Raw genomic sequence first — 144,179 nt, 5'->3', positions numbered from 1 at the left:
TTGGAATCCAGATGGGAGTCCGGAGAAAGAGGGGAGAACCTGTTAGTAAGTAAGATCCCTGCCCCCTGAATGCCATTGTGGTGTGCTTGGGTGGGTTGGGCTACTACGGGATTGGAACTCACCCGCAGTAAGGCCTGTTGAGTTTGATACGAGGGGGCCCTTATCCAGCCGGCTTTATCTGGGTGTGGAATAGGGGGGTGGGAAGATCTTATCTGGGGGTGTATGGGAGGGGGATAAAAGTACCCTAGTGGGAGTGGTCTGATACCGTCACCGACTAGCTCAGAACCATCCCATAAAAGAGTGTCTGCCAGGTTACCTCTGTCAAAATTAACAATAACACAATCCCCAGGAATACATTTGGCCCTCCTTCCCACCCATTCCACCCTCCTCGCAGCTATAATATGTTTGCCCACATCCACACTCCCACTACTGAACTGTGAGCACCATTTTCTAGTTCTATTTAAGAGCTCAGGTTCAGTTTCGATCTGTTGTGGTTTGAGACACGGGATCCCAGTCAAGATAACAACTAAACGGGCAGCGTCCGGTGGAAGATGCACTGCCCTAGACGGTCTTTTACAAGAGTCAGTGAGTTTGTGCCCCTGTGTTGAAGAAGTTGGTGCCGCACTTGTTGCCCCATCCATCACACTGGCCACTGGTTGAGCCCCCCTCAATGAAGCAGTCTTGTCGAAATGTGCTATATCCATGGCAGTGCAGTTAGTGCTAGATGTTTGCATGCGTGGGCCAACTAGCACAGTGGCAGTGTCATTAGTTGTTAGGGGTATCCTCCCTTGTTGGTCAGGTGTAAGATTGTTTTTATCGTGCGTATCACAGTGTACATAGTGCTCATGTAGGAGTTTGTCGATCTTATCGCACTTACTCATGATGTTATTCACGCATGTTTTGAGAGTGTCCACGATATCTTTCGCTATGTTTACTAGCAAAGGTTCCACCCGAGATTCAAATAAGCCCTCAATTACCTCGATCATGTGGGCGTGGACATCCCCTGAGATCGATTTGTCCACACCACCCGAGTCACCTTTACGGGTTGTCCTACCTCTTTTACGTTTGGCTTTAGCTGGTATATTATTAGCCTGTTCATGATATACAATTTCACTACTGGATTGAGGAGGATGGGTAGTGGTCATAGTTGCTGGGAGAATGTTAGGAGCCCTTACAACAATGCTGGGTTCTAGTGGAATCTGTGAGGCTTGCTCGGGAGCAACTGTGTTATTTAGATCCCCCAGCTCTGTGATAGGCTGATCTAGACCCAGTTCTTTTTCGGCATTTGCTATTTCATCGTTCAGAGCACCCACCGCAGATGTGAGATAAGATATTATTGACTCAGCTTTCCTGGGTACCTTGGCATTCTTACCTTCGCCCGTGTTCACAGTCAGCTTGCGTTTCCCCATTGTGAGGGGCAGAGTCACTGGCCCTGCCCTGCCTCCTCCTGCCAACGACTGCCAAAGACTGTCCCGCCCTTGTCCCGGGCTTCTCCCGGGCGCTTCCCGCGTCGCGGGGGGAGGTGCTGCACTAAATGTGCCGCCTGGCGCCAACTCGCGGTGTGCGGCTTCCGGCCGCTCGGGATGCTGGGGATTGAAGTCCTTGCTTCCCCGCTCCCTGTACTCCGGTGCCCGGTCCGCGGCGGCGCTCGATGGCAGAGAGCGCCGCGGCTGTAGTCAGGCTGGCTGGTGGTGGTAGTCACTCCAAGCGGGACCCCTGGTGAGTGGTTTGAGTCCCCCGCTCTGCCGGGGGAGGTGCTGCACTAAATGCGCCACCTGGCGCCAACTCGCGGTGTGCGGCTTCCGGCCGCTCGGGATGCTGGGGATTGAAGTCCTTGCTTCCCCGCTCCCTGTACTCCGGTGCCCGGTCCGCGGCGGCGCTCGATGGCAGAGAGCGCCGCGGCTGTAGTCAGGCTGGCTGGTGGTGGTAGTCACTCCAAGCGGGACCCCTGGTGAGTGGTTTGAGTCCCCCGCTCTGCCGGGGGAGGTGCTGCACTAAATGCGCCGCCTGGCGCCAACTCGCGGTGTGCGGCTTCCGGCCGCTCGGGATGCTGGGGATTGAAGTCCTTGCTTCCCCGCTCCCTGTACTCCGGTGCCCGGTCCGCGGCGGCGCTCGATGGCAGAGAGCGCCGCGGCTGTAGTCAGGCTGGCTGGTGGTGGTAGTCACTCCAAGCGGGACCCCTGGTGAGTGGTTTGAGTCCCCCCAACGTAGTCAGCAAAGGCCGGTAAATGGGATGTTTTAGATTTGGGGGGGCGGAAAACCAGGAGACCAGAAAAGGTGAAATTAGCCGTCATCTTAATACAAAAGGGAAGTGCTTCAATGCGTTCGAAGCATCCCGAGCAGGCGCAGGCTCTCATCCAATACGGTGCTCTCATTCGCAATGAGGCCATGAAATGGGGCGGGCAGGGTTGTTGGAGTTATGACCGGTAGTTTGGGAAGAGAATGTCTTTGTGTCCAGAAATGAGGTGGGACCAGAAGGAAGTACAGTTATGGCTGGATCACATGGGTTCTCGCACGGGGCAAGATGCAGTGGCACAGACCGAGAGTCAGGGGAACAAGGATGTCGGCAGTGGTGCCTTTCGCTATGAGACTAGGGCGGACAAGCAGCCCTTTCGGGGGGTGTTCAGGGGGAGAGGGAGTAACAGAGGGGGATTCAGAAGGTCGCCCTCGGGGACCTGTCATTTGTTCAACTCAGGGGCTTGCTCTTGGGGCAAGACATGCAAATTAGCGCACGCTTGCGACAGATGTGGAGGGCCCCACCCAGCAGCTTCTTGCCACTCTCAGCAAGGGGGCACCCCCAAAAGTAAACACGATGCAGGAAATTAGTAAGGGCGTGTGGGGTCCCACCCCTCCCCCTCCCAGGTTTAGCTAGGCAGCGGTCATTACACAGCACCTGGCTCCCCCCGTTGGTCCCTTCCACAGGTAAGCTTGACGTTATTGAGGGTGCAGTGAAGGGCCCTTCGCCAGTGGTCATGTCAAACCTGTTGCCTCTCTTGAAAAAGTACCCGCTCACGCTTGGCAGTCAGTTGCTACTGGAGGGGTTTAGTGAGGGTTTCAAAATACCTTACGTGGGACCTGAAGGGCCCAGGGAGGCGGACAATCTTAGGTCAGTCAAGGATCAACCGGATGTGGTACTTTGAGTCTTTCAGCAGCTTCCTTCAGTGGGCTGTTCAGTCAAGCTATGGGGTCAGAGGAGTGTCTCACTACCTGGACGATTTCCTTTTCATCGGGAGTGATGGGTCACAGGAGTGTAGCGAGGCCCTGCGGGATTTTGAGTTACTGGCTGTGCACCTAGGGGTCCCTCTGGCGCCTGGCAAGACTGTGGGTCCGGCGCAAGTGTTGACTTTTTTAGGGATTGAAATTGATACGGTGGCAGGTGAATCCAGGTTACCAGCGGACAAGGTGCGGGACCTTGCGCAGCACATCCAGGCAGCCTTAGGTCAGGAGAAGGTGACACTAGGTTTCTTGCAAGGCTTGCTGGGCAAACTTACCTTCGCCGCCAGAATCATACCAGCAAGGAGGGTCTTTGCTCACAGAATTGCCAGGGCTACAGTGAAGGTCACCAGGAGGTACCACCTAGTCAGACTCAGTAGAGAGATAAAGGAGGACTTAAGAATGTGGCCAAGCTTCTTGGAAGACTCCATTTTCGAATGGGGGAGCTGGTAGCGAAATTTAAACAGGACACATCAGGGGTAGCCTTGTCCAGACAGGATTCAGTACTGACAGAGAAGGTCCTGACCTTAAGGCTGCGGAGATCAAAAACGGACCAGGACGGGGCAGGGAAAGTGATAGTGTTGAACAAACTGGAGATCGCCAAGTATTGTCCAGTGCGACTAGTCGCGAGATACCTGGCGCTGCGCCCCTCTAGCGTGGGTTACCTCCTGATACATGCAGATGGTACCCCCTTGGCCAAATATCAAGTACAGCGCATAATGGATGTGTGTTTATAACTCCAGGCAAGAAGGTCCAGGGCAAGCGTTTTTGCAGCCACTCATTTAGAATAAGGGCAGCAACCACGGCCTTCCTGGCGGGCTTGCCAGTGGAACACATCAAACAAGTGGGGCGTTCGTTGGGAGGCAAATTGTTACAGGCAATATATACATTCATAAGAGTTATGTTTAAACAATGGTCCAGGAGCTTAAAGTGCTAATTATTGTGTGACATAAGAGTCGGTGTAATTGTGATGTTGATGTGGTTGAAGAATTGAGTTTTGTTGATATTAATAAACATGTGTCAAACTTCTGCATCTTTATTTACCAGGTAAAACGGTCTGGGTGATGGGACATTCTGGAATCCTGAGGGTATCTCAGTGGGCTGATAGCAGAAAATGGAAACACGGGTTCACGGCAACGAGGATAATTTGGCTGCCTTGGACATGCGTGGAATAACTTGAAGCGGAAAATTCTTCAGAGACTGGGCGGGGGGGGACTCGCCACCCGACATAATGGTAATACACCTAGGAGGTGATGATTCGGTTCCCCGAGGGCGTAGGGACCTGATTCAGGATATGAGGGGCACTTTGTGCGAATTGAGTAACATGCTGGGGTCCTGAGAACTATGGTGGTCCGAAATTACGCCTAGGCTATTTTGGCGGGGCACACGGTCCGGGGATGCCATCGCGCAGACGGGTGAACAGCGCGATGCGCAAATTCACTGAGCAAAGAGGTTTTGGTTTTGTCAGGCATGCGTTGCTGCATGCAAAATGCACGGGGTGCTTTGAAGCCGATGGGATACACCTATCCAAAGTGGGTATGGACCTATTTCTGCTAGATTTAGGCGAAGCATTGGTAGCAGCAGGTTGTAAGTGAAAGGTTAGTATAAGGTGGGGGGGCCCTGGGGCAGCGGGGCCACACCCAGAGCCATGGCGGAGTTACAGGGTGACCGAAAGGCTGTAAGGTACAGAAGGGTACCCTCTACAGGAGCACAGTAAGGGTGCTAAAGCCAATTATCCCCCAGGGATGTCCTCGCGTGGGATCCTGGAGGAGCGACGGCGCCCCGTTAGTTCTACGGGCGGTTGTGGACCTGAGCAACCTGGGGTTGCCTGCAACTCTCCGCGCTCCCCCCCCCCTGTAGCGGGGAGGGGCGTGAGTAAGGGGTGGACTGGAGGTCCGCGGGTGGGAGGGGCTATCCCTTCCCCCAGATTGACAACACCCCGCGGTTAATACCACTGGGGTTTTATGGCTCATCAGGTGGGCAGGTGGCGAGGGGTTGCCTGCCCCTGGATCACCCATAAGATAACCTAACATGTTGGCATATTGTTATGCAAATAAACCTGCAGCAACTTTCTCCACCAAACATTGTGTTGTGTCAGTTATTCAGTTAATTGTTGTGGGAGGGCTGGGGTATGGGCCGATGTTGGCACTATGCCAGGCTGCCCCGGGCCACAGAAGGGGGCCCCCTAAGAGGGCGGCCACCCTTAGTGCCACACGATGGCACAGACACCAGTTAGCGGTCTAGTGTCGGGGACCTGTGTGGGTCCCCTGGTGACGTCACTTCCGGTGGGGGAGGAGGGGAGTGGGGGGGGGGAGGTATTTGTACCGTTGCGCCCACCAAGCGCCCTCCTTGGTCCTGGTCGTCGAGGAGGACAGTCCCCCTCCTCCTGCCTAGCCGAGCTGCCCGATTGCAGTTTTCCCTCCCTACCGCGAACCCTGCGGTCGAGCAGCGGGGGTGCTTCATCTAATATTATTTGCTTTGTGTTGCAGGCGGAGTTACAGGACGATCCAAAGGCTGTAAGGTACAGAAGGGTACCCTCTACAGGAGCACAGTAAGGGTGCTAAAGCCAATTATCCCCCAGGGAGGTCCTCGCGTGGGATCCTGGCGGCGACGCGGTATTCCTACGGGCGGTTGTGGACCTGAGCAACCGGGGCTGCCTGAAGCTCTCCGCCCCCCCCCCCCCCGTAGCGGGGAGGGGTGTGAGTAAGGGATGGACTGGAGGTCCGCCGGTGGGAGGAGCTATCCCTTCCCCCAGATTGACAACACCCCGCGGTTAATACCACTGGGGTTTTATGGCTCATCAGGTGGGCAGGTGGCGAGGGGTTGCCTGCCCCTGGATCGCCCGTAAGATAACCCAACATGTTGGCATATTGTTATGCAAATAAACCTGCAGCAACTTTCTCCACCAAACATTGTGTTGTGTCTGTTATTCAGTTAATTGTTGAGTGAGGGCTGGGGTATGGCCGATGGTGGCACTAATGCTCCTGTAACCATGAATTTGGGTCCCATATGTTTGTTTCCAGGTACAGTGTTCTTCTCTTTCAGAGTGAGGTTTGTTCTTTGCACATGCCCCCCAATGAAGCAAATACAAAATCAATTAAAGTAGCAGCTGCCATACACGGTGGGCTCATGCCTATAGTGCTGCTGGAAAGGAGGACCTCAACATGGTAGTGATATTACCATATCTATGGCTGGATTCATAAAAAAATGTGAATGGATGGAAATGGAATTTAGCTCAAAAAGTTAACTTGCCCAGTCATAAAGTTGCGTGGTTTAGAAAGCTAAACAAGTTCAGCATGCTTGGTGCAATCATCATTACACATATCTTGCTGGGACTGCATAAGAACCAAAGATATTAAGAGGTGCAATAAGGTGGGCATTCACAGGAGAGGGACATTTAAAAGATCCCTCTTGGATTGGAAGGAGCCAAGTTCGAGGGGTGTGGCCTATCAAGACGGCTGATCAGATGAGCAGCAAGAAATCTTCATTCCCCCTGCCAAAGTACCCTGTACGCTAGCATGGAAACGCTGCAAATTTTGGAAGTGCTTCACTGCTGAGTGGGCTGCTGCGCTGAGCGGGTATGATTTGGAGCCTTGCCGCGGGGACTTGGACAGTCGCAGCCAGTATGACTCGCGGGTGTGCCTCCCTCCCCCAAGCCAACCACAATGCTGCAATGGCAGCGTTGTGATTGGCTGGGACGCCGACCACACAGGCGTCTATGGGGATATGGGGAGGCCATTTCCTCCACTAGAGAAAATGCAGAGTGCGTAAGACTGGTTTGGTCGGCCTTGGGGGTGACGAAACAGTCAACGCACTCCGAGTGGGCAAGCCACTTCTCCCCTGGACTCCAGCAGACCCGCCACCCGCCCGCCCCCAACCAGGCATACCCTTTTGCTTTCTCGCAGTGCGAGAAGAAGGAATATAAAATGGTATTTAAAATACCATTTATGCTTCTGCTTCTCACACTGCGAGAAAGCAGTGGGCGACGCTCCTCCCTCCACATGGAGGAGCCGCCCCTAGACTCAGAGGTGAGGCCTACACTCCCTGGCGCCCGCCGAGTACTGCGTTTGATGAGAGTCGAATCCTAGTTGTTTTGGATGGCAGACTGGTGCTGCCACTGTTGCGGAAAGGCTCTACTGCCCAGATAGACTGGTGGACGCTGTGCTGAAGGTAGGGGAGGATCCCCCAGAAACAGAAGGAGCATGCCTCCCAGGCCCATGAACTGTACACTGCAGATGGAGTGTCTGCCTGCACAGTCTGCAGGCCTCTGCTGGCAGAGAGTGCTCTGGACCAGGCCTGCAATTGGAAACACCGCTGAGTGGCCCAATGGGAGGGGTAGAGTGGATTGACTTATTTTCGTTCTGGATGCTTCTGGAACCTACGTTGACTCCACCCAACTTGCTCAGAGTCCTGGAGGCTGGAACAGTTGCAGCTCCAAAAGGCCATAAATAATCGTCTGGATCTGTTAGGATGTTTTTGGAGACGGGTGGACAAAGGTTGTTGGGGCCAGCGTTTAGGATAAAAAAAAAAAAGAGTGCCCTGGGCCCGAACGCGGACCAATTTATGCAATTTACCCACCAACAAGGTGGGTGCCAGTCAAGACAGTGAACTTGTGTGTAAAGAGGGTGCGGGGAGAGTGGTGAGGCCCAGCCCCAGGGAAAAGTTGAGAGACAAGGAATGATAAGGCCACCAGCGACACACAGAGCAATACTATAACTCATCAAATGAAAAGGCGAGTGGCCCAGCGTGCCACTCTGCAGACCAGTGCCAAGTCCCCTGGGGAATCTAGAAACACAGCATGAGAACCCTCGAGAGAGGAGTTAATGGCAACAATAAATGGCTCATGTACAGCATTGGAATGGGGAAATTGATTCTGTCTCCACTGAGGTCAAATTCCTCTGCACCACTTGGCACAATGTGACTGAGAAGGTGTAATCGGCTGGGCACCCAATAGGGAATCTACAAAAGGAAGTAGAAACGCTCAAGGATCTGATGTCTGATGATGGTAGTGGTGACCAGGACTCTAGAGGACAGGGTGGAGTACGCTGAAGGACAATATCCTGCGATTGTTGGGTTTTCATGAGGGAGCAGAGTGCGCTTCACCAGAAGAATTTCTGGAACACACGCTCTTTACTGTCTTCAAACCACAGGGACTGTTAAAGATGTTTGTTGTGGAGAGGGCACCCAATGCTCTGAAATGGAGACCACCGCCAGGTGCCACTTGTAGAGCCTTCATAGCTGGGATTTTCAATTACAAGGATCGTGACACTATACTTAAGGTGGCCAGGGCAGGGAAGCTGGTAGGGACTGGATTGAAAATCACATCGCTATATACTCGGATTATGCCAAAAAGGTCCAACTGAGGAGAAAATCCTTTTTAGATACTAAGTAGCTCAGGGCCATGAACCTTCCCTACGTGTTGCTTTACCCAGCTGGGTTCCAGGTAAAGCACGGGAAAACTAACTTCTTTGAAGCGTCCAAAGGAGGTTTTATTGTGGCTGGAACTCTGTTAAGATCCCCCAATTGGAAAGTGGGACATTCCGCAGCCGCCCATATAGACCGAGAGAGAGAGGGAAGTTGACAGAGAGGGACTCGTAGATCTTCAGATTTGGGGGCCTGCAGGAATAGCACAGTTATGGTGCCGGAGGATGGGACCTTGGCAGCAGAGGATGTGGTCATGCCCCGGAAGACAATTCCCGGGAAACGTCCGCTGAGCACACAGGATCCTTGAAGGCACCTACATTGGTGCCCTTCACTTGCACCATGGATAGTTGGGAGAGCAGGGTCAACCAGGGGGAAGGGGAAATGACTGGGTGCTGGTGAACCTGCCTGGCTGGGCACAGGAGTCCAATTGCCTCCAGTTATAAGATGCAATTGTTGTGGTATTAAAATGATGTTCAACGATATCTGCAAGTGGGGAATTTATCAAGGGATTGTTTGAGGCAGCTGAGGGTGACCCCACTGAGATGCCTTGATTTTTTTGATTTAGAGTCATATGGTGGGGGGTGGGGTTACTTGATCCGCGTATTTTGTATGACAGTTTAGTTATATCAGTTGTTAATCTTGATGTGTGGTAATTGTTTACACCACTGGTTTTGGGTGGGATTGGTGGACAGACACATTCTTTTTGATGTTGACACATGAATTAACCCGGGCAGGGTGGGAGGCAAAGGGGGGAGGGCGCTGTTTTTTGTTCTGGGTGCTCGTGACTTGTTGTGTTCCTATTCTCTGAGAGGGTAGCTGGTTGGCATCTGGAAAGGTTCCCTGGGAATGGGGAGGTGGCTGTGGGAGGCATCTAGGAGCTACAATGCATACTCGGTATAACTTACTTACTTGATATGTCTGTGAGTTGAGTGATTACATAAACTGCTGTAGGGTTATGACTTACCTTAGACATCATAAGGTACACATTACAGGTCTACAGGAGTCTCACCTGACAGACTCTGAAGAGGTGAATTTAAAAAAGAAGCAGCAGGACAGTTGTACTCATTCCACGTATTCGGCATATGACAGAAGTCTCTATGTGGGTGGCCCCGGGAGGCCTTTTCGACTTACATACTCGGCGGTGGATGTGGGGAATTGATATATCCTCCTGCTGGGGGTGCTGGATGGCAGACATCTGTATCCTTAATCTTTATGCCCATAACACGGATAAGGAATTTTTTCATTAAATAAAATGATGTGTTGACAGGGTGCCTGGATGTCCCGATGGTATGGGCAGTGCAATTTAACTGCGCATTGGATGGGGAGCTGGACTGACACAATCCGAAATGACACACTAAGCCTAACATGGTGTCTGTGTTGTGACAGGTGATGCTTAATATGGGGATCGTTGATGTTTGATAGGAACTGTACCCAATGGGGAGAAAACACACCGGGCTGTTTAAATCAAGCCAGGCAGCGGGAATGCCAGGAATTAGAGACATCAAAAACATGCAACTGCTCGCATTTTTGTTTGGAGTCCTTCCTTCAAAGGCGGCGCGGCTGGATGAACCAGCGTCGTGTTAAACGGTGCTTCCTATGCGGCATCGTTAAGAGCACAAGGAATCCGCGATATCTTCATATTTGCAGACAAATAACCTTCACATAACAATGGGGTGTTATTTACATAGCGCTAAACACCGAGCGGTGCTTTTTCTAAGTGCTAAATAACAATTGGTACTATTTGCTCCAATTTAAAGGTACTGGATTTAACAACCTCCTAAGGGTTGAAGGCCGAGTTTACCAGAGGGGGGGGGGTCCGAACTGTTATAACCGACCCCAGCGGCTCAGCTCAGCTCTAGTGATTCATTCTCCACTCGGAAAAAGAATTGTTTTTACGAGGTTCTACGTCTTGCCACACGAAATTTTACATTTTCAAACTCCACAAAATAGAGCAGTCGTATGCTCGTGGCCATCTAATGAGCTCATAGACGTTCGAAAAGGAAAAAAAATAAAAAAGCAGAAGCGTGTGTGATCTAGGTACAATTTTGAAATGCAATTATGTAGCAAATTAACTGTCAGTTATGGAACTTTATAAATGTAATACCTGTGCTTATACGTGAGATGCCGGTCTGCTTCTCATGTAAGATGGCTTTAAGAAAGGTCGGAACCCTATGATTGATAAACTCAGATATTCTTCAATGCTGGCCTGAGCTTACACTTGTCTGCGCCACACAACTGCCACTTCGAGGCTGCCTGGGGCGACTGCAGGAGGCAGGTGTAAGGAGACAGAGACATCTGAAGAGCAGTAACAGAATAAGAAGAGTGCACTTGCAGAACACACCCTGCAACACCGCTCATGAGAAGCACCCAGAAGGTGATGCAACACAGAGACCTACAAGTTCAGGGTTACAGTCTTTTGGAGTAAGGTAACAGCCTCCGGGGGAGGGGCCCAAGCTACACTACTTTAAGGTGCAGGAAAAAGAGTCAGATTTCGGAAAAGGGTGTAGAAGTCTCAGGTTGTGGATAATTTATTTCTAATAGGTGTGCACACTCTGGGTGTGTTATGATAAGTGGGTAGGTAGTCCCTAATTGTGACTATAGGATTTGTTAGGGAGGGGCTGTAAGTTCTCGCAGGTGCAAAGCTCTTTTGGGGTATAGAATCTTACTTTGCATGGCCAGGCACTCGAGGAGCAAGCTTCTGAGAGGGGTCATTGGCTCTGTGTCGAACACAAGCTGCGACGAGCACAGTGCAGCACAGATACCTTGGACTTTAGTTGCCTAAACTGCAGTATAATGGTGGTATTAATCATTGTGCCCCTCCCCACAGCCTTTATCCTAAGACTGCCCGAATGCTGAGTCTCTGTTCTTATGCCGGCGTTCACTCTTCAGGCTCACAGCTCTGCTATCCTAGCCCTGATGATGGCACTAGAGTGCAGGCAGTGATGGGTAAGGGAAACCCTGATGCTAGGATGGCTCCAGCGCTGAAGCTGCAAGTTAACGGTAAAGCACGGCGGAAGTATTAAACAAGACACGGACAGCGGGCGGGACACGGACAGCGGGCGGGACACGGACAGCGGCCGGGAGTAAGCAATGCCTGCCTGTTTATCGGTGCCGCACCACGGCGTCTGCAGCCAGCCTGTTTATCAACGCCGCCTGCCTCTCTGCAGACTCCCCCTGCATTCCAGAGAGGCGCGCGACGCGATCCGGTCTGCATTGGCCTATAGGAAAACGCTGCGCGCGGCCAGGTCTTGTCTCACTTCGGCGTTCTCAGACTGCTGAGACGCCGACTATAGTTCTCTGGCGAGAACGCGCTTTCAGCACGTTACTAGCCGAGACCTAAAAATTACTAGAAGTTTATAAGGAGGCCCAGTGCCTAGGTGAATTGCCACCCACACTGCAAGAGGGTCTCATCTGCATGATGCTAAAACCTTAGGATACCTCCTTCTATAGACCATTGACCATGATGAATTCAGATGCTAATGTGTTATGTAAAATTCTATCTGTGTGTATCAGGTTGGTTATGGGTTTGTTGGATCACGAGGATGAATGCGGTTTCATATCAGTTACAGTATGGCAATCAACCTACGATGCCTATCTCATGTGTTACCCTTGATACAGGAGAGAGATGAAGAGATGGCCTTGGTTACGGTTGATATTGCCAAGGCTTTCAACACTCTAGACTGGTCATATTTGTTGGCCGCATTGGGAAAAATGGGTTTTAGACCAAATTTCTGAGCCTGTACAAATTGCTAAAAAACGAATCCCAGGGCAAGGGTTAGGAGTGAGAGGGTCATATCTGGGAACTGGGGCATACAGAGAGGCACCAAGCAGGGATGCCCGCTCTGAACACTGATCTTCGCCTTGGCGCTACAGCCACAAACAATAAAACTCCAGAGTGCTTGGAGACTGGGAAAATAAAGTGGGAGGCACTAACCATGTATTCTATCTACATGCAGATGATGCAGGGTTTTACCTGTCCAGGCCTAGGGAATCAGTACCAGGTTTATTGAAGCACTTAGATGAATTGGCGATGTAGCGTGGCTCAAAATCAATAAAACCAAAACTGTACTGTTCCCCCTGGGAGTCTTGGATGATTGCTCTGTTCACAGCCTGCCTGATGCACAAGTTACTACTTTTGTAATGATATATCTGTAAGAGACATTAGTTAGTGATAGATTCCTTACCTTAGAATATCCCCAAGCATCAGACTGGATCCGGAAACTTTTGCATAGCAGTACCCTTGCGCGTCTGTAGGCGTCGTCTGCGGCTCCGCGTCCGTCGTCGGCATCGTGGCGCCGGGAAGACGTTGCCAGAGTACTTAGACGCTGCCCTCGCGCGCTGACGTCGGTTCTTATACAGAGCTTTTCTGCTCCAGAAACACAGAGCCATGATAAAAACCAACACTGGTGCCATGAAACTAGGGCCCTGAAAGGGAATGATCTTAACCCTAGATATCGGTTCGCAGAACGGGGAGGATGGGTGGGGCGGTAAGGAATCTATCACTAACTAATGTATCTTACAGATATATCGTTACACAAGTAGTAACTTGTGTATCTGAAAGAGACACGTTAGTGATAGATTCCTTACCTTAGAATAGATACCCCAGCAATACCAACCCCGGTGGTGGGTCTGCGAACCAATAATCACACCAGTAAGTCCTGGAGGACGGAATAGCCAAAGAAGCCATCCCTCCGGACTTGGCTGTCCAGGCAGTAGTGTCTTGCAAACTTGTGCAGCGAGGCTCACGTAGCTGCCTGACATATGTCCTGCAAGGGGACTACCCGGCCCAGGGCAGTAGTAGCCGCTGTGGCCCGAGTGGAATGGGCCCTCAGCCCAACAGGAATTTCCTTCTTAGCCAAAGAGTAGCACGTCTTGATGCACAACACGACCCACCGAGAGATGGTCCGTTTGTGCACCGCCCGTCCCTTTTTAGCACCCACGTAACCAACAAAGAGTTGGTCATCCACCCGGAACTGGCGTATGCGATCCAGATAGTATGAGAGCGCATGTTTTGGGTCCAGACGGTGGAGCCTCTCTTCCTCTTTCGAGGGATGCGGAGGCGGAAAGAAGGTGGGCAAGGTGATGGACTGCCCGATGTGGAAGGCTGTGACTACCTTGGGCAGGAAAGAGGGTCTTGTCCGCAACACAACCTTGTCCGGATGGACAGAAAGGAAAGGAGGTTTAGAGGAAAGAGCCTGGAGCTCACTCACTCCCCTGGCAGAGGTGATGGCAACCAGGAAAGCAGTCTTAAGTGTAAGAAGACGGAGAGGACAGTTATGAAGCGGCTCAAAAGGAGCGCACATCAGGTAAGTTAGAACCAGGTTCAAGTCCCACTGGGGCATCACGAAAGGAACAGGGGGGAACATATGAGTGATGCCCTTCAAGAATCTGTTAACAATCGGGGACTTAAACAAAGAAGGCTGATCAGGTAGCCTCAAGAAGGCGGAAAGGGCAGAAAGGTAGCCCTTGATAGTGCCCAGAGCAGAGCTCTGCTGGGCAAGAGAAAGAAGGAAGAGTAGAACCTCAGAAAGGGGGGCAGAGAGTGGATCCACAGCCTTTGCTGTGCACCATGCCACAAATCTGTTCCACCTGCAGGGGTATACCGACTTTGTGGAGGGACGCCTGGCTGCCAGAATCACATTACAAACTTCAAGAGGCAAGTCAAATGGCCTCAACTGTCGCCGCTCAATCTCCAAGCATGGAGGTGGAGACTGGACAAGTTCGGGTGGAGGACCGTCCCCTGCTGCTGCGACAGAAGGTCCTCCTGAAGAGGCAGACGAATCGGGGGATCGACAGACATGCTGAGTAGCTCGGGATACCAATATCTTAGTGTCCAGTCCGGATCCACAAGGATAACCTGGGCCCGGTCGCGCCTGATCTTCTTCAACACTCTGGGCGGAAGTGGTATAGGCCGAAAGGCGTACAATAGACCGCAACTCCACTCGCGACGAAGAGCGTCTCCGAGCGAGTGCCGCCTTGGAAATTCCAACGTGCAGAACTGATGACATTGCGCGTTCTCTTCTGTGGCGAATAGATCTAACCAAGGCTCTCCCCACTGCTGAAAGAGGCCTTGCGCCACGTCCGAGTTCAGACGCCATTCGTGATCCATCATGCACCGACGGCTGAGTTCGTCCGCCCTGGCGTTCAGGGAACCTGCCAGGTGTTGAACCACTGGGGTCACGCCCTGATGTTCCAGCCACTGCCAGAGGCGCAGAGCCTCCTGGCATAGGGTCCACAACCCCACCCCGCCCTGTTTGTTGCAGTACCACATGGCGGTGGTGTTGTCCGTGAACACCTGCACTACACTTCCTCAGACAGAAGGGAGGAATGCCTTCAGTGCAAGCTGGATCGCCCGCAGCTCCAGAAGGTTGATGTGGAGCCGGGACTCCGCCGGAGACCAGAGGCCTCTGATCTCCGCCTCTCCCATGTGGCCCCCCCCAGCCCTGGAGGGACGCGCCCATCACAACTACGTGCTCCAGTTGGGATAGGGAGAGAGATCTGCCGCTGACCCAATCGCGGTCCGTGAGCCACCACTGCAACTGTCTTGCAGTGCCCTCCGAGATCTAGACATGTTCGGACAAGTTGCCCTGATGCTGGGCCCACTGAAACTTCAGGTCCCACTGCAGAGCCCGCATCCGCCACCGGGCGTGATGCACTAGAAGGATGCAGGAGGCCATCAGCCCCAGAAGCCGCAGCATCAACCTGACCGAGACTCGGGATAAAGGCTGAAAGATCGGAATCAGAGCCTGAATATCCCGAACCCGCTGTTCGGGAGGATAAACCCGAAACTGCGCCGAGTCTAGAATCGCTCCGATGAAGAGGAGCTTCTGAGAGGGACACAGGTGTGACTTCGGCACATTGATGGAGAACCCCAGCAGGTGTAGGAGGTCGGCCGTAGTCTGGAGGTGGCTGATGACTGTCTGGGGCGAGCCGGCCTTCAACAACCAGTTGTCGAGATAGGGGAAGACTGAAACCCCTAACCTGCGCAGATGAGCTGCGATCACCGCCATCACTTTCGTGAACACCCGTGGGGTGCTGGTAAGGCCGAAGGGGAGCACGGTAAACTGAAAGTGCTCATGGCCTACCGTGAACCGCAGGTAACGCCGGTGGGCCAGCAGGGCGGGGATGTGGAAATAGGCGTCCTGCAAGTCCAATGCTACCATCCAGTCTCCTGGGTCTAGGGCAGCTAAGACCTGAGCCCAAGTCAGCATCTTGAACTTCTCTTTCCTTCCGGAGGAAGCCGTTGACGTTCCGTAGCCCCCTTTGCCCTTCTTGGGTACCAGAAAGTAGTGGGAGTAACAACCAAACCCTACTTCTGGCCCTGGAACGCGCTCAATGGCCCTCTTGGCCAAGAGGGCCGTAACTTCCTCTTGCAGAAGTTTCAAGTAATCCCCCGACACGCAGTGGTATTGAGGTGGCATGGCTGGAGGGGACGCCTCGAAGGGGAGGGAGTAGCCCCTTCGGACGATTTGCAGCACCCACCTGTCCGATGTGACAGTACGCCTGGTGGTGGTGGTGATGGCGGACCCTGCCCCCCACTGGCGTCACATGGGCCTGAAAGCACGGACCAAGTAGGTTTTGAGGCGGATGCTGCAGGGGCAGGTGTGGACTGGCCTCGCCGTTGTCCCCGACAGCCGCCACGGTGGTTTCCACGCCTGCCACCACGCTGGATGGAAGTCTGCGGCCCGTGGCTGGCGGGAATTGTGGGGGCGTCCCTTCCTTGGCCACGAAAGGGGCGAAAGGCAGCCGATTGCTGGCGCGGGGCCGAGAGGCCCAGGGACTTGGCCGTAGCCCTGGAGTCCTGAAAGCGCTCAAGCGCATGGTCTGCCTTGTCGCCAAAGAGGCGACGGCCATCAAACGGCATGTCCATCAGGGTGTTTTGGACATCAGCTGAAAAGTTGGCGGACCTCAACCAGGAGTGGCGACGAATCGCCACAGTCGTTGCCATCGCTCTGCCCAGTGAGTCTGTGGTATCCAGCCCACAGCGGATGGAATACCGCCCTGCATCTCGACCCTCCGCAAGGGCTTGGGTGAGTTTAGTCTGGACCTCCTCCGGGCATTGTGGCAGCACATCCGCGACGTGTCCCACAGAGAGTGGGTGTAATGGCCCAAGAGGCATGCGGTTTTAACTGACCGCAATCCCAAACTCAGGGAGGAGAATACCTTCTTTCCGTATTGCTCATACCTCTTGGATTCCAGATCGGGGGGAGCCTCTGGGAATTTGGTCTGGGAGTTAGAGGCCTGGCTGACCAGACTTTCGGGAGTGGGGTGGGTAGACAGGAAGCAAGGGTCGCCCGGAGCCAGGCGATGGCACCTGGCCACGTTCCTGTCTACAGGCAGACCTGTAGCGGGCTTGGACCAAGTGCCCAGAAGAATGTCTGACAAGGCCTCATTAAACGGCAGCAGATGCCAGAGGCTCGGCCGAGCTTGCCTGCGGCTTAAGGACCTCAGTGAGGAGGTTAGTCCTCACTGCCGTGACGGGGACCTCAAGGCCCAAGGCCTTGGCAGCCCGCGTCAGCACCACACTATAGGCAGCCCCCTCCTCCGTAGCCATGGTAGGAGGGGAGACAAAAACCAGTGTCGGGCGAAGTGTCCAAACCACTGGCCTTCCCAAGCTCACCTGTCCAGGCTGAGAAAACTGGCACTCACGTACCAGAGGGTCCTCGGACCCCTCCCAATCCCCCTCGTCCCCCATCGCCTGGTATTCAGGTGCAAAGGATGGGGCTGAGTGGTAGAAATAGAAATCTCCAAGCGGCATTGAATGCGGCGCCGCTCCGATGCCTGACCCGAAACGAGGGTAGGACCAGGGACGGCGGCGTCCTGGGACGGCGCCGGGGGCGACACCCTGGGGGCCGGTGCCGGCGAGGTCGTAAGGTCGACCGGCGACGACCCGGGTCCGGAACCGGACCCGGCGGGACCCTGCGGCGTCGGGACCGAAGCCGCCGACGGCGCCGGGGCTGAAGCACCCGACGGTGCTGCGGCCGAAGCACCCGGCCCGCGTGGGGACCCAGTCGGACCGATGGGCCCGAAGGCGCCGCGGAACCCAACGGAGGAGTGAGCGACCTCATGGCCATGAGGAAGGCCTCGATCTCCTCCGGCGTCGCGTCCTGCCCAGGGACCGGCGGGTGTGGAGCAGGCCGCGACGCCTGCGGCGGAGACGCGAGGGCGGTGTCTCCCGAACCCCCGGCCGCATTGCGCGAGCGTCGGGGGGGGAATCCGAAGAGCGATGACGCCTCTTCGACTTCTTGTGCCTCTTACCTGAGGACTTCGAGCCCGAAGACTGGTGACGACTCCCGGAGCTATGATGACTCCGACCCCACGACCGGTCCCTCGACCTCCTCGCGGACCGGGCCCTCGAGCGGACTGGGGCCGACTGCCGGAGCTCCAGTCGCTTGCGGGACCGCTCCCGTCTAGCTTTGGACGTCAGGGCCCGGCAGTCGGAGCAGGACTTGTCGTCGTGGTCGGGGCCCAGACAGTGAAGGCACCAGCTATGGGGGTCGGTAACCGACATCAGTGGGTTGCAGTCGACGCAGGGTTTGAACCCGGGCATCCCTACCGGCACCGTAAGAGTCGAGAGACTTCGAAAAATTATCAAAAAGGATCGAAAAAGTTAGTCAAAAATTGACTAAGGGTACCGCTTTTTCGGGATCTGCGCTTGCTGGCGCGGAAAAAAGAAGAACCGACGTCAGCGCGCGAGGGCGGCCTCTAAGTCCCCCGGCGACATCATCCCGGCGCCAACGACACGGACGACGGACGCGGAGCCGCAGACGACGCCTACTGACGCGCAAGGGTACTGCTACGCAAAAGTTTCCGGATCCAGTCTGACGCCTGGGGATATTCTAAGGTAAGGAATCTATCATTAACGTGTCTCTTTCAGATCTTGGCCTCCACCAGGAAGTGGATACTTTTAGATATTTAAAAACAATGGTGGCAGCTACGGCTGAGAAGCAATATAGATATAATGTTGGGAGTGTAATAAAAGGGTTGCAATTGTAAGTTCAGTTGAGAGCCAAGTTGCCCCTGTGCATAATGTGGAGCGTTGCCGCTGCAAAGGTGGTGTTTCTCCCCAGGTATCTTTACAGGGTCCACAACTCTTTATGCCCTCTAACACAGGTCACATTCAGAATACTCAACATTCAACCGGTTTCATTCGTGTGGACTGGAAAGAGAAGTCGGATGGTGCTTGCTACCCTCATATTAAATCAGGAAGAGGGTGGGCTGGGGTTACCGGACATGGAGCTCTTTTATTATGCTACACATCTCTAATATGCAGTAAAATGTGCAGCAGGTACAGACAATTGGGAAAAAGTGCTGTTACGAGGGGCATGTATGGACACACTCATTGATGAGGGGTTCGAAAGTGGGAGGGGAATACCCCTTTTTGATGCAACATACTGCCAGTGCATTGAAAATAATAGCTAACTGCGTCCTTAGGCATCCCCCCTTTCTCCAGGGACTTTTGAGACGTGGCTGTTGAAGCCATTTAGAGATCTAGGCGACATGTCAATAGTACAATGGAAAGCAAGAGGGTGTAGACTGATGGGTGACATATCTCCTGAGAAACATTTTATCTCCTTTCAGCAGGTATGGGAGACCTTCTGAGTGGGAGGGGGCCAGTATCTACAGGATGTATGATGGAACCACGCATTCTGTTGTAACACATACCGTTACAACGCAGGCGTCACACTGCAAATGCCATTACCCAGAACCCCCAGGATATTGCAACATAGATTTGCAAATTTTGCGGCACAAAAATTGAAATTTCGCAGCACAAAAATGTAAATTATGCAGCATTATTGCAGCACTTTATTTTACTCACAATCATTCCTTTTCAGCCCTAAATCAAAGGAACCTGTTTTACCAGAGTATTTCACTTTGAAATAAGCATGTTTAAAGTTTCTGCAGCTCTACGGAAGCACAGCTCCAATCTACTAACCTCGTAGGAGGGGGCCGTGTTTCTCCCTGGGATGTTCTGCACCCATGTATGCACCCCTTCCGGGGCACCACATTCACCACTCCCTAGTTTTAGTTACACATCTCCCTTCACTCTCTGGTTTAAGTCACACAGCCCATTCCTCTTACTGGTGTCAGTCACGCAGCTCCGTTCACTCTCTGGTTTCAGTTACGCAGCCCCCTTTGCTCCATGGGTGCAGTCAAACAGCCCCCTTCACTCCCTAGTTGCAGTCACACAGCACCCCCCCCCTCTTCGCTTCCTGGGTGCAGACATACAGTCCCCCTTGTCTTGTGTGCACGGATTCCCTTTTATAGGTAGTGCTGGCAGGACAGACATTTTGCAATAATCATCCTTCAGAACCAGGTTCACCAGTTTCAAATTTGGCAGCTCTGACCATTGTGTCACATCCTCTCCCCCACAAAACACCATACTGCACTGCCTTCAAGTACAACCCAATTGAGCCCCACTATAAACACCTGGATGCAACTCAATTTAAATTATGCACTAGACACCCAGAATTGGTGCACTAGTTCCCCGCCCGAGGAAAAGAATGCTATTCATAGAAAGACCAAGAAAACAAAAGTAGCGCTTCACCAGCAAACTCAGTAGAGTGGCGCAAATGTGTTTGGGTGTGAATAAAATCAATCTGGACACTTTGCTACCACTCTGTCTGGCTTTATATAGTTATTTATTTTTCATATTTTGCACCTTTAATTCCCGCAGCTTCACTTCGGAATAGAAAAATGTCAGAAAAAGAGGACAATTTCTATTTTCTTCTTTTTTGGATCCATTTCACAGGGGAACAAATAAACAAAATAAGGGAAGAGAGATTGAGAGCCGTTAAAAGGCGAGACCTATTGGCTGTGCTTTGGGGGGCCTTACAATTTTTTAGGTAGAGCTATTGACTTTGTCAATGTTTTTTAGCTGTTCTGTAGAGAAGTGTGGCTGCTGTGCAGCATAATGAGAAGTTGCAATTAAAAAGTGTAAGAAGCACTGAGTGATGCTGTGATGTTGTTGAGTGATGCTGTGCTGGCCCTGAGATATGCAGCGGTGGCATTGTGTGATGCTGTGCTGGCCCGGAGTGATGCTGTGGTGACCCGGTGTGATGCTGTGCTGGTGCCGACTGATGCCTTTGGTGATGCTGATTGATGCTGTGGTGCTGCAGAGTGATGCTGTGGTAGCGCATAGTGATGCTTTGGTGGTACTGAGTGATGCTGTCGTGTTCCTGAGTGATGTAGTGGGTAAGTCACAACTCACATTATGTTTTTGTCATTTTCCTGAGTGATGCTGTGGTGGTGCTGACCTAATGCAGTGGTGAAGGTGAGTGATCATGTGGTGGCCCTGAGTGATGCTGTGGAGGTGCTGAGTGATGCTGTGGTGGCCATGAGTGATGCTGTGGTGGTAATGAGTGATGCTATGGTGGTCCTGAGTGACGATGTGGTGGCCCTGAGTGATGCTGTGGAGGTGCTGAGTGATGCTGTGGTGGCCATGAGTGATGTTGTGGTGGTGGTGCTGAGTGATGCTGTGGTGGTGCTGAGTGATGCTGTGGTGGTAATGAGTGATGCTATGGTGGTCCTGAGTGACGATGTGGTGGTGCTGAGTGACGCTGTGGTAGCATTGAGTGATCCTGTGCTGGCCCGAGTGATGCTGTGGTGGCCCTGAGTGATGGTGTGGGGGCCCGAGTGATGCTGTTGTGCTGCTGACTGATGCTGCGGTGATGCTGTGATGCTGCTGTCTGATGCTGTGGTGTTCTGAGTGATGTTGTGGTGCTGTTGAGTGATGTTGTGGTGAAGGTGAGTGATGTTGTGGTGAAGGTGAGTGATGCTGTGGTGGCCCGGAGTGATGCTGTGGTGGTGCTAAGTGATGCTGTGGTTGTGCTAAGTGATGATGTGGTGGTGCTGACTGATGCTATGGCGGTGCTGAGCAATGCTGTGCTGGCCCTGAGCGATGCTGCGGTGGTGCTGAGTGACGCTGAGGTGGTGCTGACTGATGCTGTGGTGGCGCTGAGTGATATTGTTGTGTCCCTGAGTGATGGTGTAGTGGTGCTGAATGATGCTGTGGTGGTGCTGAGTGATCCTGTGGTGTTGTTGTATGATGCATTGGGTAAGTCACAACTCACATTATGTTTTTGTCATGTTCACGTAATGCAACCCCTGCCTACAGGATGACACACTAGCTCTTCACAACAGACACTATGTTATACCTAAAAAAAACTAGATTTGTTGGATTTATAGGATACAGACTTACAGACCCGAGACCAAGATTCCAACCTGCTTTCCCATGTTACATGGTCAGCTTTTGTAGCCACTAAGTCACATGGCGTCTTCTGAAAGCGCGGCTTGTTTTGGGCTCGAGGTTCCAAGAGGACCTTGAGCTGCTCCAGAGTCTAGCATCCGGCTCGAGCTTTCAGACTCGCCCACCCACCTCTGAATACCGTTGTAAAGAAAACAGCAGCAAAACCCTTGTGCATATAGGATAGGGGGACGCCTGTGTATTAAAGAGCCTGACATTCTATCTAAGGATCACAGCACGAGTACATCAGGAAAACCATCTAACGAAAACACATCCCGCCCTCATCCAGTACTCACGTCCCCGCACTCATGTTGCTCCTTCTTCTGTTTGCATGTACTTTGATGGTATCGAATCAATGCTCTTGCTGTACACACAGCCAAGCGGACTCTCCGCCTCTGCCTGAGTGGACTATGGAGCTGTAGTCCGTGCATGTCGCCACCAAAGCTCCTAGTCAGAGGGAAGCCACATAAAAAATTTCATTTTCCATCGTTCAAAGTGGTCTTCCGAACATCGCATCACTGTGCAAAGTCATGAGCCGAGTCATAAGGGAGCCAATCGGAGCGCTGGAGGGCGGGGCTAAACTCTACGCACGCATGCTGCCAAGTTGAAGTTTGTGAAAATAAGAGATGGGAACAGGTGCAAAATGAAAAAATATATTTCATTATACCATAAATTAGAGGTCAGTGTGTTGCAGCGGGAATGGGGCGCAAGGAGGACTAATTAAAGAGGAGGGAGCAAAGGCCGACAGTCCATGTATACGCAATATGTGGTGGGGGAGTGGGAGAAGCGGGAGATGGATGCGCGGCCGCGAGACGCGAGTATACCGTAAATTAGAGGTCGGTGTGTTGCAGCAGGAATGGGGCATGAAGAGGGCTAAGTAAAGAGGAGGGAGCAAAGGCCGATAGTCCATGTATACGCAATATGTGGTGGGGGAGAAGCGGGAGATGGATGCGCGGCCGCGAGACGCTCTCTGTGGCGGGAGGGGTAGCAGGGGGTGAGCCTGCGAGGGGTGCTCGCGGCAAAGGGAAGTCAGGGCGCTGAAAGCTGGCGGCTGGGTGCGTGCATGCTCGTGTGTACGCAAGCGCTAGGCCTTGTGGCAGCACTTTTAAAAGCCCTAACTAAATGTCTCACAGAGCAGCGCATGCGCTGGCTCAGGCGAGAACTAAAAAAGGGGTCCTTTTCAGTGCTTAATTTGTAAAAGATTACGTCCCGGTGCTCACAAACAGTATTTGTGGCAGCCTTGAATTTTGCATTTTATGTGTACTGGGTGCTTTCACAACCGCCTAAAAGCTAAACAGTGCAATATCTAAGCACACACAATTTGTTCCCAGCTCACAAGCAATACCAATACTGTTTCTGCCCATTTGTATTCTATCAACAGAAGCAGGCAAATGGAGAGCACATTTGTTCAATTCTGCAAGAGAAGCCTGTGAGATACGAATGCACACTTGTGAAAATCAGAGTGGATGTCCGTTGCACTATAAGTTCACTATGACGTCATGCGAAACATGACCACTGACAGCAGCGACAAGACAGCAGAAGTGTGTAGTTTGACACCGCTTGAGTATCGGGGAAACTTCTCTTAGCAGGCATGTGGGAGGAACTACGACTTTACACCGCGGAGCAGGGGGGTAATAAGAGGCATCTCACATATCCTTAGACGGGCAGCCGGCAAGAGTGTAGGGTCTAGTACCAGGCTGGAGGGGCTGGTGGGGAAGGGGCACATCTAGGTTGCACAATGGGGCCAGGTGCTGGCACTTACATACAGCCAGGCCTCTCGGTGCTAGCAGGCGGCCAGGCACAGGCACCAGTCCAGCTCTGATGGGAATTCCCCATCTGCTCCTGGTAACGGTCGGTCTGACAGGGGGCCAGTTCTGGGACACATGCAGCATCTGGCACCGGGCCAATGCTGAGCTTGCCAGAGTGAGGAGGAATAATGCATAGTCCTGGCCCTGTGAATTAAGTGCCGGTGCTGAGCACCAGAAACCACCGGCACAAATTAAGCACTGGTCCTTTTCCGTCTCTGTCCTGCCCGCCCAACCCGTCCCTGTGCTGGGATCCTCATTTTCTACATTATTTCTTACAATTATGTGAGCTGAATGCTTGAAGCAGTCGAGCCTGGGAGCTGGAAAGCAAGAGTCGGCCAGCCTCTCCCACAGCGAGCCATTAAAGGATCACTGGGTCCCTGACGACATTCAGCGGCGGCAGATGTGTCCTGTAGGGCATGCTTGTCTAGTTGTCCCTACAAATGATGCACTCACCATGCATCATTTATAGCCTTTACAAAATGTACCAAAGAAGCGATACTTTCTTTTTCTCGCTGTTCTTTCTTCAATATTGTAATAGAGGAAGCAAGCAGCTATTTCAGTTGTACAGCGCCATTCACATGGTGACGCATGCGCGTACAGCCAATAAAATGAAATTTTTTTTACCGCCTGCCGGGACACCTTTTTTTTGCTGGATTGGTAAACATCACAGCCATCGCGCTTCTTTCGCGATTTTTTAGTGAATCACGAAATGCTGGAGGTTCCGATTACCATGCATAACCTTTACCATGCATAACCTTTACCATGCATGCCATTACAACTCATATGCCTTTACCATGCATACCTTTACAACAAATTCTGTTGTAAAAGCATGAATGGTAAGGGCATATGCGTGGTACATGTTTTACAAGGAATTATAAGTATTTTACAGGTAAGAATATCAATCAATGAAACAGGGATTTGTGAAGCGCACTACTCACCCGCAAGGGTCTCAAGGCATGGGGGGGTTTCACACAGCTTCGTCTCATCCGAAGAGATCGGTCTTGAGGCTCTTTCTGAAAACTTGCAGAGTGGGGGTTTGTTTGATGAGGAGTGGGAGTTCGTTCCAGGTTTTGGCTGCGATGTGGGAGAAGGGTTGCCCCCCTCACCACCCAAGGCTCTGGCTCTGTGGATGCATGGGATTTCCGCTAGAGCAAGATCGGCGTATCAGAGGCTTCTCTTGGGTGCATAGAAGGAGATTCTTTTGTTGATGTATTGGGGTTCGATGTTGTCGAGGGATTTGTAGGTGTGAGTGAGGCGCTTGAAGGTCACTCTTTTCGACGGGGAGCCAGTGGAGTTCTTGTAGGTGTTGGGTGAATAAACTCTTAGATTTAAGTGGTGAATTAATATAGGTAGATATTTAATTAATTTGAGCGGTGGACATATGAATTTGTTATTTGGATTGAAAAAGGATAGTGGAGGGGTAGAACAGGGAAAGGTTTGCATGTATATTGCGCTTGGATCCCTGATGATGTGTCGAAGTGTTTGTCGGTGGGTAGCTCGCTACTCCGAAATCCAAACAGGATTAGTGGGGAATTAGTATTGGGAAAAATGGAATCAATTTGAGCCGTGGACACGTTAGTCTGTTGGTTGAATTGAAAATGATAGTGGAGGGATAGAAGAGGGGAGGCCTAGAAAGTGATTTTTGTTTTTTTTGGAGCTCATAGCAGTAGTAGGAGGAGGTTTGGGATTAGTAAAAAGAGAGGTGGAGAGGGGAAGTCAGAGGGAAAGGTTTAGAAAGGCTTGTTTGGAAGAACTTAATATTAAAAGAGGTATGAGGTGATGCAAGGAGGGGTAGAGGAAGGAATAGTCTAGAAAGGGTTATTCTGTGGATCATGGTAGTGGAATGGGGTTTATGAAGAGTCAGAAAGTGGAGGTATTGGATATATTGCAAGAGGTATACGGCGAAATATAGGGTGGTGCATTGAGATGCTGAATTAGAGGTAAAATAATCAATATAAAGAAACATAAGTACTTGGAAGGTATATATGTATAAGGAAGGCAACATATGTAGATTTAAGTTGTATTTGATAAACTCAGATTTTTAAGTGTTGCTTTACTTTAAGTTAATTTGTTTTCATATATTTGTTTGTAATTCAGTAGTGAAGCAATTTTAAATAGGCATGATATAATATGTACTTATTTATGCAGTCACCTAAATTCATGTAAAACATTGAATCCTATAATCATAAGTAAAAAGTACAATTGTTAGGCCGAACTAACAAATATCTATATATTTATAAACATACATATTATACACATTCATACAAAGCTATACACATATGTAGGTACACATCTACAGTCCAAATAAATGCTTATATACAGAGGAATATGCTGTATATATATATGTTTGAGTATGGTAGGTATGTGGGGAAGGGCCAAATCTTGAGTAGTCTTCCAAAAATAAGGTAATTATCCGTGGATCTTATGTTTGGGGTAAAGAGTTACATAGTTTGGCTACTTGCACATAGAATGATGTTCACCTATATTTTTTTTCTTGTATGGTTGGATTTTATGGTGAGGTGCCAATCTAGAGCAAAGGTTTCTTTGTTGAATGTATTAGGTGATTTTATTCCGGATGAATAGTGGTCCTGTTCCATGTATTGCTTTGTGGGTGATACAATGTGGTACAAAAGGGGGTGGTGATGGAAAGAGCATCTGAACCAATCAAACACTCACACCCAGTCAACAGATCTGGGTTAATCCATCACCATTCTTTAGTCCACTCTGCCACCCCAGTTCAGACATGGCATCATGTGCAAATCAGTCTGACCCTGTGCCTCATGGGAACAGTCCAGCCCGAACTGCCAAGCCATGCCTTCCCTGGACCGGAAACAAGCTTCCGATGACCGGTTTCTGGCATTTCAGCCGTCTTCAGCCCGGCTTGGTTGAATCCAGTGGCAGAGCAAGGGACTCACGTCTGAGCATCACCACCCCATTTTGAACCGCTTTGTGGGTGATACAAAGCAGCTTGAATGTGGATCTTCTGGCAATTGGTAGAGTAGGTAATTCCGCCCCATATTCCACAAGCCTTGATCAGACAGGATTTCTGGTTAACAAAATCAGAGTCCAACAAGACAAGGGGCACTTGTCAAATATTATTGGAGAATGAGGGCAGTAGAGGAAGATTCTTTAACACATAATTGCTAGCTGGCGGTTGAAAAGCAATCCAGATCGACTAAATGTAGGGGAAATGTGGGCTTGAGCTTATATGTAAGAGTAGCCTGGCAGTAGGGTTCTGAATCCATTGAAGTCTCTTTATAGTTGTTAAAGATGATCCATGGTAGAGGCTATTGGTGTAATCGAACTTAAACAGTACAAGAGAGATAGTAGCCTGGACCTTGTGTGGAAATCCCAGGTTGGGGAATAAGCGTCTCAGAGTTTTTGTAGTAAGAAAGCTTGATCTTGCTAGTTTGTCCACTCAGGCATTCATTGATAGCTTGGAGTCTGTCGTAATTCTGAGGTTTCTTACTTCCTTAGATACTTTAGGTGCTGTTAACAGATCGTCAGGCCAGGCAGCGAAAGGGTCATAATTTTCCAACCACCACATGTGAGTATTTCCATTTTAGAAGCATTCAATTTAATATGGCTCCATGTCATCCACTGATCCACGGCTCTGAGACAGCTAAAAATTCTGGAGTTTCTAATGTCTTTAGGGCTTTCTAGTTTAAGGAGTATTTGTGTGTCATCTGCATAGTAATAGCATATGAGGTTAAATTGATTGATCAGTGCCAGCAATGACGTCATGTAAATGTTGAAAAGCATGGGTGAGTTGATAGAGCCTTGTGAAGGACAGTTTAGAAGAGAAAGGGGGGTACGGATGACATTAGTTCTGTTTTGAAGGTAGGATGTTATCCAGTTGAAAGCAGTCCCGTCATCCCAGATGGCAATGAGGGCAGATTCTGTGCCTCTTCCTGGATGGAATACTGGCTGAAAGTATGGCATTATCTTCAAAGAATTGTGACATCTGTGCAAAGGCAGCTCTTTCTATCACTCTGCCCAGGAAAGGTCCACTTGTAATTTGTCTGTAGTTGTCGGGGTTAAGTCGGTCCAGGTTTGTTTTCCTTAGTGATGGGCTTATGTATAACTTTTTGAGATCTTTGGGAAATGTTTCCATAGTTAAGGAATTGATGATGATTCTTCCTACTAGCGTGGTAGTTAGAAAGTTTTTCTTGAAGATGTGTGGTAGAAACGGGTCAGAAGGGCTGCCGGCAGGCCTGCTTACTTTGACATGGGCCATACATTTATTGTGCAATGTTTGTTGGAAGGAATGCAGAGGCTGGGTTTGTGTACTCCTGGAGTGTGTTTCTGGAAAATGGTTGGTTTGGTGCTGGTGGTTTTTCTTTGTTTTAAATAAGAGTACAACATTTCTGCTTTATCGTGTAATGAACTGCCAGTTTGTCTGTGAAATCTTGAATAATGGGATGAGCTTCTTCTAGGCAATCTGGTTTACGAAATTCGGTGAATTTGATAGAATTCATTATTTGCACATTTATCATTTTGAATTCTCTGAATACTATTTTTTCTTAGCTTTTCTGATTGCTGACTTGTATAATCTGTTAAGTTTCTGTAGGTAATTCAGCGCCATATTCCAGAAGCCTTGATCAGACTGGAATTCGGGTTAAAAAATCAGAGTCCAACAAGACAAGGGGCACTTGTCAAATATTATTGGAGAATGAGGGAATCAGAGGAAGATTCTTTAACACATAATTGCTGGCTGGCGGTTGAAAAGCAATCCAGATCGACTAACAGAGTTTGCTTTTCCCTAAAACAATCCATCGCAGCTCTAAAACTAGAGGACGCTTGGAATACAATATCGTCTTACCCTGAATTTAAACAAGTAGTCAACAAAACCATCAAGCTACAATCTCAGGGAATAGACAAAGCCTCCTTGACTTCAAAAACCAACGCCTGGATGGTATGCCAACATTATAAAAAGCTGAAACCTCAATCATACCTGAGAGAACACTTCGCAAATCAAAAAAAGCGGAAATTGATTTTACTGAGACTGGGTGCATATTCGTCAAAAGATCTTACTCCAAAAAGGATCAGGCTTAGCCCTCAATGGATTGCCGCCTGTGTGGCCAAGGAGAAGAGTTAGTATTTGTCTGGCATTATTACAAATAAGGAAAGCCCTTCTACAGGGACTATTGAAACAAGCATTTACAATGTAATAGGTCTCGCAATGACATTATTTTGCGCTATTGACATTGTAAATGGCAATGCCTTTAAACAAAATAAAAGGCATTGTTATTTACAATACCAAAAGCAACATCTATTGCATTGCATAGCGCGGTATTTGTGCTTTTTGAGGGCAGAGTGAGCATTTTGCATGTGTGAATGCATGGGTGAACATTGTGCCTGTATGTAAATAGCAGGTGTTGCTTTCATCCCAGTTACTGATCTCGAAAGGATGAAGGGCTGTTCCAACACCGCCCGAGGTGGAGCCCATCAGGGGCCCTCAACCGGTGGGGGGCCAACTCCTAAATTATGTCAGATCAACCCCTAACAGAGAACTTGGATTCGTAGTCTAGTGGTGCGTGATGCGCACGTGTTCCACATCTGGGGCGATAACATTGAATCGAATGTTGTTAATGATAATTATCCTATATTACCGACAGAAAATATTGTCTGTGGATCAATAACGCGGATTCCATAGATCCTAGAAGGATTAAAGACAGAGCCAGTCCTACATAAGACTCAAACCTGCGAAATTCAAGTTACTGACACTCCACTTGGATTTATACCTTGCTTAATATTATTAACATGTTTAAGTGGCTGAGATAGCTCAGTGGGTTCAGCAGAGACTGTTCTCGCTACCTGAAGATAAGTTCACCCAAAGTGTAGTGTTTCATGATAAGTCGGTGTCTTTTTCAACTGTTTAAGTAGCTGCATTGTTGCCCCAGCTCAGAGTTAATACACAAATGCTATATATAAATCAGTGTAAATAGTATAAAGCAGTGCACCATCTTGGCTGATAATTGCATTTGTTGTTTAGTATAAATATAAAGAACATTGCATAGAATAGCAAAACACATCAACAAATAATGTAACATAATGGCACACAACTTGCAACATATACTAGATAACACAAATAACACATGATAGATAACACAATAATATAACGCATGAGATGACATCATCTCTAAAGTGCTTTTCCCGGAAACAGACCGGAACACCTTGAGTCCGGTGCTCACTCTGGCCTGGCTTAGCAGGGCCCCTATGCACGAGTCCACTCACCATTTCACCTGCTTAGCTCCCAAGGTCCACTGTGACCTTTCACCTCACCAGGCCTGCATTCTCGTCTTCCCTGGGGCCCGTACCCCTCCACTCCGGCCATGTTCGCCCAAGTGGGTATGTCCGACGAAGGTGGGGACCCTTAACTAACGGAGGGCCACAAAGTGTAACCCCAAAAACGTGTCCAGACTGGACTGGGTCTTCTTCTGGCGTCAACGAAATGCGGGATGATCATATCAAAGAGCATCTCATTTATGAAAAATACTCAAACGTTTTAATTCCTGGTTTATCTGGTTTGCAGACGTTGCTCACTCAGATATGACATGCAAACAGCACCAGAATGTCGAACATATGTGAAAGATATATATATGGACGTCTTTGCCAGTACAGGAAAATGCACGCTGAAGACATCACACCACAAAGAAAAAAATATATTTTCAAATTTCGTTAATTCTAATAAAGATCGTGATATACAAAAAAACACATTGAAAAATCTCCTTTAAAATCCAAATGAAATCAACCATTAACGTGGACAACTTTCCCTTTTATACTAAAAACATCCGCTGGAGACCTCGCTACCACAGGAAAAAGTCAAGTGACATTATTGCAAGTTAAACTAAGAGCTTCAGCAGTGAGAATGAAAACACTCGGAGGTCTGCTTGTCGGATAGATGGGAGGATCAGTCTAAAGCTGGGAGTTAGGCAAACTTTTCATGAAGATAATAAAAAAGCAACATGCCGGAATTACTGAAAACCATGACTTGAAGAAACTGTTAACAACCTCTCTTTCCTACTTACATTTAGTTGCTTCCCTGCGAAATGGATCCAAAAAAGAACAAGCCCGCGAGCCACAGCGAGACATCTGGTTACAATTATCACGCCTGTGTCTGGGCACGATAATTGAAACCAAATGGCGGTGGTGCGGGTAACCAACACCAATAGGCCATAGGAGCAATGCACCCGCCTTTTGCCAATTACGTGTGGTCTTTGTTAAAAAGAAGCATGCAAAGGCCAATAGCGTAGGGCAAAACAAAAAGCACACGCACGAACGTGTGAGATTCGAAGGTTAGTTATTAAACCCCCAACATAAGGTCTCTCGCTGCACACTGCAACGCTAGGCGCGAGACCTAAAAAGGACAAATAAGGACTTGCAGAACCGCTGTAATTAAATGCCTCGGAGGCTCAACAGTACAACTGGCTTGTAAGGCAATAACATTTCTGACTACATGCTTCACCCGTGCGAAATAATAGGAAATTAACAACGGTAGTAGTCTTCAGCCTAGATAAAGTACAAATGAACAGTTTTTTCTAATGCAGACTATTAGTCTACAGCACCAAGCACTTTATCCTGGAAATCACTGGATTCGATCTACGGTACTAGTCTTATTTTAGATCACCAACCCATTTCTATCCTTTTTAACTTGTTTTATTGTACATTTTAATGAGATTCATGTTAATTAATGAATTATATAATCATCCTTGTAAATTTGAATGAGATTCATGTTAATTAATGCATTGACATAATCGTCCTTGTACATTGTGTATATTGGTGGATGCGCCATCCTTTAATGATTTAAACTAAATCAATTAAAAGTAATTTCAATTCTAAATTCTGTATTTCTCCAAGGTGCCTGTTTTCTTTTGTTCTGTTGTGTTGTTCTTAGGGGTATTCGGATATCAAGAGCTTCCTGTAGCCACTCAGTTTTGTAACGGAATTTATTGTGTGTAGATCTGTACTGGATGTTAGCTGTGTTTGTAAGCCTTCAAAATTGAGTTTGTTCCACGGTCGATAGGTGGATGCATGCAAGTAGGTTTTAGGTGTGTTGCTTTGTATTGTTTTATGTTGGAAAGCAAACAAAATGGGGTCTGAGCATGTGACTGGAGTCATTGTTTGAAAGGTAAATAGTTCTGTATTTGCACAAATGACATCTAAAATGTGCCCAGGAATGTGTGTGGGTTTGTGGACTATCTGATGTAGGTTCTGTGCATCTAGGCCAGTGATGATTGTATTCAGATGTGGCATATTGTGTTTGTCAAACCAAATGTTTAGGTCACCCAAAATGCATAGTTTGGAGTGTAGTGTGACCTGAATTGAAACTGTGTCTAGAAGTGTGTCTGGGAATGCTGCATTGCTAGGCGGAGGTCTGTAAAGGAGCAGAAAGTTACAGGAGGAAGATGGTGTATGGGTGCATCTCTTGAAGAGGGCCTCACAACTTTGTATGGAGACGTCGTAGCTTTAGGGATATTTAACGTTTGCTTGAATGCAACAGCTAGGCCACCTCCTTTTTTGCCTATAAAATTTTATGTGACAGTTGAGCCTAGAGGAACGGCTTCATGCAGCACTGGAGTCATGTCATCTCCCAACCATGATGCAGATATGAAGAGTAAGTCAGGTTGTGTGTCTGCGAGAAGGTCGTAGATGTGATGCTTGTCTTTAGAGAGTGATTGAGCATGTTTTATTAAGCAGTTTGGAGAATGTGCTTTGGTGATGGTGTGACTTTGTTTTGTAGAAGAGTGAGCAGTATTCTGTGGGCTTGTAGCAGGTGTGTCCTTAGTGGTAGTATTAGCAGTATAAGGATAGCAATAGTGTAGCTGTTCTGTATCGTATTCTTCATTCACCAGGCGAAGAAGGCATTTTGAAGGGTCTGCGAGTGTAGGTGGTGGAGATTATGTTTGAGAGTGAGTTGGTGAGATGTGTTGTTTTTGTAGAGTAGTCTTGTTGTTCAGTAGACATGGAGATGTGAAGTAATGAAGAGTGGCATGTTGCTTTTTAGGTCTCGGCTACCGTTGCTGCTCACATGCGCAGCTCGCTCAGCGAGATTGACTGTTTTTGGGTAGTTTCAGTAAAGGACTTTAAGCCCTACCCCTCGTTTCCATTGGCTGGCCTCACTGTTTATGCTAAACAGTGGCAAGCCATTGGAAAAGAGCTCTTTATGACGTATACTTTAGGCTTTTTCCTGCTGTCCCACTTGGACTGGCTCGCCTGCTTTGATTTTGTCGTAAAAGGTTTCTTATCTTTATGGGGCCATGTGTTTAAACATATGGCCCCATAAAAAAAGATCACCACCGGGAGCTTCATCGGCTGTGGGCTCCTACGTCACCGCGAGCCGCGCTGGGATTGGCAAAGAGTCGGAGGTTGACTAGCAGCGGAGGGGGGCTAGTTTCAAATGCGAGCACAACCAGTGCCTGTGCAGTACTTGTTTTTTCGCCCCAGAATCACAGGATGTTGTGCCGACTCAGAGACTCGAACCTGGTTCCCCAGGCCCCGAGTCGGTAGCTCTTTTAACGGACACTCTTGTAAAGTGCTCCAACAATACCTTCCGGGCCGAATTCCCACTATATAAAACTACCACAGCAAAACAATTCAAAACCACATTTTGTTCTTATACAGCACCACCTAGATCGCCTTATGTGTGAAGCAAGCCTTCTGGGTATTTCGGACGCTGAGGGGCAGCCAACCCTCAACACCTGGGAAGGAACGGGCACCGTCCTGTAACTGTATGTGCACGGTGCTGAAGAGGCTGCACATCAAACTGCCTTACATCATGTCAGCATAACATATTCAAGACGAAAAGGCAACATAATACGAGGCGGCTGTGAGCGGGCAGATGCAAGGTTCTTGAAGGAACCAGAGCACATGATGACACACCATTACAGTCCAGGTGCCTCTCGTCATCGGCAAGCTCCACACGCGAGCAGCAGTCCACATGAAACAACTCGCTGGTGACGATTGTACAGGGCAAGTGGCTCTCATTGGCGGCTTTGCGACAGCGGTCTCCCAGGTGCCTGTGCCACGGATGCCACTCACTGAAAGGACAGGTAAGAGTTGGGAGTCCGTCACAGAAGGGAGGCAGCGGGTGCCAGCAGCACCGTTGTCTGGAGGCAGTCTCCTAACCGTCTCGCCGGGTCCCACCAACCCCTGACAGGCAACATGAGTCCGCAGTACCATTCCCTCTCCCACCCACCCTACAGCAGGCCCCATCGGACAGTGGCTGAGGTGTTTGCCCCAGTTGTACTTACAGGGGCAGTTACCTGCTCGGGGCTGCACAGGTGTGAGACTGCCGCTGGCATTCCTGCTGGCTGCGACAGCCCCATAACCCACATGCTGCCAGCGACACGTCAGTATGTGTTTTATGTGCTTTTCCAGTGTATGAACCCGTCACTATTCGGAGCACGCTACATCCACCAGTCTCCTCGTTATCAGCAATCTACACTGTGAGGGGGCAGTATTTCTGTCAGCCAGATTAAAGGAACAGTTTCAATGAAACGTGCGTGAGAATAGTCAGGCTCCCTGTGATGGATATGTGTTAGTCTCATGCTGGGTGCCTGACCCTAGAGGTTACTAGGTTGGGTCACGACCTGCCTTGCATGAATATAGCAGTGTCCAGGAATGGCATGTTTGTTTAAGTGGACCGTGTGGCCAACAGCTGTACTCTTAATGATGGGGCCTTGGGTATTGTATGTGGGAGGGATGGAGCAATGACTACATACCAGAAGTGTACTTGGCTGTGGCGGGTTACCTACAAGGTGCCTGCTCTGCTGATGTTTTTTTATTTCTGGTATAGTTCTGGTAACTTAAGCTCATGCCCTTGCATTCACATTTGTATTTGGTCAGTATGGCTTGCATTGTTATATTGGTACTTGTTTGTAGTGCTTGGTATGCGTATGCTCCTTGGTCTCTCTTCAGGGCTTTATCATTCCATGACCTTCGAGATTCCATTTCTTAGTTGCTGGCAGTTGAAGACTGAATGGCGTGGAGGTAGCTGCTGCTGGGAGTGCTGTTTGACTGGTTGGTTAAGGGCAAAACAACACAATATGTAGATTGTTCTGAGTGGAGACAACATCACAAGGACAGGGAGCCAGGTCTGTAAAGGAATGACAATTAGCAGGGTAACCCACCATGAAGGGGTAAATAATTAAAACAAAGCCTGGTTAGGACAAGCTCTTGCCTTTTAGTACGTTAAAGCCATTTGCTTTGCTATATAATATCATTATAAAAGCAAATGGTTTTAACTTAATCAAAGGTGAGACCTATTCAATTTTCAATGCTTGTTTTGTTTGTGCCTGTTTAGGGTGGAAGGTGTATGAGTTGGGGGTGGTGGTGGTGGTGGTGTGGTGGTGGTACAACATATGGGCCATGTTATAAGGTTCTAAATTGTTCAATGGATGAGAGGTGGTTAAAAGTTGCTGTATGTGTATTAGGTGTGGGGGGGGAGAGAAAGCGGTGGAGTTGGTTTAGGGTGTATATTATTTGAGTAGTCAGGAAGATGGGAGTGGATGTATGTTTCTAGTTTGTGATGGAAAGTATTATGAGGTGTTCTGTGTGAGATTTTGTTGTGCTTGTGTGTGTTATGTTTTGTTTTTGAGGAGTAGTGAGAGGAGGTGATGTATTTGTTTTGTGTGGAAACATTTTATTTAAAGTATTGTTTTGAGTGGAAGCTGCAGGGTAAAGGGCGAGGTGATGTGTTTTGTAAAAGTGTGTATGTGGTGGGTGAGAGAGGATGAACAAGAGTTAAGAGTGTTTGAGTTAGATTTGCTAACAGGAACCCTAGCCGATCGCACCACTAGCCCTAGGACCAATAGGAGACCAAGCCCTTACAGCCAATCACAGCCCTAGTCCTAGCAACCAATCAGAAACGAAACCCGAAACCCTATATCCAATAGAAACCCTAGCCCTAGGAACCAATCAAAAACCCTAAACATATCCTCCAATCAGAACACTTACCGTAAGCCCTACGTCCAATAGAATCCCTAACCCAGGCACCAATCAGCACCATAGACCTATCAGCCAATTAAAACACTAACTGTAAGCCCAATATAAACACCAGATACAGCAGCCAATCAGAGCACTGATATACCATCCAATAGCAGCTTATACAAGGGACGTGTGACCTCAAGCACAGGATGCTAGGCAGCTGCTCCTCAATTCAGAATCTCCTTGGAGACAGTCAGGCTAAAGCAACACTCTGGAGTGAAGCAGGTAAGGGCCTAAACTAGGCCTCTAACAAAACTGATTTTCCCAACAACTCGCTTTCCTAGCCCAAAAAAAGACGAGTGTACATACACTTTACAAACACAGTTTAAACACCAAGCGCAGATTACTGCAGTCTCAGAGTACACTCTGCTTAGCCTCTGAGGTATAATATGTCTGTTTCTTTGTGGGAGGGGGCATTATCTTTTTTCACCCTGTTGCTATGACAAAAGGGAGCAGGGGTGGATTGCTTATACACAGGTCTAAGCACAGATTAGGGGAGTAACTAGGAGGTAACATTAATTAGTCATGGGCAAGTAAAACTGCAGATTTTAAGCTATAAAGCCCACAAACATGTAAATTGAGCCAACCACAGGCAGGTGAAAACAGCAGATTTTGAACTACCAAGTCCACAAATACACAGGTCAAAAAAAAGGCACTGACGGGTAGAGGAAATTGCTCTTAAAGTTTCAGGAAATAGACAGCACAACGTGTCTTCTTACTACCTCCTGTTTCTTGGCTCACTGCAATGCTAAGCACAAGGAAGCTGTAGCAGACAAAATGGAGGTGGCTGGTTTGGTGTTCACCCAACAAACCTTAAGGGGCCAGGGAACGGTGTTCGAGGAGAGCTCGGGGTTGCTTGGGAGCTAGAAAGCCAATCCGCAAGCTCAGGCTGCTGGGCAGGGGGCTGCTCCTCAATTCAGAATCTCCTTGGAGACAGACAGACTCAATCCACATTCTGGAGTTCCTCATGCAAGGACCTAAGCTAGATCTCTAACAATACTGCTTTTCCAACACTTAAACAACTCACTCTCCTAGACATAAAAATGATTGCTACATTGACTTTCCCAACACAGTTTAAAAACTAAGAGCAGAGTATTGCAGCCTCAAAGCACACTCTGAGGTATAATGTGTCTGTTTCTTTTGTGGGGGGGTCGTGATCTTGTTTCACTCACTTAGTAACACAAAAGGGAGCTGGGGGTGGATTGCTTACACACAGGTCGGAGTACAGATTAGGGGAGAAACTAGGAGAAAATTAAGCAGTCACTGGAAGGGGGCTGCTCTTCAGTGCAGAATCTCCTTGGAGACAGGCTAAAAAATAAATACATATATATATATATATATACATATATATATATATATATATATATATACACACACACAGTTTATATTTTCCTGTAAAACAATTACAGTTTTGTTATCAAAGCATGCACAGAAAAGGCATATGCTTGCTAATCAAAAAATGTACAAAACCTTGCAAATTCAATGAAAAAACCATAGGTTTCAGGCCTTATATAGTTAGGAATTAGCATTTAAAAAACCTTGCAAATTCACTGAAAAAAAATAGGTTTCAGGCCTTATATAGTTAGGAATTAGGCACAAGAAAGCAGAAAAACAAACGTGTAGAACACAAAAAGGGGGCAGGGTAGAAACACCCTGACCCCCTAGGGCTGCTCAGGTGGTCCCACTAGGATATTAATATATTTAAACGTTATCCGCTAATAGAATTAGCATTTAAAAAAACCTTTGAAATTCACTGAAAAAACCATAGGTTTCAGGCCTTATATAGTTAGGAATTAGCATTTAAAAAAACCTTTCAAATTCACTGAAAACACCATAGGTTTCAGGCCTTATATAGTTAGGAATTAGCATTTAAAAAAACCTTTGAAATTCACTGAAAAAACCATAGGTTTCAGGCCTTATATAGTTAGGAATTAGCTTTTACAAAACCTTTGAAATTCACTCAAAAAACTATACGTTTTAGTGGTGTTCTAGTTAGCTGGACATTTTACTCATACAAAACCATTGAAATTACTCCTATATAGTTAGTTGTACTAAGTATATATCGCGCACCCGCAATCCACTGCTGATGATGTCACATATTAGATCATTCATGACATGGTCAGTGACATCACTGATGACATCTCAAATGACTAATTCCTAACTATATAAGGCCTGAAACCTATGTTTTTTTCAGTGAATTTGCAAGGTTTTTTAAATGCTAATTCCTAACTATATAAGGCCTGAAACCTATGGTTTTTTCAGCGAATTTCAAAGGTTTTTTAAATGCTAATTCCTAACTATATAAGGCCTGAAACCTATGGTGTTTTCAGTGAATTTGAAAGGTTTTTTTAAATGCTAATTCCTAACTATATAAGGCCTGAAACCTATGGTTTTTTCAGTGAATTTCAAAGTTTTTTTTAATGCTAATTCCTAACTATATAAGACCTGAAAGCCCACCAGGAATCTCCAGTATGCACCAGGGGACTGCATTGCAGAGAGGTGTAATTAAGCCACGGCCCTTTTTACACCTCTCTGCAACGCAGCCCCCGTGCATGTTTGAAGAGGGGGAACTCATTCCCCCTGCATACTGGGGGCCCCTGGGGGCCAATTAGCCCACCTGGAACCTCCAGTATGCGCCAGGGGGCTGCATTGCAGAGGTGTAATGAGGCTATGCCCCTTGTTACACCTCTCTGCAACGCAGCCGCCTGGCGCATTTGCAGAGGAGGAACTAATTCCCCTTGCATAATGGGGGTCCCTGGGGGCCAACTAACCCACCAGGAGCCTCCAGTATGCGCCAGATGGCTGCATTGCATAGAGGTGTAATGAGGCCACACCCTTTTTTACACCTCTCTGCAACGCAGCCCCCGTGCATGTTTGAAGAGGGGGAACTAATTTCCCTTGTATACTGGGTGTCCCTGGCAGCCATCTTGTGCCTTGTTAGAACCAAGGCACAAGAAAGCAGTGAAACAAAGGTGTGAAACTCGCAAAGGGGCCAGAGTAGAAACACCCTGACCCCCTAGGCCTGCTCAGGGGGTCCCACAAGGACCCCCCAAGGCAAAAAAAATATATATTTTTTTTAAAGTCGCGGGGTACAAAAAAACAATAAAAAAAATATAAAACAACAATAAGAATAAAAAAACAGTTATTTTCAGAACTACCTCCAAATTATATAAAAATGCTACATTTTGTCTTCATTTTTTTCTCCAGGGTACGCGTACTGGTATGTGTACCGGGGCGCGCACCCCCTCAAAAAAATAAAAAATAATAATGAGTTTGTGTGTGGTGTGTGTGTGTGTGTGGGGGGGGGGGGGGTGGGGTGTGTGTGGGGGTGTATGTGTGTGGGGTGTGTGTGTGTAGGATGTGTGGGTGTGTGTGTGGGGTGTGTGTGTGTGTGTGGGGGGGGGGGTGTGGGGGTGAGGAATGTGTGTGTGGGTGTGTGCGTGTGTGTGAGGTGTGGGTGTGTGCGTGTGTGTGAGGTGTGTGTGGGGTGTGTGTGTGTGGGGTGTGTGTCAGAGGTGTGTGTGTGGGGGGCGAGGTGTGTGTGGGGGGCGAGGTGTGTGTGGGGGGCGAGGTGTGTGTGGGGGATGTGTGGGGTGTGTCTGAGGTGTGTGTGTGTGGCGGGGAGTGAGGTGTCTGTGGGTGGGGGTGTGTGGGGTGTGTGGGTGTAGGTGGGGGTGTGTGGGTGTAGGTGGGGGTGTGGGGGTGTATGGTGTGTGTGTGGGGTGTGTGTGGGGTGTGTGGGTGGAGGTGTGGGTGTATGAGGTATGGTGGGGGGTGGGTGTGGGGGTGGGGGGTATGTGTGTGGGGCATCCCCTCAAAAAAAGAAAACAAATGAGTGTGTGTGTGTGTGTGGTGTGTGTGTGTGTGTGTTGTGTGTTGTGTGTTGTGTGTGTGGGGGGGTGCGGGGTGTGTGTGTGTGTGGGGGGGTGCGGGGTGTGTGTGGGGGGGTGCGGGGTGTGTGTGGGGGGGGGTGCGGGGTGTGTGTGGGGGGGGTGCGGGGTGTGTGGGGGGGGGGGGGGGTGTGTGGGGGGGGTGCGGGGTGTGTGTGTGGGGGGGTATGTGTGTGGGGTGTGTGTGTAGGATGTGTGGGTGTGTGTGTGGGGGGTGTGTGTGTGTGTGGGGGGGGGTGTGAGAGGAGTGTGTGTGTGTGGGTGTGTGTGTGTGAGGGGTGTGTGTGTGTGTGAGGTGTGTGTGTGTGTGGTGTGTGTCAGAGGTGTGTGTGTGAGGAGGGGTGAGGTGTGTGAGGAGGGGTGAGGTGTGTGAGGAGGGGTGAGGTGTGTGTGGGGGATGTGTGGGGTGTGTCTGTGAGGTGTGTGTGGGGGGAGTGAGGTGTGTGTGGGTGGGGGTGTGGGTGTGTAAGGTGTGTGTGTGTGGGTGTGTGGGTGTGTGGGGTGTTTGGGTGTGGGTGGAGGTGTGGGTGTATGAGGTATGTGTGGGGAGTGGGTGTGGGGTGTGTGTGTGTGGGGGGTGTGTGTGTGTGGGGGGTATGTGTGTGGGGCACCCCCTCAAAAAAATAATAATAAGTGTGTGGGGAGATGGGGGGTGTGTGGGGGGTATGTGTGTGGGGTGTGTGTGTGTGTAGGATGTGTGGGTGTGTGTGTGGGGTGTGTGTGGGTGTGTGTGGGGGAGGAGAGTGTGTGCGGGTGTGTGTGAGAGGTGTGTGTGTGGTGTGTGGGGTGTGTGTGGGGTGTGTCACAGAGGTGTGTGTGTGGGGGGAGGGGTGAGGTGTGTGTGGGGGGAGGGGTGAGGTGTGTGTGGGGGATGTGTGGGGTGGGTCTGTGAGGTGTGTGTGGGGGGGAGTGAGGTGTGTGGGGGGAGTGAGGTGTGTGTGTGGGGGGAGTGAGGTGTGTGGGGGAGTGAGGTGTGTGGGGGGAGTGAGGTGTGTGGGGGGAGTGGTGTGTGGGTGTAGGTGGGGGTGTGGGTGTGTAAGGTGTGGGTGTGGGTGTGTGGGGTGTTTGGGTGTGGGTGGAGGTGTGGGTGTGTGAGGTATGTGTGGGGGGTGTGTGGGAGGGGTGGGTGTGGGGTGTGTGTATGTGGGGGTATGTGTGTGGGGTGTGTGTATGAGTAAAATGTTCAGCTAACTATAACTGGTGTCAAACCTATGGTTTTCTCAGTGAATTTAATAGGTTTTTTAAATGCTAATTCCTAACTATAACTGGTGTGAAACCTATGTTTTTTTTAGAGAATTTCATAGTGACCGTCCTGACGCTCTCAGAAGCGGTCGCTCCCTGCGGTATCGTTATTATACTCGCTGCTCTGCCTGTGATACTTTTTATTTATAACCTATTACTTGCCTTTGTCATTGCATTGCGCCGCATTTATTGAAGCCACAAGCGTGTGCATATTAATTTATTTATAGCGCTCTGCCAATTGAAGCCACAAGCGTGTGTTTATTTATCTATTTATAGCGCTCTGCCAATTGAAGCCACAAGCGTGTGTTTATCAATCTAATTATAGCGCTCTGCCGATTGAAGCCATAAGCGTGGGTATATTAACCCATTCACAGCGCTCTGCCGATTCCTGCACTTTCCCTGTCTCAGACGCGCATGCCCAGCTGTTGTGTGTGCTAGCTGCTACTTAGCATAGCGCCTGTGTTATTATCACATTGCCGAGTGCTCCTCATTAATTTTAAAAAGCATTGGAACCGCCACTCACTGGGTGTGCCCCTTCCTGTTGCAAATTGGACTCGGATGCCATTTTGTTTGTTGTTTGTGCCTCAGAGCCCGTCCTCTCCGCCCGATCCCGCCTCCCTGCTGATCCTCCCTCGCCCCTCCCCCCCACTATCCTTTTATGATAGATGCTCTCGCACGCGCAGCGTCCACGCGCTGCGGCCGCGCCGAAGGTGCGCCAAAGGTAAGCCCGTCTGCGCCCGTCCGCGCAAGGCCCGCGCCCAGCGCCCGTCCCCCTGCTCTATGCCGCTCCCAACCCCCCAGAGTAACTTATGATGCCGCTACTCTCCTCGCCCTCAACGCCGGACGCTCCCCACTTTGCTGCAAAGCTACCCCAGGACGTACCCACGGCCCATTCTCCTGCCTCTCCTGTAAGTTCAACTGCTTCAGGACCCTCACCAAACACACCTCCTCCACACACAGCTCCGAACCCAATGACTTGAAATGCATCCTACTGAACACCCGCTCGGTCCACAGACATGCAACCGAACTCTGGGACCTAATCGACACTGCGTCACCTGACATCGCCTTCCTTACCGAAACATGGATGAATGCATCTTCTGCCCCCGACATCGCCATAGCCATACCGGACACTTACAAGATCATTCGAAAAGACCGCACCGATCAAACTGGAGGAGGCATCGCCATCGTCCACAGAAACACCATCAAAATTACAACCAGCTCTGACGTCAATCTTGCAACCGCCGAACACCTCCACTTTCAGATCCACACCGACCCCAGGACCACACTTAGAGGAACCCTCATTTACAGGCCCCCAGGCACCCGATCTCAATTCAGCGACGACATCACTGACTTCGTCAGCCCGCACGCCCTCGCCTCCGAGAACTACATTCTTCTAGGAGACCTCAACTACCACCTTGACAACATTCTCGACAACAACACCACCACCCTTCTGGACAACCTGTCCAATCTCGGACTCAAACATCTTGTTGACACCCCCACTCACATAGCCGGACACACGCTCGACCCTATCTTCACCTCCAGCAAGCACATCTCCTTCGATCACACTACAGCTCTCCACTGGACGGATCACAGCTGTGTTCACTTCAGCTACAAAACAACCCTGACCCGCAACCGTCCACAACCCATTCCCCGAAGAAAATGTAACAAAATCACCACCGACCAACTCCTCACATCACTCAGCCAAAACACTCCCACCCTAGCAACGGACCCAGACCTAGCGGCCACCAACCTCAGGCAATGGATTACCCACAGTGCGGACGAACTAGCACCCCTGAAAAAACACCAGTCGAAATCATCCAACAAAAAAGCTCCCTGGTTCAATGATGACCTTAAAAAATCCAAGAAGACATGCCGCACCCTGGAGAAGAACTGGAGAAAAGAACCAACCTCAGACAACATGGCCTCCCTCAAGACAGCCACCCGCAAACACCACCAACTGATTCGATCCGCCAAGAAATCAGCATTTAAGGACCGTCTCGACAACAATTCTCATAACAGCAAGGAACTCTTCAATATCGTCAAAGAATTCACCAACCCTCCCGCAGCATCCAACGACATCACTAACTCCCAAGACCTCTGCGATGCGCTATCCTCCTTCTTCTACAACAAAATTGCCGACATCCACAACAGCTTCAAGAATACTCCCAATGACCAACTCACCCCACCCCCTTCAGATCCCACCCCTCCAAGTAACTACCTCAAGTCCTGGAACCCAATCACCATTGAAGACACCATTCGCCTCATGAACTCAATCCACTCTGGCTCACCTTCTGACCCCTGTCCCCACTACATCTTCAACAAAGCTGACTCCATCATCGCTCCCCAACTCCGCGATGTCATCAACTGCTCCTTCAACTCCGCCACCTTTCCATAAATATGGAAACACGCCGAACTCAGCGCCCTTCTGAAAAAACCAACAGCAGACCCCTCCGATCTGAAAAACTACCGACCCATTTCCCTCCTCCCTTTCCCGGCCAAAGTCATCGAGAAAGCCGTCAATAGCCAACTCGCAGCCTTCCTTGAATCCAACAACTCCCTGGATCCCTCACAGAACGGCTTTCGAGCCAAACACAGCACCGAAACCGCCCTCATTGCGGCGACCGACGACATCCGAGCACTCCTGGACAACGGTGAAACAGTGGCCCTCATCCTACTCGACCTCTCCGCCGCCTTCGACACTGTCTGTCACAACACCCTCATACAACGCCTCAACAACATCTGCATACAAGGAAAAGCCTTGGACTGGATCATCTCGTTCCTTGCCGGGAGAACCCAGAGAGTCCGACTCCCCCCCTTTCTACTCAGAGCCCACCGAAGTCATCTGCGGCGTACCTCAAGGCTCCTCACTCAGTCCCACCCTCTTCAACGTCTACATGAGTCCCCTCGCCTCCATCGCACGTCAACACAACCTCAACATCTCCTACACCGACGACACCCAGCTAATCCTTTCCCTCACCAAAGACCCCAACACCGCCAAAAACAACCTTCACGAAGGTATGAAAGAAGTAGCCGAATGGATGAAACCGAGCCGCTTAAAACTCAACTCAGACAAAACGGAGGTGCTCATCCTAGGATCCTCCCCCTCAGCTTGGGACGACTCCTGGTGGCCTTCCGCTTTGGGATCTGCGCCCACACCCACAGACCATGCTCGTAACCTTGGCTTCATCCTAGACTCCTCCCTCTCAATGTCCAGACAAGTCAACGCCATATCGTCCTCCTGCTTCAACGTCCTTCGCATTCTCAAAAAGATCTTCCGCTGGATCCCCCTCGAAACAAGAAAGACTGTCACCCATGCACTGGTCACGAGTCGACTGGACTATGGCAACACACTCTACGCCGGAATTACAACAAAATTGCAGAAAAAGCTCCAGCGCATCCAAAACGCATCAGCGAGACTCATCTTAGACATCCCGCGCCAAGAGCACATCACCGGTCACTTAAAAAACCTCCACTGGCTTCCCGTCAACAAAAGAATTACTTTCCGCCTTCTTACCCACGCACACAAGTCCCTCTATAATCTAGGACCCGAATGCCTCAACACCCGACTGTCCTTCTACTATCCCACCCGCCAACTAAGATCATCCAACCAAGCCCTCGCCGCAGTCCCGCGCATCCGAAAAACCACCATGGGTGGCAGATCCTTCTCCTTCCTGGCTGCCAAGACCTGGAACTCACTCCCCACCCACCTCCGCCTTACTCAGAATCACATCTCCTTCAGAAAAGAACTGAAAACATGGCTATTCGATAAACAATAAACCCCTCCCTCCAGCGCCTTGAGACCCTCTGGGTGAGTAGTGCGCTTTATAAATGCATGAACTTGAACTATAGGTTTTTTAAATGCTAATTCCTAACTATAACTGGTGTGAAACCTATGGTTTTTTCAGTGAATTTCAAAGGTTTTTTTAAATGCTAATTCCTAACTATATAAGGCCTGAAACCTTTGTTTTTTTCAGTGAACTCGCAAGGTTTTTTAAATGCTAATTCTATTAGCGGATAATTTATATATGTTAATATCCGTATGGGACCACCTGAACAGCCCTAGGGGGGTCAGAGTGTTTCTACAAGGCCCCAAATCTTTTTTTTTTCTTGTAAAAAAATGAGGTACGCGCACCGTGCGCGTACCAGTACGCGTACCCCGCGATTTTCCAAAATCTTTTTTTTTTTTTGGGCTTTGGGGGTCCTTGTGGGACCCCCTGAGCAGGCCTAGGGGGTCAGGATGCTTCTACCCTACCCCCTTTTTGAGTTCTACACGTTTGTTTTTCTGCTTTCCTGTGCCTCAGTCTACAGAGGCACAAGATGGCTGCCAACAGTTTCTGTTTTGGAGTGTTGACAGACATTGGCAGCCAATCAGAATGCAGCTCGCGCACTAGAGGTGCGCGTACCGTAAGCGTACGGGTAAGCTGCCATAGATATATAATTTTTTTTAACCTAAATTACTCAAAATCCTCTGGAGCACATATCTTGAGACATAGCAAAGGCACATCGGGCTACCAGTCCCTACAATTTTGCCAAGTTTGGTGAAAATCCATTCAGCCGTTCGAGCTAAAAGTGCGACCGACCGCCTTTAATCAACCGCGACCCTAGCAGCGGAACCTGGATGGCGGTTCGAAAAAAACAAAAATAAGCAAGTTACCTAGATGGGAGATCTGCACTTTCAAAAATAGGATTTGGGGAAAAGACACATTTTATTAGTCCATAGGGTTTTCTCTCGGATCACAAAAAGGAATCACTTTTAATTAGTCTGTTTTTCTTGGTCGCAAATTGTAGCGTGTTTTCCCGGGTACTGTCTGGTCCAGAAATAGTAGTTCAGGTTCCACAGAGTTCAATTGTTCTGGTGGTGGCACAGTTTCTCGAAAAATGTTCTCGCTTTCACAGTCAGGGTTAATTTCTTTTACACGTTCATCAGTTGTGCGCTCTGAGTCAGTGCCTCCTTTCTGGACCCATTGGTCATGTGGCAGAGGGAAGGGTATCTTTTTACAATGGATCCCGTGGACCCAATTGGCCTTCCCCTCCACCCCAACAGCTGACCTTGTAGACAGGAGGACGAGGTGAGGCCTGGTCCATCTGGGCTGGTCGTTTCTTGTTCTTTGAAAGTTGCGGACGAGAACCCATGAACCGGGGTCAATGGAGTGACCCGGAGTCTCGGAGGCAGGGTGTTGTGGACCTGTTGATGTAAAACACGCAATTTAGCCGTCAATTCATACAAGTAATCAAGCAAAATAGGGTGTTGCAGCTCGCTGAACTTCGTGGGCCTAGGCACTCCCCATATGTTGGCTGGCCGACCAAAGATGATTTCATAGGGGCTGAGTTTCACTCGCGAATGCACAGTCATTCTTGTGGATAGGAGTGCTAAGGGTAGAGCGTCAGGCCATTTAAGACCTGTGCTCGCTTGGATTTTGGCCAATTTAAGTTTAAGCGTGCCATTGTAACATTCCACTAATCCAGCTGATTGGGGGTGATTTGCAGCGTGGAACTTCTGTCTAATGCCTAGCCCTTCACACACTCTTTTCATCACACGACCCACAAATTCACTTCCGTTGTCAGACCAGACCATTCTAGGCATTCCAAACCTGGGGAAGAACTCTTTTACAAGGGCTTTCGCTGTGGACAAGGCAGTATTGTCTTTTAGGGGATAGGCTTCTACCCATCTTGAGAAGGCACAAACAACCACGAGCACGTATTTTAAGTTGTTGCACCTCTCCATATGTATGAAATCTAGCTGCAAAACCTCGAACGGATACGTAGGAGGTGCAAAAATGACCAGCTGGAGTTGGGGTTCCCCTACCAGGATTGTGTTTCAGACATACCATGCAATTCTTGACAACGTTCTCTGCACACTTGAGAATCCCTGAATTCTTCCACACTGGGGCCAACAACTCGCAAATCCCTTTCGCGCTGATATGGGCCATTCCATGAGCCATTGTAACCACTGCAGGCACATATGCATCGGGTAACAACCATCTCTGATGCTCTGTCAATTCAATCCAACAACCATTTGCATCCATTCTCCCTGTACTTTCTCTCCACGTGCTTAACTCTTTCTCCGTGGCCTCAGCTTGGATGGACTTCACACTTTCTATCGTGTCTTCACATATTCCAACCTCACCAGTCCATTTTTCAGGGCTCGCAACATACATTCGGCTTATCACATTCTTTGCAGTTTCCTTAGCGGTTTCATCAGCAAATGCATTTCCACGACCAACATCATCAGTCACCTTCTTGTGAGCACTACATTTCACGATCGCTATTTGCAGGGGCAACGTCAGTGATTCAAGAAGCTCATTCACCAACTGACCATGCTGAATCTTAGTTCCATGCGAAGTCAGGAACCCACGTTCTCTCCACAATCGTCCAAAACTGTGAGCCACTCCAAACGCATACTGACTGTCAGTGTAGACAGTCACTCTCATTCCTCTAGACAATACACATGCTCTCGTAAGTGCAACGAGTTCTGCGGCTTGAGCTGAACCATGTGGTATTCGCGCAGTTTCAACGACTGTGTGCAAAGTTGTGACAGCATATGCTGTAGTCACGTTCCCATTTGGGAGCTTAAAGCATGAACCATCTACCCATAATGTACCATCACATTCAGCAAGAGGAGTGTCGAACAAATCCACTCTCCCTTTTGTCTCTTCCTCTGTTCTAAGAAAACAATCGTGCTGTTCTGAAGCATCTGATTCTTCTGCAATTGGTAACAATGTGGCTAGATTCAAGGTACTACACCTTTTCATATGCACATGGCTCGCTAGCAGCGTCAATTCATAGCTGGACAGTCGAGCACTAGTTAAGTGCTGTGTCTTGGTCCTATTTAACAATGTGTCTACTGCATGCGGGACCATCACGATTAGTGTATTATTCATCACTAGACCAGCAGACTGTCAAATGGAAACAGCTGCTGCTGCTGTGGCCCTTAAACAACTTGGCAATGCTCGTGCTACCGGATCCAAAGTTGACGAAAAATAGGCACATGGCCGCTGTCTATCTCCGAATAACTGAGTCAGCACAGACAATGCACAGCCTTCCTTCTCGTGGACATACAATGTGAAAGGCTTACTGTAGTTGGGGGTACCTAACACAGGAGCCGAACATAATGCTGTGCGTAATTCGAAAAAGCTTTTCTGACACTCTTCAGACCAAGGAATGGGATTGGGTGTATTTTTACACGTTAATGCCACCAAGGGTTTGGCCAATAACGAAAAATTTGGAATCCACTGTCTACAGTACGATGTAATGCCCAAGAAAGCACGTACTTCTCTCTGTGTTCTTGGCACACTCAATTTCGCTATTGCCTGAATTCTTTCTGGGGTCAGTTTCCTTCCCTCCTTCGATAAGAGATGACCTAAGTAGGTCACCTCTTGTCGGCAATATTGAAGCTTGGAAAGTGACACCTTGTGATGCAGATCACATAGATGACGCAATAATGATAACGTGGCCGTTTTGCAAATTTTCTCAGTATCCGCAGCGATGAGCAAATCGTCCACGTACTGTATGAGAGTGGCACCTTTAGGCAAAACCATTGTGTCAAGCTGGGCTTTCAGAGCTTGACTGTATATTGAGGGGCTTTCACAGTAGCCTTGAGGAGCGCGTTTAAAGCGGAAGCTTCGACCTCCTAAACTAAAGGAAAAAATATCCCTGCTCTCCTCAGCAATTGGGATGCTGAAGAAAGCATTCTTTAGGTCAATCACTGAAAACCATGAAGCAGAAGCTGGAATCATAGTCAATAATGTGGTAATGTCGGGCACAACTGGGAATTGTGGCACGACTATCTTATTTACTTCTCGAAGATCAATCACGAATCTGTACACAGGTGGCTGAGAAGGGTCAGTTCGTTTTAAAACAGGCAGAACAGGACTATTGCAACCATTGCCTCGTGTTTCCTCAATCACATCCTTTTCAATCAATTCGTAAACGAGCGCTAGCAAAGCTTTTTCACCTTCATTAGATATTCTGTATTGGGGAATTCGTGGCATTTTGACATTTGACTTCAATGTTACAACATATGGTGGAATTTCTAAAAGACCTACATCATTCGGACCAGTAGCCCAAAGAATATCTGGGAGAATCGACAATTCCGCTGGAAGTGCATCTCTCGACAAATAAATGGGAGAAACCACTTTCTTACCTAAAGTAAGTTGTACTCCTGAAGGAGAACAGTACAAAGTCGCATATAATCTTTTTAGCAAATCTAATCCTAGCAAATTTTCACCACAACCTGTTGTCAAAATAAGGGGTGCTTCGAATTCACAAGGACCAACAGAAAGAGATAAAGGGTCAGAAATCGGATTTCTAACTGGGGCGCCAGAAAAACCTACAGAAACGTTAATTTCGCCAGACAAAGGTGCGCCAGGGAGTTTGGAGTGCATAATAGAACTCTTTGTAGCACCAGTATCCAACAGAAAAGGTTCTGACACACCTGATGTAATCACCTCAACGTAAGGTCCACTCTGATCTACTGGAACTGAAACAACTCCCTCTCTTTGTCTATGGCTGTCCTAGCAATCCTCATTCTCCCACTGCTCATTTTCTGTGTAATACTCATCAACATAGTATTGAGCCGTCCTGTCAGATACGTTATTTTGCTGATCAAACCTGTTCATAGAGTTTTGTGGTGGAAGGGGACGTGTGTCCTGTGGGGCGTTTCCACGCCCTCTACCTCTAGGCGCTTGCTGACTGCCACGACCTCTTACACCATAAATTCCATTTGCACGTTGTGATAGGGCAGGACAGTTATACTTGTAATGACCCTCCTGTTTGCAATATAAACACTGGTTAGGACCTACACGGGGTTGAGTGTAATCGAATCTTTGCAAGTTTCTCTGATATTGTTGAGGCTGCTGAAAAGTATTCTGGTAGTGATTCTGGCCATTATTATGTTGATTACCACCACCACGTGGCGGATAGGCTTGCTGTAGCAAAACCTTCGTTTTGAGTTCTCTAGTTTATCTTTCTCATCTTTGTCTCTATTCTCGTAGTACTGTGCAGTAGCTAATATCTGGGCCGAAGATGAGACTGCCCACGAACTTTCTGAATCTTTTAATTTTCTACACAATTCTGGAAACAGATTGTGCACGAATTTATCGACAAACAATCTCTGACCACCTTCTGTGGTCATATCTTGACCGCTGTGGTCAATGAATGTTTCTTCAAATCTGGTGAAGAAATCTGAAACGGTTTCTTCTTTCTTTTGCTTGCATGCAGACAACTTATCCCAATTTACGCGTATTGCAGGCATTATCGTTTTCATGTAATCTACTATTCTACCAGGTAGTTCTGCTATCAAAGGTTCGGGTTTGGCACCCCCAACTTGGCGGGCATCTGCAGCAGTAATATTAGCCCACGTGTCACCTAATTCCTGGTCATGATCTACATGACAAATTTTACCCCATAAAGGCTGTGGAACAACATTCCCAAATAGCATATCGATATCGGCTAAATTCATTATACATGACCCAGCAGTTTGTGACAACTTTTTATAGTACCCTGCAGGATTTTTACGCGGATCTGGTAATGTTTGTTTGAGTGCTAAAACTTCAGCTCGCTTCCATGGGACATGTACCCATACACGCTGGAAGTGTGGCAAAACAGGTGGGACAGCAGTCGCGTCACCCTCTCTCCACTGTGGGGGAACTTCTCTCATAGGGTATTGTCGTGCCTTTTTCCTACTGGATGTATTACATTCAGATGGTGACCCAGAACTGTTTCCCTTACTCCGATATGATAATAACATTTCAACTGCCTTTTCCACATCTGGACCTACAATCATACCCTCTCCGAACTTAAACCGTACACGACACATTTCTTGTGGGATGCATTCTTGATCATTGTCTTCCAAATCCTCGCCAAGAAAGACACACATCTGTTCGAAAACATATCTCTGTGTCGCTGCTTCCCATTGATGGAAGACTTCCATGACAGACTGTACATCATATTTCGCAGTGTCCATAACCCATTTCCGAGCTAAACTATTCAGGGAATCTCTCTTGATAATCAGGCAGTCGACTTTGCAACTGTCTTCTTCCTATGTTAGGGGTCGTAGCAGGCGACCCGAAAAGAGGTAAAAGAAGATTAGTAACAGTGCTGGCCATTTTCTGCCGAATGGAAGGTGAAACTGAAGGACAAACAGATGGAAAAACGGGGTGAGATAAGGCGGGGGTAGAGATGGCAGAAGAGGTATCAGGGAAAATAGAGGTGGTACTAGGCAGAATCGTAGAGGGAGCATTAGGAGATGTAAAAAGTACAGTAGGCAAAATCGTAGAAAACACAGGTGAAACAGAAGTGGTCGGTGGGCCTGGAGGAGGCTGCACCGAAGAAGCAGGAGCCAGCTGAAGAACAGCTGGTGGGTGCTGTTGAGGAGCAGGAGGCACAGCTTGTGCAACTAAAGGTTGCGGGGGTGCTGTGGCATTCTGCGCATAGGGGGGTGGTGAATTTAGCAAATGTGACATTAATGGGTCTTTTTCACGTTCTTTTGCTGCCTCTTGCTGAAGAGACGGCAAAACTGGATAACACTTATCTATTGCCATTTTACGTTGCCTGTGCAACTGCTCATTCATCTGCTCTTCTTCATTATCTTTAAACTGCACAGCAGCTTGCATTACTGAAAGTCCCCCTTCTCTCTTATTTTTCTTAGCTAATTTAATTTCTTTTTGTTTGGCTTCTTTACGCCATAAGCGAAAAGAGTCAAACATCGCCGGCCGGGCTTTCTTTTTAAAGAGTTTAACTTCAAGGTTGTCTAATATTTCAGAATCAAAGCTACCATATTGGGGCCATTTTAAAACACCATCTTTCCTAGTGTATTTAATCCATACTTCGTTGTAAACGATGGGGCCTACCCCATGTTTTACATATAGCTCGTAAGTCTGACTTCCAACTGGAGGAACCGGACATGAGTCCTCCAATCGGGAGTCCCTATTATTACCAAGACAAAATAAATTCCCAAGTCTAAGACTAGGCATCCTCGCTCTCTAGTCTAGTTCCAAAACTTCAAAGGATTATCGATTACGATATTTCTCGTGAATACACGAGTCCTTCGGTTATGGTGCTTGCAAGTACCAATACAAAACCTTTTGTGTCCCAAAGATACCACAAAGTAAGTCCAACTAAGGACTGGGAGACGCTCCACTTATACTTAACTGAAAATATCGATGGCGTCACCAGAAGACTCGTCTCAGTGTTTCGCTCTACCAAAAACGTCAAGGGTCCAACATCAGGGCGACAGCCAGGGCAGCAGTCCTTGTAGCCGTTGGCAAGCGGGGTACCTCGCAGCAAAGACCTTCGGACCACGTCGACATGCAGGGGTCGATGAGGTGGTGGGCCCTCCTCCGGAATTTCCACACGAAGCTCCTCACGACCTTCAGGCTGACTGGTACCACTGGAATCGCCCCACGTTGGGCGCCAACTGAGGTACTGGGTTTTTAAGAACCGGCACAGAACCGGTAACCCAGCGGTGTCAGGGAATCAACACCCAGAGACCTCGGGTTCTTCCTGATTCAGACCTACAGAAACTCAGAGTCTTCTAGGTGAAGTCAAAGATTAGTTTATTGGCTGCAACCAAGGTAACAGGGTCCTAGAAGTACAATACGGGTATATTCTCAGGAGACTGCACACTTTCACGAAGTCAGGCTTCTCTCTTTATACATGATATTCGGCCTTGGGCAAACATTCTTCGAATTCGTGGTATGTCATTTATAGTTACTGGTTACAAAAAGAAAAGCAGAGTCATGATGACATGTACATATTTCACGTCGTGCTGCCCATAACAAATCATCCGGCAGGGCCCAACATTTCATCAGATATCGCTGGACCCCCAATAAAAACGGTCACCTCCCCATCATAAAGCAAATGAAGAAAAGGAGTGGAGAAAAGATGTGAGCGAGATATGGCAGGTGTGCGCGCTGAAATGGTTTTATGGCTGGTTGAGCCTGGATGCTATCTTGCTCGGCCACTGGGAGGGAACTGACCTAACGAGTTCGGCCTGGGGCAATGGTTCTAACTTGTACTGAGGTCAGGGAGAAGTCGATTAAGGAGTATGTGTCCTTGTGGAATCAAATTCAACTGGATTAAGGCCTATGTAGAGGGCAACATGTAAATGGGAGCCAAGGGTTCAGAATGTAAATGACTATTTCACCTTGAAATCGTCACTCGAACACACCGAAAATTCATGTACATGATGTACTCGTCATTCTCGGTCTTTTGATACCAAATTCGTCATATTTCGACGAAGTTTTATTTCTCGAGTCCAGAACTTTTATACGAATCCAGATTTTCAGAACCTCAAGAATTGCAGTCTCAAAGCACACTCTGAGGTATTATGTGTCGGTTTCTTTTGGAGGGGGAGGGGCGTGAGGGGCAAAACTAGGAGGGAAAATTAAGCAGTCACTGGAAAGGGGCTGCTCTTCAGTTTAGAATCTCCTTGGAGACAGACAGGCAAAAAAAAATTCAATAAATAAAGTATATATATATACATACATATATACACAGTGTATATTTTCCTGTAAAATAATTACATTTGTGTGATCAAAGCATGCATGGAAAAGGCATATGCTTGCTAAACAAAAAATGTACAGGTGGAAACAAACACTCGTTTTGCGTGTGTGTGTGTGTGTATGTATATATATATATATATATATATATATATATATATATATATATATATATCTCCTTGAAACCCTACAACCCATCAACCCATACTCACCCTAAAATGACCATTGCTACCCCAAAACCCACACCCACCGTAAATCCTAAAAATTCTCTTCGTCACCTCAAAACCCATATCCACCCTAAAATGACCCCTGCCACCCCATACCCATCCTAAACCCTTAAATTACCTTCTCCAACCTAATACTGATGCCCACCCAAAACCCTAAAATTACCCTTGCCAACCCAAAACCTATGCCCCCCAAAACCCTAAAATTACCCTTGCCACCCCAAAACTCATAACCAAACTAAACCCAAAAATGTACCATTACCACTCCAAATCCCAATTTCACCCTAAACCTTAAAATTATCCTTGCCACCCCATAACGCATACCCACCCTAAGCCCTAAAATTAGCCTTTGCACCGCAAAACCCACTACCACCCTAAATCCTAAAATTACCCTGGCCACCCTAAAACACATACCCACCCTAACAGTACCCTTGCCACCCCAAAAGCCATGTCCACCCTAAAATTCCCATTGCCACCTCAAAACCCATACCCACCCTAAACCCTGGACAGCCACCTAAAATAAATAAATGTATATATGTGTGAGCAAGCCTGCGGAGACAGGCGAAACGAGTTACCAAAGAAATAAACTAGTATGGTTTTAAATTGAAACCGGAGTCCTTGTGTCGGTATCCAGGGACTGGAGCGGATATTGATATATAATATCCTACTGGTGGTTGCCAGTAGGTAGTCATAGTTAGGACCTAGTTTCTATCAAAAAGGTGATTTTTAGTTGCATAGGTCTTTGACGCTGCATAATGAACATTCATGAAATTTTCCCCAAAAATGTGCCCGTACTTCAGCTGCGGTCCAAAAATTTCAGGGTGGTTCGTGAAGTGGGGTCCAAGAAAAGGGGTGGGGGGCAAGGGGGTCCCAGAACGTGTTTTCCCCATGTTAATTCTCATAGGACCTTTAGACATGACTACAGCTCAAACTTCTGTACGGAATTACATCAAATTTGGCAGAAAGCAAGCTTTTGGTCCACATATCATGCTTTTGTTATTTGGTGTAAATCCATTCAGTAGTTTTAGAGATATTAAGCTTAAAACAAATTCCGCATTCTAATTCTCATAGGACCTTTAGACCTAGACTACAGCCTGAACTGCAGGACAGAATTACACGAAATTTGGTAGAAAGTTAGCTTTTGTTCACAGATCGGGACTTTGGTTATTTGCTGTAAATCCTTTCAGATTCAGAGATATTAAGCTTAAAACAAACTTGTATATATATTGACGCGGATTCACAAATCCATGTGCCAACAGCAATGCCATGATTGGCTGGCCATAACCAGAGAGGAAAGTTGTGGTCACCATTTTGTTCGAGACTATTCCCAGAAGGCAAAATAAAATCAAAAAGTGATAGAAGGGGTCAGGGTAGAGTTACCCTGATCCCATGGGACTAATGGAGGGGTCTGTGATAGACCCCTCATGAGCAAGGAACTGTCCAAATACCTTTTTTTTCAATTTCTTTTAACCACACTACTGGAATTCACAGATCCTCCCAGATTCGGATAAGCAGATCCAGACCCCAATCCCCCAAAAATGCTCACTCACAGACCCACACACCTACTCAGACATCCACTCACAAGCCCATTTACACACCTACGCAACCACTCAAGACACCTATAGTCGCACACCCACTCACAAACCCTCAAAACAACTCACACACCCTCTCACAGACTCGCACAGCTTTCAAACTCACAGACCCACTCAGACACAAACGCACACACAATCAGACCTACTCAGACTCATGAACCCACTCAGACACCCTCACACAGACCCATTCAGACACAAAGGCTCTATGCGGAATGGGGCTGGATGCATGTGGGGTTTGCCTGCAGGAACTTGCAGCAGTTTAGACCCTGCGGGCAAACCCCACTGTGCACAACCAAAGGCAGTGCGCAGCATGGAATTGGCAGCATGTCGGGGGTTGGCCGCAGGGCCTGGCTGCAGGTGCCCTGTGTTGAAAAAACATAGAAATTCACTGGAAAAAAACAAAAGTTAAAGGGCCTTTATAGTTAGGAATTAGCATTTAAAAAACCTTAGAAACTTACAAAAAAAAAAAAAACAAAGGTTACAAGGATGTTATAGTTAGGTTCTGAATTTATATGCATAAACTCATAGAAATTCAGCTGTAAGAGTTATTTCAAGTAACTATAACTCGTGCTCTAAGGTAACTATAACCCGCGCCCTCACCATGCACAGCTTATTACCCTACATATTTATTCAATGATGACATCTTCTATAGCCTCGTTAATATGATCACTACAACATTTGCAGTGAAATTATTGAGGCAAAAACTATAAACGGCGGAGCACGAACTTATAATTACTTGAAATAACTAACTAGAACAGCTGACTTTCTATGGGTTCTGAGTGTAAATTCAGAACCTAACCAACGTCCCAGTAACCTTTGTTTCTTTTTTCTGACAATATATACATCAATGCACAGTTCCCCCACAAGCAATGACACATTCACAGTGAGGATGGAAAATGTCAATCCTCATGGCAAGCAACTCTGGTAACTAACAATATTGATCCCATTACTGAGCCGGATACGTTTCGGACTTATCAAGTCCTTAATCATAGACAACACATGTGGAAAATTGTCATCAATGTTACTTACCGGAGCTCTTTGCCATGAGGAATTACTTCACTTTGAATAATATGGCCGGCACAGCCAGGAGGACGCACCACCGCGAGAGGAAGCAGGTCCGTGGTGTGGAGTCATTAACAGCCGTTCACGGAGCAGCAGGTTTGGCGGAATCGCTTTTCACAACTTTGGGCTGATGACATTGATATACCTACTCTAGGGTTTGGGATTTTGGAAGTACTTAACATAAGTGGCATTGTCATCCCACTGTGAGGATATACTGGACTTCCTTTCCCATAATGCATGTTATCACTGGAGACATTGCTTAGAAGCTAACAATAAGATGTGGGGATTTGATTGGAAGTGATGACGTTTTGCCATACATGTTGCCTATGATTAAGGACTCGATAAGTCCAAAACCCATCAGACTTGTTAATAGGATCATCAATGTTACTTACCGGAGTGGTTTGCCATGAGGAATGACATTTTCAGACCGGACTGTGAGTGCGTCCTTGCTTGTGGGCGAACTTTGCATATGCACAATGGACTAAAGTATTAATTAAAAAAAAAAAATATATATATATATATATATTTTGCTCCAATTCCGGTTGTGCTAGAGGCTGTCAGATACGGGCGTTCTGGACAGGGTTACCGGACACCCCCGTAATTTTCGAACACTCACTCTGTCAAAGAAAGAATGTCCAGACGCTCGTGTATATTTGAAATTAGGTCAATTTAATGACACACCAGACGCGTTTTGGCTTTAAGCCTTGCTCACGGGCAATAACGTTTTTTTCACATTAAACCATATTTAAATACATAAACAATGTAACAGTGATTTCGTAATACACCACGTGATCAAAGTAAACAAGCATTTACAATGCAATGGTCTCGGCAATATTATAGGTAGAGCTATTGGTATTGCTCATTTTTTTAATCTTTTTTGTATCCCTAAATAAATGGTATTGTCATTTCTATTGGCATTAGCTTATTTTTTTGCATATGTGATACCTATTGCATTAGCAGAGAGAGAGTGAGGTATTGAAATAGAGAGAGAGTGAGGTAGTGAGAGTGAGGTAGATAGAGAGTGAGGTAGTGAGATAGGGAGTGAAAGAGTGAGGTAGAGAGGGATGTTGTGAGGTAGTGAGATATAAGCAGAGTGTGATGTTGTGATGTAGTGAGATAGAGAGATGTAGTGAAAGAGAGTGAAAATGAGTTAGTGAGATAGAAAGAGTGAGGTAGTGAGATAGAGAATGATTGAGGTAGTGAGAGAGAGAGAGAGTGAAGTTGTGAGGTTGTGAGCTAGGTAGTGAGAGAGTGAGGTAGTGAGGTTTTGAGAGAGAGACGTTGTGAGATAGTGAGGTAGTGAGATAGATAGAGTGGAGTAGTGAGGTAGAGAGTTATGTAGTGAGAGAGGTAGATAGAGAGTGAGGTAGTGAGAGACAGAGTGAGGTAGTGAAAGAGTGAGGTAGAGAGGGATGTTCTGAGGTAGTGAGATGGAAACAGTGAGTGAGTTTGTGAGGTAGAGAGAGTGAGGTAGTGAAAGAGTGAAAGTGACTTAGTGAGATAGAAAGAGAGAGAGCGAGGTAGTGAGATAGAGAGAGAGTGAGGTAGTGAGTTAGAGAGAGAGTGAAGTTGTGAGGTAGTGAGATAGAGAGTGGGTTAGTGAGAGAATGATGTAGTGAATTTTTGAGGGAGTGAGTCGAGATATAGTGAGGTAGTGAGAGTGAGAAAGAAATAGATAGAGTGAGGTAGTTAGAGAGAGAGTAAAGTTGTGAGGTAGTGTGTTAGAGAGTGATGTAGTGAGAGAGTGATGTATGTAGAGATAGTGATGTAATGTGGTATTGAAAGTTATTTAGTGAGGTAGTGAGATTGTGATGCTGTGAGATAGAGAGTGAGTTAGTGAGAGAGAGTGAAGTAGTGAGAGAGAGAGGAGTAGTGAGAGAGATAGGGAAGTAGTGAGAGAGTGAGTGAGTGAGAGAGAGAGTGAGTTAGTGAGAGAGAGAGAGAGAGTTAGGGAGAGAGAGAGTGAGGTAGTGATAGAGAGAGAGCCAACTACACACACATACAGACCCACCCACACAGAGTCACACACACACAAAGTGTATCACCCACAGACACACATACAGAGCCACATACACACACAGAGCAGCAAGCACAGCGAGGGGGCAGGGCAACAACTCCGCTTCTCTGATCCATTTGTGACTCACCACCTTCACTTCTCCTACCACACAGCGCCTTGAGGCAGCACAGCGTTGTGCAATTGCATTCATGAATTCATGTCGCTCACAGCTCGGAGGCAAGGCTGTAAAGCGGTTTGTGGCCCTAGGTTTTTCATAGCTGTCAAGGGATTGTATTACATATCTCTCACCTTCAGGCATATTACATCATAAATGGCAAATGTGATGCTAATGGCTTCAGTACGTTCAAAAACAACGCTTCGACCATTAGTACTAGCTAGAGACGTAACTAGCTGTTTTAATAACATACGATTACTAGTATAATTTAAGTCAAAACAGACTTAGCTGCAGGGAGCACGGCTGTAAATGTCCCCGGACCCAGTGCCAGGTTTTACATCGGTCAAGCCTATATTCCCATTTATTCGACACCTGCCCTTGCAGTTTGTGATAGAATACAACGAGTTCAGTTAGACAATACAACACAAGTCCTACGAACAACTGTGGCACCCCAGAGCCTCTATGGACTCTAATTAAGCAATGCAGGCGGTGAGCCACGGGGCTCTACATACAAAATGCCGCCTTTGCCCTGGTGGGCTTTTAAAACCATTGGCGCCTCCTCGAGCCTCTCGGGGCTCTGACATAACTGTGGCGCCTTCTTGAGCCTCGTGGGCTCTTAAACAACAAAATGCCCCCAAGATACTGGAGCCTCGCTGGGCTCTATCTTATACTCTGCCCCCCAGCCTCTCAGACTCTCTGAAGGAGTGTCCCCTGCCCGTCTACACTCACCGGGCTCTGTGGACTCCTGCGGAGGCTCGGAGGGAGCAGCGCGTCTCCTCTGCCCGGCGGCTCTTCTCTTCTCCCTTGGCTTCTCCTCTGGTGCCGCGGGTGGGTATCGGAACCGCTCCGTGCACAGCGGTGCACATCACTGCAGGGGGACGCCACGGGCCATGTTGGACCTACAAAACAGAAAAAAACATAACATTAGCAAAATAGAAGACATAGCTTACCTCAAACTGCAAAAACCAGCGTATCGGAACAACTCCGTGCACAGCGGTGCACATCGCTGCAGGGGGACGCCACGGGCCAAGTTGGACATAGAAAACAAAGATGAAACATAAAATTAGCAAAAATAAACAAAATGGCTTACCTCTAAACGGAAACAACAACAACATACATACCCGCCTGAAGAACTTTGTGCACAGTAGTGCACACAGCTGCAGGGGTACGCCACGGGCCATGTTGTACCTAGAAAAAGGAAAAAAAACATAACATTAGTAAAATGGAAAACATAGCTTACCTCAAACTGCAAAAACCAGCGTATCAGAACCGCTCTGTGCACATCGCTGCAGGGGGACGCCACGGGCCAAGTTGGACCTACAAAACAGAAAAAAAACATAACATTAGTAAAATAGAAGACATAGCTTACCTCAAACTGCAAAAACCAGCGTATCGGAACCGCTCCGTGCACAGCGGTGCACATCGCTGCAGGGGGACGCCACTGGCCATGTTGGACCTACAAAACAGAAAAAAACCATAACATTAGCAAAATAGAAGACATAGCTTACCTCAAACTGCAAAAACCAGCGTATCGGAACCGCTCCGTGCACAGCGGTGCACCTCGCTGCAGGGGGACGCCACGGGCCAAGTTGGACCTACAAAACAGAAAAAAAACATAACATTAGTAAAATAGAAGACATAGCTTACCTCAAACTGCAAAAACCAGCGTATCGGAACCGCTCCGTGCACAGCGGTGCACATCGCTGCAGGGGGACGCCACGGGCCAAGTTGGACCTAGAAAACAAAGATGAAACATAAAATTAGCAAAAATAAACAAAATGGCTTACCTCTAAACGGAAACAACAACATACATACCCGCCTGAAGAACTTCGTGCACAGTAGTGCACACAGCTGCAGGGGTACGCCACGGGCCATGTTGGACCTAGAAAACAGAAAAAAAAAATAACATTAGTAAAATAGAAGACATAGCTTACCTCAAACTGCCAAAAACAGGGTATCGGAACCGCTCCGTGCACAGCGGTGTACATCGCTGCAGGGGGACGCCACGGGCCAAGTTGGACCTAGAAAACAAAGATGAAACATAAAATCAATCAATCAATCAATCAATGACATTTATAGAGCGCACTACATACCCGTAGGGTCTCAAGGCGCTGGGGGAGGGGGGGTGCCGCTACTGCTCGAACAGCCAGGTCTTCAGCTTCTTCCTGAAGGAGAGGTGGTCTTGGGTCAGGCGCAGGTCGGTTGGGAGGGAGTTCCAGGTCTTGGCGGCCAGGTAGGAGAAGGACCTTCCTCCTGTAGTCGCTCTTCGGATGCGGGGGACGGCGGCGAGGGCGTGGTTGGCTGATCGGAGGTGGCGTTTGGGAGCGTAGAAGTTGATTCGGCTGTTGAGGTAGCTCGGGCCTTGGTCGTGTAGGGCTTTGTGTGCGTGGGTGAGGAGGCGGAAGGTGATTCTTTTGTTGACGGGGAGCCAGTGAAGGTCTCTCAGGTGTCCGGAGATGTGGCTGGTTCGTGGGATGTCGAGGATGAGTCTGGCAGAGGCGTTCTGGATCCGCTGGAGTCTTTTTTGGAGTTTGGCGGTGGTACCGGCGTAGAGGGCGTTGCCGTAGTCCATTCGGCTAGTGACGAGGGCCTGGGTGACGGTCTTCCTGGTCTCGGTGGGGATCCACCAGAAGATCTTCCGTAGCATGCGTAGGATGTTGAAGCACGCCGAGGAGACGTTGTTGACTTGCCTGGTCATGGAGAGGGAGGAGTCCAGGATGAAGCCCAGGTTGCGTGCATGGTTAACAAAAATAAACAAAATGGGTTACCTCTAAACGGAAACAACAACAACCCGGCGGAAGACGTAATGAGCGACTGCTTGCAGAGACGATCATTGCAAAATGGCATTTACAAGACTACGGCCATTTTCGGACTTGGGGGCGTGGTTTTGCTGTCCTGAGTGACGGACGACGTCACTGTCTAAAGAACAGCAAAACTTACGCCCCCAAATCCGAAAAAGACGGAGCCTATTCGGAGGGACAGCTCTCTCCTCCAATGGCTGGCCTCCGTTTAGGAAGCCAGCCAATGGAAGGAGAGCCAAAAAGAGGGAAGGAGAAAGCAGCCCTCTTACTGACAATAAATCTTGGACTTCCGGTCTGCCTTCGGCAGACCGGATATTACCTCGACCTAAAAAGGGTATCGGTCATCGGAAGGTTAAGATGGCCGATACCCTTTTCACTTTGATCACGCGGTGTATTACGAAATCACTGTTTCACGGTTTATGTATTTACATATGGAGTAATGTGAAAAAACGTTATTGCCGTGAGCAAGGCGTAAAGCCGAAACACGTCGGGTTTGTCATTAAATTTACCTAATTTCAAATATCCACGAGCGTCTGGACATTCTTTCTTTGACAGAGTGAGTGTGTTCGAAAATTACGGGGGTGTCCGGTAACCCTGTCCAGACCGCCCGTATCCGACAGCCTCTAGCACAACCGGAATTGGAGCAGAATTTGTAACGTGTGGTTTTTTAGGCTGACCCCGTTTTAAGCTAAACGTTGGAGTATGCAGAGTACAGGACATTGGTAAACACCGCATAGGAGAGAATCGGTTGCGCTACATATTTGGATTTAAGAACATAGCGGTAACTCCAGCGTTGTGTGGTTGCCAAAAATGTGGATGTAACACGGAGGACATTTAGGGACCTTGGAAGCAGCCCCTGCCGGGTCGTGCCAGAGTTACCCGTACTCCGGTTTCCTTCTGCGGAACGCCGTTAAGGAGTGCGGCTGAACTAGGTTTCTGTGGGGGGTCCGGAACTGTTACTCTGTGCTCAAAAAGAGATGGGAGCTGTGAGAAGTACGGAGCTGACAAGCTCCAGAATCAGCGCGTGGATATTACAGAACATTGATGGTTTATATGAAAGTTACAGAATAATGGCAACAATTGTGGAAGCCAAACGGAAGGAAACGGCAAATACATTATTTTTTGCCCAAAGTGGTAATGCTGGCACTGGTATAAGTAATACAGCATCAACACATAGCATAACGGATGAGATAAAGATCCAATTGCCCTTTCAGCAATTGGAGAAGTTACAACACAAAGAGCTGTCTAAGTGGTGAAAAGCAGAGTAATTACAGCGCTATATTGAAGTAGAGCATGTACCCAGAGGATTACGGATATTTACAATTCCAACTTATGAAGATCCGGAGATGTTAGAAAAGTGGTCCAACAACTCGAATGCTTGCTCGGTAACGATGATGTGAATTTTGGTGAACTTTGCCTTAAAGGACAGGGCCAAAATTCTTGAAGAGATTGACCGTTTGTTTATAAAATTGAACAACTTGGCATCAAAAGAAGCAGTGGAGACATTCACCAAAAATCTGACGATCTACCTGGAAAAATTGGAAACAGATCACAGAAAAGAAACACAGGAAATTTCAACGTGATTTTAAAGATTATCAGGCAGGGCGGACACTAACTTTCCATAAGAAATATGATTATCTATTGAATCCAAACAAACTGAAGGAGTAGGACAGAGAGCAACTCTGTTGTTAAAACAGATGTCAGCGAAAGTGACGTTTCAGATGGAAATTTGTCAGATGTGTCGACTTCAGCATTAAGCTAAGGTACAACCAAAGAAACCCAAAAGAAGATTTTTTTACGGCAATTGCAAGTGATGAGCGAAGGAAGGACTCAACACCTCCAGGAACAAAATACCCAAAGGGGGAGAGGACGCGGCAACAGAGGAAGAACTCTAGGAACAAACAAGAAAAAGCAAGAAGAAAAAAAACGCAGAAGTCAAGCCCGTGGGAATGCTGACAAGGGGCAAACAACGGATTAAACAAAACCATTTAAAATAGGGTCCAAGGGATATATATTTTAAAGACCCACACCTGATTTTATCCCCAGCACCAACTGAATGTATAACACACGAAACACAGGGGGTCTAACAGCCAAATTGAGAGGCTACACTGTCGATACTGAGTCAACAAGATCTCAAAATATCTTTATCGCACACACATAGCGTATTAATAAGGATAAAGAAGGAAAAAAGGCTAACACTACATGCATAGAGGAGATCGGTACATCATCGATTATTCGTAAAATGGCTGATTAATCCACAACAGATAGTAAAGGGTTTCCATCAAATTAGACTCAATGATCAGTCCTATCATTTGGCCAAACCCATGTGCAAATGAGGCTGGTCCTCTGATCAGTGGGACACTCAGCTCCGCACCTTATTGTTGTATCAGGATTTGGTCCACCAAATACACAAACCGTCCATGATGACTGATCTTTTGATGGTAAAGTAAGAAGAAATAGTGCAACGAACAAGAAAGTGATTTAAAATAGGATGGAATGTCCTCCTTCTAAATACTTTATTCTGCGGACTGGACACGCCTCCTAATTAAAAAATAGAACAGTGCAAGAGAAGACAGTGACAATTATCTGTCTACATAAGGGCCAACATGTTTCTGCCTAACGGGTATTTAATCCCTTGGCATTCGTCAGGGCCTCTGCTCGTATAATAGTTGCACTCCTAATAGTGAAATATAGAATTCACCACCATCACCAAAACAAATTGTAGTAAAACTGGTTAGAAACGGTACAACCTGTAACAACCATGGACATTAACCCTCCGATTCACAATGGTTACTGTGAATTCCTTTGTGGTAGGGCAATAGACTTCACCTCACCTGGACACTGCTCAGGTACTAAGAGGCCCCGCACTTTCCGTCGGTACCTCAAGCTCCCATCTGAGACTTGGGGGGGGGGCAAACAACAACAGAAATAATGAATGTCATCAATCTATCACGACGGCAGCGATCATTGAAGGAAAAGGAACTTCTATCACTAGGTCTGTCATTTTGTCCTTCAGCTAATATGAATTTTGTTCAGACTAGGATAATTATATTTTTCTAGAAAACTAAAATTGAAAAAGTGGTTTGAAACCAAACCAGTAAAAATGAAGTCAAATGATGTAAGGCAGGTGCTAAGTTATTTAAATATAGATGATATTGAGATGTTGCATGCATTTAGTACTCTTGATGAGGATTGTGAAAGTCATGATGATGCCATTCTCAATTTAGCTGATCTTGATTTAGGTATTAATCCATGCAGTTCATTCAAACCAAAGTCTGTTTTCCTTCCTAACATTCAATGTGAGGCAATAGAGATCTTTGAGAAGGGGGTGTTAAAATATCTTAAGAAGTTGAGATATAAATTTATGCCGGCAAATATGAAAAATATCTCTTACTTAAAACTAAAGGCTTTGGAGAATTTAAGATCAGATGATTCTATCGTCATCAGACAATCAGATAAAGGTGGGAACATCTGCATTCAAGATAAAAATGATTATCTGATGGAGAGGCAAAGACAACTAGATGACGTCAACTGTTACTGTATATCGAGTAGACAAGAAATTTTGACATTCAACAACAGATTTGGTGAAATGTTAATTGAGTGGTGGGAGAGAGGCCTATTGGAGTCGGACGAGTATAATTTTCTCAAATGTACCCATCCTAGGATTCCTGCGTTATACCTTCTGCCTAAACTGCACAAGGATGCATTACATCCACCTGGCAGGCCTATTGTATTGTCGTTGCTAGAAAATACATGAAAATCGATTGATCACTATCTTAGACGTTATGTAATGGGCCTACCGGCCTATTTACGGGAAACTACGCACTTCCTGAGTCATTGATGGCATCCATTGGGAGGAATGTTACATCTTAGTCACCATGGATGTCACCAGTGTGTACACCAGTATCAAACATGATATAGGTAATGCTGCAGTCAGACATTTTCTAAAGACACGGTCTATTTCATTGCTATTCCATTCTGAGATGATTTTAGAAACAATTTTGTTTTGTTTAACAAACAACTTTTTTATTTTTGATGATGAAATATTTAGGCAGTCACAGGGCACGGCAATGGGCACCTGCTTCGCCCCCAGCTATGCTAATTTAGTCATGGGCTGGTGGGAGGAGCAGGTGGCCGCACAGTTTGAGGAGTTTGACAGCTGTGTTATCCTGTGGCTGCATTTAATTGATGATGTATTTTTTATCTGGAAGGGCGATGTGGAGTCAGCTAAGGAATTCATTGGAAAGCTCAATAACAACAGTTATAACTTGTCTTTTAGCGAAAAAATGAGCAAAAAGGAGATATAATTCCTAGATGTATAGGTGATGGCCAAAAATAACAAATTGGAGACAAGGTTGTTTCGCAAAAAAATGGCTGGGTACAGCCTATTACAGGCAAGAAGTGCTCATCCCCCTAAATCAGAGTACAGTATTCCTTACGGAGAACTTCTGTGTGCTAAACGCAATTGTAGTACTATTACTGATTTTGAACATGAAAAAGGTGTTATGTGCCAACGATTCTTAGAAAGGGGGTATAGTGAGAAGGCGATTGACCAGGCTGTGACAAGAGTAGAGAGGACAACACATACTGAACTATTACATCACAGGGGTCCTCGCTGAGCCCCACGTTGTTCAATCTCTACGTGAGACCGCTGGCTGATGTCGCTAGGCAGTGGGGCCTAACCTTGGTCTCATATGCCGACGACACACAGCTGGCGGTTACTCTCAGCGGGGACGCGGAGATTGAGGCCCCTAGGTTTCAGTCTGGACTGAAGGCGGTGGCTAGCTGGTTGACAGGCAACTGTCTCCAGCTAAATGCCACTAAAACAGAAGTGATGGTTGTCGGTAAGGGAGTGGAGTTGTGGGGTGACCAATGGTGGCCTTTAGAGCTGGGACCCACTCCGACCCCGGTGTCGGAGGTGAAAAATCTGGGGGTCTGGCTGGATGCGGGCCTTACCTTTGTAGGGCACACTAAAAAAACTGCTGCCTGCTGCTTTGGTCTGTTAAGAGGCTTGAGACCTGTTCTCAAGTTCTTCGATGCCCCGACCAGGCAGTTGATGATCCAGGCAACTATCATCTCTCGCCTGGATTATGCTAGCTCTCTTCTGGCTGGGGCCAACCAGGCCGAGTTAACTCGTCTGCAGCGGGTTCAGAATGCTGCGGCTAGGGCGATTGTCGGCCTGCCCAGATTCTGTTCGGTGACAAATGTCCTTCGCTCCCTACATTGGCTTCCTGTAAGGAAGCGCATCCTCTTTAAGGTTCTGTGTCTTGCCTTTAAGATCCTGAGAGGTATAGGCCCGGAAATCTTATCTAGCTGTCTCTCCTTCTATGTTCCTACCCGTACCCTTCGTTCCCAGGGCTTGGCCCTCGCTGTAATCCCCAGATTCAGACTCAGTCGTATGGGAGGCCGCTCGTTCAGTGTAAAAGCTGCATCAGCTTGGAACTCCCTCCCTGTTGAAATTCGCTTGCTGGAGGACCTTTTGACCTTCCGGAGGGCTATAAAAACATTCTTGTTTTAGCTGCCTCTTTTACATTTTCATCTTCTTGTTGTGTTATGCTCTACCTTGTCTCTGCGCCGGGACGCTCCTTGGCTGGAGTATCTGTGCGCATAATAAATTAATATAACATAACATAACATCAGGTAAAAGACTCCCAAGAATCAGAGACAACACGATTCATAACAACCTTCTCACATCAGGCACCAGAGGTCCGGAGAATCCTGAGTAAACATCTTAATTGTAATCCCCAAATAACCTTCAAAAAGAGCAAATCACTACGTGATATTTTGAGTGTGAATCTAGTGACTAAAAAAGATAGGTCAAAAAGTATGGGTCAAAGTAGATTTCAAAGATGTGCAAAATGAAAAGCATGTAAGAACAGTAGAAATTGCAAAGAATTCCTAATTCTAAAAGGCAGTTTGTTATCCCTAAAGCTGTAAATTGTAACACCACTTACTGTGTGTATGCCTTAATGTCCCCGTGTTAAAAGATGTACATAGGCAGCACAATCCACCAGGCCAAGAAGCGGGTACTCTAACATGTGCGTGCCATCCGACATAATAACCAACAATATCCGGTGGCACGTCACTTTCTTGATTCTCATTTTCAAAATGAAAATCTATTGAAAATTATGGTAATTGATACTGTTGATTTGGACATCAGGGGAGGTGATAGAAAACTTACTCTGAGAAAACTGGAGTCAAAATACATTATTGATTTTGATACTATGATGCCGAAAGGACTGAATTCTAAGGAAGAATTAGCAATCCACTTGAGCTGTTAAAGTATAAAATTATGTTTGGTTTGTAATTTCCTTCTGGATGACTTTTCGTGGTAATGGATTTCTTTTATTTTTTCACAGGCACAGACACTTTTTTCAACACTGGTTAAATGGTGTATTGCAATAACCATCTATTTTCATCTTGGTCATCGACAACTACAAGATATTAATTGTTGTGAAGACTTGTTTTCATTGGTGAAGATTTGATAATATTTATTGCAATTTTGTTGAGATCAATCGAATGTTTTTTACAAGAGGAGAAAATTATGAATTAGGATATTTGATATGTTAATGATGTATATGCCCACTGGGACAGGATTTAATAATAGAAATAGAAATTGCCGTGATATGTTTATAGTTGGATAACTACACGTATACTTATTATGACAGAGTATTGATATACTGTCAAGAATATGGAACATTTTGGTAAACTACGGTGCAATATGAACTCGACCAAGAATTTGCATACAATTAAGGTTGAAAGCCCACTGGGGCGAGATGAAATAACCGGAAAGATATATATTCATGTTATAGTTTTATGCTATTGTGGCAATAACCAAATGACCAGGCAAAGATGGCCGAAACACAAGTCGAAGGTTAAGATGGCCGATACCCTTTTCATTTTGGTCACGTGGTGTATTACGAAATCACTGTTTCACTGTTTATGTATTTAAATATGGAGTAATGTGAAAAAAACGTTATTGCCCGTGAGCAAGGCTTAAAGCCGAAACGTGTCGGGTTAGTCATTAAATTGACCTAATTTCAAATATCCACGAGCGTCTGGACATTCTTTCTTTGACAGAGTGTGTTCGAAAATATATATATATATATATATATTTTTTTTACAGTCAATGCTGGTCGTGTCAGTTTTGTTTGGTATTTCAGCCAAGCTTCACAGCCTACATGTGGCTGTACAACATATTTTAAAAAAAACATTAATAAAGCCAATCGGACTTGCACAGATGAGACCTATTGCCAATGCTTGTTTTCCTGGTGGGAGGGAACGAGGTAAGCACGAAAGAGGAGGCAGGGTAAGCAAGAACACGGAAGGGAGGGGAGGTGGGGTGCAAGCAAGAATGCATTGGGGGTGTAGGGCAACGACAATGGTGAGAAAAGTGGGCAGCAAAGATGGGGCAAGCAACAACACGGAGCAGGAGGGGAGAGTGAAGATGTCCTGCGAACACTTGCCCTCTTATGGAGTGCAATAAGTAAAATAAAAAACAGTCATTGGCAAAGCCAATAGGTCTTATTTTTGTGACGGAGTGCTTTGCCTATAGGTTTGAGCCAGGTTGCACAGTATCTGTGATGCGGTGCAAAGTGTGTGTTGGGGAGCATTTAATGCGGTCATCTGCATACCTCACAACAAACAGGGAATACACTGACTAGTAGGCTCGAAATAATAAAAAGTATCTCTGAAAGTGCACGAGTAGTGGAAAGACACTGGGTGCCAAAAAGGAAGCAGTCGTGGGCCATGCTCCATGGGAGAATCAAGCACACAAGAGGAAGTGAATCTGGCACATGCTGATCAAAGAGAAGCAAAGAAATGAAAGTGACGAAGCCAACTAATGGTAAGCAATGAGCGGGCTTTGAGACCTCCTGCAAGAGAACAACATTTCTGACAAGAGACAGCCATGCACGGTCTCAGGCGAGACCTATAAAGCAATATATAAATCATGGCCTTGCTGGAGAAAACTGCAAAAAATAATCAAGAATAATGAGCCAAGAACAACATTTTTAATTTAATTTTTAAAAAAAGTCTTTAAAGAATAGTTTTCTTTTCATTTGTAAAAAGCCAGTTGTGTGTACTTGAAAAACAGGTTGACCTCCAAGCACAAATGTACAGCAAAATCGATTTACAATCAGAATGTGAAGGTTTAACAAAAACCCTCTCCTGTTAAAATATGTGGTATATAAATAAATAATACCGGATCTAGGTTTGACTGGACATAGCAATAACAGATAGCTCAAAAAATAAGAGTCAAGATTCGAGGTAGTAGGAGTTTGCAGGTTTAATACAGCATAAAGGACAGGAACAGGACAACCTGCACAGGAATAGGATGGCAGCGCTGCCGGGGGCAGGATCAAGGAAAAGGATAACTTTTAATAACAATGCACAAGCATATATACTAAAATAGTTGCATTACAATACATATGATAGGCGGAGCAGTGGGTGTGGTCAATAGCAGTCGCGAAAGATAAGGGTGAAAGTGGGTGTAACAGGAGGCGTATACATAGACATGTGATGTAAACGTAACAGAATATGTCATAAATGGGGCGGAAACATGGAGGGGGCTACCTAAGGAGCCGGGACCTCTAACCTAATGGTGCGCGCAAACTGACAATGACGTGTTACTAGGAGAAGCTGGGGGCTATGAACTCTGTGCTAGGAGCAGAGACTGAAGTCTGGAGAGTCAGGGCGACATGTACCTAAACAATATCTAGTATCTGATGTTTAGAGGACATGTTGATATAAACTAAGAGTCAGGAGGGGAGAGGCTAACAGACTCTAAGACTGGAGCATGCATTATTCTACATGTAGTGCGTGATGAAGAATATTAAATGACCATTAATACAGTATTTCTCTTACATGGAGACGTAAAGGCTAGATGATGACGGAAACTATTGATGCGATTCAGTAGTTTAGGAATGCAGAGAAGGAGGGCTTGACTGATAACTAGAATCATAACATACTCTTGGCAGACTAGCAGGCAGAGCCAGGCCGAGCCGGGCACTGTGAGGCAGGAAGTAAGTGAAGGGTCGAGGATACAGGTGGGGGCTGTATCGCTCCTCAGCGAGGGCTCAGGAGACAGGAGCTGAATCTGGTGTCCAGGCCCTTTTGAGGCCTAGAAACGGGGACTTTTCAATGAAATAACGTGCACACTGGGAAACGTGGCAACGTAACTTTACATAGGCCTAATACTCGTAGCTTTCACGAGAACTGGAAACTGGCATACTAGAGATGGACACAACTGTAATTGCGTCTTTAATCGAACATGGGGAATACATATGCATATTAATCATGCACACATAACATAAGATGGGGAACACGTAGGGACACAGAACATGGCAAAATTTACTTTTCCACATTCCCTCCTTGTCACTACGTTTCCATCAGGAAACATTAATATTCATGATACCATCTATCATTTCATACAGTATCATTTGCTCGTCTCGAATTTTCTTGGAACTGGATTTAGAACGGGATTTGGGACTAGGAATACAAGAGGTAGCACAAATGCCACAAATCGCAGGGCCACATTGTATACAGAGGCAGCAACTGAATATGATCGCTACTACAATACCTAGAAAAGACAATACTTTCCATCCCCAGGCGGAAATTATATTCCAGAACCAACCGGACCATGTCCAGGTGCCTGGATCTTGGTGTAACATATGGGCAATTTTATGGAGTCTGGTTATAGCTGAATAAACAGACGGCGCGTTATTAGGAATGAAAATGCAGCAACTAGATCCGATGACTCTACATGCCCCGCCCCTATCAGCCAGTATGACGTCAAAGACGAGACTATTCTGGAGCACAACAATTCTCATAAAGGATTGCTCTTCGGTTAAGTTACTTAGAGCAGAAGTAGTCTCAATCACTACTGCTTCAAGGGTTCTCGTTAATCTACGTATCAGTTTACTATTCACAACAGTACCTAAATAGGGGAAGACACCTTTATTGATATCTATGTATTGTTCTAGAGCAGTTTCAGTATAATCGACAATCGGGAGGTCTCTCTTGTGTCTCGTATGTACTAGGTGGGAATTCCTATGATAGTCGGGTGGGGCTAGAAAAACTGGTGGCAGTAGGAAGGCAATGTAACAGGTTCCCTCCCAATCGAGGGGCAGACGAACATATGCGGTCTGACCACAAACAAAATAAGAATGACGTGAGGCTTTGAAAATAGATTTCCCACTGTCACTATACTTGACAATAGTAGTACAATCACTATGTCCTACATGTACGGAACCATTCTTTCGGACACATAATTCGCCTTTAACTGGTAGTACTGACATAGCAGGTAAGTCTGGAGTAGTATCAGACTGAACATTCAGGACCATGAAATTCGAAGAATAATTACCTAAATTATAAACTTCATTTTCTAGATCTAACCCTGTTCTGTGGGGAAGACCTTGCTTGTCTGGGAAACATGTACTGTTAAGAAAAGACATATCTGTTGAGGATGACGTTAACGTGGACCATGCTCCACACGAACCATTATGTGAAAATGGATAAGGAAAGAGTGGCAGAACTCCCTTCGGTGTCTGGAATGGGGGGAGTCGACCACACACCCAACAATTAGTGGCATTGCTGGTCTGGTGTGAGTAATGTAACATGTGGATAAAGGAATTATTACGCATAGCAAGACGATAAGAGAGTTCATGAGGAGGCAGATCACTAAACGTGTGCTCTACTGTAACATTAGAAGACTTATTTACATGAGAAACTGAAAAACACAAATAAAATGCATAACTTGTGCAGGTAAACATAAGGCTGAAAAACAATATAAAACTTAGAAAAACGATACATCGGATTGAGTTTTGACTAACTCTCTCACTATGGGGGTCTATTTTATACATGTCAGAAACCGGTCTAACCGTTTCACCTAGGGGAGGACTTAGACAATCAAACTGGCTGACTTATTTTGCTAGACCTTAATTTCTTCTTATACTCCTGTTGCGGAGTTTTCTCTAACAGGGAGGGTTTAGTATCATTGTCTTTTGCGGGACAGTCCTTAAGAATAGTACTTTGGCAGTCTTTCAAATCCTGGGAAATGTTCTTTAAAACAGTCTTTAATCCATAAAACTTTTTCACATGTGACAGGTGGACCCAGCCCTTCCTGCCTTCCAGCTTGACGGCAGTACGGGTGGCCAGGAGGACCTGTTTTGGCTCCTTCCAGCGAGGCTCCAGCGGACTTAAACGATCAAAGTTCCTCACAAGGACCAGATTTCCGGGAACGATTTCATGCGGTGCCACCTCGGTATTGTCTGGAAATGCGGCGGCAACCTGTGAGCGACAAGAGTGTAGGGCAGACATCAAGGAAGCTAGGTAATCTGTCAGCATATTACTTGAAACATCTGTAATACTTCGGGGTCTAGGTGTACCCCACATATTAGGGGGGCGGCCGAATACGACCTCATACGGGGACAGACCTGATCTGGAATGTGCGACCATGCGCATATAAAACAAAGCGACTGGCAGAGCTACTAGCCAGTCCACACCTTTCTCTTTACATATTTTAGCAATGCGGATTTTCAGGGTCTGATTATGTCTCTCTACGAGACCGGCTGCTTCAGGATGGCGTACACAATGGAACTTCCACTGGTACCCTAACAAAAGGGAAACATGTTCCATGAGTTCAGATGAGAATGGCTGGCAGTTGTCAGAATATACGACCCTAGGGAGTCCATAACGGGGGAAGAACTCACGAACCAACTGCTTGGCAGTGGTCGCGGCTGTGTAATCTGGGACCGGATATGCTTCTGTCCACCTGGACAAAGCGCATACAACTACAAGGACATACTTGAAACCTCGACATCGCTCCATCTGAATATAATCCATCTGGAGGACTTCAAAAGGGTGGTCAGGGGGCTGGAATCCACCTTGTTCCACCGGGACACTTTTACCTGGATTAAACTGGCAACATATCATACAGGTACGGACTTTCTGCTTGGCTGCAGCTCGTAAATGCTTGTTGAACCAAATGTTCTGGATACTGTCTAACATAGCTTTTTCTCCTAAATGTGCTGGACTATGTGCGGTATTGATAATGACTTGAACCATAGAGTCGGGGAGAAACCATGTGACTTTTCCCTTCGTTACCCATCCCTGATCTGTCTGGACCCCTCCTTGTTCGGACCATTTCTTGATTTCATCGGGAGTAGCATGTAACTGGATATCTATGACATCTTGAGTAGGGTCCTTAACTGTCATGCATGTAGTCGGATCTGGAGTATGTGTCTGTGTTGGATTAACTGGAATGTCTGGAGTCTGTGCTGTAAGCTTGGCTGTGCGATCTGCCAGATCGTTACCTTGAGAAATAATGTCAGTAACTTTCGTATGTGCTTTGCACTTCATGATAGCAATAGATGTCGGTAAATGTATGGCATCTAACAGAGCTTGAATAAGGAGACCATGCTGAATCTTGGTTCCATGAGAAGTCATGAAACCTCTCTCCTGCCAGAGTACTCCAAAGTCGTGTACGACTCCGAATGCGTAGCGTGAATCTGTATAAATATTAACTTTCAGGTTCTTGGCGTGTATGCAGGCTTGGGTCAGAGCAACTAGCTCCGCTGCTTGAGCAGACAGGGTGTGTTTCTATAACTTCAGTGTCAGTAGTCACTGCATACGCGGCTACTAGTTCTCCTGTACTTGTTCTCATACATGAACCATCCACATAAAGTGTCAGGTCGGGATCTGGTAATGGAATATCTGTCAGATCTTGTCTTGGCTTTGTCATAGTGTTAACTACTTCCACACAGTCGTGTGTGGCAGGATTTGAAATAACTGACGGTAACAGTGTAGCAGGATTTAGAACGTTGCAGCGTCTGATTTCTATGTGTGGCTGGAACAGTGTCAATTCATAACCTGTTAAACGTGCAATTGTCAAGTGTTGAGTCTGTGTACGGTTTAAAAGAACTTCCACGGAGTGTGGAACTTGTACTGTCAAGGAATGTCCTAATACTATGGAATCACTTTGTCTGATAGCTAGTGCTGTGGCTGCAACTGACTTGAGGCACGCAGGCAGAGCCTGGGCTACAGGATCTAGTGTGCTCGAAAAATAAGCACAGGGCTTGTATTGTCCTGCTTGATCTTGTGTGAGAACAGATAATGCTGTACCTTCGCGTTCAGTGACGAAAAGTGTAAAAGGCTTACTGTAGTTCGGTGTAGCTAGAACAGGAGCCTGACATAAAGCTTTCTTTAACTCATTGAAACTAAGTGTATGTTCAGATGTCCAAGGGAGGACAGTCGATAGGGCTGCCTCCTGTGTCGTTAACTGTATCAGTGGTTTAGCTAGAAATGCATACTGAGGAATCCATTGTCTGCAATAAGAAGTAAGGCCGATAAAAGCACGTACCTCCTTCTGTGTCTTGGGCTGAGGAAGACTCGCTATTAACTGGATACGGTCTGGTGTCAACTGCCTACCCCACTTGGACAGCAAGTGGCCTAAGTAGATCACTTGCTGTACACAGAATTGAAGCTTTGAAGGGGACACCTTGTGCCCCATCTCGGCGAGAAAATACAAGACTGTAAGTGATGCTCGCTCGCAAGCACGTTCAGAACGGGCTGTGATCAGGAGGTCATCGACATACTGGAGCAGGGCAGTGTCAGTTGGCATGTGAATGTTGTCTAGTTGTCTCTTAAGTGCTTGACTGTAAATACTAGGACTTTCTGTGAAACCTTGAGGAGCTCGTGTGAACATATAGCTCCTTCCATTTAAACAAAATCCGAAAAGAAACTGACTATCTGGATGAATGGGGACACTGAAAAACGCGTTCTTGAGGTCTATGACTGTAAAAAATGAGGCTTCGGAATCAATGGCTGTCAATAGGGAAGAGATATCTGGGACAACTGGATACTGGGGAATAATACATTTATTAAGTTCTCGTAGGTCAATCACTAATCGATATACTGGGGGTGCATTTGGATCAGTACGTTTCATGACTGGAATGATCGGAGAATTACATACATTGGAGTCAGTTTCTACAACTACTCCTTGAGCCATGAGCTCGTCAATAATTTTGGATAAGGCTGCTACAGCCTCAGGTGGCAATCTGTACTGTCTGATTCGTGGCAGGACTACACCTGGTTTGAGAGTCACACGATGGGGTGTGATTTGCATATAACCTACATCAGTTGGACCTTGCGCCCATAGATGCTGCGGAACATTAGACAATCTCGGATCAAAATCTCGTAATACATAGTGACCCTTGAAGTCACGTAGAAACAGGCGTATTCCCTCTGGGGAGCAGCAAATAACTGCACCTAATTCTTTCAGTGTTTTAATACCTAACAGATTTTCTGGACATGACTTCGTAAGTAACAGATCAGTAGTTCGGGACAATGGACCTACTTCTAGAGTAACTGGCTTAGATATCTCGTTTACAATAGGCTTTCCTGAAAATCCAAGGGAAACATTTCTAGAGCCTGAGAGCGGAGCCCCTGGAACTTCGGCGTGACTGATGGTGGTCCTACTTGCCCCTGTATCAATCAAAAACTTTCTGTCTTTCCCTAGTACTTGACTATGAACATAGGGACCCTCTTGATCTACAGGAATCTCGATGAGAGGCAAGCCTACCTCCCTCTCTAGGCTGTTTCATGAATATGGCTGATACTCTGGATACTCAGACTGTGCATACTGGTACATCTGCTGTGTAACATGCTGTGTTGCAGCAATAGGCTGCGGTGCTGGAACTGTCTGTTGTGCATTCTGTGGCTGAGAAGTCTGTGAAACTTGTTCTTGTCTAGGCGGACGTGGTCTTTCTTTAGTTTTACCAGTAGCTATATTGTGTTTCAGAACTGCACACTCGTTTATGAAATGACCTGGCTGTTTACAATAATTGCAGGTCCCTTTAACGGGAGCTGCAGGATGACTGGCTTGAGTCGGACCCCTCTTCTGACTGTCTTGAGGAACAGATTGTGCAACTAGTACTTTCATTTTCGTGTCTTTCATACGTTTTCTCTCGTAATCTTGCTCTTCTCTGATTCTATTCTGATGATATTGGAGCATCTGTAACATCTGGGACGGGGTACTAGCTTGCCATGTACTTTCGACTTTCAAAACTCGATTCTTAACTTGTGGACTTGAATTCTCGACTAATTTAGTAACAAAAAGATGAGGGTATGACTCACTACTTGTCTTGAGGCCACTGTTTATAATAAAACATTTTTCAAATCTAGAATAAAAATCACTAGTATCTTCGTCTTGTTTCTGTTTACAGGCTGAGATTGCATCCCAGTCTTCCTTTTTAGTTGCTAATAATCTGGGCAAAACTTGTATTAACAGTTCTGGTAATTCTTTACATTTCTCTCCAAGACCGGTACCTGGTACTCGTATCTTATCTTCAGCTTCTAGAACTGCCCAATCGATCTTTTTCTCTCCCACCTCCCATTCTTTTTCCTTGAGTTTTTCATATATGCCTGCGGGCAACAGGACTTTTAACATTTTAATTATATCTGGATACGTGTATTCTCCCATACGGAGCATGTCTTTTAATTCTCGGTGGAACCCTGCTGGATCTTTGTCGTGACAGGGAATTAATTTCTTCATCTCTAAGAGTTCCATCTTTGTAATCGGAGTGTAAACAAACACTCTTTGCATTTCACCATCTGTTGTCCTGACTGGGTGTACTTCTCGTAACGGGTTCTGTCTATCTATGTAAAACGGTTTACTTTCTGGAGGTGAGACATGAACAAAATGCGGGTTCAGAAACGTTCTATATTTGTGACGCTGTTCTAGAATGACACTAATTAAATCGGTACCTAAACCTTTCCATCTATACTGGAGTAACTCGTTCAGGACATCGTGTAACGGACCTGGATCAGAATGTTGACCCTCATACAATGTGATGAGGTGCTGGATCATATACATACCCACCAGTCGTTGCTCGGCTGGGGGCAGTTTCAGAAACATTTGTGCCACTATTTCATCTGGAAAAGTGGTAGAATCAGTAATCCATCGGACTGCTGATCGGGCTAGTTCTTGTTCATGCATAGTACTCAACTTACTATAACCGATTCGTGATTTCAGAATTTGATCGGTGGCTTGAAATACTTGTTCTAGAGAACCTTGTTCTGGTGCTGGGTGATGAAAAACTGACTTGTGTTCTAGGCGTAAATGGCGGTCTGGAAATCTAGATTTTCCTACATACGCTATTCTGGCGGGATTCTCGTCCTCTACCTCTTCAGTAGAAGAGTCATTCTCTTTCTCGCTTACTTGTGCTGCTTTACGTTGTTCATGTAACTTTATTATTTCTTTACGAATTCTCTTGTACATACTCTCTATACTACTGATGGTTCTGTGCTTACCCTCGGCTATATTATCACTCCACCTTGTCAGGATTCTCATTTCGGCCGGATCTTTGGTCGGATAATCTTGTTCCCTTATTAAACAATTAATCAGAAACTTTAATATCATGAGCTGGATCTCAGCTTTCCTTTGAGACATGGCTTCGCCAATACTTTCTGGATCATCCCCTGTACGGATGAAACGATATATTCTGTCTAGATCTTCTTTCATATTCGGTAGGGTGTCCAAATACCCGGTCACCCGTCTTACACGGATGGAATATATAACTGTACTATCATCACCTGCGACTGGATCATAGCGGCATTCAGTAAGAGCTCGTCGGATATCTGCAACGGACTTATATTTGGGCGTACGCTGTAACGCACATTCATGTAACTCGACTAACGTTACTCGTTGGTGTGGTGGCGGGGTACCAGGAGGACCTCCTCCTGCGGCCCCTATACTGGAATCGTCGACTGATACTCTTCGTGCTGGCAGAGTGGGAAATTGTAATGTAGGCTGGACCGGGGGTACCGTAGCAGGTACTCCGGTGTCTGGAGGAGTAGGAATGGCATGATTTACAGGGACTGGCGGAACAGGATTTGCATATTCTGGAACCGTGTCGTCCAAATAGGACGAAATAAAGATATCAGCTGCGGTCGGTTTGTGACGTAGCTTGGTCGGAACTAATGGTGGCGGAAAATTACTGGATGCCTCCGGGGTTGCTTTTGGCAAGCCCTCGGCAAGAAGAGGATACATACCCTTAATGAGGGCATTCCTCTGTCTGTCTGACTGTTCGGCTTTGACTCGTTCACCTATCTCGATTAATTCCCTTTCTTGGGCTCGTTCTAAGGATTCTCTACTTAATTCTGACTTTCTGATTTCTTTTTCGGTTCTTTTATGAGATTCTTTGCGCCATAACTCGATGGCATCTTTCTGTGACTGTCTGGCTTTCTTTTTCCATAATGCTTCTTCTACTCGCATGATGCACTCGGCATCCCATGTACCAGATACGGGCCATCTATACTTTTCTTCTAACTGTTTGGTGTACTCCACCCATAAATCTAGATATAATATGGCACTTATGCCATGCTTCTGATACATAAAATGACCTGGACTGTCCCTAGGCGGGACAGGAACTGCTTCTTCTAACAGACCTTTTCTAGTTTTTAACTGACGTAGTCTGGAAAATAACGGCATGACTGAACTGTAATCTAGACACAATACAATACACAATGAACACGATAAGTACACCACTTTCATACCACGACATTAAAATACATGAAGAACACTTAAAATAACAGTTCGAACAGAATACTACCTGGAATACGGAAAACAGAATACATGAATTTGCTCGAGAACAGAACTGACTAGAACAGAAACTAGATGCACTGCTGAAACAGTACGAAACTTACCGGTCTCATAAAGAGACACGTCAGGACCCGCATCCACCGGAGTGGACACTTCGTTTCGGGATCTGTGTACCACCAAACCCCACGGACCAGAGACAATTAGATTGACCCTGTCTAGATACTACCCCAGCAACGGTACTCAACGGGCAGCAAGAACGGAAGGCCTCAGACTGGACTGGACTGCTTTGACGCCGGACGGACGAACTTCGGACTTCTGTTACGGGTGGGCCTCCGGATACCTCGGACCTTGGACTCTCGGCTTGGGCTCTGGTCGGGACTCGCCGCGTTCCTCCACCGCCTCGTCTGGATGCTGGACCGCCACCTCCGTCTCCTCCGTGGGCCTGAGGGATACTTGAAGCAGAAATATCTGCACGTGCACGGTATGGTTCCGTCACGGCTGCAGAGGATCAGGGGGCATACGTGGCTTCACCGGCGCGTGGGGAAAGGGCAAGTCCCTATTCGGGCGCCATTATGTGGTATATAAATAAATAATACCGGATCTAGGTTTGACTGGACATAGCAATAACAGATAGCTCAAAAAATAAGAGTCAAGATTCGAGGTAGTAGGAGTTTGCAGGTTTAATACAGCATAAAGGACAGGAACAGGACAACCTGCACAGGAATAGGATGGCAGCGCTGCCGGGGGCAGGATCAAGGAAAAGGATAACTTTTAATAACAATGCACAAGCATATATACTAAAATAGTTGCATTACAATACATATGATAGGCGGAGCAGTGGGTGTGGTCAATAGCAGTCGCGAAAGATAAGGGTGAAAGTGGGTGTAACAGGAGGCGTATACATAGACATGTGATGTAAACGTAACAGAATATGTCATAAATGGGGCGGAAACATGGAGGGGGCTACCTAAGGAGCCGGGACCTCTAACCTAATGGTGCGCGCAAACTGACAATGACGTGTTACTAGGAGAAGCTGGGGGCTATGAACTCTGTGCTAGGAGCAGAGACTGAAGTCTGGAGAGTCAGGGCGACATGTACCTAAACAATATCTAGTATCTGATGTTTAGAGGACATGTTGATATAAACTAAGAGTCAGGAGGGGAGAGGCTAACAGACTCTAAGACTGGAGCATGCATTATTCTACATGTAGTGCGTGATGAAGAATATTAAATGACCATTAATACAGTATTTCTCTTACATGGAGACGTAAAGGCTAGATGATGACGGAAACTATTGATGCGATTCAGTAGTTTAGGAATGCAGAGAAGGAGGGCTGGACTGATAACTAGAATCATAACATACTCTTGGCAGACTAGCAGGCAGAGCCAGGCCGAGCCGGGCACTGTGAGGCAGGAAGTAAGTGAAGGGTCGAGGATACAGGTGGGGGCTGTATCGCTCCTCAGCGAGGGCTCAGGAGACAGGAGCTGAATCTGGTGTCCAGGCCCTTTTGAGGCCTAGAAACGGGGACTTTTCAATGAAATAACGTGCACACTGGGAAACGTGGCAACGTAACTTTACATAGGCCTAATACTCGTAGCTTTCACGAGAACTGGAAACTGGCATACTAGAGATGGACACAACTGTAATTGCGTCTTTAATCGAACATGGGGAATACATATGCATATTAATCATGCACACATAACATAAGATGGGGAACACGTAGGGACACAGAACATGGCAAAATTTACTTTTCCACAAATAAACTGCAACATAGCTGCTAATCAATGTTCAATAACTATACAGAATGTGTCTACAGCCCAAGCGCAAAATAAATTGACCTTTCTCCTCTCTAGAAACAGTATCCACTTTGGCAATCCTGTCAAACATTTGAAGAGTTGAGATAGACATCAGTTGTAAGAAGGAACGTCATGTTTGTCCCAAGCAATGAGTTAGCGTACACTACACGTTGGATCTGGCCTGAAGAGAAAATAGTCTCATCAGTTGTAAGAAGGAAATGTCATGTTTGTCCCAAGCAATGAGTTAGCGTACACTACACGTTGGATCTGGCCTGAAGAGAAAATAGTCTCCTAAGCCCCAAAGGGGTTCCCTGTAAACTAAGTCTTCTATAAAGCTCACAAACCCTTCTACAGCAAAGGACTAGAATGCCCGCAAATACTGGCCCCTCATTAAGCACAAGGCAGGAAGCTACACTCCATCGTAGAATAAACCGATAAACATTCATAAGACTAAAACACTTTGGCAGAACCCAGATGGTCTACAACATCATAATATGGAGGACAGAGCTTAATTCGTATTAAGTGCAGGTGCTCCACTTTTTGTAAGAGGCCACACCCACTTCCACCGGCTCCACCCACTTCCTCCACTGGCTCCACCCCCTTACTCTATTGCCTCCACCCGCATCCTCCACAGGCACTGAAAGCCAGATGTAATACCTAATCTGAATCTCAAGCAAAACAAATTGTTAATTAAATCAAGGCAAACCCACGAAAAAGACTGGATGTCATAACTTTTGGAACCAAAGATAATGAACTTTTTCTGACCATGAAAGGCCGGACTCTAAAGTAATGCTGGAATTACTATCTACCTGTTGTTTTTTGTGTCTCCCCAGGCTTGATTTTCAAATACCACCCTAAACTGCCCCCAAACAGGCTAATAGTAGAAGAGTACCACACTTTACACACTTCTAATTATTTTGCTCTTAGAATTTGGGGAGTTCGCATTCCACTGATATATATGTATATCTTGTTACAAAAGAATATATGATATTATAGAGCTGAGAGGAACAAGCCCACTATGAAGGCATCTATCACATGAAGAACATATTGAACTCCGCTCGATACACAGTATGCACCTCTCTGGCATATGCATTGCCTATTACTGAATTATACACATCATTCAGTGCACTAATATGCCCAATATGGACATGTAAAACCTCTGAGTATATGCATATATCCAAAATGTGTGTATATTATAGGCTCATGTAAAATGTCATGTCACAGGTATGCCTATAGTATGCAATTCAGACCCTTTGTATATGCACAGTATGTAATGCTGTCGTAAAGTATCTGAAAATTACACTTTTCAGATATGAAGATAACTTAAGCATTACAGGGCATATAATGGAGGTCTGCAAACCTCACGTACTCAACGTCAGAAATGTCCACCTGTGCAGGCTTCCGTTTGGTTGCCCTATTATATATAGCAAGTTGTGAAAGCCTCTGCATATGTACATCTGGGTAGCTGATATTTGCCCACTTCTGCAAGCCTCTGGCATATTCATATTATATGGCCAGCTGATATTAGCCCAGTGCTTCAAACCTTTGGCAAACGCATATTTTGTGGACAATGAGTGCCCAGTAGTGCATGCTTCAGGCATAGGCATGTTATGTGCTTAAGGAACACTCGTCCACATTTTAAATGTGTTTACATCTAATATTCAGGGATAATGACTTGTGTTTTCAATATTTAACACAACAGCGCACTAATATTGCTGCAGATAATCTCAATGATGCCCTCCCATTTCTCATTTGAGAGGTGCTGTTTTGGTCTAAAAGAAACTTCTCTTATGGAAGTTAAATGAATAAATACAGCATGTCGCTGCAAAATGTCCGTAATAGACTCTCACATATCACCCATATTAAAAAGTGAAACGGTATTTAAAACAACTTGTTTAAGAATTAGTCAAGGTAATTAGGGCAAGACTCTCTGCAGAACAGAGCTGGCTTTAGAAGGAGGCCCCCTGAAAGAACAAGAGAGAGCGAAGAAGACAGCCTAAAAGAGAGAGACAAATACGAAGAAAATGAAGACAGAGCGAGTGCTATGAAGGGTGGATGCAAAAGAGATAGAGACATATGGGAGAAAGAGGAAGAGGATCTAGAAAGAGGGAAATAGAGTACATCTGTTGAAAAAAATGGTACTTAAGGAAAGATGAGCTGGCAAAGAAAGACATAGACCAGAGTGGATGGACAGGCAAAGTAAAGATGGGGCGGATACACAAGAATGGAGGCGGAAAGTTATTTATTGTTTTTCCAATAACATTTTTGTAAGATATCCTCTCTGACCGGGTGGAATGCTTGTTAAAAAAATACAATGATGCTCATTACGTGGTGCGCTCTGGTGTTGTATGGAGCAAAGGTTGATGGCCAGAATAAGTGATGGTTTGCTTTCATCGCAGGAATTAATCACCCCCACGTCACCCATGGAAACCAAGGTACTTTACTGGTTTTCCTAAAAAAATCCATCTAAAAGGTATGGTATTGAGTATTTACTTGATAGTTCATCATCATTAGGGAAATCCAGCCATGTATTTAGTTTTAGTAAACTGTGTAATCTAGTTTTAGTACAATGGGTACTGTACACAGAAACTAAATCCGTCAACTGAACCAAAATGCACATAATTGAGGAAAAACCTGAAAGCCAGAGTTTTCAAATTCAATTCCAGCAGAACTTCACAGGGTGGAAGGATCAGGAATAAGGGGCACAGGACCAATGCCTACCATATCCAATTGTACTTTTACCTACCGAACATCCCCTCTGAAGTAAACTGGTTTGTCAATTACTTAGCCCTGTTAAGTAACAAAAAAAGGTAAACTGCAGGGTTTTATAAAACTACAAAATAAAGAACTGAAAATGCATATGGGAGCCACTGGATTCCTAAGAAACACCATGCACTTAAAAAACCTGTAAAAAGTTACATGCAGAATGTAGAAAAAGTCTGAAGATTAATACTTTTCAATATATCGTAAGAAATGCGGTCCCTATCGAGTGGGGTTTTTACATCTCATGTCTTAAATGTTTCTGCTGGTGCTTCCAGCGTCCCTATGCTACATTCTAATTTTTCCGCTCAGGAGGTTAAAAGACGATAAAATACAAATAATGCTCAATGGCAAAGATTTAGGTTTCCTCTAAACGTGATTGTTTAATCATTCAACCTGCTGTTCGGGACAACATTCAAATAAATAAACGTCAACATTCAAAATGTGCGTCGGCTACTATTTACAGTCAAGCAACCTTCCCTTTAAAGCCAAATTCTCAACCCGATCCTCTCAGAGTATTTACACTGCAATAAATCCACAACTTCAGCCAAAAGAAAGAGCGCGATGGAGGAAGCGTTCTTGTGCTGCAAAGTCTTATTAAAAGCTCTATTTGTCCGGTCTTCCACCATCTTTCTTATCTCTGCAATCTTCACAGGTGTCGTCCCGCACTATCTCCACTTCCAAACGTCCGATGTACAGAGAGATGGCACAGACCCAAAACAGCCCCAAAGATAACACTGCAGCTCCGCTCAGCATGGCTGCAGAAACAGAAAGCATCATGGTCCGGCGTAGCATCACGAGATTGGCAAGGTAGGAAGCACTTCCATACGAGACACAAACTCCACCCAGAATGAAGAATCCTGCAGAAGACAATCACGAGAAAAATACATTAACCAGTGTCTTGGAACTCATTTTCAATCATGCTATATAGTACATGGCACCCAAAGTATTTTGTGACTGCACATCTAATTAGCCAACCCCAAGCTTCAAGAAGCCCAGAATAAATATGAATGCATTTTTGACTCAACCAATACCCAACTCACCGGAATATAGGTAAAGTTAAATCTGATGAAAACATTATTTCGGGCCTTTCCTAATTACTGCGGTACTGAACCAGCACTAATGCCAATTAGAGATGGTTACACTTTGATGCGCCTTTAAGTGAGGGTGGATCAAGGGAAGATGTACAAGAGTTTAAAGAAAAGGAAGAGCTCAAAGACCTCACTGCATAGCTTGGTAAGCAGCGCTATGCAGAATTATTACACAGAATGTGTGTCTCAAAGGGATTATTTCACATTCTGCTCAATCTTCCGTTACTCCTCCAACCAATCAAGATTAATAGGGCTTAGCTGTAACGGAAACAAAAAAATAAAGAATAAAGTAGTGATACTGTTTCTTTCCTTTTGATATAATTTACGCTAGAATTGCGTCCGTTAAGCAAATCTGCTTTTATGGAATGGAGAGTCTCACAATGCAAGAAAAAGACCAGACAAACAAACATTTAAACAGAATGCATGCTTTTACCTCAAATGTAGTGTTAAAGATATGTGAACTTAATGTATGAACAAAGAGCAGATATCCAAATGTGTGAAATGAAGGTATATACTGTTTGCAGCAATCTAACACAATATAAGAAAAGGACTACAAGTGCATGTTATACATGTCTGGTCTGGTTTGTGGAGGCGAGATATTTGGTAATGAAATTATTTACTGAGAAAGTTGCAAATCAGTGGGCTGCTGCTTGTGCGTGTGTTTAATTTTTCTTTTGCATGTTAATCATATTGATTAAAAAAAATACCACCACAAAGTTACACAAAATGAAAAGATTACTTATTGGTTTGCAGCTCCTAGTGCTTTGGATTCATATACTTTGCACACTCCTGCCACCTAGTGTTGGATGTGCACATAGGAAGTTGTTTTTGTTCAAAGCAGATATTTCGAATTCTGAGCGATTTAAGAAACCTCCTCGGAACCAACAAAACATCAGATTCTCATCCAGGGAGGTGGGAGGATGCATGTGAACCTACATCATTACAAAATGCAAACGGATTGTTACATGTAGACTGAAATGAAGTGTGCACCTCCTTAAAGTGGTGGTCTGCGAGCTCTAATAGAATATGCATGGAACAAAATATTAAGACAGTTTTGCCCAACCTGTGCCTTCTGGTAGGTATTCAAGCCCATGCAGGAAATGTTTTGTGAAGGTGCGAGTGGTTAACTGTGAGCCATGGCTAAGGAAAGCCTTGGTGGGTCCCTTTTTGCTAGTGCAATGTGCCCTCGGCACAGACTATGATGTGCATTTAGTTGTGCGTAACGTATTCGGATGCATCACATTTGACTATCATCAATCTCGCAATCTCCAATTTGGAAATAGTTTTTTCATAATGAAGCTTAGCACATGCAATGAATAGTTGCTTCATTTGCCTAATGGATTTCGTACGATCAGCGGGGTACACGTGGGCTCTTTTGATGTCTAAATTGTGTAAGGCCCTTTCTGCAACCGATTGAGGTTGCAATTCACAAGTCAATGGTTTGGTTAACATTCAGGACTTGTCGAATTAACCTGCTGGGGAGGATTAAATGGCTGATCGACTAAATTATGCTGCAAGAAAAGACAATTTATGTGGTGCAATTTGCCACAAATTACTCTCCATTTTAATATTTTTACCAATGTAAAACCGATAGGCAAAGGTTTCACTCTATTTCTATCAGTTTAATACCTAAATACAGCAATCAGCAACTGAAAAAGGACCTCCTGCTGCACCGAAAAGGACCCTGTTACTGTACGGCATTTTTAGAAAGTTTTGATCCATTTGGGCTAGAAACACTTTTTTTATTTTTAATCTGCAAATTATGCGGAAGATGAGAGATTGTGTGTCAAGAGAGACACTTCCATAATAAAGTATAAAGCACTGCCTTCGCAGAATCACTTAAGCCCATTGGCCTTGGTTAACATGCAACCGAGACACAATCTTAGGAAGAAAATGCAGGTTTATCCCAAGCATGGCCGATTCTTTTGCCCCTCCATTACTTTGGCAAGTGACTGGTGAGAAAAGGCACTTTGAAAGTAATTGTAATGCACATGAGTGGAGCATCTCAAAAGGTAGCCCCATGAGCAGAGTAAAGACTACACAGAAGTGCCAATGATGATACGGGTGTTGCTGTTGGAGAATAACCCTTTTTCGACTCTCCATGAATGTTTTAACAACTTGAATTTTAAAGATAGATTGGTGTTGGCTATGTGTTGCCACAGCTTCCAGATGAACCCCAATAGAGGTGTACACTAGGTTTACCTTTTGCAGGTACAAGTAACGGATGAAGCCTTGTACGGAAGCTTGCAAGGGCTGCTTGATAAACACAATACAGTACTGGGCAGGTATTTTTCATTTTTGCCGCATTGCAAGCCCTTGTAGGTATACAAGCTTCTTTAAAAATTAGAGTGCAGTCTTGTGGAATTTGAAGGTACCAGAACTCCAAGACTTCAGATACCAAATCACAATATTCAATCACTTAAAAGACTTGGATGGCATAGCCAATCTAAATGATCTATGGCAGTGGAAGATAAGCTTATGCAAATATCTCCGCCCCGTTCATCCATAAAACCTTTGCCCTTTTACAGGTGGTGTGGGTAACTGGAGGCAAGGTTTTGAGATTTTAGGGTTTTTTGTGAGGTGAAAAAATTGACTGCAAGTGTCTCCTCAACAGCATAAGTATTTTTGAAGTACTTCTGCACACATCCTCCATTCGTGTGTTTGTTAATGCTCCCTGATTAACAGTTTGTAAGAATCAAGGTCTACTTCTAAAAGATACTCCTTTAGTAGAAATATTCGATGGTGAATCCCCCATGTCAGATATTTATACTAAGTGTGATAGTTGGATTGACAGCGTGTCCCCTTTTTTGGATGTAAATACATGGTGGTCATGTTGTTTGTGCAGCTGAGCACCATCTTGTGACTCATCAGATAGAAACCTCACAGCATCAACTGTACTGCCATCAGTTCCAGAAGTTTGATTTGTATCTTTTGTTGTTGAGGAGACCATTGGCTCTGTATTACGAAGTGGCCCAAGTTTGCATCCTACCCAGTAAGTGAAGCATCTATGGCAATTAACACTTGAAGAAGGGGTCAAGGAACAACCTGCCCAGCAACAAGTTCTTCTTGTTCCTGTATGTAACACTGGGCTCCAAGAACATTAGATCCACCCACTGGCCAGTCACGTGTGACTATTGCCTGGACAGACACTTTTGCAGTGGATTCATGTACAAGAGATCCACGTGCATGGGAGCATTTGGAACTAATGCCATGCAAGACGCCATCTACCCAGCAACTCATGATCTTTCTCACTTTTAGAAGATGCAACATCTGGTAAAGAGGCAGGGGAAATTTGAAATACCTTCATACTCATTGTTTTGGTATGGTTTGCCAGTTATTGTTCGCAGTATGGCTCCCAAAAGAGGCTGCCTTTGTTGGAGATTTATTGTGAAGCATATTTTGTTGAACAGAGATAGTTGGTTGAGTGAGGGAGGAATTGCGGTTGGCTGCTGCTTCTTCCCAACCAGTCTTCCAGATGTGCAATGAAATTAATGTTATTGGGATAAAGGTGCACTGCCATTACTGCCAGACAATTTGTGAACACCTGTTGGGCTTTTTGACTTGTCATTTGAGATGCTCTTTGCACTGTAGTTGTTAGCGGCGGTTCAATTATCGGCCTAGGCCTTCCATATTTCTTGAATAAGCCTTGCCCCCTTTGATGTGGTGGAATTGGTTCTATTGCTCCTATCTGGAATAATGCTATCACAATTACATTTTTATCCATGAACTGGAACACAAAAGAGGTCCACATAAAACAAGATGATAACACATTACATTAATATACGCTTACACAAATGTGAAACCTTTTATAGAAATACAAACTTTTTATGAGAAAAGAAGAAATTATTGCGCCACCACTACGGTCTTATTATTGCTCTTTAAAAATATTGGTCGTAAGATGTGACTACGCAGAAGGATCATTGCGGGGCAGACCAGCAATACATGATTAAATTCCAGAGTACTCATATCACACAAATTACACACTTTCTCTTTGTCTCTGGAGTAAGACCAAATCACTGTTAACATATGTAGAGGAAGCAAATTCATATGTAATAATCCAAAAACAACAAAGACCATGCTCTAGATTCCATGACAAATACTGTAGTATGGGTGGTGGGTTCATTGTCGACATTGCTAAGTTAGCAGGAGCTTCACTGCCATGAGTCTGCTTTTGCGCACAACACTATGCCTTTATTTTGCAAGACTTTGTTTGTGCCCTTTTCACATGAGAACTGTCTGCTTTTTGCGTTCTCTGCTGTGCTCCGAGGTTTAGTCTGCACACGATGTACAAGGTCGATAAACAATGCCCCTGGTTATTTTGTTCAGGTCTGTCCCTCGCACATAGACATAACATGACACACAGTTGCACTATTGAAAGTCGTATGCTTTAATATAGCAAGCGAAGCATGTTGTACACTCACTTGGAAAGAGACCTTTCCAGAGAGAAGAGCTGTGGGGCTGTGCTTGTCCTGAGATATAAACCTTTCATCTAGGCCTTGAGGTAGGGGGGTCTGCTGACAAAGCCCAGAGGTCTTTTTTATAATAAACTATATCTTATCACAGGGAGTGTGGTTAGGCACTGTAGCAGTTTTCCACTGTCTTTATAAAATGATATCCCTGTTTGTATTCTATGGAATTGTGACAATGCTGACAATATTGTTTTTATGCATTTTGCTGCTAGTAATGGCACATGTACTGTTCCATATTATTTATTTAGAATTTTGTAGAGCGCGCAGCTACCTCCAACGGAGGTGTCCCGGCGCTGAAAACCTATTCTCAGGAGGGATGGAGAGGAGTGGAGAGTTTTTTAAATCTGTGATAATAACCAGGTTTTTAGTTTCTTCCTGAATTGGGGTTCGGACGTTAGGAATCTTAGCTCAGTGGGTAGTTGGTTCCAAAGTTTGGAGGTGGCTACTGCCAAGGCCCTTCCCCCAGTACGAGTGAGGCGAAAGCGAGGGCAGATCATGAGGCGGAGGTGATTAGATCTCAAGTTTCTTGGAGCTTGAGAAAATCTCATTCTTTGTCGTAGGTATAATGGGCCTCCGTCATTAAGCGCTCTGAAAGCCAGAGTCAAGGCCTTAAATTGAATACGGAGTTTTATTGGGAGCCAGTGGAGTTTGATTAAGTGGGGAGTGATGGAATGGCGGTAGGGGATATTGCAGACTAACCTGGCTGCTGCATTCTGGACTTTTTGAAGTTGGTGGATGAGGTAAGTGGGAGCGCCTACGTATAGGCTGTTGGCATAGTCCAGATGAGCTGTGATGAGGGCATGAACCACCGTTTTTCGGGACTCGAGTGGAAGGTAAGGAATGATTTTTTTTATCATTCGGAGTTTCCCAAAGCAGGCTGAGGTGACTTTATTTATTTGGGTTGTACATGAGAGGGAGGTGTTGAAGTGAAAACCAAGGTTGCGGGCGGTTTGAACTGCTTCTGGGGGGGGTTAAGTTCAGACGGCCACCAGAGATTGGGTGAAATAGGCGATTTTTGATTGAAAAACAGAACCTCGGTTTTGTCTGTATTGAGCTTCAAGTTGTTAGTGGACATCCATGCTGCGATGTTGAGCATGCAGAGACGGAAGTTGTTGAAAGATTTTTCAGTGTGTTCTTTGAAGGCGAACACCAGTTGGGTGTCGTCAGCGTAGAAGGTTACTTTGACGCCCCAGGTTTCAACAACTTTAGCCAGCGGTTTGAGGTACACGTTAAACAGGAGCGGGCTGAGGGCAGAGCCCTGAGGGACGCCCCAGATCAGCTGTTTTTTTGAGGATAGAAAAGGTCCCAGCATCACTTGCTGTATTCTGTCTGTGAGGAAGGATTTTATCCATTCCAGGGGGGGTCCGCTGATACCCACTTCTTGTAGACGAATCAGCAGTGTGTCGTGTGAGATGGTATCGAATGCCGCGGATAGGTCGAGGAGGACCAACATGGCCTCCTCTCCCTTGTCCGTGCATTCGCGGATCGATTCGGATACCTCGAGCAGCGCCGACTCAGTGCTATAGTCTGGTCTAAAGCCTGACTGGGTGTCGTGGAGTAGGGAGTTGGATTCCAAGTAGTGGGACAGTTGTAATTGGACGGCTTTTTCCAGAACTTTTGCAGGCTTGGGGAGAAGTGAAATTGGTCTGTAGTTGTTTAGGCAGGAGGGGTCAATGCCAGTTTTCTTTTGTAGAGGGATTAGCATGGCGTGTTTCCATGCCGTGGGAACCACCCCCGTGAGTAATGAGGCATTCCAGATATCTAATAGGGGGTTAATGATGATGGGGGCAATTTCGTTCAAGATCCGAGCAGGGGCTGGGTCCAGGGGTGAGCCAGATTTACATTCCAGAAGTAGTTTAAGAGCGAGTTCTTTGCTTAAGGGCTGAAATGAGGTAAATGCATGCGTACTACTGGGGGTGGGGTCTGTGGAGAAGTCTTGATCTTTCTGAAGGATTGCTGCCGCTATGTTGGCAATTTTTTCCTCAAAGAAGTTAGATAGGTTTTCGCATAGTATCTGTGACCCGGGAACAGGAGTGCATAGTGCGCTGGGGTGAGTGAATTCTTTCACTATATTGAATAGAGCCTTAGTGGAGTTATTTGCTTTGGCAATTGTTTCGCAGAAATGGGTGGTCATGGATTGACGTTTGAGTTTGCGAAACTCTTTAAGGCTTTTTCGATAGAGGGCCTTAGCTCCTGTATCGTAGTTCTGTCTCCATTGTCGTTCTAGCTTTTTGCATGTGCTTTTATGTGCCCGTAGTGCTTCCGTGAACCATGGGGCCGATGGTTGTTTCCTACGGGAGGAGAGGTTTTGGAGAGGTGCGGCTTTGTCGATGGCGGCCGTGAGGTCGCTGTTTAGTGTATTCACTGCTTTATTGAGGTCATTCGGGAAAGGGATTAGACTGTTGTGGAAGTTAGGTTCTAGGGCCGCAAGTGTGAGTTTATGCCATTTTCTGCCCTGAGCTCTGATGACGGACTCTAGTTTTGTGACTGGGGTTAGGGGTAGCACGAAGGGTATAAGAAAATGGTCGGACCATAGTAGGGGTAGGGAAGGGAGGATTTTGAGTTTCTCGCTATTTGAAAAGATAAGGTCAAGGGTATGACCTGCTTTATGAGTAGGGCCAATAACTTTTTGCGTGAGGTTGATGTTTTGCATAGACTCAAGGAGTTGGGCGGCGCGGTTGCAGCTGATTACATCGACATGGTGGTTGAAGTCGCCTAGAACCATGAAGTGGGGGTGTTTGAGAGAGAGATCTGCTGCTACAGCCAATAGTTTTTGGACTGCAGGAAGAGGGGTGTTCGGAGGGTTATAGACCAGGATCCCTGAGCCGACTGCTGTGGTGGAGTCTGAGATAGAAAAGTACATTGCTTCAATGGGGTTAATGTTAGGTATTTTCCTTGAGGTGATTTTCAGGTGTTTCTTTTGAATCACCGCGATTCCTCCTCCTGTTTTGGGGCCTTCCCGGCTGAGTCCCGTAAAATAGTAGTCAGTGGGAAGGGCCAGCGCGATGTCAGGGTTGGAAGAGTCTTTTATCCAAGTCTCAGTAAGGAACAGTGCGTCCCATGCTGAGTTGGACAATAAAAGCCAGATGTCAGTGGCGTGGCTGGGTAGGGAGCGACAGTTTACCAAACCCATAGAGTAGGTGTAGGTAGGGGGGGGTTGCTTGGTTATAGGTGTACAGTTCCTAGATCTGGTCCAGTCAGGGCAGAGGGAGAAAGAACAGTTAGGACATTTGTGCCGGAAGGGGCAGGGTAGGGGGAAGCTACAAGTGGTGGGAGAAGAGCAAGATTTCTTACCTAAGTCAAGTAGCTGTGTACTGGTCCACGTAATTCTCAGGGTTGGAATGGAATTGGCAGCATGACTGACCCTCGGCCCGGAGCTGGCGCGGACGGGCGCAGACGGGCTTGCCTTAGGCGCGCCTTCGGCGCGCAACCGTCGCGCCCGCTGCGCTCGCCCGCTGCGCGTTCTGTACATGCACATGTTTTATAGAGGTAGGCGGTCCCGGTTAAAGGGGCGTGGCCTCGTAAAAAGGGGCGTGGCCTCCGAGTGCGGCGGGAAATGGCGGCAAAGATTGTTTACATTGCGAGACCTCTGCAGCGCTAAGATCCGCTGTGAGGCTGAAGGCGGGTGAGTGCAGCTGTGGAAGGTGGGGTTCTTAATGTCAACACACACGCATTCACACAGGTTTTTCCAGCAGGGCAATTTTAGCATAAACAAATAATTTTTGTGACTCAAGTGGTTTTAAAAATGAGCGATTGCTCGTGCCTGTGGCTCCCGGCTTCCGCCTCAGGAGAACAGGTCTTCTAACCAAATGCCAACCAAATGCCAAGGTTTCTACTCCATAGAGTGAGTTAGTCAAAATAAATATTTTAAACTATACCTTGACTCTGAATACTCTTATTGTGGACAAGTATGAGTGAGTGAGCGAAAGAGTGGTCTTGCTCCCGCGAATCCTGAGAGTCGAGTGTGTGGTATTCTGGGTTGCCTAATCATTGGTAGCTTCGCTGTTAGTCGGAGAACGAATAAGACACTATTGCTAGTCGGTTTTTGGGAGTTTGGGTACGGAGGCGATAGGATGGTACACCACTACCTACCGAGGTCCTGGTTTCCTACACATGGTTATGTATATGTGCATAATCCCTGCAACAATACTGCTGGGCTTCCTGTAACTGGCAGCAGGGGAACTTTCACCTTATATACATATAACAAGTGCAGAAAGTGTCTCCAACCCATAGTGCTATAAAAGACTCATTGGCATGCGATGAGGCCTTGGAGGAGCAGTAGTTGTTGTAATCCTTTTCGATCATATAGCCTGTCATAACTTTCTCCAAATAGGGGTATGATTGTACTACCTCCAGCTTCTCTGAAACCCAACCCCCCAAAAAATTACAGGCCTTCCTGACTTTTCTACCTTTAAAAATCAGTACCTTAATTTTTGATACATTAATTTTCAAGAATAGAATGCATTGCATATTTATATACATATATATGTGTGCACATAGAGAGGTAGAGAGAGAGGTAGAGAGAGAGGTAGAGAGTAGTAGAGTGAGTAGTAGAGTAGAGAGTGAGTAGTAGAGTAGAGAGTGAGTAGTAGAGAATAGTAGAGTGAGTAGTAGAGTAGTAGAGTAGTAGCGAGTGAGTAGTAGAGTGAATAGTATAGTAGAGAGAGTAGTAGAGAGCAGTAAAGAGTAGAGAGCGAGTAGTAGAGTGAGTACTCGAGACTGAGTACTCGAGACTGAGTACTCGAGACTGAGTACTCGAGACTGAGTACTCGAGACTGAGTACTCGAGACTGAGTACTCGAGACTGAGTACTCGAGACTGAGTACTCGAGACTGAGTACTCGAGACTGAGTACTCGAGACTGAGTACTCGAGACTGAGTACTCGAGACTGAGTACTCGAGACTGAGTACTCGAGACTGAGTACTCGAGACTGAGTACTCGAGACTGAGTACTCGAGACTGAGTACTCGAGACTGAGTACTCGAGACTGAGTACTCGAGACTGAGTACTCGAGACTGAGTACTCGAGACTGAGTACTCGAGACTGAGTACTCGAGACTGAGTACTCGAGACTGAGTACTCGAGACTGAGTACTCGAGACTGAGTACTAGAGACTGAGTACTAGAGACTGAGTACTAGAGACTGAGTACTAGAGACTGAGTACTAGAGACTGAGTACTAGAGACTGAGTACTAGAGACTGAGTACTAGAGACTGAGTACTAGAGAGGAGTAGAGTGAGTAGAGTAAGTAGTAGAGAGTGAGTAGTAGAGAGTGAGTAGAGTAGTAGAGGGTGAGTAGTAGAGAGTGAGTAGTAGCGAGAGAGTAGTAAAGAGTGAGTAGTAGAGACTTCTCACAGGTTCACTCTCCGACATTCTCCTTTAGTGCCTACAAGGAGTAGCGCCCAAAGCACTATTCTGTGTGATTAATAGGCCACTTCTAAGTCTGCACTGGCATATATGGAGCTGTTGAGTGATTACTCGTTCTCATCTTAAAAATCTGCAAGGCGGCTAAGTGATTTAAACGCTCACTGCCGTCATCTGGTTATACCTGCGGGTCCCAGTTTGCAACCGGACAAAGGCTGCAAGCATCAGTCCCCCTTGGGCTTATAGACTGAGTACCATCAATTGGTACTCGTTTACCGGACCTCACCACACGGAATATTTACAGTGCTTTGAAACTGCTAGAAAACGTGGTATAAAGCGGTATATAAAACAAATTTATGATTGTCATCAGAATACCCAAGCATGCCGATCGGGTGAGAAAGGACACATCCATTAGTGCTTTCTTTGAAACTCACCCTCTAGCTAGCTAGATTTGCTAAACTTTAAAAGGCCATCAGTGGATGAAGCCACAATACATCTCAAACCCCCAGCTGACATCACCAGAGAAACAAACAATCTAGAAAGCCTGTTGATGACTAGGGATGCAGACCTGGGAACAGAACTGTTTTTCTCTCCACTGGATGCCCCTTTGTGACTGACTACCAAATACTACCTCCGTAAGCAAATAATGCACTGAGCCTCCTTCAAAGGCTGTCCAAAATGCCGGGCCTGAGTGCCACGTAAAACAATTCCACCTGAAAGAACTTTCTAAGGCGCCCGCAGCAAAAGTAGAGCTACTGGAACCTGAATAGTCTGAATCACCCAATTTCTGTGAAGGAGTCGAGGCATTGGCTGGAGGAGCGCAGTAATCATAGTCCCCTGAAAGTCAGACCCCCCAGGATATAGCGGCATGGATTGGCAAATTTAGCGGCACAAAAATGAAAATTTAGCGGCACAAAAATGGAAATTTAGCGGCATTTAGCGGCATTTTATTTTGGGGTTTTTGCAACACCAAACACATATATCTTACTGTTTGAGTTATTTGACAACATGGAGCTATGTACATTTTGTTTATTTACAATTCAGCCCATTTGTTTTAGTTAAAAGGCATGTTAATCTTGGCCCGCTCCATGCTCCCCCTCTCACGTTGAAACCCCCCTGAACCCATCGAACAGCCTAACTTTCCGTTTCCAGCTCTTCACTCTGTAGAAAATAAACAGCCATTTAGGGGAGAGCTTTACAAATGCTATCAATCATTCACAGCGCTTTGTAGAGTAAAGAAACTAGGACTGTACTGATTGCTGAGCATATATTAAATAAATAAAAAAATTATAACAAAACGATGTCACTAATTTTTGTTTCTTTTGCAGGTGACTAGCTTGCAAGTAGGGAGAAAGCAACCTTAATATCCACATTTACAAAAATCCTTTAGTCCTGGACACATACTTTTTCGTAAGCCTGGGTTTATGTTTTCCTTCATGCAAAACTATAAATAATTGTAAAAGGAGAGACAAGTGGTGGGACACGTCAGGACCGCACAGTTACCGTGTTTTAAAATATACAGAAACCAAGGAAATGGATGTGTGGTATCAAATTATACTTTGTTTTCTCTTATAACTGCACACTTGTCACTTTCATCTCCTCTTGTGCACTTTTGACTACCTCATGTATTTTTGGTTGCTCACAAGTTTTACTACCTCAAGTATTTTGTTTGCGCACAATTGTCACTATTACCTTTACTACCTCATGTATTTTGTTTGCGCACAATTGTCACTATTACCTTTACTACCTCATGTATTTTGTTTGCTCACAATTGTCACTATTACCTTATGTAAGTAACGTATGTTTTTGCAATCTGTTCTTTTGTAATGTTTCTCATTATGTTTCATCTCTGTTCCTAATGTGAAGCGCTCTGACGCCTTCGGAGAAGGGTACAACCTGTGGTAATGGGATGTGATAATGATTATGGGTATCTTGTGTCCAGTTGTTAGCATATGCCAACTTCCATCTTTCTAGCGGCATCCTCAAAGGGCCTCATACAATCACATTACTTTGCGTGACATCATTTGCTGAAACTTTACTTGAGTCAAAGGTCATGCCTTAAAACTGAGTAAATTGAGTTCAACATGCTTCCCCCCAGACAATTTTGATGATGCCACCTCTTGCCACTGGGCCAAATCCACCAAAAATGGTTGGAAATTGGCCTTGCATGGGAGCAAATCTACTGTATTTATTCATGCCAAAGTATACATATGTATATTTTTGTATGCGAAAATATGCAATGAAGGTGTAAATGTACTTGATAACTTTTTATTTCTTTATGGGCAAGTATATTTTCACAGGGATAAAACAACTTCCCCCACGAGCAGGTAAATCGACAGCCTTTTTCATTGCAGGAAAGAGTCTTTGTATGTAACGAAATATGTAAGCGTGTTGGTGTACAAAAACTCCCAGGGCATTCACGCCCTGTATTATCCAGTCCTCACATAGCGCCCACACAAATTTGCTGACATGAAAATCCTTGTATGAGTAAACAACAGATAAAAACATGTGCGAGCGCTTTACACAGTTTGTGGCACTGTTACTCCCTGCGCCTCCCTGCACTGCCCCCCTCCCACCCGGCCAGCGCTCTCACAGAAACACGCAGCCCGGGGCCGGTCGGCCACATCTCCGCTGCCCCCCTCCCACCAGGGCAGCGCACTCCCCTATGTGTGCGGCGGGGCCCCACCAGCGTAGGACGGACCGGACTTACCTGTCTTCTGTTTGCCGGCCGGCTTTTCCTCCTGCTCCGAGCCCCGGTCTCTGCTGAGGAAGAGTCTTCGTGTCGTCGCTGCAGCTTCGTGCTCTCTCCTCCCCCTCTTGGTGTGGTGCTGGTCTTCTTCTCCCTTCGCTCGGCCGCCGTCTTCTCTCGCCGCAAATGACTCAATGGGTGCCTCGCGCCTTCTTTTAAGGTGGAAACGGGGGCGACGGGCGGAAACGGCAAATTTCGCGGGCTTTATGGCAAATATCGCGGCATTTGCGGAGATCGCGCGATTTCGCGATTTTTTTGCAAATCGCGAAATCGCGATAAGCTGGAGGGTCTGGAAAGTAAGTCTGCTAGTTTCTCGAAGGCTGCTGGGACTCACAGTGATGAGTTATGCGTTTCCACTTGCTGGGACATGGCTCCGACTCATGATCAGAAGACAATCATTTGACTTCAGTCACTGAAATGGCTTCCTGCAAATAATGAGGACACCCTACAACCGTCAACCACTTTGGATTCTCTGTACCAGAATATTCTGAGGCCATTTGTATATGAATGGTATATAATTGACTGGGGGATGGGGAGATAATGGGAACGCACCCTCCCAGTTCTGCACCAAATGCAATATCGAGTTCCCCTGAGGAGACCAGCATGTGGTCTGCAACCATCCGCAAAAGGATGCAACAGTCTGTCGATGGAGAGACTTCTTATTGCAAAGGTACCCGCTAGGAGTTCCAATCGATGGTTTGAGTTCCGCCTCTGACCGGCGGCCCCCCATGGAGATCAGACCGCATCTTGCACCCAGCCCAACCGGCTGGCGTCTGACTCAATAATCATCTCCGTAGAAGAGATATAGAACGCTCTGCCATTTCAGGCTTCAATGTGATCCAACCACCAAGACATCTCTGTCATGGCCTCGGACATCAAGCTGACTTGGTACGAATATTTGAGGCCCTGTCGAAGGTGCTGTATCTTGAGCCGTTGAAGGGCTCTGTAGTGTAGTGGAAGACCGCTTGAATCGCGGAGGCCAGAGCCCTACGATCCGGGCTATCAATCTCAATGATACTGACAAGCTGCACAAGGAAGACCTCAATTCCTTCTCAATATTCTGGACCTTCTGAGGAGGAAAGACTAACTTCTTCAAGATCAAGTTATCTGAAACCCTCAGGAACTCTATGCACTGGGTTGTGATAAGAAGTGACTTCTGGGCATTGATAATGAAACCCAGGTCCTTGGATCATCCAATCTAGGTGCAGTAAGACTGTCTAAGGACTCTGCCCTCCAAGGATAATATCATTTAGATAGATTATCAAGCGCACTCTCGTCGCTCAAACGGATTTGACCATGGGCCTATTTTCATTGCGAAGCACCAAGGTGAGGAGGACAGGAGAAAGGGAAGGACTTTGAACACGTAACATTGTTGGAGCCAAAGAAACTGTAGAAAAGAACGATGAGGGGAGAAAAGTGGAACTGTCAAGTATGCGTCTTCAGTCTAAGCACACCGTCCAGTCTTCTTCTTGAAGGATGTCCTGCAGAAGATGAATGTCTTCCATCTTGAAATGCCTGACATACTCCAGGCATTGAAATCTTTTAGATTTAAAAATAGACATGATCTGCACCTTCCTCTCCACAAGAAATAGGGAGCTGAGAAAACTGCAAGGATGAGGAGTTATTCAACCTATAGCCCCTTTCTCTAGGAGGGTTTATATTTCCGATGTGATGAAATCCAGCTCTAGTTGGGGAATAATACATCCCTATGGGTGGGGAACTCTGGTAAGGGGTGTCCTAGAACTCGAACCTGTACCCCTGCACTGGTTCAAGGACCCAGGAGTCTTGGGTCAACCTTTGCCAACTACATAGAAACAGACTGGTTCTGCCCACCAAAGTAACTTCTGAGAGAGGAATAATTCTCAACCGCAAATCCAGAACCCTGAGAGGAACCCTGTGACCCTGTGTTGCCCTCTTCTGGAGCAGTTCCTTCCGCTATGGGCAATTGACAGAAAGTGAAGTTGTAGGTGGACTCTTGCCAACCACCCCTACCTCATGGGTAGTATTCACATTGTGGGCATGACCATAACCTCGGCCGGACTCACGCGCCCAGAAACGTACAACCATTCCAAAAAGGGGGCGGAAAACTTTGAGGAATCCATGAGCTTTGTGGAGCGTACTATATGTCACTACAAACTTGGTACATTCTTTAACAGAAGTTGCCCCAAACAGGAGGGCCTGAGCTACCTGTACCGCTTCTGAAGATGCCAGCTCATTCAGTATGGGGGCCATTCTCAGGAGAATGGGCCACCTGCGCTCTGTAGAGATTTCGCAGTTCGCATTCCCTAGCCGACACATGGCCCTCTGGGCCCAACCTACTGAAACATCAGGATCACTGGGACTGGCTGAATCTTTGGCTTGGTTGTAAAATCTTAGTGAAAGGCCCCATGACGTCCAATAATTTGTCCTGACAGTTACACCACACCCTGTCCAGTCTCTTCTTGGGGGTCTTTTGATTATTATTTTTTAAGAAGTGACCATCGTTGGGTTCAACTCAGGGGTGTTGGTCCCTTTTCAGAGGAGGTCTGGTCCGGTGGGATGGTGGACAGCCCACATCTGCAACTGTGGGGTGGTGGAGGCCCTGGATCCAAACCTGCTGGAAAGCATAACCTTGTAGGCGATGTGCAATAGGGCATATAACAACGAAGGACAGGGTTTGAGGTGTGAGGGAAATGCTGGGCGCACTGCTTAGGTTAACGCACAGGAAGATACTGTCAGGCAGAAGGTGCATGCAGGTAAGGGGGCAGGTCCCTGTAACCCCTCAAAATGTGTTTTGAGGACACATTAAATACAATGAACACAAAACGTGCTGCACACATATGAAAGTTCAAGCCAAAAGGATGTCTCAATGGACATAAAGTTCAAATTTCATGGGCGAAGAAGTGGACCTACTTTACGATTTCACTACCATTGACGATCGTTTTTCTTCACAGAATCTCCACATACCCGCTGGAGAAGACTACTGCCGATATTTGTAAAATCGCATTCTGACTGAATTGGATACCCGGTCTCGAGCGGAGCCGGGTCGGAATTATCACCGGCACCGCGGTGAGATTCTCTCTCCATTCTTTTATTCCTCATTTCGTAATTAGTGTGCCCCCATCGGGACGCACTTTCTAACGTTTGCGATCTCCCCAATCATCACCGGTAGAACACCTCCTTATATTTTCGTTTGTCTCTTTTTCCTCTTGTTTCCCCCTTTGTGGCATTACAGACCTGTGGTTACATATCTACTACCTACAGGTAGGATGCACATCTCCCTTTGAACCCCATGGCCTTGGTTCCCATTCGTGTTTTATATTTTGTTTACCTTTCTTTAGGATTCCCATGTCCTTATAAATTCACCCCCTTATGCGTCACTTTAATGAACGTATTAACAATATGTAATTTAATAATGATTCAAGATACCACAAAAATTATTTATTCACCGTCGGCCCACTTCCCTCCCTGCACTTACCATGACGACGATCACCGGTACCAGGGTTGGTGTTGTGTGCATCCACTAATGTGTTACTGTTGAACTTCCCACTTTTTCACCCACCCTCCACTATGACACCATATACAGTCACTTTTCCAACCAATTGTGTTAAATTACCATGTACTCCATCCGTTATTTTGTATCCTCCCCAGCCCTGAGGAGTCGCGGAAACAGTGTGTTTTCTTGCGACGAAACACGTGTCGGCTGGCTTTCTATGAACAATAAAAGAGGAACCGAAACACTGGTGGTCCACTTCTTCGCCCATGAAATTTGAACTTTATGTCCATTGAGACATCCTTTTGGCTTGAACTTTCATATAAGTGTGCAGCAGGTTTTGTTTTCGATGTGCAATAGGGCCCGAGCCCTAACTAGTGCCTCCTTTATTAACTGATGGACACTGGAGTCCAGTGGTTCGACTAAGTCCTGCTCTAGAGAACCTTCCAGGTCATCCTGATATTGGTCCATCTCCACATCAAATTGGTCATAATGCTGCGAGGCAGTTGCAGAGGAATATTTCCAACTTCAGAGAAGTAACTTCAAGGGAGAGTGCCATAAAATAGAACCCCAGGCAGGCACAATACAAAGATAGATATGCCATGAGTGATGTAATATGTGAGGTCATAAGCAGTACATTGCAGGGGTGTAAGTTATAGTTAGCTCAGGTAATTATAACTGCTGAATTTTGCTGGTTGTGTACGGGTTAAATCTAAGCCTAACTAGAATGTCCCTGTAAGCTTTGGTTTTTTAAGTGAAAAAAATAAATAAAATAAATATCTATCTATCTATATCTCTCAACTCCACGTCCCCCGCTTCGCTGAGGCAACAGAGCACAAACGGGACCCCAGGTGAGCTGCAATAATTCCTTTATTCAGAGCACAGCATGACGCGTTTCGTTTTAATTAAAAACTTCTTCAGATGCCGCCAGGGATTAGCAAATGCTTCTCCCGCCCTGCTTTTCAAGCAGTGTGCCCCACTGTGATAGGTTGGAACACCGCTGGCGTGCACTCGCTGGGTAAGCACATAACACAGGGAGTCTGGATTTGCGCGGAGCGGACACCCACATGTAAGTACTTGCCCCAGTGGGCGGTGTCCGCTCCCTTCACCCCAACGCTGGCCTAAGATATTCAATGCGGGCGGTGTCGCAGCTTACTGTGTCCTGCACCCCGCCACTGTGATCCCGGTACAAGCTTGTGCATGCTCTTTAAGTAAATAAATAGCATGTCCATACGAAGTCGTTGTCCATAAATATATGGCCAGGCAAATCTCGGGTCTGCGGCGTGTCCTGGCGTTACCACACAGTTTGTCCATTGTGCCACCACATACCGCCGGACTCCAAGGGAGTGGGTACTCACAGGAGTGTTCGTGGCCACAACCAAAACCATCTACTCCATGTTCCCCGCTTCGCTGAGGCAACAGAGCACACCCGGGACCCCAGGTGAGCTGCAATAATTCCTTTATTCGGCGTACAGCATGACGCCTTTAGTTTAATTAAAAAACTTCTTCAGATGCCGCCAGGAATTAGCAAATGCTTCTTCCGCCCTGATAGATATATATTCTTTGATATATATATCTATATCAAAGAATATATATCAAAGAAATCTCCACTCCACTTCAGGAAAAAGAGCACACACACGAGGACTATTCAGGTAAAGGCTTCTTTATTGAATTAAGCCTCCACCAACCCAGCACAGAGACGCGTTCCGCCTGACACTGCAGGCGTTCTCAATGTGATGAGCGCCATTTTAATGGTAGCCTTCATACTCAAACATGCTCGTAAACATAGAAGAGTTACTTTATTAGCTGGAATTAAATTTAAAATCTGGTGAACAATTTCGTAAAAATACATTCCATATAAAAGTTGTAAATTGGGGCTATTTACATCCTAAATGATGAAGCATATCGTGATGCAACGTACACTTAGTGTTACCCACACCACTAGAGTACAGCAAATTCACTGTAAATAAACACCAGCATAATATAACAATAAAAACTTTCATGTTGCTATACAATATCTGAAAACCGAGGCCATATGTTTAAATCATTACGCTTGACACATAGTTACACTTCGCATTGCCTATGCATCGCACTGCAGTGAACAACAGATAGAGGTGATATGCTGGCACTAAATCACTCATATTCAGCCCAGGTAAGACCCCACAAAACTAGTTGTATGGACATATTATGTTTCTAAAATTTCAAACAGGACTGATGGAATGTTCAGCATAGACGGGGTTGCGTACCTCCCTTGCACCCGCATCACAATCTAGTGCTGTTTCTAGCGTTCGCTCGTAATATAAAACAGCTCAAGTAGATGTTGAATGGTGTAGTCTCTAGGGCACGTAGTGAGCCCCTTTATTCATTCAAAACAAAATGTCAAGTCAAACATCTCATTGCATGACTACTATTCCCACAATGCATTGCTAATATCGCGTGCAAGCACATCAAAATTCAAACGGGGGAGAGCAATTTGAGGCAGGTAATGAGAGCAAACTGCATTCAACAGCATCATGGTGCGGCATAATGGTGTTTGTTAACCTCCTCATTTGGCAGCACAAGCCCGGCAATGCTGTATTAGAGCCTGCGTTTCCCTGGGCTTTATAACACACTGGTCACCGTAAACATGAGAGTGTAAAGTCAGCAAGTCTCCTCTCCTAGCGGCAAATGTTCCATGCGGTCAAAAATAATGTGAGGTAGGGGAGGCCAATTATATAAAAATGAATTAGCCCCAAGGTCCTCACCGCATGACATGGTGCCCAGTCACCATGAGTTACGCCGGTCTTCAGAGTAGGGCATTTCTAGACAGGACCGGATTCGACCCTGTGCTGAATGCCTATTGGCTGCTTTGCAGCAGAGGTACTGCCTCACATACTGCTGTCATCCGCAACTGTGCAGGGGTGTAAGTTATAGTTAGCTCAGGTAATTCTAACTGCTGAATTTTCTGGTTTTGTACGAGTGAAATCTAAGCCTAACTAGAATGTCCCAGTAACCTTTGGTTTTTAAGTGAAGAAACAATTTTTTTTATATATATATTTTACAAACCTCTCTTATTCAGAAAGAATGAGCCGCACACATCACGGTATTCCACAGGTGTTTATTTGCAGTTTTGCTCTGCTTTTCTTTTCTAATGCATTTTGGCCACACCCGTGGCCTTCCTCAGAGATGGAGCACGGACATCCAGAAACCAAACAAACAGGGAGCAGGTGAGTACTTCGTTTTTATCAAAATGATGTGCCCTCTGGTAGGTGCCGCGATGGCTGCAGCTTCAAAGCATTATGGTCCCTGTGGTTGGCTTCACAATTCATTCCTCCAGTGGATGATGTCCGTGATTGCAGCTGATGGTATTTTTAGAATTTTGCCGCGATCCCTCCGTGCACCATTTTCAAGTGTCCTAGGGACTTTACCAAGTGGTCCTGGTGGCTGCCGCTACCCTGTTGCTTTCGCCCAATGTTGATGAGGATATATATATATAGATATATATATCACAACAAAACCAGAAGAATACTGCTGCACACCAGTCTCCGTTCTCCATGCGTTTCGACTCGATGAGTCTCCTGTTCACAGTACTTACTCATAATGGTAAGAAGGAAGGGACAACGTGGGGAAATCAAAGCCTTATTAGCTGCTGAACAAACCTATAGAAATTTTATAGTACAGCAGTATGTGCAGTCTCTACTTACCATATAAAACTAGATTTTACAATACTTCACAGCAAAGGGCCAGGGAAAACCAAAAAGCAAGAATGGCAGAGACCATATAGAATACTTGGTGTTACAATAAACCGGAAGAACATACTAAATTTGCATGGTGATTGTAGATGTTGAACAAAGTTGTGCACTTAAACCATGATCTAATTTCCTTGGTATTATGTTTCGCCTTAATATCACAAAAACAGAATATTAATTTCTGCAAACCATCTGGATTAAACAGATTTTGAAATATACTTGCCATAAGCTGCTTCTTGGCCAACATCACTCTGAACGAAAGAAATCACCCCAATTCCGGTGGCAAGCAAACCATTTCGAAACCAGGAAAGGAATCCTAGGTGAGAATACCACAATAGGGTTAGAACGTGTTGTTTCACTATCACCGATAATGGTGCTTCAACAAACTTGCAATTGCGTGCCAGAAGTTGAAATACTGTCATTCAGCATTGTGAAATGTGTTTTTTGAGGGAAGTGGACATATATACAGAACAGGAATAGAGCAGAACAGGAGTAATATACTTGAAATGTTGCCATTTGTTGGTTAAGACATGAAAAATGGTTATGTTGGTAAGCAAGTATACAGAACCCCTATTTAAACTCCGGCACAGTAGATATGACCAAGTTAATGCAGATTAACAAGTCTTGGGAAAGCGATTGGTCTCTTTTTAAGATGCCAAAGCCGACCTATATGCTTTACCAGTGCTGGAATTCATTGGTGCTACTACGCAGAATGCCATGATCTAAACACGACAGAGCCAATGTTTGTAGGGGCCAGACTCACTGCTCCATGCGGTATGCTCTGGCTGGAGGAAGCAAAATGTTAACGAAAAAGTAACAGGCCAATGGAAGCATGGCTGACTGAAAGCACAGGTATGTATGTATATATTGGATTTAAAGAACACATGGTCTGTTATAAAGCAAACCTACAAAATAACATCAGTGTCAAGTAAGATGCATTTAGTATCATATCTGACAAAGAGAAATACACCAGTTGACTCCGAACATGTCAGAAATCTTATAGTAAAAAGTGTAATCACTGCACTTAGGGCAAGATACACAAAAATACTTCAAATAGGTAAACTAACCCTCTATATCTAAAGGGACACGGTATGTTAAAGGACATCTTATGTTATCAATAAACCTCATAGTTCTATTACACTGTGCATTACTAACAACCATATACAAAATATTTACATCACAAATCTACAACTAATTATTAGCCTTAAAAACGCTATCAAAATTATATTTATACACAAATACCATAGAATACAATCCTGTTTGTGTACATTCTTATAATATTTTGTAGTAGATCATTCTGTTACTTTCATCATTGTACAACAAACAACATGAAAGTTTCATCATCTAGGCTACGGTACGGTCTGAAAGCAGTAATGTGGTGAAACAGAATGTCGAAGCAGCGTTTTGGTGGGCCTACGGATTCACCCCACATTCCTTAGCACCAGCAATCACATGAACCTTAGTATATAAGCAATCTTTTTATCTCCAATTATTCAAAAATAATAATGGTAAAAATAAGTTTTCTACCGGCACTTCTGTCTGAGAGGTAGAAGGCAAACCTTGATGGATTTGGTCACTAAATGCTTCCTAATGTCATCATTGTCTCAAATAATGATGGTCTGTCTGTCCACTCCTTTTTAAACAACAAGGGTAACCCAAATAAAGTCAGCCAGGGACCTTGGGAATCAATTATTTAACACATCAGTGGTCCCTAGTGGAGAATAGCGATGAACCAAAAGCAATAAATACAGACCCAATCAGTGCTGTATTAGTTAAACTTGTCCAGCCGGACAGAGGTTCAATATTTAATTTGGCGAAAATTATTAAGGATTCAGCGCACAAGGATACTGAAAGTGGGACACAAGCCTGTGTCCTACTACAAAGACATTAAGGCATACAGTTGGGGAAACATTTAGGGGAGGCTCAGGCAATGCTCAAGGTTTGTTTTCAAGACAGATCATCAATTAAACAAACAAATCGCAAGGAACAACTCTACATAAAAAAATAGTGACATCAAAGTGTATGTATGAGAAGTTTTGTGTGTCGACGACGATTCGATCCGAGAGAGTAATGCAAGGATCATCTTCAGGACATTAGATAAGCATCCCACTTTCAGTATCCTTGTGTGCTGAATCCTTAATAATTTTCACCAAATTAAATATTAAACCTCTGTCCGGCTGTCTGTCCACAGCACTTTTTTTTTCTTCAATATAACCGATATCAATATGAAATGTAGCTCAGCTTTATAACCTCTTGAGACACCATCCAGAGTACAGTCCTGAAGCTTAGAAAACATCCAGTGCAAAACCCAACTCTGTAACCCTGCAATACACTACTATGCCCTTGTCCTGTAGAATGAGCACCTTATCCTACCCAAGCGGAAACGTATGCTGTGGTGGTCTGAAGCAAAATGTGTATGAAAATGTAAAAGACCAATGAACGGCGGGTTGACAAAGCAGTTTTATGTATTTTTTTTTGCAAATCACTGGATATGTCGCATCGGCCGGCACATAGCAGACATTAGTGCAGACAACGCAGTGCTCAGACAGTGAATTAATATGTATTCAACAACATAGAACAAGACAGAGAAAAGATTCCAAGGTTGTATATGAGTTTATATCAAACAAATATAAGCGGAGGTCCTGTCTCTTCATTTATGGTATCTCCTGGCAAACCATAACTCGTTTTAAAAGCAACTTCGGGAGAGGATGTCAACGATTCAACCTGTAGTTAGTCTTCAGGTCTCATCAGGACAAAAGTTGTCTGAAAAATTCGCCAGAAACATTGGAATCTTGGGACCTTCAATAAGGCATCCTGTAAGCAATATGTGCAAAAACACTTCAAGTCAGAGTCTCTAATGTATATCAGGCTGCTCGGTTAGTTGGGCAGTTCCGGTAGGGCACATAAAAAAGAGGCAAACATTCGGCTAGAATTTAGTCCCTGTCATATTACCTAAGTCAACCTTTTTCACTGTTAAACTTTCATCTTTGCATGCCTTTGTTGCATTAAGCACAGGTTTGAGAAGAGGTCTGTGGGTTTTGTTGCGATTTCCACTAGAGGCTGGACGGCACCTTGAGTTAAATCCACTGGGAGGAGGCCAGCAAATCTCCATAGGCTGCGCACCTCAGCATAGGAAAAGTCATAATTAGAATTATTTGTTCCTATTTCAAAACACTTTCCCAGAAGCATTCACAGCAGCTGTTACCAAGCCCTGCGGAAATATTAATATGAGGCTACGATCACACACAATATTTATAGTGCTTGCAAACACATATAGTGGGAGCTGGGGGAAGCGGCAAACCGCTAGGCCAGGGCGGTAAGCATCCACAGGCACTCTAGGAGTGCTGTAAAATGAAAAAAACAGAGGGACGGTGGTCATGCGAACATAGACACTCTTATAGAATGTTAAAAAATGGAAATAATAGAAAACAAGCTGCAACAACCATGATTGAGGAAGAAAAATAAGTACCTTTATCCCAGTGCCAATAGCGGAAGGACTCTAATCAAAAAGAAGGTCTCAGTCACTTGCTCCACGAAGGGGGGAATTAATGTAGAAGGCAAGCGTGGGCCATTCAGGAGCTAGCAAATAAGAGTGTCAATCAAGCCAAAGAATGCCAAGTAGTGGGCGGGCTGCATACCACTGGTTATATACAATATCTCTCGCTAGCGACAGCACATGCAGCGCATATACAGTCAAGCCCTAAAAAATACAAAAACAGACAGCAGCCATTATCGAGTCTGGCCGGTGGCTGGTAAGAGCATGTCAGAGCATGTATCTATGGCTGCTGGCTAATATGGATGAAGTCAGTAACTGTCGTCACACTGGGAAATCTTAGGTTTCACAATAGTGTAGAAACCGTGTTTAATTAAGAACCTGCAATCCTAGGTGTGTGGAAGTGCACACACAATTGCACTCCTGTATCTTCGTCAACTAAAAATTGTATTTGTAAATCACCTACTGAGCAACTTCTTCTGTTCCAGGGACCGCAGAGACTACTTGGCGCTTCGACTCACGGATTTTGGACCACACTTTGGACACTGCCTTGAGAAAGCCCTCGGCCAACTTGCCACCGGGCAAGACGTGTGTTGGCTGTTTTTTTGTGTAGGATCTTACATTTGGAATAAGTCATTCAAACAGGACACATTTTACCAATAAAAGAACATGAGTCTTGGAAATTATTACTCTTACGACATTTAATAAGGCGGCACCCACAACTTTAGGTACTGAGAACATAATGGTCACAAAAGTAGTACCAGTGGTTTCTTAAGAAGTGTGCACAAGTTCTGGTTTGAGTCTGGTATTCTTTAGTATCTTCGTTTTCCCCTAACGGCTTCAACTAGATATAGAGGTTCCCCTTACAGATCCTATTTGGAGCTTCTATCAAGTCTTTCCTTCAATGATTTAAAGGTAAGCTTGCCATTAAACAACAACGAAGGTTAAACTAAATAATGAGTTAGGACGGCCATGGCGAGAACTGGCTAAACTGCATTTTCCTTGCCCTACGGTAGTTGTTGTGAGGCACCATAGTGTATTCAAATAGACTGCCAAAGTAACTTTGAACATTAGAAAAAAGAAATGGACCTTTACATTTTTAAATTTTTCACTGAAGCAGCACCAGTGTGTACTGTCTAACACCTATGCGCTAATCTGTATCTTTCTCGGTTTCCTCTATTTTTATTCTCTTCATTTGTGCTCATATATGAAGAAAAATGTATTACTCAATTGTACCATATTGTCCTCTTAGCTATATGTTAAATATGAGGATATAATAAATTGTAATTTACTTGTTGTATAGCGGTATACCATGATTGGTTATCATTCTTCTGGCCCTAAAGTTCAAAACTGTACGTATCATTGTGCACTGTTTAGCATAAATAGACATTATTTTAAAACTCTGTTTATCTATTTTTAGTATTACGATGGTATTGCCCTGATGAAGACACGCTCTAAGTGTCGAAACGCGTAGACGAAAAGCCATCGCCTCTTTACATCATTGGGAACACTTTTTATATATATATATATAATTCGTTCATCACATATATGTATTGAAAGAATCTCTTTTATTGTTTTTTAATGAATGATTATGCCAATGAATATCTTCCTGACATTTTTATTAAACTTATTAAATTAAATCAGTTATGCTATTTTAGTGCTTCATTTTTATCTTCATTTATGTTTATTTGAACTTTGCCAGAGTTTGTGTGTTTTGCCTGGGTTGTTTATTTGACACAAATTGAGTCTGGTATTCGACAGGCATTTACCAACATGTTCCCTACCCCCATGGATTTTACTATGCAAATGAAACACAAAGCAGAAGTAATCATTGACCACATTTTATCAAACTCTCTACCTCGACCTCTGCATGAGAATATACGAAGAGCACATGGGTTTTAGTTTAGCATTTATTTATAGTTGTTGGCTTGGAAAGCCTTACTCTGATCAGTCAGAACCTCTTTGTTGGGACGGAAAAGTCCTCTGCACAGTAAAAGACATGTAACACAGCCCTGAATGCCCAACTATACTGGATCCCTAATACTGTTTCTTGTTGTCACAGGTAAAAACGAATCACGCGTGTGCATCGTGACATAGGCTTGTCTCACGGATTGCGGTCTTGTTGGACTGGCAGAAGCCCCCAAAGCCCCCCCTCATAGTGCTGGAAGGCTACTGTCTTCACCAAGAGTTAAACAGAACAAGTACAGTGGTAGCAGGATACTGTGTAGTGATCAGTAGGAGTGAACAGGTCATTTTTATCCTGGGTCACTGAAGTGAGGCCTACAGTCTTGCTCACATTTTTAAAGTTCCGCTGCTGTGTGCTTAACTCACCATTGACCTATATCAGGTAGATGTGGTGTGCTGTGCAGCGCAGGAGTAGTGAGTCTGTGCTGGATGTAGGTGTGCCTGAGAAGGGAACAGTACAAGGATAGAGCAGTACATAACGGGTTAGTGCATGTACTGAGTGTATGTATGACTGTGAGGAATATATTAAATGAGAGATGTAGTGCTGTGTAGTGCATGAGCAATAAAAACAGATACTGGGTGTATGTGTGTTTGAGAGAAGTACAATAGATGAAAAAGGAAATGTTGTGCAGGGCGCACATGGTGAGTGTCTGTTCACAAATGGCGCACCAAGGTACAGTACAGAGAAGATACAGCATTGTACAATGTGTTCGGATTGAAGGTGTGTGCTGAAGAGGATGTGGCCTAACGGCTAGAGCAGTCAACCTTGAAGCTGGGGAACCGGTTTTGAACCTCTGCAGGGACGCTCAACATCCTGTGATTCTGGGCAAATCACTTAATCTCCCCATGCCTAACAAAAAAAAAAAAATGAACGTGTCCATCTGTGAAGCAACAGGTGCTCATGTAAAGCCCTCACATTACTTCGGGTCATGTTTGCGCTATATAAAACTCCTAAAAAGAATTAATAAAATGTGTCTGTGTAGTGGTACAATGCATGAAGGTAACAGTGCTAGACAGTATGTGTGCTGTGAACACACAGAGTTCACGTGTGCATGCAATGGTATATTACATGGAGGACCCTGGAATCCATTTTGTGAAGCCTAGCCCTGCCTGGTGAAGACATGAGGAGTAGAGAAATCCCTCCAGGCATTTGTATATTGCTGTATTCCTGTGCGCTGGTTGGGACACACACTGTAGGAAGGGAGGAAGAGATTCCCTTTTTAAACTTCAAAAGGATGTGCTTTGATTCAGTGATAAATCACAAGGAAGGAGCCTGGATAAATCTCAGGAAGGAGACCGGGTTGATAAAGGAATCAAAGAGTAGGGCTAGCAGCCCAGGATTTACTTTTTAATGCATATATCACTGTGACTGACATCCAGGTGTGAACTCAGGTCTCTCCCATGAACTGTTTTGTGGAACAATCAGCTTCTGAGTCTTTCCTAAATCAATGAATTTGACAGACTGGATGTTGTTTGTGCCTTGATTTGGTAAAGAGTACGATTTGGAGCTCTGTGATTGTTGGAAGCTGGCTCTTTATAGGATATACCAAAATGAAGTAGATAGTCCAAAGAGTCCAGGTATTTCCTTATGCGTGGCCAGGGGCTTGCTCTAGCAATCCCAAGCTGCTCTTCCAAGGGGTCGTGTGGTCGAGCAGTCTTAGGCTTATTAGAGAGGAGTGTTAGACATCAGTTGCACACACACACACACAGCCAAAAAATGATAAACACGACTCAATATGGATATCCACACCAATTTATAACAAGCATTGGAAATGCAATAGGTCTCGCAGCATTAGAGTTAGTGCTTTTAGAATTGTTTATGGGTTTTTTGTTGTAAATCTTTAGCATTTTTATTTCTTGTAGCCAATGCTAAAGAATTACAAATCAAAAAAGCATTGGCATAGCCAATAGGTCTCGTATTAGGAAAGTTTGAGCTATTGGTCTTGTAAATGACAATTTTTTTATTTATGTGTTGTTTTTGAAAATTTCTAAATTAATAGTTTTGTCATTTACAATGCCAATAGTTATAACTTTCGCAAATGTGACACCTATAGCATTTGTAATGCAACAGGTTTTGTATTTATGTGACTTAGATGTATTGATATTACAAATATCAATGGCTTTTAATTTTTTTAAATAATTAATACTTACATAAAAGTGATTGTAATTTATAATGGCAATAGCTTAAACTTTTGTAACTAACTTTTGTGAAGATTATGTTCAGTGTATTTTATTGTGACGAAAATCCAAGAACAGAAGTGAAATATTAACATCTTTTTGTGATATTTGTAATAAAGCTTGAAACATTGAGAGAACATATTTGAACCAGTGATGCTGTGGTTGCGCTGAGTGATGCTGTTGTTGCGCTGAGTGATGCTGTGGTTGCGCTGAGTGATGCTGTGGTTGCGCTGAGTGATGCTGTGGTTGCGCTGAGTGATGCTGTGGTTGCGCTGAGTGATGCTGTGGTTGCGCTGAGTGGTGCTGTGGTTGCGCTGAGTGGTGCTGTGGTTGCGCTGAGTGGTGCTGTGGTTGCGCTGAGTGGTGCTGTGGTTGCGCTGAGTGGTGCTGTGGTTGCGCTGAGTGGTGCTGAGTGGTGCTGAGTGGTGCTGAGTGGTGCTGAGTGGTGCTGAGTGGTGCTGAGTGGTGCTGAGTGGTGCTGTGGTGGTGCTGTGGTGGTGCTGAGTGGTGCTGAGTGGTGCTGTGGTGGTGCCGAGTGGTGCTGTGGTGGTGCTGTGGTGATGCTGAGTGAGGCTGTGGTGGTGCTGAGTGGTGCTGTGGTGGTGCTGAGTGGTGCTGTGGTGGTGCTGTGGTGGTGCTGTGGTGGTGCTGAGTGATGCTGTGGTGGTGCTGAGTGGTGCTGTGGTGGTGCTGAGTGATGCTGTGGTAGTGCTGAGTGATGCTGTGGTGGTGCAGAGTGGTGCTGTGAGTAGGTACTTCTGCCCTGGCAAGTGAAGACAGAGAACGTTACCTCTTGTGTGAGAGTGAACCTCAGTACCATGTGAGTGAAACTGATGCTATGAGTTCCCTGCATGCATGAGAAACGTGCACTCTCGGCTGCCCTGGCTGCCTCCTGCGTGTAATGATTGTACAGTGCACTGCTGCGTCTGTGGACTTGAGATAGGGTTTAATTAGAGGTATGTGAGCTGTGTGTATATGGTCTTCTTGGACCCCAAGGACCGATGGAGGCACAAAGTGAAATGTTATTACATTTTCTAGGAAATATCAAAATACCCCTCAAACACTGTTGCACATGAACTATGATATGAGCTCATGTCAGTGCCAACATAGACATGCTGGATGATTGGAAGGAAGGTTGTGGGAGGGGGGTTGGATGGGGTGACAAATATTGAAGCCAGCTACATTCTGTTCTGTCACTGCCTATTTCGTTTTGTTTGTTTATTTCGTGTATGTAATGTGTGTGTGTGTGTGTGTGTGTGTATCACCTATTTACATTGCCCTGTGATTATTTATTTTTCCTTGTGCATTTCGTGTCTTTATCTTTCATTTTGTGTTTCTCATCTGTTTGCACTGATTTGTGGCTGTCCGTATTTGAGTCTGTGTTTTGTGCCTATATGAATCTCGGTGTGAGAGAGAGGGTGGGGAGGCAACGAGAGAGAGAGTGCGTGCGTGTGTCTATGTGTGTGTGTGTTTGCATGTCTCTCTTTCGGTACCCCGGAAAGATGCAAACAGTAATTGGCTGCCTTTGAAACGGAGCCTGGTTGTGGAGTGGAGGGAGGGGGTGACAGCTGGAGGTGCGAACCAGCTGTAATACGGGAGAGCTGAGGGGGAGGTGAGGGGCGTGAAAGGAGCTAGGCAGAGCATGGCGAAATGGAGAGACTACAAGATTGTTTAGCGAGGGAAAGAAAAACGCCCGAGGGGATTGGGTGGGTGTTCTGAATTCGGTTTTCATTTGAGAAACTCGGATCACTGCATGTGGTTTTAGTGTTGTGACCTGGATAAGAAGTGTGTGGGGTGGGGGCGCTCGAGCGCGGACTGTTACATAAAAAATGCTGTGGGTCTTTAATATAGCACACATCACAATCTGAATTGCCTACTAGTACTTGAGCAATGGCCGGTGCTATTTCTCCACATTACGTCACTTTTTATATTATCTTAAGAGTTAAAAGTAAGAGTCCACGCTTCAGGAAACAGGACCTGCTGCCTGTAGGTTATACATTTCTCTGAAGAAAGCGCTCAACACCATCGACATATACATACAGATTGCAACTCCACTCTTCAGACGCCTGCCGGACGCACTCGCGCACTTTATGAACACCGGTACGGTTGGAGAGTCCCCGCCACAATCTGGTAGGACAGTTGGTATGGAGGCCCTGGCGACTGACCCTACCACTCCCACCCAGTAATGGCCCCCCAAGCATGCCCTGAGGTGTGAAGATGGTCTTTGAAGGCCGTTTACAGTCTTCCACATGGTTTTCTGGTGTGAGAGCTGGCGACAACTGTTTTGGGGTGCCATAAACTCGCCCGTGAGGTGTGAGCTCCCCCTCCCTGTGGCTTTCTTTCATGGAAAGCGGACTCGCAGAATCCCTCGCCCCGTTCAAAAATATTTCTGCAATTTTTTTGGTTCTGGCTGGTGGGGCCACAGCCATAAATGAAAGATGAAGGGAGAGACTGCGGCATGGAGCGCAAGGCAGAGGGGGGCTGTAGAGGGGAGAGAGCACGCAAGGGGGGGGGGGGCATACAGTCAAAGAGAGAGAGACCGGCAGCAGACTCAGGAGAGAGCACGCGCACGGGAGGGGTAGAGGAGAGAGACAGTCAAAGAGAAAGAGAAGCTGAGACAGGCAGTCACAGAGAGAGGCAAGCCAGGCAGTGGTTAGTGAGAGAGGCAGAGACAGGTAGTGGAGTGAGATAGAAGCATAAAGAGAGGAGCGAGGCCAAGTAGAAAAGACAGGCAGACAGAAGGTCAATGGAAGAAAAAGAGAGACAGGTAGTCAAAGAAAGAAAGCGAGAGACATTCAGCTCAAGAAAAAAAATGTATCTGGGAGACAAAGAGGGGATTAGTGGAAGGGATGCGATGCGGGGAGACGACATTAGCATTAGTGGGCTGCAAGCACGCGCACACATCAAGATTAGGCGGGAGGGGGTTCGAATCCCGGGGATGTAATGAAGTCTTGTCTGAGGCGGAAGGTGACGTGGATGGAGGGGCTCGGAGGTGGGAGATGTAGGAGACGTGCGTTTTGGGTAGTGCGCAGTTTGGTAATGCCTCCATTGCGTAGTATAAAAACAAGTATGCAACGGATGGTAACTTGAGAGCCATGTGAAGGTTTTGAAGCATTGCAGTGGCAAGCTGGCTACTGAACTTCGAAAGTATTACAAGGAAGGACGCAGCCAGGCCCGGGGCTGTTCACGTGGGTGCAGAGGGAGGGGGTGGGCTGCCTGCTGGCGGGAGGGGGTTCGAATCCCGGGGATGTAATGAAGTCTTGTCTGAGGCGGAAGGTGACGTGGATGGAGGGGCTCGGAGGTGGGAGATGTAGGAGACGTGCGTTTTGGGTAGTGCGCAGTTTGGTAATGCCTCCATTGCGTAGTATAAAAACAAGTATGCAACGGATGGTAACTTGAGAGCCATGTGAAGGTTTTGAAGCATTGCAGTGGCAAGCTGGCTACTGAACTTCGAAAGTATTACAAGGAAGGACGCAGCCAGGCCCGGGGCTGTTCACGTGGGTGCAGAGGGAGGGGGTGGGCTGCCTGCTGGGAGAAGCTGGGCTGCCTTGAAGGGACAGGGGCAAGTGTGAAGTCACAAAACAAGTGAAAGCGGGATGTAAGTAGGGGGGAGGAGAAGTCTGGGCAGGCAGGATGACTCAGGGGAGGGGGCGGAGCGGGGCAGAGCGGCATGTGGGTGTGAACAAGCCGGGCCTTTGAAGTGAAGCTAAGCTTCACTTCAAAGGTGTCGGAGGAATGCGGGCGGCTGTGCACGCGCTTTTAAGCTCAATGCACATGCGCATTGAGCTTAAAAGTCACGGGCACTGCAAGGAATCGCCACGATTCCTTGCAAGTTAGATAAAGTGTGGATGAGCCCCTATAGTCTCGCTTGCTCGATGCGCATGCGCATCGACAGGCGAGACCTAAAAATAACATATCTTTAACACAGTGATCATCAAAATCAGGTAAGTTCTTTCTTAAAATAGCACATTTGAAGAAAACAGGTTTTTTGATACTTTAAATCGTGACTAAAGTACTTTGCGGTGATGTTAGACTATGGAGAAAACGTATGCTGCATACAGTCACTTAACAATTTTATTTATTTATTTAAAGAGTTTTATATAGAGCTGGCTAGAGCCGTAGATATCAGAGTGCTTCACATAAGGTCAGAAAAGTTACAACAATAATAACAATTACACGTTACATCAAATACATGAGACATTAACAGGAGATAAGGAGAGACCAGTAGAGAAGGAAGGGAGAGAGAGGGGAAGTGAGAAGGGAGAGGACGAGGGGGAAGACGGAATAAGAGACAGAGGTAAAGTCAGCCAGAAGACCGAATGGGTAGGTGACGGCCAGGGAGGTAGTCCAAGGCCAGTCTCCCCTATAGCTCTCAAGGAAGCTCCAACGGGTATCAGTCAGACAGGTGGATAGAAGGAGACAAGGCAAAAGTAGAACAGCAGAAATATGATGGAGGCGGGGGGGGGGTTGGGCGAGACAGGGAGGAGGGGAGGAGGGGAGAAACTGTGCCCAAGGTCCGGCTGGGCAGGTGACGGTCAGGAGGTGAACCAAGTCCGATCTCCTCATTAGCTGAACAGAGCAGCTCCACTGGGCGTCGGACATAATGCTCAGACTCTGCTGTTGGGAAAGAGGTCATGTGTACTCTGGGATTGTCAGACTAGTGCAGTGGGGAGCCATGGTCCGAAAGAATTCTAGAAGTCCTCTTGAGGTCAGGCACAGTCCTGGAAGGGTTGAGTAAGTAAAAGTTCTGCAAGGGGGAAGAAGTCACAAAGGTCGGCCATGTTTGGGTCAGGCATCCTGGAACTCTTTTCCAAACCGAGAGTATGCCGAAAATGACAGAGCTTTGTAGGGAGGGAAGGGTCAGACTCCCATTATTTCTTAAAAGGACACAATATCTCCCCCGGTGTCCCTAGGTGCTTGAGGCGTTCTCTTAACTTTCCGCTCTTCCAGAAATCACTGGGCCAAAATGGGCCTGCTCCCCGCTCCATATGCGAGCACTGAGCACCTCTCAGGCACCCTAGGGCTCCCAAGGCTCGCAGATAGCCCTGGCTCTGCAGCTTGATTCTCTGTGCCAAGCTTGCACAATGCCTTCTTTGGATAGGGGGCCCAATAAAGGCCTCGGTAAAACAGGGCAAATAGGGAAGTGGGGGCCTTCCCTTCCAGTGACTAGGTATCCACCGATCAGCACCCGCTGTGCACGCACGTCTGCCCACCAGCAGTGCCGGGTTGCAGGCCTCTCTAGACCCAATTTGCCTCCATTCTTTAGTTGCTACCCCTCGCTGTGCAGCCTAACTCGGTCCCCAGGCGAAGTTATCACTTCTCAGGTGGTCACCTATACACTGTCGGCTCTTCATCTATCGGGACGCGAGGGGAGGTGGCGCGCACCCCCGCCTTCCCTTCAAAGTGCCCCTAGTCTGCCCCTCGTCTCAGCACTCCTGCAAGGCCTTCAAATCACGGGTCCCAGTCTCCCCGCCTCAGGTCTCTCCTTACCGGGCAGCAGAAAAGGGGAAAACAGGAACTGCCACTGTCCGATTCTCTTTACCCACAGCGTGCACCCAGGGACCGCCGACCTCAGCTGGGTGCAGTCTCCTCTCCGCCACAGTCCTCTCGGACGTGGCTACAGCCCTAGTCACTGCTCTGCACACAGTGAGGATCGGGTCTGCCGGGCCGTCCGTCAGCACCTCTCGGGTTGCAGAGTCATCGCTCCTAGGTCACTCCGCCAATTTTGCACCCAAGAGTCTTGGCCCCCATCTGGTCAGTTTTCAATCCGCCGCAGATTAATTGCTCCACCCCTCTGCGGCCACCATCGTGCCTCGCATAACAATGACTTACGGGAACCTTCCCCGGGACTTAAGGCCAGTATGGGGCATGGTCCTAGGCAGCACCAACAGGTCACCACTGGAGGATCCAGAGGTGTGTTTTTCAATGTCAGGTGATTTTGGTATTTTAAAATCATAATTGAAGCACTCCATGGTTATGTTAACCTATGGAGGAAAAACATGTATTGTATTTGGGCACTCAACAGCGACTTACAGGACAAATCTTCTTGACTTAACGTGAATATAGAGCAAGGTCCAATGCATTACTAACAGTTCACTCCAGGCAGTACTAGGGCCGCTGGTGCAGAGGTGAGTTACAGCGTCGGGCTCCCCAATCAAGTCTATAGAGACGGGTCCATCAGAAAAGAGGCTGAAGGCTTGGACTCTGCGACCACTTGAGCTGAACCAACAGCGGAATTCAACTCATGCAATGCTCAGGGATGTGGGGATACCTTTGGTGCTCTTCTCCAGTGGCGACAAGTACAAAGGTGTCTATTGACATCAGGTTTTTATCACCGGAAGCACTTGCGGTAGAGGAGGCCTGTAAACAGAGGATGCAAGCTGCATTGGGAAATTCACAGTGGGCAACCCCAGGTGGGCTTTGGTTCTGGAGGACCATGCAGTCACCGTTGGCCCACTTCAGCTCGTGCTAGGAAGCCTGGGAGCGCAGGGGTATTTTGCGGCGTTGGGTTTTTGCAGTCTGGAGCACTCAGTCTTCTTTGGGGTGCCTGCAGGATGCAGGGAAGCAGATCCGCTGCTCCACAGGAGTTTGTGGGTCTTTATTGAAGACAGGCAGTCCTCCCAGGCTTTGGAGGCATAACAGCTTGCAGGACGGAGCAACTTTGGTGCAGTTTCCATGGGGAACAGCAGACATGCCGACAGGGCTGGTACTAAGTCAGTTGCTCTTTTTAGGTCTTCTGCTTTTGCAGCTCCTCAGTGTCCTGCTTTGTAGGTTGTCAGGATCTGCCTTTCGGTGCTCACCTAAATACTGGATTTAGGGGTGTTAGGGGAGTGTAGGGTAGTAGCCAAAGTGCTACTGACCCTTGGGGTCCCTATGCCTCCTATATGACCACTTCCAGTGGGCATAACCCAATCCCAGAGTTCCTAAGTTTGCCATCACCCAGATGGTCAACTCTGAAAAGTTGCATCCACTTCAGGTAGCCCACCATGGGGGTGGCACTAGGCTGAGGGCAGACATGCCTATCTAACTACCTAGTTTTCCTGCCTGTCCAGGTGCCAAAGGGCTCTGGTCAAAGGGGGTCGGCTTTCTCTCCTATGAGAGAGACCAGATTTACATATCAAAGGCCCTTGGAAACTTCCCTGCCTTGGAATGCTAATCTATAGGTCATCCTGTGTGTGTGTGGCGGGGGGTAAAAACACCCCTGCCCGAGCAGGCTTGGGCTCTGGCTTCCCGAGAGCAAAGGTCCTCACCCTGTGCGTCAGAAACTAGTTTCTGGAGGCAGGCTGGCAAGAAGCAGTTACTCAGCACACCAGTAGCTGGTAGGTTTACAAGAGGTACCGCTAAGGTGTCCTCCGGGTCGAAGTTATTACTAAATCCATCACTGGAAGCAGTGTGGGTTCATTAATAAGAGATGTTGGATACCCAACAGCCTTATTTTAAGTGACACCATCATTCAGCTGGGACTGACCAGCACTGAGGCATACCCGCTCACGCAGATATGTTCCCACATGTAATATAAGGCACCCTGCCTTAAGGCTGTAAGGCGTGCTGTCGGGCAGGGAGGCGAGGAGCAACGCCTGCAGCGGAGCGAGGGGCGGTCACAAACAAGGAAGTCGGAGGATCGGAGGCTGGGCACGCCCCTTAAAAAAGGTACAGGCAGAAGTGTGTGGCAATCTGCTCAATACGGCCCCGGGAAGCTGAACGAATTACAGGCTTGAAATTGACAAAGTGAATTCTGAATGACCTGCCAGTTGTATGTTGGAATGTCTAAGTCTGACTAGGGCTTGCATCCTTACGAGCCACTGAAATGGTTGACAGGAAAAGCTATTGAATACCTATTGTTAGTAACAGCACCAAAAATAGCAAACCGGCAGAGGCGGATCGGGAGGATAGAGGCCAGCAGGAGGTCTCCGGTTGCCGAGCAAGGAAAAGGGTCCGACCGCGCGAAAGAAAACCGGAATAGGCATTGCCAGGCACAACCTAAAGGCGAGCAGGCAGGAGCTGCCAGGAATAAAGAATAGAACAAGAAACAAGGCCCGAGATCAGCAGGAGGTCGCCGGCCACCGCAGTAGAGCGGGAAAGGCGTGAGCAGCGCTGAGGCCATTGCCTTTGTCCTGGTGGGCAAGGAAAGGACGCGAGTAGCGCTTGGGCCATTGAATTGGGTATAGGTGGAACAAGGACTGCCAGGCTGCGGTACCAAGTGCCAGAACCCTATAAGGAGGACGGAGGTGGCATATAGCAGGGACAAGCAAACCCCTGGGGGTCCCAGTGTCACAGACAAAGCAAAAAAGTAGGCCGATAGAAACAGAAAGGGCAATCTTTGGATGCAATCTGCTGCTGGTAATCAACCACTGGAAGGCACCAGTAAGTCGCTAGTGCAAAAAGGCTTGTTTTATTGGCTAGTAAGCAGGTGCAAGACACGGTTACCAGCACACATCAGGGAGGACCAAGAGCAGCCAGAAGTTAACAAGAGGAATCAGAAGAGGCAGAGAGGGAACGACTTGCAGGCCATGTTGGGGGAAAGTCAAGGCATTAGTGGCCCTAAAGGGAGCCGCATGGATGGACCAGCAAATCAAAGACGGGGCACATGGAAGGAAGGCACGACAGGCAGCACCGACAGCACCGCCCCACAGGAAACCCAGAGGTGGGGGGGCATGCAGCCAAAACAGCAGCCCCCGCAGCCAGCAAGACAGGCGCAAGAAACACCCGGGCCACGAGTAGGAAGAAAAGGGGGAAGAAACAGACACAGGTCAGGAGCAAGAGGGCTGCCACCCTAGAGCTGGTGTCCAGCTTAGAAACTGAAGGGAGTAGCCATGACGATGGTCTGTAGCCACCACGGCGGCTCCTCAGAAGACACACGGAGGGGCAATTCAGCGCGATCGGCATGGAGAAGGGTCAGCACTGTGCGCAAAGCGGCAAAACAGGGCACGTAAGGGCACGGCAGGACGGTCCCACAACGCAGGGACCAGGACAGATCAGAGGGAGCAAAAGGGAAAAGCAGGGGCCATGGTCCATGCAAACCCCATGGAAGACAGGGCTGAGACCGGGGCGACAGGATTTTCAAGGGGAATCATGGGGTCTAGGGGCTGTGAACCCGGTGGCGTGGATGCCCTGTGGCAATGGCCAGGAGCCCCCTTCCAGGGAAGCCTCAAGTGGGGCACGGAGGGTCAAGAGGGCAGCCAGAAGCCGGACCTGAGGGCCGACCGAGGGGGCAGCATAAAAAGGGCCACAGGCAAAGAGAAGGGGACGCTAGCCGTGAGAAATTGGCCTGGTATATGCTGTCCACTAATTAAAGTGGGCACCTTGCACCGGTCCAAACAACCCTTATTGATGGTTAGGTCAAAGACAACCTTTAAAGAAAGCTATCCTAGTGGTAACTGTGGAGAGCAGCCTTCAGGCTAAGTCTCGAAGAAATGTAAAGCAGCTTGTTTTACCAGATTTGAACCTCCTGAATAACCAAACGAAAGGAGAACCACACAAGAGATATACAAAACATATGTACTTATTACTAAACACTCTCTACTAACCTCTATACGAGATTAGCGCACAAGGCACCAAATTATGAATCAATAGAACAACTGTAAATAGCACACTACACAGCAGGCTCCAGGGGGAGTCCGAACCATCTACTAAGAAAGGGGTATAACAACAACGATTTGACTAGACACAGTGCCTAGAGCACATAGAATCGATTTGACCCGAAGGAACCACACAAAGTAGTGACACAGGGGACCCACAGAGGACGGGTGCGGTGTGAGAACACAGACGCGAGCTCCGTACAACTCTATGGGAAAGTCGTGGTTGGAAAATTATATATTAAGGACACTTCGGAGAGGACTTCAAGCAAACCCATTTGGAACATAGAAGGTTCTAAGGCCATCACCATTGTGAGTATCGAAGGTGAGCCGGGTGCATAGGAGTCAAGTGGTGTCGGAAACCTTCGTTGTTTTCAATTGTGTGACTCAAAAAAGTGCTGCTGCCAGGAAGATGTAGAGTGTCCGGTGGAATCCAAGCCTGGATCCGAGGTGAGAAGAACCTGAAAGCAGAGGAGATGGGTCAATTCAGGGTGACCAGCGGCTCGGTAAAAGTAAAAGTAAAGTCCACATTTGTAAAGCGCACAATCACCCGTAAGGGTCTCTAGGCGCTGGGGGCCGTCGGGAAGATTAAGCGAGCTATTGCCCAGAGTCACATGGTGTTGGGCTAATCTGCCGCCGGAACCCGGGGATCGAACCGGGATCCCCAGATTCCAGCGTCAGTCGCCCTGGCCGCGGCGCCACACCTCTAGATGAAGGCCCACCGTTGTCGGGTGCTTCAGGTGAGATGACGGGATGCTTGACTCTGCAGCCACGGGGACCAGGAGATGTCGACGACAACCAAAGTCCGAAGGTGAGCTGTGCCACAAAGGATGTCAAGTGCTGAGGAGTCAGTGTCCGGATTGAACATCAACAAGCCTTGGCAAATGCAACCCACGAGGGCAAAGAAAAACAGTCACGGTGAGGACCTTCAAGGTCTTGGAGGCTCTCCAAGCTATGGGGAGCAGGGCACATCTGGAGCAACCAGGGTAGCCCAAGAGAAATCAAAGTTACCTTCACAGGGACCCACAGGCCAACGGACCAGGGATCGCAAAGGGACCTCGCGCTGAATCACGAAATACTAGCCCACAGAACACTTGTGGAGTGTAGACTGGAAGTCTTCGGTGCAATTAAAGCTCGGGGTCAGGACTACACACAGCCCAAAACACAGCCTCAGGGATCACCAAAAAGCATATGCTGCTCTAAAAGTACATGGTGCACAGGGGTTCGGGTTGCACGGCCTCACGAGGGATATGGTCTCAGAATTGCTGAGAGGGCAGGCCAACCTCAGAGACGCTCAGGAACCCACCTTCTGTGCTGCAGAGTCCTCAGGACCTCGGGAGATGCAAACCGGTCAGATGCGTTAAAGGTGCCTGCCTTGCAGGCGAGTAACTCCTTTACTCCAAGGGAGATTTTTCAGTCTTCCAGCGTAGTGTAGATCGTCGAAGTACTTGGTTTCTGCTTGCAGAGTTTAGTCCAGGTAAAATCTAAAGTCCTGTAGTCAGGGTTCCTACTTTATATTCAAGGAAGGGGTTGGACAAACACTGGGGACCCACCTATGTGAGGGTCAGGACAGAGGGGTGGTTACATCCATGTCCTTTGTCCAGTTTCGCGTCTGCAACCGGTTTGAACTGGACTATGCACAGGGGCACCAAGTGTGCCCCCAGGGCAGACTGTCAGGCACTCTCAGAGTGCATCCACCCAGCCCCAATACACTGAATCCTGTCTGGGAGGTGGTCACACCTCCCTGTGACAGGAAACCTATTGTCAAGCCTTCCCCTGCTCGAGCTCAGCAGCAGGAGGGCAGACGCGTGTCTGTGGCTGGCAGCATCCATTTTGTGATGCCAAGGTCGAGAAAGCTGGTACCAGGTAGCCCGGTGACCCACAGTAGTGAATCTACAAGGGAGGAATCATACCACCCACACCAGGTACTGGTGTGGAGGTATGATTCCAAGGTGTTTGACACCAACCACAACATGTTTCTAAGCAGCCGTTTTAAAGTTAGTATTTACTGCGAGGTTATAATGCACTTAAATATATATGGTTGGCTGCATCATAAACAACCCCGGAAAATAGGTTCCAAAGGCTGCAGAGGGGCTCTGCTCATGCGGGAGCACCCCCTCACATAAAACCCCGCACCTTGCCTTCAGGATTGATAATAGGGGTGACTGACAGGTTTATTTGTGCAGTGATTTAGAATAGATATAGTGAACTTATATCGAAGTAAGGGGTGCCTGCACCACCTTACACAGGCTGCAGAAGCAGACCTGTCAGTTTGAATGGTCTCACAGGGGTGGCATAATACATGCTGCAGCCCCTGGGAGGCCTCTGGGGTACCTATGCCATGTGTACATGGTGTACCATATATTAGGGACTGATAAGGGTACCCCAGTATCCAATCTGGAGTGCACCTAAAGTACATGCAATCAATTTAGAGGAGAAAGCAGCTTGACTAGGGTCTTGGATAGCAGGATCCCAGTCAGTCTAAGTCGAAAACTGACACATCAGCAAAAAGTGGGGGTAATTATAAAAAGCAGATCCTACTCTTCTACATAACACCCCCCCCCCCCCCAAACGTAGGGTCTATGTTCCACTGTATAGTCCCATCCCATGTAGGGAAATGGACCACCTCAAAAGTTTGGGGTTTTTACCCTTCATCTGTTTTAGCCACATGAGGGGCTTATGGTTGGTCTGAACAGTGATGTGAGTGCCAAACAAGTATGGCCTCAGCTTCTTCAGATCCCAAACCACAGCAAAGGCTTCCCTCTCAATAGCTGACTAACGTTTCTCTCTGGGGGTCAACCTTCTGCTGATAAAAGCTACTGGCTGATCCTGATCCTCTTCATTTAGTTGTGATAACACAGCCCCTACCCCCAACTCAGATACATCAGTTTGAACAATGAATTGTTTGGAATAGTCGGGACTAAGCAGAATGGGAGCAGTGCACATGGCCCGCTTCAGGTTATCAAATGCCTTTTGACAGCTAACTGCCCACTGAACTTTCTTAGGCATTCTTTTGTAAGTTAAGTCATTCAAAGGGGTCACTATGGATCCATATCATTTGACAAACCTCCTATAGTACCCAGTCAGGACCAAGAAAGCTTGAACCAGAGTCTGGATGGTTGGAGCAACCCAGTCCATGATGGTCTGGATTTTGCTCTGCAATGGTTGAACTTGACCTCCACCCACAAGGTGGCCTAGGTATACAACCTGACTCTGCCCTATCTGGCACTTGGTGGCCTTGATAGTGAGGCCTGCATTCTGCAGGGCATCCAAAACATTTCTCAGGTGGACCAGGTGATCCTCCCAAGTGGAGCTAAAGACAGCAATATCATCTAGATAAGCTGCACTATAGGCTTCTAGACCTGTAGGGACTTTGTTCATCAATCTTTGAAAAGTGGCAGGTGCATTCTTCAAGTCAAAGGGCATCACCACAAATTGGTAGTGCCCACTAGGGGTAGGGAATGCCGTGTTTGGGTTTGCATCCTCAGCTAATCTGATGTGCCTGTAGCCAGCTGTCAGGTCAAATGTGCTCAGAAACTTGGCTGAGGCCAAAGTATCTATAAGCTCATCTGCCCTGGATATTGGATGGGCATCAGTCCTAGTGGCTGCATTGAGACCCCTGTAGTCAACACAGAACCTCATCTCTCTCTCACCATTCTGGGTGTGAGGTTTTGGTATCAAGACTACTGGGCTAGCCCAAGGGCTATCTGAGGGCTCAATTACTCCCAAATCCAACATTTTCTGGACTTCAGTCCTGATGCAGTCACTGACATGGTCAGGTTGCCTGTAAATCTTTATTTTTAACAGGCAGACTGTCACCTGTGTCCACTTCATGAGTGCACCAGGTAGTCTGACTTGGAGTCAGTGAGAACATATGTCTGAACTGATTCAGGACCTGCCTACAACCAGTTTGCTGCTGGCCAGTGAGGCTGCCTGCCAAGGCTACACCATCAACTGAACCATCATCAGGGTTCAGTGAGAGCAGGTCAGGGAGGGGATCACTCTTCCTCCTGTCCCTCATCAGTAGCCATGAGCCAGCCCATGTCTGCCCTGTCAACATATGGTGTGAGCCTTTTCACATGGAGCACCCTATGGGGGCTCCTGGGAGTTCTAAGGTCCACCAGGTACGTAACTTCTCCCTTCTGCTCAATGATTGTATGAGGGCCACACGACTTGTCTTGGAGGGCTGCTGGGGCCACAGGCTCCAACACCCATACTTTCTGTCCTGGCTGATAAACAGTCAACACAACCTTTTGGTCATGCATGGGACCTGACTTGCCTCAACGGTTTTGGATACCTTCTTCATGTATTCAGCCATCCTGGAGTGGAGACCAAGAACATAGTCCACAATATCATGTTTAGGGGGTTTGAGAGGTAACTCCCATCCCTCCTTCACTAGACAAAGGACCCCTAACTGGATGTCCAAACATAAGTTCAAAAGGGCTGTAACCAACCTCCTTTTGAGGAACCTCTCTGTAGGCAAAGACAAAGCAGGGCTAAAGTATGTCCCATCTACGCCTGAGCTTTTCAGGGAGACCTTTAATCATGGCCTTTACGGTTTTGTTGAATCTCTCAACTAACACACTGCATTGTGGGTGATAAGGGGTGGTAAATTTGTAGTTTACTCCGCACTCCTTCCACATAGCAGTCAAGTAACCAGACAAAGTTTGAACCTCTGTCTGATACTACCTCTTTAGGAAAACCCACTCTGGAAAATATTCACAGGAGGGTTCTAGCCACAACAGGATCTGTGGTTGTCCTAAGAGGGATTGCCTCTGGATACCTAGTGACATGGTCCACCACCACTAGTATGAATCTGTGCCCAGATGCAGTTTGAGAATCCATGGAACCAACAATGTCAATCCCAACCCTCTCAAATGGAACCCCACCACAGGTAGTGGTATCAGGGGGGCCTTTGTAGTACCACCTGCCTTACCACTGGCTTGATAGGTGATACAGGAGCGACAAAACTTCTTTGTGTCCTCTGACATATGTAGCAAATGAAAGTGAGGAACAAGTCTGTCCCAAGTCTTGTTTTGCCCAAGTGTCCTGCTAATGGGATATAATGAAGCCCCTAAACGTCAGAGGTATAACCAACCTCCTGGTAGCACCAGGCTTGGGGTCTCTAGTCTCCGAGTGTAAGAGTCCATCATCCCAGTAGATCCTATGGCACCCAGTGGCACTCTCAGCAGCAGCTTGCTGTCTGAGGGTTCAAGAGAGGGGCAGCTCAGCTGCTCCTGGCTCAGATCTGCCCTGGAAGGTCCCCCTGTCCTCAGGAACTCAATCTGATCAGGTTCAAGTTCCTCTAAAACAGTCCCTTCTTCAGGACTAAGATCATCTCCCTCAGAGACTGATCTGTATTCTGAGGCAGGGGGGAAAGACACAGCCTTACCGCTCCTTCTCTTGGAAGGCACCTGGTCCATTATTCCAGGATCCAGGGCTTGTTCAGTTGAAGGCATTTTTGCCTGTGACCTAGTCATAGCAAACACATCTGCGGGATGCCCAGCATTTCTGCAGGTGTCCTGAGTTCCACTTCAGCCAAGGCTGAAGTTTCCAAATCACTGCCCATTAAGCATTCAGTAGGGAGGTCTGCACTTACCACAAACTTCTTAGGGCCAGTTACCCCTCCCCAGGTGAAATTCACAACTGCAAGGAATGGTGTGTCCTGACATTGCTTGCATTTGGTCACTTGGTACATCTAACCAAGTATGATTTGTTCAGGGGCCACAAGTTCTTTTGTCACCATTGTGACACTTGCACCCGTGTCCCTGAATGCCATGGCCTCCTTACCATTGATAAAAGGCTGCTGTCTGTATTTGCCTAGATTACTGGAACTGACAAATAAGGAGGCAATATCCATGCCTCCTTCACAGACTAACACAGCCTGAGTGGAATTCAGAATAGGCCAGAATCCATCTCAGATCCCAGGGTTAACCCTACTACGCCCTTATTCTGTGTATCACCACTTTGGACTGAACTAGAGGGAACAGTTGCCTTAGGGACAGTGGTGGCTGGAGTAGATTCCTTGGATTTGGTACAGTCATTTGTCCAATATGTCTTCTGTTTAGAGATGCGACACCAAGGTTTCCTTTACCCTTGTTTGATTGTGACTCCCCACCAGATGAAGACTTGTGGAGCCTTTGTGAAGACTTCTGGTCTTTATCTTTCTTCCCACCCTTAGCTGTGGTTTTAGAATCTTGCTTCTTAAGAGTCGCCACCTTGGTTCTGAGCTTTCTGCTTTACCCTGGTTCTGACCCATTTGTCTGCCTTTTCCCAATTCTTGGGGAGAGGTCAGATCAGATTCCACCAGGTACTGATGCAACAACTGGTTTTGACAATTATTAAGGATCTGCTCCCTCATAATTAAATTGTACAATCCTTCAAAATCACACACTTTACCGCTAAGTTACCAGCCTTCCAGAGCCTTGGTAGCACAATCTACAAAGTCAATCCAGTCCTGGGACTGTGCCTTCTGGGTGGCTCTGAACTTAATCCTGTACTGTTCAGTGATTAAGCCAAACCCATCTATGAGACTACTTTTCAGGACTCCGTAATCATCTGCATCCTCTTCTCTTAGAGTGAGGAGCTTGTTTCTACCTTTGTCAGCAAAGGAGAGCCACAAGATAGCTTCCCACTGCCCTTGAGGTGCCCTCTGTACTTTACAGGCCCTCTCTAGTGCAGTTATTCATTTGTGGATGTCATCCCCACTCTGGTAGGGAGGGACAACCTTGTTCAGGTTCCTATGATCATGTGTATACTCTCTAGGTCTAGGGACACTGTTGCTGCCACCATGGGGCTCTAGCCCCATCCTTCTGGAAGCTCTCTGGAGCTCTATGGATTACCTGTTTAAGGCCAATTGTTCACTCTTGATCCTGAGCTTAGCTCTTTCATAGTCAAGAAACTGGCACTCTTATAAGAGGATTCTCTTTTATGAGAAACAGAGGTCCCTACAGACGTACCTGAATGATTAGATTCCCGGGAGGGAGATCTTGATCTTCTAGGTAAACTTTGAACCCTTCCTGGGGGAGTAAAGAGAGGGCCACTGGGGCCTTCTCCTCCACCTAAAGGCAAAGTTGGATTGTCCAGGTTAGAATCATCTTGATCACCCTGGCCAGTGGCTGAGTCCAGATGAAAGAAGAGTTCACTTCCTGCTCTGTCCTCATCCACTGCCCCAGCCCCTCTACCTACCTCATCAGACCCTGGAGTCTTTCTGAGATCACCTAGCACTAAGATTTCTATTAGGCTTTGAGTGCTGCGTCCTCTCCCTGTCCTCAGCTTCCTGGATGCACACGTTTCTCAATTCTTGGAATGAGATCTTTTCATACCTATTTGGCAGACACCCACTGGCTTCTCCTCTAGAGGACATACTAGTGTTATGTGGTGTAGGCACCAACCTAACCTAGTGGGAACTAAACTCTCCTGAGTTGGAGAAAGGGTGTGCTAGACCCTTGACTACCCAACTCCAAGTTCAGTAGAACTTACTTATTTTATTCTTGATTATATGTACCTAAATACCTTTAGTGGTTTTCAGTTAATTACTCAATGAGATTATCTGGTAAAACAGTAGCAAGCTGGAATCCTAACCGCTGCACACCAATGTGAGAAGTTGGCCTGTTATATGCTGTCCACTAATTAAAGTGGGCACCTTGCACCAGTCCAAACAACCCTTATTGATGATTAGGTCAAAGAAAACCTTTAAAGAACGCTATCCTAGTGGTCGAGTGTGGAGAGCAGCCTTCAGGCTAAGTCTCAAAGGAACGTAAAGCAGCTTGTTTTACCATATTAGAACCTCCTGAATAACCATATGAAAGGAGAACCATACAAGAGATATACAAAATACACGTATTTATTGCTAAACACGCTCTACTAACCTCTATACGAGATTAGAGTACAAGGCACACAATTGTTAATCAATAGAACGACAGTAAAAAGCACAATACACAGCGAGCTCCAGGGGGAGACGGAACCATCTACTAAAAAAGTGGTATAACAACAACAACTTCACTAGACAGTGCCTAGAGCACGTAAAATCGCTGGGACCCCAAGGAACCACCCAAAGTAATGACCCAGGAGACCCACGGAGGATGGGTGCAGTGTGAGAACAGAAGCAAGCTCCTTACAACTCTATGAGAAAGTCATGGTTGGAAAATTACAGTTTAAGAACACTTCGGAGAGGACTTCAAGCAAACCCTTTGGAACATAGAGGGTTCTAAGGCCAGCACCCTAGTGAGTACCAAAGTACCCGTGTTAACCTATCCCAGGAGAGCCGGGTGCATAGGGGTCAAGTAGTGTCTGAAACCTTTGTCATTTCAATGGCGTGACTCAAAGAAGTGCTGCTGCCGGGAAGATGGAAACCACGAAGGATGTCGAGTGCTGAGGGGTCAGTGTCTGGATTGAACACCAACAAGCCTTGCCAAATGCAACCCACGCAGGCAGAGCAAACCAGTCACGGTGAGGACTAGCAAGGTCCTGGAGACTCTCCAAGCTATGGGGAGTCAGGGCACATCTAGAGCAACCAGGGAAGCCCAAGAGAACCCCCAAGAGAAATCAAAGTTACCTTCACAGGGAACCACAGGCCATCGGACCAGGGATCCCAAAGGGACCTCGAGCTGAATCACGAAATACCAGCCCATGGAACACTTGTGGAGTGTAGGCCGGAAATCTTCGGTGCACTTACTGCTCGGGTCAGGACTACACATAGCCCAAAACACAGGCTCAGGGATCGCCAAAAAGCATATGCTGCTGCAAAAGTACACAGTGCACAGGGGTTCGGGTTGCACGGTCCCCACAAGGGATACTGTTCTCAGAATTGCTGAGGGGGCAGATCAACCTCAGGGATGCTCAAACCCACCTCCTGTGTTGCAGAAATCTTCGGAGTCCTCAGGAGCTCGGGAGATGCAAACCCGTCAGATGTGTTAAAGGTGCCTGCCTTGCAGGGGAGTAACTCATTTACTCCACGGGAGATTCTTCAGTCATCCAGCGTAGTGTAGATCGTCGATGTACTTAGTTTCTGCTTGCAGAGTTTAGTCCAGGTAACATCTAAAGTACTGTAGTCAGGGTTCCTATTTTATACCCAAGGAAGGGGTTGGACAAACTCTGGGGACCCACCTGTGGAAGGGTCAGGACAGAGAGGTGGTTACACCCATGTCCTTTGTTCAGTTTCGCACTAGAGCAGGAGCAAATGGCTCCTGCAACCGGTTTGAACTGGACTATGCACAGGGACACCAAATGTGCCCCCTGTGAAGGCACTCTCAGAGGGCACCCACCCAGCCCAAATACACTGAATCCTGTCTGGGAGGTGGTCACACCTCCCTGTGACAGGAAACCTATTGTCAAGCCTTTCCCTGCTCGAGCTCAGCTCAGCAGCAGGAGGGCAGACGCATGTCTGTGGCTGGCAGCATCCATTTTGTGATGCCCAGGTCGAGAAAGCTGGTACCGGGTATCCTAGTGATCCACAGTAGTAGATCTACAAGGGAGGGATCATACAACTGGTGTGGAGGTATGATTCCAAGGTGTTTGACTCCAAACACAACATGTTTCTAAGCAGCTTTTTTAAAGTTTGTATTTACCGTGAGGTAATAATGCACTTAAATATATATATGGTTGGCAGCATCACAAACAACCCCGGAAAATAGGTTCCGAAGGCTGCAGAGGCGCTCAGCTCATGCAGGAGCAGCCTCTCACATAAAACCCTGCACTCTGCCTTCAGGATTGATAAGACCTGCCAAAGGGGTTACTGATAGGTTTATATGTGCAGTGAGTTAGAATAGATATAGTGAACCTATATTGAAGTAAGGGGTGCATGCACCACCTCACACAGGCTGCAGTAGCAGACCTGTGGTGTCAGTTTGAATGGTCTCTCAGGGGTGGCATAATACATGCTGCAGCCCCTGGGAGGCCGCTGGGGGACCTATGCCCTGGGTACATGGTGTGCCATATACTAGGGATTGATAAGGGTACCCCAGTATCCAATCTGGAGTGTACCTAAAGTACATGCAATCAATTTAAAGGAGAAAGCAGTTTGACTGGGGTCCTGGTTAGCAGGATCCCAGTCAGTCCAAGTCAAAAAACCGTGATACATCAGCAAAAAGTGTGGGTAACTAGAAGCAGCAGATCCTAGTGTCCTACACTAGCCAGACTCCACAAAATAAGGAGGCAGGACCCGGGGTGACCACTAAGGAGGGGACAGTGGCCCCCGGGGTGGGGGCACGAGCGGGCAGGGGAGGGCTTGGTCCAGAACGGGAAGCCAGCCAGAATCTACGCCCTTCCCCGAGTGACCCCCCCCTACAACCACAAAACTGTTAGGGCTGGCCCATCTCATCCCACTAAAATAGGGAGGACGAAGGAGTTCATAGACATTTTCTCACTGCTGGAAGTGTGCCAGGCAGGCTTAGACTTAGCGGCGCAAGACAAAAAGGACAATGACCGGTGGGACCGCCACAAGCCCAGAGTAGAAAGATCAATAGAGAATTGGCTGAAAGCTTTCAGAACACTCCCCCTCTCCCCTACACTCTTCAATCTGTTTATGGAACCACTCACTGAGCTTCTCAACTCCTCAAACATCCAATATCACATGTACGCCGACGACACAGCTCTACATTAAGGTAGACTCTCTTGAAGACATCAAGTCCCTTAAGTCAACGCTCCAAAAAACACAGATCTGGCTGGCAAACAAGCATTTAAAACTTAACACACCAAAAACTGAATTCCTCCTTATCGCTCCCCCCAAACAAACAGACACGATCCGCCAGTTGATGCAGCACCTAACTGCGCTCGATGGTCAACCTCGCATTATTGATTCTGAGAAATCCGTAGGAATAACTCTGGATAACAATCTAAACATACAGAAACACATCAGTGCTGCAACTAAAGCAGACAATTTTCAGATGAACGCACTGAGAAGACTGAAACCATTCATACCCGCGAATGACTTTAAACAGGTAGTCCAATCCCTAGTAATTCCCAGAGTGGATTATGGAAGTGTCGCTCTCTGCGGCCTTCCCAGATCAACAACTGCTCCGCTAAGAGCCTCAATCAATACAGCCGCTAGACTCATCACAGGCTCCAGAAGAAACTGCCACATTTCCCCCGACCTCCGTGCCCTAAACTGGTTACCTTTTGAGGCCAGAATCCATTTGAAAATCGCATGCATGACTCATAAGGCATTGCACCAAAAAACACTGAGCTACCTTGCCGAGAAACTAGTACTATCGGGTGGTAGCAGAACCACTAGGAGCTCTGATAATCTTCTACTAAAACCGCACGTTTCTCCAAGACAAAAACTTACAATAGTACCATCTCAGGAATGGCCCCCAGGATTTGGAACGCCTTGCCCCCAGAAACAAGATTGAAGCCGTCCGCTGCTTTCTTCAAAAAAGAAGTGAAAGCGATCTTCTTATCTAGATTCACCTGAACTTTCTTATATATTGTTGCTGATATGTGCTAGTCGCTAACTTTCACCATGAATGTATTCGCTTAATTCATCGTATTCTTATGTGTTTGTCAATCACCTGTATGTGCCTTGTAAAGCACTCCGATACCCGCAAGGGTCTTGTTCACGCTAGACAAAACTGTCAATATGAATCAAAATAAATAGCATGTGTTTTCATTGAGAAGTTCCCCCAAAGCGCAGCATCACTAATTTTATAGGAGCAGAAAGTGCATGAGGCACAGCAGCAGTATCGGGGAGATGCATGGCTGAGATACGATGAAGGTTTCTGAGAGAAGATACAGGTGTGACCGATAATGGGATGGGATTGCCAGGACATGGAAGGGTTCACGACGCACATGGTGGCAGCCAGGGAAGGTGTCAGCAGCAAAGAGAGCAATTTTCATCCCTACTGGAGCAAAGGCGAAGAGGAAGGGTGGAGACAAGGGTCCAAAGGGAAAAACCAAGGCAATAACAAACCAGAGAAAATTTGCTGGAAGTTTGAAAAAGAGGATTGTAAATGGGGGGCGTCAAGCAGGTTTCAGCATGCGTGCAGGGAATGCGGGTGGAATCACCCCGCAATCCGATGTAAGTAGGCCCCATTGGCAGGGGCCTACAGAGGAGAATCAGTTGCAAGGGAATGAGGTATAGCAGAACCCCCCCCCCCAGATGAGGGCAGCAGGGGCGGGTGGACCTAGGGTGAAGGTAGGAGCTCCCTCCGATCGTGAAACCGTAGGTAGTGTGGTGGAAGGAACACAAGAAAGGTAGAAAGAAAAAGAGAGAATTACGAAAAGGTAGAGGGAAGGCTCACACATTGACTTTGGGATGCCTCATGGCAGGGGCCCTGAGGGAGCCAAGGGCGACCTACCGGCATGGAAAGAGTAGATGTGATGCTTCCGCAAGACCCTTGGGATGCCTCACGGCTGGGGTACAGAGGGATCAAAATGGAAGGACTCAGCCTCATGATAGATAGAGTAGATGTTCAGCAAGGTCCTTGGGATGCCACATGGCAGGGACCCCAGGGAGGGCCCACATAAGGGCAGGGCAAGCGAGACAGCACTTGCAGCCTGGGCAGGACCCAAATCAGTAGCAAGTTGAAGCCTTGACCCGGAATACAGAGGCCAAGACAAGTGGCCCCTCCCGTCCCCGGACCTTGAGGAGGCTGGGTCCACGCAGCAACAAAAATAATTTCAAAGACAAGGAAGTATATTCAATGCAGATTAAGAGAGCAATAGCATGACAATGATTTTGCAAATGTATAAACGTGTTATGTTGAATAAACTGCAACCTTTTATTAGGCACCTAAGCCCGCCGTCAGTGGTTTTATTTGATGGGCATGAGGGACACGGTTGTTTGAAGCAAGGGGGGGGGAGGGAACATTAATTCGCCTGCTGGAAGGGGTTGTAACCCGGGCTGTGGGAGGTAAATCCTGTCATTAGGGGCCCAGGGCAAACGCCAGCCGGGGGCGGGAAGCTCCTCCCCCACACATTTAAAACAGCCCGCTCGAAAGGGGGCGACCAAGACTGGTCAAGCGCGAACCCCCCCCCAATCAGGAGGCCGAACAGACAAGGCGAGGGGGGATAAGTAGGGGGCAAGAGGCCCTAGCGGCCACAACCCCCCCCCCCAATCGCAGATAGAAGAAGGAATCCCACCCACCCACACCAGAAGGAACGGGCGTCGCAGCCGCAAGGGTAGAGGTGAGGCAGAAGGAACACAAGAAATGTAGAAACAAAGAGAGAATTACTAAAAGGTAGAGGGAAGGCTTACACTGTGACGTTGAGATGCCTCACGGCAGGGGCACTGAGGGAGCCATGGGCGGCCTACAGCCATGTAAAGAGTAGATGTGATGCTCCCACAGGACCTTTGGGATGCCTCATGGCTAGGGTACTGAGGGATTAAAATGGAAGGACTCAGCCTCATGATAGATAGGGTAGATGCTCAAGCAAGGTCCTTGGGATGCCAAACGGCAGAGACCCCGGGGAGCAGGGAGGGCCCATAAAAGGGCAGGGTAAGCGGGACGGCACTTGCAGGCAGGGTCCACGCAACAAAAATAATAGCAGGGACAAGGAAGTATATTCAATGCAGATTAAGAGAGCAATAGGATAACAATGATTTTGCAAGTGTATAAACGTGTTATGTTGAATAAACTGCGACTTTTTTTGGTAACAAAGCACTCTGTCAGTAGTTTGATTTGAGGGGCATGAGGGACGCGGTTGTGTTAAGCAAGGGGGGGGGGCAACTCGCCTCGTGGAAGGGGTTGAGGAGTGGAAATAATTTGGCATGTTACAGATTATCAGGAAAAGTAAGCAGCTGACCTGGGAGAATTAAACTGAGAATAGAGTAAACTTGTGTGAGTGGAGGCTTAGTTGAAAAGGTAAATTAAGCTTTATCAGTTGGAAAGTTAAAATAAGATTTATCAGCAGAGATATGAACAACCAAACTCTTTACATTTAAGTGTTGCTGGGCATTAAATGGCTGGTACGTTAATAGTGAGGGATTACAGAAAGCGCGCAAGAGCAGTTCACTGAGGCAGCATTCTCTCCCACATTCTCTAGACTAAGAATTAAAACATACAGATAGTAGTATCTGACGCAATAAAATATTGGCGGAGAGGGATCTACTGTGGTGGGACTAAGGCTGTCACATGAGCGGTACCCTCCATTGACTATTGCATGAGCTTAGCAGGGGCAGACTTGCACTGCAATTCCTTTAAAAAAACGTTGGTTTGGGTGACAACTCAACGTAATGGTTGGAATTAAGTTTCCATATTGAAGTGCTTATTTAAGGGGAGTATACGAAGTTTCATCTGTCTACAGTGATCCACTTACACCAGTTTTTTCCCTCTCTTTCACTAGAACAGACCTATGGACTTTACCATCCACTGTTCCTCACCTCACACTTCCCTTCATTACCTTCAATTGAACTTTTCAACTATTCCAGTTATCAAACTCACGCAAGCTCGCCATCTATTTCAGAGAACCTTCAGCGATGAGCCCTAGCCAGCTGTCCTTTACACCTGGCAGGGCATGCCAAGCGACAGGTCTTACTGCAAAGCAGTGGGTTGTTCAGTCACATATAATTTTATCACCTATTTCTTAAAATCTTGTGCTAGCTTTGAAACCTGCTGGAAAACAAAGATGCCAGGCAAAAATGGATTTCCGCTTCTGACAATGTTTCCCAAGGTACTATGTCTTACACTGTGTGCAACCCTTTTCAAGTATATCCTGAACTTTGGTATTGCTCTGGCTGAGCTTATAATTAAAAGGAAGGATTACATCAAGACCAATCTACAGGCCATATTATCATCAATATGCCACAAAAGTTGTCGCACTTTAAAATAGTGCATCACGGGCCATGCATACATACGTTTGCACGATGCTCGTTTGTGAAAATCCTCGCTAAAGTGCATTTTTTGTTTTCCGCCGAACAGAGCCCTGTATTTTCTCACATTGCTAGCCTCCAAACCTCAAAAGACTGTGCATATGAATACACACCCTACACAAGATATTTCTAATGCAGGCAATGGTTAATTAAACTAAGATTTTAATTAATCATTTGAAAATAATGGTGCTAGATGACAAGTTTATAGTAACACGAGAACGAAGGTCGCACCTGCAATCTGTCCTAAAAATAAACATTTAACTAATGCACCAAAGAGGAGTCATTTAAGGTGCATGGAGGTTTACATATGAGGGGAGCCTCCTTATAGCTATATGGAACTTTTAGGAATTGTGCGCATCTGACACAATTCAAACAGAGAAGTCGCAAGCTGGACAGTTATGTTATGCATCAAATCTCGTTCACGCTCTCCTCTCCAAATATATAAGACTCCGATACATGCATCCCTCCTTTCCAGCACTTTCCGCCCCCAGGTCACCTATCTTTGGTTACTTTAGTTAGTAATCAGCCCCACGCAAACAGCGCTCTGACGCCTTCGGGTTAAATCCGCGATATATAAAAATGCATAAACAAATAAATAAATAATAAATTGAAGGAAGTTTCCGTGCTCCCTACACACTACCCTCACCGGTCTCATGGGCCTTCCTCAGCAGCCACGCATCAGCCTTGTCCAACTCGGATACAGGTGGCGCACCACCTCCTCCAGCTCCCCGAGGGCTCGCCGAAGAGCTGTGCAGCCTCCTCCGGCCGCTTCGTTTAAAACCCAGCCGCAGTAAACTCCCAGCCCGCAGTAAAGCCGGTCTCCACCAGCCAGAGCCCGCCATCTTTGTGCGGAAGCGGAAAGCTGCACTGCAAGCACCATGACAACACGCCTCTAAACCGGAGCCCACAGAGGGCCATGCGACTGCCAGTCACTATGTACCATGTGATCACCTGGGCTCTACTTGTCATGAAAAGAGAAGAAAGATAACCACAAACCGAGCACTGCAGTAATGCTTGCCATGTGTGGAAGCGGCGAGAAAGCTTGGTTTACGATATTTCTCTTATCGTTATGGAAAATGCCGGGTAGCTTTTTGTGTATTTTTTTAGAGGATATATAAGCAATGCAGATTTAATTGTCTAGCTGCAACGTAGCTGTCACTTTTTTTAGGTTCATGCGTAGGGTCGCATCCTTTCCCAGAAAAGAATTTCCGTCATCTGTTCACGTTTTACCATTCTGCAAAAGCCCAGACATGATTATTTTAGAATTTGATGTAAAAACGTACGTATTCATTTTAATAGGATTTACCCTTCTTTGTTTACTTTAATTATCAGTCACTAGTCATGCATCAGGCCAGCTTTATTTTATTTTTATTTTTTGCAATTTTATGTAGCGTGGACCAGAGGCGTAGCTCGAGCCACATTTCGGGTGGGGGGGGCTACTAAAAATTTCGTGGGGGGTGGGGGCTAATTCTTCCAGCAATAGGCAGAGTGGAGATGCAGGGGCTCTAAGAAGAGGTGAAAAAGAACAAAACCTGTTTAACAAGTAAATTGGTCTTTTAAAGACCTGTGAAGAACTCGGGTGCGGCTGCAGTAAGACGGACACCAGAACAGCCAGCCAGCCAACCTACAGGAGCTCAAAAACTGTCTATGTGTGTGCCCGGGAAGCAGTCTCACCCGGACTGACACACACGGTGGGTGTGGGGGGTTGGCGCGTTGTTCTTGGGGGTATGAAGCCCTTTGAGCCCAATGGACGTTGCGCACCTGGCGTGGACAAGGCCCGAAGGCATCAGAGAGCTTTACAGCAGTAGCATGATACAAGGGTACGGTAAGTTACAGTTACTACATTCAGACATATTGTCTTGGTAGCTGCAACCAGGACAAATGCAGCTGGTGGACAAGGGATGTACACAGTTCAAGCATTGATTAAGATGGTGGGGACACACAGTGAAGGTGGTTGTAGTATTGGGGTGGCAAACAAACGAAGCAGGAAACAAATGTTGTGTTTACCTTTCTTATGTATGCTATGTATTACATATGTGTGTTAAATGCTCTGTGTCCAGTTCCTTGCCCATGTCAGTGATTTTATTCTAGATTGCTGACAGGGGGCTGTGTAGTATCTTTGTAAGAAGAAGGACTCCAGAAGTAATTGATTTCTAAAGGATTTATTCTCCAGCAATAAAGCACGTCTGGTTAGATCCGTAGTTAGCAGGAAACTGACCAACAGTCAAACATGGAATAAGAACATTCAATGACAGCATGGAAAGAATGTGGAACATGACATAAGGGAATACACTAGTCTTAAAGGGATACAGTCCTACAAACTATAATTAATTAATAAACTACAACCAACATACTACATATCTTCCCCCTTTTGTTGTTGTTGTTTTTTTTTTTTTTTGTTTTTTTTTTTAAAACCAACAACGGGGAGGAAAAAAAAACAATAAATTATTTATACACAACAAATTCTTTGTACTTCGAAGGTCTTTTGACAGACCTACCAAAAGAAGATTTCTGAACAGAGGACGACTCTTGATCTTGGTTAGTATGAGTTGAATTATCACAAACACCTGAAGAAGAAGCTTCATTATCACAAACATTTGAGGAAGGAGTGTCATTATCACAAACATCTGAAGGTGAAACTTCATCATGAAAACAATCACTGTTAACATTAGAGTCGATGGAATTCTGAGCAGAATCTGAGATATCAGATTGAGTGTAATCAAAACACCAAAAGTGCCCATGAGATTTCTTTGTACAACCCAAGGGAACTAGTTCATGTTCATGTTGGTGTTGAGCCAACGCTAAACGACTTAAATGCCACTTTTCACCGTTCTCCAATGTGACAGAATTTTCATGAATTTTCACAACTTTCTTGGGTGAACTAAACTTGCTTTGACCTTTAGGAACCTTTCTAGCACTTTTAATACAGACAAAATCTCCTATTTGTAACTTGACAGGTTTTGAACCATGTTTACTGTCATGATATAATTTGTTTTTAGTTTGAGAAGAAGACAATTTAGAATTGATTGCATCAGTATCGTAGAATACCATATCATTCCTTTTCATCCAACCTGGGTTAGTTTTTGAAAAAGGAACTCGGCAGCGCATCAAAGAAAAAGGACTCTTCCCAGAGGAAGGGTGTGGGGTAACTCTATATGCCCATAACATTTTCTTACATTCATTCTCCCAAACAAGTTTGGATTTGAAACACAATTGAATAGTATTTTTTATGACCCTATTGAGTCTTTCTACAACACCATTGCAGGAAGGGTGGTATAATGGTGTCAGCTTATGCTTAATCCCTTTTGAAGTAAAAAACGACTGCATTTCCATGGACTTAAATTGAGGCCCATTGTCAGTTAAGACAGATGAAGGACAACCTTCTTGGATAAATACACATTCTAAAAATTCAATAACACTAGTGGAGTTAGCTTTCACAACCACTTTCAATTCGAACCATTTAGAAAACAAATCAACAATGACAATGACGAATTTGACACTGTCATCAAACCAATTGACTGGTCCCATGATGTCCATGGCCAATTCTTCCCAAGGAAGGTTAGGAGCTGTAACAATACCCAAAGGTGGATTGAAGGTTCTTTTGGACTTGTCAGAAACTTCACAATTTATGCAAGTTCTAACAAGTTTCTCAATATCGTTGTCCATCCCTGGCCACCAATACTGGTCTCTCACTCTGGATTTCGTACGAGAGATGCCAGGATGGCCTTCATGTGACAACTGCATAATGTGAGGTCTAACAGACATGGGTGGAATTATTTTATCACTTCTAAGTAGAAATATGTCAGAAATGGAAAGTTCATCACGAACCTCCCAAAAACCTCTTAAAGAATCATTAAGGTTTTTTTTTTTTTACAAAAATCTTTCCAACCCATTACCACTTTAGATTTAACATTCGTCAGAACTATATCATCAGAATCAGCCTTTAGCCAATGGTCCTTAGAAAAACTGTCAAAAATGTTGCAAATAGAAACAACATTCGCAACCGAAAAGTCATTCCATGAATTGCGGTCAGCCACAAAAATTGTTAGAGAAAATCTGCTCAAAAAGTCAGCAATGATATTTTTTGTACCAGGGACATAGTTTATAACAAATTGAAAATCTTGTAAGCGCATGGAAAGTCTTGAAATTCTAGCAGTGGCCTTATACAAACCTTGTGTAGTCAATAACTTCGTAAGGGGCTTATGATCAGTTCTGACACAAAATGATTTTCCCCAAATGAACTTTCTGAAATGTTCTAACCCCCATACAACTGCGAGGGTCTCCCTTTCTATCACCGAGTATTTTTCTTCAGTGGGTGTAAGGGATCTTGAGGCAAAAGCTATGACAACCTCTTGGTTAAACTCGGAAAGCTGAGTTAACACTGCCCCTAAGCCTTTAGAACTAGCATCAGTAGTAACGAATGTAGTGGCAGTGGGGTCAAAGCCTTGCAGGTTGGGAGCACAGCAAACAGCCTTTTTTATGATTTCAAAGGCTTGTTGACAATCATGTGACCAAACAAAAGGAATTTTATTCTTCAAAAGGACACGCATAGGAAAAGTTTTATCACTAAAATTGGAAACAAATTTGGCGTAAAACTCCGCTAAACCCAGAAATGACCTTAGGTCATCCTTGGATTTAGGAGCAGGAGCATCTAAAATAGCTCTTACCAGTTTAGTCTTAGGTCTTATTCCTTGAGAACTAATCTCATGGCCAAGATACACTACACTGTCCTCTGAAAAAGTACACTTAGAGATTTCAGCAGTAAGACATTTTTCATCAAGAGTTTGCATAACTTTTCTCAATCTAGAATCATGCTGTGGAGCATCCTTCCCAAGAACAAGGATGTCATCTTGGAAGAAAATGACACCAGTCATATCTCCAAATAATTGTGACATAAGGCGCTGAAAAACTGCAGCCGCAGAGGCCAAACCGAATGGCATGCGACGAAAACGGAAGCAGCCAAAAGGAGTACAAAATGCAGTAAGGTCACGACTGGAATGATGTAATGTGATTTGGTGGTACGCTGATGATAAATCAAGCGTAGAGAAAAATTTGGCACCACGAGTTAAAGACAACATTTCATCAATCCTGGGTAAGGGATACTGATCCACAATTATATTATTATTCAAGTTTCTCAAATCAACACATAAGCGGATTTTTCCATTGGGCCGTCTGGCAACCACTAATGGAGAAATCCACTCTGAAGATTCGATTGGTTCTATGATGCCACTCTCTTGTAATTTTAATAAATCATTTTTTACCTCATCCCTGACAATAAGTGGTATGTTCCGTACCTTATGAATCATAGGTACAGCATTACTTTTTAGTCTTATGCGGTGAGAAAAGCCTTCGAATTTTCCAATCTTACCTGAAAATACATTCGGAAACTCTTTAAGAACCCAATTCTTGGTATCTTCACTTACACCAGTAACTAGAACCTGTTCGATACTGTTGGGATCAAGAACAATGTGTAAAGATCTTTGGTCTCTCCAGCCTAAAACAGAAGGACCATCTATAGCAATGTATAACTTACAAAATGCTGTACGATGTTTAAATTCAAAAATCAAAGAACGGAAACCCAACATTTCTATAGTGTTACCAGTAAAGCTTTCAGTAAGAATATCACTGGGCTCCAGATGAGGGCCCAACTCACTCACTAATTCTTTCTCCCAAACCTTTTTGTTGACAATAGTGTAGGGAGAACCAGAATCGGCAGCTACTTGTACAGGAATACCCCCAAATTTTACAATGCATAAGGGTTTGCTTCTCTCATCCTCCCCAACAACTAAAACAATATTACATTGTGCTTTGGTAGCCTGATTGGGAGAAGACACGCTAATGTCAGAATCGTAATCAGAAGATGTATCAGTGATACAAGCTACTTTGGTATGTTGGACGGACTTTCTGTTGCATACTTTGGCATAATGACCAACAATACCACAATTGGAACATTTTGCTGATCTAGCAGGACAATTATCAGAACTTGCATTATGATTTTTATCACCACAACGGTAACATGCAAAAGAAAATGAACTACTCTGATTATGTTTGTTCTTATTAAAAGTTTTCTTGCTAGATGAAGAAGAATTCTTGTTAGTTTGGAACTTCCTGCTTGAACTTTTTTTTGCAAAGATATTTTTCTTCTTGTTATCGGAAATATTGTTCACAGTAGGAGTGGAAGAAGATTCTGATTGATTAGATAGTGCTTTAGAACTCCTATCTGATAATTCAGCTTTTTTAAGTAAAGTAATGACATCCTTGAGACTAGATTCCCCTTCAATCCAAAGTCTGTCTTGAATAGTCTTGTTCTTAGTACAAACAACAACTTGATCTCTGATCAGTTCATCGTGTAAAGCACCAAATTTGCACTGTGCAGCTAAAATCTTCAGTTGCGAAACATATTCTTCAACAGTTTCATTTTGGAGTTGTTTGCGCTTGAAAAACGCGAATCTTGTTACCCCAATGCAAACAGTAGGTGAATAGTGTTCAGTTAAGTCTGATAATGCTGCTTTAAATTTGTCGAAATCCCCTGATCTTTCGGGTTTCTGCATTTGATCATATACCCTGAGACCCTCAGGACCAAGACTGTGAAGCAACATACGCATTTTTCTGTCAGAAGACAAAGCACCAACATTATCCTCCAAAGTGGCTATGTAATTCAAAAAATAATTTTTCCATTCATCCCACTTAATTATAGGATCACCAGGAGAAACTAAAAACTCTTTAGGATTGCTGATGTTGATGTTAATACAAGAAGATGAAGCCGAAGCAGCATTGCTGGATGCAGGAGTTTCAACACTCATGTTAAATGAGAAAAATGAATACTGAACTGCTGTATTGAAAATCAGTATAGTCAATAAATGTAGTACACTGAAAACGCTATAATTGAAGAAGAAATAGATATAGCCTTACTTTGTCCATTTACCGCGTAGAAAATTCTCTTTCTGAGGGACTCAAAATGAATTCTGAAGCCAGACGTGCTTAATCGGTAAATCAAAGATGGCGGCACGCACGCGCTACGTCAGGTCACGTTGATTGACCTAAGACGTATAGCGCGATTTGTGTTCCTGAAGCGTTGCTAAGCGGCAGGTGTTGCTAGGAAGCAAACGTTCTTGAAGTGTTGCTAAGCGGCAGGCTCGAGAGTTGAGACGAGCGCATGCACGCGGGAGCAACAGAAGACGCGTTTAAAGGTAAACACCTTATGCGCGTAGAAACACAAACGAGGAATAAAAATAAGATAATAACTCACAGTTTGTACAGAAGATGCTGCTTATCCCTCAAGTTAGGATTCAGTTTTATCCAACCAGTTAAGGTTCTGAAATGAAAACGTAGGTCCGTTTATACGAAGGAAACTCCAAAAAAAATTCTGGAAACATGAAGAAGTTTTCTTTTAACATCCCGATCGTCGCCAATAAATTGTAGTATCTTTGTAAGAAGAAGGACTCCAGAAGTAATTGATTTCTAAAGGATTTATTCTCCAGCAATAAAGCACGTCTGGTTAGATCCGTAGTTAGCAGGAAACTGACCAACAGTCAAACATGGAATAAGAACATTCAATGACAGCATGGAAAGAATGTGGAACATGACATAAGGGAATACACTAGTCTTAAAGGGATACAGTCCTACAAACTATAATTAATTAATAAACTACAACCAACATACTACAGGGGCATTAGGAGCTGGACGATGGATGCTGCACCACTGTTTCTTTTCCTAGAATAAAGAACTTACTTTTTCACTCGTGTCTGGCTCCACTTTACAACGAAGTAGATCTTCAACCGTTGTTTATTTCTGGAAAATAAGTTCAAGGGAAACGCACCCGCAGCCAACACCGGTTGCTCAGGAGAAAGTCCAGAAGGTTCTGATCTTTCTCCTAGTAACCAGAGATGGGTTCCAGAATAGAACAATGCATACATCATTAGGCAACAATCGAAAAGGAAGAGATATAACACTACATCATCTTTCCCCCTT

The 144,179-nt window shown here is 46.3% G+C and overlaps 1 protein-coding gene across 1 annotated transcript; it reads right to left on the bottom strand.

Moving 5' to 3' along the window:
• Nucleotides 1–83,676: 83,676 nt before the first annotated feature.
• TMEM160 (transmembrane protein 160) lies at nt 83,677–137,161 on the bottom strand. The gene is made up of 3 exons (XM_078661003.1): nt 136,855–137,161; nt 104,412–104,504; nt 83,677–84,179 (listed from the first exon to the last, which is right to left on the bottom strand). The coding sequence occupies exons 1-3, from the start codon at nt 137,048–137,050 to the stop codon at nt 83,926–83,928; spliced, it is 543 nt and encodes a 180-aa protein (XP_078517129.1). The 5' UTR covers nt 137,051–137,161; the 3' UTR covers nt 83,677–83,925.
• Nucleotides 137,162–144,179: the final 7,018 nt, after the last annotated feature.

Source organism: Lissotriton helveticus, chromosome 9, assembly GCF_964261635.1.
Source record: "Lissotriton helveticus chromosome 9, aLisHel1.1, whole genome shotgun sequence".
Classification (NCBI taxonomy): Eukaryota; Metazoa; Chordata; class Amphibia; order Caudata; family Salamandridae; genus Lissotriton; species Lissotriton helveticus.
This window is presented reverse-complemented; position numbering and strand designations above follow the sequence as displayed.

Excerpts from the sequence above, each read along its gene's own strand:
- TMEM160 (XM_078661003.1), bottom strand. The coding sequence starts at position 137,050 with ATGGCGGGCTCTGGCTGGTGGAGACCGGCTTTACTGCGGGCTGGGAGT. Across the intron at positions 104,505-136,854 it reads GAGGAAGGCCCATGAGACCG|GATTCCTTTCCTGGTTTCGA; the intron begins GTGAGGGTAGTG and ends ATTCTCACCTAG. Across the intron at positions 84,180-104,411 it reads TGGCCAAGAAGCAGCTTATG|GATTCTTCATTCTGGGTGGA; the intron begins GCAAGTATATTT and ends TGTCTTCTGCAG.